The 138,667-nt window shown below is 43.1% G+C and overlaps 1 long non-coding RNA gene across 2 annotated transcripts; it reads right to left on the reverse strand.

The window, feature by feature from the left end:
- Window positions 1–8,298: 8,298 nt before the first annotated feature.
- LOC141092038 (uncharacterized) lies at window positions 8,299–95,914 on the reverse strand. Of its 2 annotated transcripts, none has more exons than XR_012232666.1 (3): window positions 95,896–95,914; window positions 48,924–49,115; window positions 8,299–10,187 (listed from the first exon to the last, which is right to left on the reverse strand). It is a non-coding gene; the product is annotated as an uncharacterized lncRNA (long non-coding RNA). The 2 variants fall into 2 exon arrangements; XR_012232665.1 differs by lacking the exon at window positions 95,896–95,914 and adding an exon at window positions 94,906–95,057.
- Window positions 95,915–138,667: the final 42,753 nt, after the last annotated feature.

A 138,667-nucleotide genomic window follows, 5' to 3' on the forward strand; every position in this document is an offset into this window, starting at 1 on the left:
TAGGACAACATGTATAAAAAGGATGATGTGGTCAAAATACTAATTTGCCATCATATGGGTCCCATCATATACTAGAGCATCATATGGGGCCCATTATATATGGATCATTATATAGGTCCATCATACAATGGAGCATGATCCATGGGGCCCATCTTATACTGGAGCATCATATGGGGTTCATTATTTATGGGGCATCATATAGGGTATGGAGCATTACATGGAGCCCATTCTGTATGGAGCAATATATGAGGCCCAGTATATACTATATGGAGCTTTATATGTGACTCATTATACTGTATGGAACAATATGTGGGGCTCATTCTACTCTATGGGGACCATCCTATACTGTATGGCACATTATATGGGGACCATCATGTACTGTAACATTATGTGGAGCTCATCATATACTGTATGGAACATTATATGGGACCAATTATTCTGTATGGAGCAATATATGGGGCTCATTATTCTGTATGGCGCACTATGTGGAGGCCATAATACTGTATGGAGGAATATACTGTCCGGTTTTTGAGCTATTGTAGAATTTAAAATAGATATCAGTCATGTAATGTAAGTAGTGAAGTATTTGTCATTGTACTATACCTATATTTCTCTGCCGTATCGGAGCATCATGAATTGTGGTGTGTTAAAGGGGCCCACTGGCACTCTTTCGCCCGGGGCACACGAAAACCTGGAGCCAGCCCTACCACCCCCCCCAACTTTAGCCAAATAACCCCCAGTTTTCAATGCGTACCTATTACTATAAAGTAAATTAAGGTTGACAAGCTTAAGTATTAAGAATTGATGTCGTTGGCATTGAAATGGGCACTGTAGGTGTGTTTACTGTTCTCCACTCCCTGACGACTTTGCTTCCCCATTGACTTGCATTGGGTTCCGTATTTCAGTCGGACCCCCGACTTTTCCCGATAGCCAGCTGATTTCGTTCAACTCGACTTTTGAGAAAGTCGGGTTTCATGAAACCCGACTCGACCCTAAAAAGGCAAAGTCGCTCATCTCTAGTTCTTACGTTTGCATTGCCCGTGTATAATCACCGAAAAGACAAACATCTGCCCCATCAAAGGATAATTTTGGGCCAATTTTTCCTAATTAAGTAGCCTAGTAATGGCCCCGTCACACATAGCGATCTCGCTAGCGAGATCGCTGCTGAGTCACAAGTTTTGTGACGTAACAGCAATCTCACCAGCAAAATCGCTGTGTGTGACAGCGGACAGCGACCGCCCCCCCTGCCGGTATTGTTGATCGCTGTTGGAAAGCCCTGGACATTTTTTTGGTCGCTGGTCTCCCGCTGGCCAGCATGCATCGCTGCGTGTGACAGGCGGGAGATCAGTGATCAGCTGGTAACTAAGGTAAATGCAGGGTTTCTAAGCATGGCGCTGTGCTTATAAACCCTCTATGTACCTTAGTTTCCAGCGCCCTGATGCAGGGAGCTGGTAACTAAGGTACACATCGGTTTTCTAAGTGACGCACGCCCCTTAGAAACCTGATGTGTACCTTAGTTACCAGCTCCCTGCATCAGCGCGCTGATAAGTAAAGTACACAGCGTCGCTGGTCCTGATCGCTGGTGAAGCTGTCTGTTTGACAGCTCACCAGCGATCATGTTGCGACTCACCAGCGATCCTGACAAGTTGATATCATTGTTGGGATCGCTGGTGAGTCGCTATGTGTGACCGGGCCCTAAGACTGATACTGCAGCGCTGTGTTAAATTGTTACTTATAACCAGTTACTGTTACTATCCACTTTCTCTTGGCCAGATAGATTGATGTCACTTGGGCATTAATAAGGCTGTGTTAAAGAGTTTATAATGAGCTCAGTATAGACCTTATGAAACCTCAGAGAGTTATACATGTCTTTTCAGGGCAATTAAATGCTTTGTGGCAAATGTATTCACTTTGTGACGCTCGTCGGTGAATCGTGGACCCACTGTGCCATGAGCTGGACTTATCTAGGAGGGGCATGGCTAAGTGGCGACTTCGTTTTCACTGGAGTGCCTGATAGTGGAGTCAGTCTTGAGTTGCAGGTAGCCACCAGGTAGCACTCCTAGGGAGTCCTGCTAATGAAGCTGCTGACCCCAGAGGTCAGGATTGCAGACAAGGACACAGGCTTGAAGTCACTGGCATGGCAATATTTGACAGTGGTGTAGGTTCAAGTATTGCTGGTGCGACTTTAGGGTTCAAGTATAGCTGGTGTGGCTTCAAGGTTTAGGTACACCTGGTGCAGCTTCAGGGCTCAAGGGCTGCCAATGCAGTTTCAGTTTGAGGCACTGGCTACACATGGACCAGGGGATTTAGGTTCAAAGCGGCAGTGAAAACTGACCTAGCATGTCTTAGGAAAGATCTACCTTAAATCCCAAAGTATTGCTCAGACATCTTCTTATAGGGGAGGGTGCCTGAAATATCATGCCTCCCAGCTATTAGCTGGGGGAAACTGAGAGAGTGTGCACTGCCCCATTAACAGATGGGGAAGGAGACACGTGCGCCTGGTGCAGGCTGAGGGGACAGGAGGCCAGGGAATTAGACACCCTGCAGAGCAGCAGGAGCAGTGAGCATGTTGGCATCCCTGCCGGGAGGAGAGGGAGAAATCATGCAGGGACCCTGGCATAGGTATTACACATTGCATATCAAATTTTTGAGGAGATTTGGCAAAGTGGGTGAATTCAAAATTTCAAAAGATCTGCTCACATCCTATAAACATAATGTACGGTTAATAATTAAAAAGTTTAGAAAAGCTAAAGACTGCTGCCACTCCACGGTTTCCTCTACTCCATTCAACTGCAAGGCATTTCTGTGGCTGACATGTCTGTTTTTGTGGAGAGTGTTCATTGTTTGTTATTTTTTACACTTTGTCATAAGAGTTTTAGAGATTGTAGCTCAGAGAACACACACTGTGTATGTACACACAAAAGGCTTCCCAGCTACTAACCTACTTGGCTAATCTTTATGTCAAAGATCATTTAGCATCTTAAATTACGTCTTTCAAGCACTTAGAACGGTTGAAGTGACCACTTCACCATCATAAACATTTTAAATGCTGTCACTCACAGACCGCTGCTTGCACTTTTCTCTTGTTTATTTTTCTTTTTAATTATGGACAGAAACAGACAAATAGCCACTTCACCGAAATGTCTAAGGAGAATCCCAAGGTGTCATGTGCATTATGAGTAAACAAAGAACAAGCCAAACCAGGCTTCCCTGACCGAGAACCCAACATGGTGCTTTGTACACTTTCTAGACATGGCGTCAATTCATGGAAACAAAAGAAAGCAATAATAGATGATTGATAGATGATAAATAGGTACAGCTACAGGTACAGATGTTATATGTAGGCACAGAGGGGCCGATTCATCAAAGCCTTTACACCAAAAAATGTAAAGCTCAGAAAATTCACATTTTTGCACAACTCCGCATTGATGCAGAGCTGGGGAGGAGCCAGGGTGGGGTAGTGGCATGGCTATGCCCCTCGTTAAATCCATCAATTCTGCTGGCATATTGTGGAGCAGTGCATGAAGACTTACGACACTTACTAGAGGCTCCAAGTTCATTAAGTGGCATTCACCTCTTCATGAATTTGTTGCTGCATACTTGGTCAAGAATGGCGTTGCACAACTTTGCATTGTGAATTAGCCCCAAAGTCTCTAAACTTGCCTATTCAGACTTGGATTTCATGTGCTATTTTCCCTAAAAGCACTTTCAATTTTGCATGAATTCATGAAAAATGATGTGTTCATAGAGGTACAGTATGGTCTCATAGCAGCAAATTCCTACGTTGCATAAGACCTAATAATAGGCAATAAAATTAATTTGAAGAGTTCTTTTAATTTCATGCAAAAACTATATAAAAAAATATAATCCTGCATCATCACAACGTCAAACTTTTATTGGTGAGCAAAGAGCCACCTTCAGCAGCACTAAGGCTGCATTCTGTGAAAGTGGCTCTTCTGTTTCTGACCCCCATTAATGGCGAAATATTAACTTTTATAACTAGGTCCTCATACCTGGAATCAGTCAAAGAGGTACAGCGTGTCCCTCTGTATAAACCGCCTCCCAGCTGTTCATCAACCCCCCTGTGGCGTCCGGCACCGCCTCCTCCTGAACTGGATGCCGGAGGGCACCTGCATTATTCCAAGAGCTCTCGGGCATGCGCATTGTGCGCTGCTCAAAAACTGACATCAGGCTATCAAGCCTGCATTTTTTGGAGTCCCCTGATCCCGCCCCGCTGTGTGTTATGAAGTATTTACAATGTGGGGCTGGGAATCTTCCACCTGGGCATTGAACAGCTTTAGCTTCGCCTGCCTGCATCTCTCTCCTCCTCTTTAGTTTTGCTCCTTTGTCAGCGTCTGATGAACTGAACTGCCAGTGAATTGCTCAGCTCATCAGACACTAGTAATAGTATTAATATCTAACCTTGTGTTAAACAACCTTAATGTGAATAAGGGCAGACATGGGCAGGGTCCCCACAGACACTTAGCTAAGAAAGGAGGAGGCCACAGCCCTCTTTGCACAAAGTTCAAGAGATTGCGGCAAAATAAGTGCACAGCAAATTAATCCAGTGGCTGGCACTTAGGCGTGAGCTTTCAGGAGTAGGACAGCAACTTTTCTGAACAAATTTGAACATTATCTATTTAGCACATTATCAAAAAAGATTAAGTTGTGGGAAAGTGCATGGGTTGTAAATAAGGAAGCACACATCCTTGAACAAGAGTCTAAAAGAAAAACATTGGGGTAGCTAAAAAAAGCTTGATATGGTCCTACTCTAGACATGTATTCCCACATTTATGAATTTGGAACACACAGAATTCTTTACCTACGGACACTTATAGTAAATCTTGAGGACCAATATTATAGCAGCTCGTGTTTGGCTGTACTTTGTGTGCAGGTTAATTAGATATCCTAAATTTGTATTCATATATGTTAAATAATCTTTAAATAATATTTTCCGCTACTCAGTTAAAGATGTTGTCTCATGTGGTCTATACTTTTCCGTATGCCCAAATGGGATTCACAAAGTGAGGACCATCATTTTGACCAGGAATTGGGTCTGTGCTCACGTTGTATTTTTATCACGTTTTTGTTGTGTTTTTTTTTTTTTCAGTGCAATTTTGACTCAAAACCTGATGGATTCCCTAGTTCCCAGCAAACTGAATGAAGTCACATGCCCCCGTTACATAATTCTTATTTGCATGTCAATTCTTTCAGCGTTTCTGCTGCCGATTTCACCCAAACTAATGCGTCGGGAAAAAATCTGCACCAAAAATGCATGTAAAAAAACAACAAAAATGCTCCTATTTTACCCTGCATCTTTCCCGCCAAGAGATGCAAAAATAGGTGCTGAAATTTCTGCAGCAAATACTTAACGGTGCGCATACCCCATTTGGTTCCTCGCTTTTAGCATAGGATATAATTTACAGTTTATTTAGCATGTTTGTTTTTCCAGATTGGTTCATCGATATTGAACATGAATTAAATAGAGACAGAACAGGTAGAGGAGTTTTACAACCTCATGCGAGCGCCTATATCTTTCTGACTGTGGTATTGAAGAGAAATAGAAAGTATCATCAGTGAATTCCTCAGCTTGCCTGGATGCCTGGAGACTTTAGGTCATTAACAGGCCACTAAAGCAGGTTGGAGTTACAGTCAATTGAGATGCGGAAATATCCTAAATGGCTCTAATGCAGCAACTAAGTGCTTCTTAAATTCCTGAACTTTTACTCGAGCAAAGTGAATCTGCAATGCTATCTGTATATGCTATGTGCTTTAAGGAGGGGAGTGACATGGGTAGAGGAAGATGGGGGGTTACACTGACGACAAACACCGGCTGAATTTGCTTGTGTTATGTTTAGCAGCATGGAAACTAATTTGTCAGTTTATGAAAGGGAAATTGAGTCTGACCTGTTGTGTTCAAACAAGAGTAGCTAATACGCCTGCCCGTGTTTCTTTACAATTTATTATCAGAAAATTGTCCATTCAATAGTCTGTGCAGATGATCTAACTGCAGCCGTAGTTATGCTATAGTGCAATGTAGGGATGCAAAACCTTTGCTTTTGCTTCGGCACCACGATTTCTCTACTTAATTTATCAACAGAAGATTTTCATCTTCTAAACATCCAACAATCTGGGAACTTCAGAAAATCAGTGCGAGAATCCCGTCTGCCAATTTGTACATTGTAAAGTAAAATAATTTGTCTAAAAGACCGATTTCCTTAAAAAATGTCATTTCCTTACCACCCCATTTGCAGGTGAAAAGGTTTGAGCACCTAATCGCCACATGTCCATCCCTAGAAACCACTGGCAATCATGTCATTAAACGGGTGGTACGAAGTCCACAGTAATTTTCATCTTTATCTATTTAGTGCTAGAATATAAACTATCTTCTAATATAATTGAATTAAAAATTCCACATCCTTCCCTTACTACACTAACTGCTTTTCTATTTTTTGCTCTACTTCCTTTTTGATGACGCTTTGTTTGAGAATCCCAGTGCATGCTGGGATATTGAAGAGTCAGCAGTGAATGCAATCACTGCCACAGCCCCTGTCCCCTCCCTGAAACAAAGCATCATCAGTGATGCTCGTTTAAGGGGTTGGGTGCAATGTGTACAGTGCACAATGACAGTGCGTTCACTTGCTGGCTCAGATCAGTAGTAAAAAGCCAGCAAAAGAGCGTTTTGTCAGAATACTCAGCATGCAGAGATTAGTGACGTCACTTACAGAAGCGGCACTGGTTGTCACAGTAGTGGTTTGTGGAACCACTGTGCCACGGACCTCAGCGAGCCTGGAGGGGCATGACTAAGCGATCACCTGACTATTCACTAGAGCCTCTGATGGTGAGGTTAGACTTGGCTCCTGATGAACACCAGGAGCCACTCCAGGGCAGACCAATGGTCATGCAGCAGCTGGACCCGAAGGGCAGACTGGATGGAGCAGCAGGCAGAGCTTGTATCAGAGTGCAGCTGACCCAGTTCATATCAGAGTGCAGCAGAGTTTGTGTCAGAGAGCAGCAAGCAGGATTTGCACTTAGAGTACAGCAGGCAGGATTGGTACTTATAGTACCAAAGGCAGGATTTGTATAATAGGCAGAATTCATACTTAGTGTACAACAGACAGGATTTGCACTGGTATGTGACCTTAAACAACATAGACTGAAAGAGAAAGGTTGCTCAAGCACTTCCGCAGTGGAGAGGAAGCAATATATACATAACGCCTCCAAATCATTCTCTGGGGAGCAAATAGCAAGTGCACGTGCTGGCCCTTTAAGAGGACAGGAGCGCTCGCGTGTGCCCTTAGAACATGGCCAGAGGCCCGGCTGGAAGTGCTTCTGGGAGCATGCGGAGCAAGAGGGGGAGAGAACTGACACGCCGGGAACCTAGCGTGATGCTAACACTGGTCTCTGCAGGCTGGGTATTCTGACAATGCAATCTGCTGCTGGCTCATTACTGCTGACGTGAGACGACAACAGAATGCGCTGTCATTGTGCACATCGCTCAAAAACTAACCCAGCCTTTGAAAAAAAGTTAGAGTTATTAGATATTGTACTTAGGGAAGGATAGAGAATTTTTAATTCAAGTACCTTATATTAAAAAATAACTTAGATTATGGTACTAAATCGATAGGAAGTTAGGATGAAAATTATTTTGGATTTTGGACCACACCTTTATGATATTTTCCCTGCAGCAATAGCTGCTGGAAAAGTGTGGTACTACATAGCAAGACCTACTTTTTATCTGAAGTTATGTTGGACTTTTAGAAGTGACTTTTTATTTATAATATTTTAGAATTAAATTCTGATTTGAAATATTTCCCAGTTAAAATTTACATGAAATAAAGCAATAATGGAATAAATTGTCATTTACACCCAAAGTGAAAGTAACAAATTAACACCCCTGTGCATATTGACAAAAAAACCAAACCCTGCAGTGGGACCAGCAGGGTATAGGGATCCCCAAACTTTCCTCTTCATGATATCATGAGACATAATAATCAGGTATTTGAAATTTAAATGATGATTCTTTGGTTATCACTGGAGATTATTATTCTTTACAAAGATATTTATCATAGATTCATTTCATCTTATATAATCTTAATACAAAAATACACATTCTAGCCTGGAAGCTCTTTAATAGAGCTTCTATGGACCGACTTGGCACAAGCGAGTCAACTTAAGCAAATCCCAGAGGTACATTGGCATTCGCCATTTAACTCCTACATGGGGATCTGGACTTACGCAAGGCACTCTTTGTTATGTACATGGAGTGGCTGCTGGCTGGTAGAGTGAGCTGGCAGAACAGCATTATTTTAAAACCAGAGATGGCACTAACAAAACAAAACAGTGCAAAGAAGGAAAATAAGGAGGTAGACAAGGTCAAAACTAGGAGGACGAGGTTAGAGGTAGAATCATATGGCAAAGAAAGGATCAAGTCAGTCTGAAGTCAGCAATGAAATGTAATATGCAGGAAGATAATCCGATAACTGACAGCTTGCAGCAGGCTGCTGAGGGTTTATTAAGACTCTCTACAGGAGGATATGAATTCTCTGGCTTGGCAGCACCATAAATCCCAACCACACCAATGTTAAACCAGACAGCACCTGAGTCCACAAATGCTGTCCACCATGAAAAAGTGGCATCTCCTAACAACACAGGCAAGGGTTGTAGGAGGAGTTTCAGACACAATGGATAAAGCAAGCCCACTAGTCAGCAGTCTGTATTATGTGCTTAGCTTCTATGGAAATGAATGGAGACCACCACACATGTCTTTATTTCCAACACGTCCATGTTCTTGATAAGATAGTGATGTGACTGGCGTCTATCAGACTTATGACATAAATGTCCGTTATTCGATTATAAAAGTATATACAATTCAAAACTATATTTCTTGTATGTATTTTTTGCACTTTTTGTATAACCAAAAATGAAAGGAGGGAAGTTCAATAGTCACATTGGCAATCTATAAAGACAGATGGTCTTTTCCACTCTCCATTCATGTTTACTTGTAACATCCCAAAAGTTATTAACCTAAAAAAACCTTCTATTATTTTAGGTGTACTAAATACTAAAGTGTACGATGACTGCTGGCATAGTTCAATAAGGCTTACATAGTTCATAGTTCAATAGGTTTGATGACAGCCATCTTCCAACTGCAGTTTCCAACCTGCCAGATAATAATCCTCTTGCTATTTTTGTTTAAACTTGGGTTGATGCATGTATTCTCTAATAATATCCTCCTGAAAAGCCAGGTTAATCTTCCAGAGGATCCGCGGATGGATGTGTGTGTCAAAGAAAAGCATAATACGGCAAAACTTCTCCAGGCGCCCACCTCTTTGAAAGATCAAATTTGAAACACCATTTTTTGTCACCAATTTGTAAGTACATTATAATATAGCTTTTAAACACTTTTCATGTTTCCTACATCCGAGCATTGAAGCAACCCCAGAATGCAGAATAGGGGAGCAATGAGCCACTTACTGGAGAATGCAGACTGCGTTACTGACACATTTCGGGGGGGGGGTATCATCTTTTTGTGTGTTTATTTGTTGAGCGCATGAAACACTTGAACCTGTAATTCCCTTTAGAGGACCACCCATAAAAAATACATATTTTTATTTGGTTGTCTCATAGACAATTCATTGGCATCTGTTTGTCTTTTATGACCAAAATTTACAGCTAAATACAGTTTGCTGAGATGTAATATATATTGTTTGGTCTGCCAAGTCATACCTTCATACACTACTTAGCTTCCTTACAAAAATGGAAAAAAACATTTTACATATTTAGTATTTCCATCCAAGCATGGACTGGCCACAAGGGAGGACAGTGGAATCCTCTGGTAAGCCCCTGTGAAGGAATGCTGATACTATTACACTTGATTCACAATTTGTAGAAAAAGGTATAATCTAATCATTCATTAAACAAGTTAGCCAAATTCATATTACTTAGAAGTAAAAGTAAATTTGGGTACTAGAGTCAGGTTATTTTTTTATGTAGCTGAATAGCGGGCCCCAAGAATCAATGTTACAGGTGGGTATTAACCAACCCAGTCCGACACTGCCACACTGCCATCTACAACGTACCAAAGCCTGTGCAATAGAACCTGCAAGACAAGAGTGCCAGCTTCATCAGTCCCCGTACAGTCGGTGTGATGCAATCTGTTTCCATGTTCATATAACAGACTATACCTGCAAATAGAAAAGTAAAGGATTACCGTCATCAGCAATGAGAAAAAAAATAGTCTTCAAGTAAATTGAGAACAAACGTCAAACGAATCATCTGCACTAAGATGCATTCTACATGTTTCTAACTAAAAGTTTACTGAGCATAAGACTTGATTGGTTCAAAAGTGAAAAGACTGAGGACTCGTGCAGACGACTGTATTTTTAGTCTGAGCGCAATCCGACAAGACATTGGATCACACTTGGACAAATGTCACTCTATTGGGCTGTGCACATGTCTGTTTTTTACATCAGACTGAAAAATTGCAGCAACCATTCGTAAATCTGATCACACTCTGCCACGAAAGTTATTGAGTCCAAGGTAAAGATGGACCACATTTGGATGACATCCGAGTGTGGTACGATTTTCACCGACTGACAGAATGGAGAAAGTGAAGAAATTTTTTTCTCCATGTTCTCCACATCGAAGAAAATCGGATCACACAATGATCACACTCTAATGAAACTGTGATTAGCATAATCTGAGAAATTTTTTACAGGATGAGAGAAAATATGGTCGCCTCATCCTAGCCTACGGGTCATTTTCTGTGTGAAATATAGAAATTTTCCTGATTTTTGTCTCATTTCATGATTTGCCCGTTGCTCGTTGATTGAAAACATCAGGCTAATCAACTTCAGTATCACTTCCAGCTATCAAATTGAATACAGTGAGGTACACTGACAATAAGATTTAATTGATTCAACTGTTTTTTATGGCTGATTCATCCTGATAAGCCATAGCAAAAACTATTAATAACTATTGGCTGATACAAATGTACATCAGTCAGTACCAGGTTAATTAATCTGTTATGTAATACCCAGAATCGCTCATGAAATAAAGTCCATTTCCCATTAATTCCCAATAATCTTGCAGTGTAAACAATAATAATAATCTTTATTTTTATATAGCGCTAACATATTCCGCAGCGCTTTACAGTTTGCACACATTTTCATCACTGTCCCCAATGGGGCTCACAATCTAAATTCCCTATCAGTATGTCTTTAGAATGTGGGAGGAAACCGGAGTACCCGGAGAAAACCCACACAAACACGGGGAGAACATACAAACTCCTTGCAGATGTTGTCCTTGGTGGGATTCAAACCCAGGACTCCAGCGCTGCAAGGTTGCAGTGCTAACCACTGAGCCACTGTGCTGCAAGCTGCTGATCTCACAACAAATCAGAAAAGTGCTCATTTATCAGGTGAAATAATATTTTGCGGTGCAGAAAAGACTGTTTATAGTGAGAGACCTGTCACTCCACGACAACCGGTGAGAGCAAGCTGCCGGGGACCCACCTGCCCTACTAGTCTTCCACGCAGTTTTGTTCTTGTAGCTTTTAAAGTTTGCTTTTTCTCTGAAATGCTGCAGTGTTTGTGATTCAATCATACTTGGCTCAAATCACACAGGCAGTTCCAGATAAATGCTGCCCATAGATTGGCCAGCATACATCAAATGTCAGGTTCACTTTAAGGATCCATCTATTCAGAGGCATGCAGCAATAGAACCAATCATCAAAAAACAGGCATCCAGCAACAGGAATCCATTCTAAACATTTATTTATATTATGCAATTAAGGCCTCATTCAGATGTCTGTGTTTTACTTACTGAAGAACACATGTAAGGGTGGTGGACAGTGGCTGTCTCATTTCTACCGTCTGAAAACACCAATAGTGTCAATATTGTGTCATCTGATGTATAGCGAGTGATAAGTAATGTATAATAATGTAGGATCTGATGGATTAAGGTATTGTATAAGCATTGTTAGTATAGTGTGTATTGTAAGGAAATTCTGCCCAGGAGCAGACAGCATGATCAGAAATAATTAAGCGTTGAGACTAGCCCACAGAGGGAGAGATTTGTTATATGGATAGGACTGTGTTTCCTGGATAGAGTTAGAGTTTGGGGAGTAACAAGTGTACACCTTATAACGATGGTACCGCTACTCCCCGAGACCTGTTTATGGGTAAGTGGTCTCCTGCCACCCTCACTCCAGGGTACCCCCCCAGTATGGGCCGAGATCTGACTGACCCCAGCTGAGGGTCCCTTCTGCAGGATCCTGGGCTTGCAGGGGCAAGTGTGATAGCCACAGTGGGGCAGAGTCCCGTATGAAGTCCAGGGTGGCCGTATATCACTCGATCAGGCTAACCACCTGGTCTAGGTTGCCCTAGTCCCCTTGCCCCACCCAATGCTGTATATCAGCTGGAAAAGTTCTCACAAGCTGGTTAACCACCACCCTCTATAATTTGGGTTGGAGGTCAAGGTCTCAGGCTGGAGCCATTTTCTTTACCAGGTGCAATAAGTCAAATGCCTGAGAGTTAGTGGGTTGAGCCTCCACAAATGTCCACTGATATGCGCCTGTATATAGATATTTACCCTCTTCTGAGCAAGGATCTCACCTTTGAGATGTTCATAGTCCTGAGCGTCCGCATAGCTAAAGTCAAAATATGCCTTATGAGCATCTCCCATCTGGAATGGGGCCACCACTTCAGCCCACTGGTCGGCTGGCAAGTTCTCCGGTCCCAAGGTTCTTTTGAAGACAGTGAGGAAGGACTCCAGGTCATCCTCTGGACTAATTTTCCTCAGTGCCACTCTGACTTTGTCCCGAGCCTCGGGATGGACCAGGGCCAGTGGTAGGGGTGCCTCTCGCAAGGCCACAATCTGCTGCAGAATCAGGCTATTAGTCTGCTGCTGTTGTGTATTGGAGAGAACCAACTGTTTTACTATTTCCTTCATCTTGTATGCAGTCCTGGGCTGCATTGTCGCAGGCTTAATGACAGTCATGCAGCTTGCATTGGGGTATGCCTTAGTTCACACTGCCTGCATTCTCCAACACACGTAAAGCAGCAGTCACACAGTGTGGTAAATAAGCAGTGACCCAGGTTAGTCCAACTTAAAGTCTTTATTTTGACAAATTACAGCAAAAAAGTAAACTTTATAGAAGACGGATCATCAGTCACAGTCTGTAACACTCCGTTGACATGGGCCATTACACCACTGTGTCATGCATGGGTATGTTAGCAACTTTGCCTTTCCTGGCCTGATTTCAGACTCACACAGACCTGTGTTGCATAGAGAATCCTGCTCTGCTGCTTTAAAACAACACACTGCCACATCCAAACCTGAACTGAAAGTTTAAATGGGTTTCATACTAAATCCTGGAGTGGAGGGAGAGATCCACCCCACCTCCAATCCTGCAGATCTCTACAAAAATAAAAGCCCATGTCTGGTTTTCCTAAAATCTGACTTGGTCCAATAGTTTGACCAAATCCACTCTTCTCTCTTTTATTTTGCATTGTAACCACAGCATGGCTGTATTCACAATGTTCTCCAGCAGGTTCCATATAAAACTATGCGCAACCTGAGGGACACATACCAACCCTTGTATATGATTTCCCTCACTGCCTCACAATGCGCAAAAATCACTGATGAAACACTGATGGTAAAAATGACATTGATCAAACACTGTGAAAGGGCTACTCCAGCAGGTTTTTTTAAATTTCAGTTTTTTTTTTTCATTTCAGCACTGGAGTGATGCCACTAATCTAAGTTACCTGCTCCTAGCATTATATTCACCAGCTGCCGTCTTCTGCTCTTCTTGGCGCGGCTCTGGTCCCACTTCGTCATCTTGTGACCACAACTTCTGACTGACCAGAAGTCACAAGTTCTCATTGTAAGTCTATGAAATCCTCGTTCTAGCTTCATTCTGGTTCTCGTAGACATACATTGATTAGTGACCTTTCAATCGCCCAACATACACCAGAGTGATCCCTCAGCTCACATCTTGCAGAAGACGACCGCAATGGTGCTGATAACAGAAGAAGATGGCGGCTGTCGGATTTGAAATCCAGGGCAGGCAACTTACATTAGTGGCACCACTCCAATGGTGCAATAAAAAAACACTGGAGTGGTGCTTTAACACTAGGATCCAAAACATAGATGGCACCCACCCTTTTTTGTTTGTTGCATACCTGAAAATGGCAGATGTCTGAATGATGCTTAGAACAAACAGATATGCACCCCATATGTCATATGTTACAGTTCACATGATACAGAACTGTTCCTGAACTTGAACCAGAACCCCAAACCCATTGGAAACAATGCAGCTGAAAAAAATCTCTATTTCTCTCCCTTTTTCCTTCTCTCTCAGCACCCCGAACCCCGAAACTTTTAGGTTCAGGTTCGCTCATCTCTAGTTAGAATGAAAAAATGGCACAATAAAAATAATAAAGGATGGTATGAAAATGCTATAAATTATTTTTGTCATACATTTAAATACGTTAAAAAGTAATGTGAATCAGTCTGATACTCTCTGATGTCCAAATTATTTCAGATAATCATAGTAACTGCACATTGGCAAGTAATTAAAAGAAAACTAATTAAAACTAACTGAGGGTATAAGGAAATGATTAAAGTTGCATGACCAGAAGTAGATCCAAAACTCATAAGTCTCTTCACTCTCCTTTTTTCTTTCACTTCTTTCTTTGTATCTACAATGTCTTGTACAGTTTCTTATGTCGTCTTTGCTGAATGTAGCTTGCAGATAGCTAGAGGGTAGAAGAGGACAGTGTGGTAGAAATGAGATATCCAGCTCTAAATCATGTGTCTACAAGAAGAGTAGAGAACGTCCGCAGGCAGAGGATTCACAGGGCTGTTTGACAACATTACACAAAGCCCTCTTTGATCCTTCATTACCTGGAACATCATCTCTCTGTGTCTTATTTTGGCATGGACTGCATATAAAGAGTAGGTGCTTTTGTCCTGTGCTCTCAGTTTAACAGCCCCATTAACTACTCATACAGCAGAAGAAAAATGAGTCCTTTACTAGTGTCCAAATACTAATTCTTTACAAGCAACATACATTTATAGTAGAAATCCAGGCCAAAGGGAAATTATTATTCTACCAACAATGGAGTCAACATGGAGTGACCCAATACTAGCGGTAAAAATGTGCCATTACTGTGATTAGTGCCGAATCTCAATGCTGCAAAATATCTAACAACGCCATTAATGCCACATATTGAGGTTTAAGGCCACATTCACACGTTCAGTATTTGGTCAGTATTTGACATCAGTATTTGTAAGCCAAAATCAGGAGTGGGTGATAAATACAGAAGTGGTGACATGTTTCCTCTGGAGCAATCAGAGGAAAAGCATAATAGAAACACTGAAACACTATTTTTTTTTGGCTGAGTCTTTAGAGAAAAAACTGAGTGGAAACGGCAAGTTTTGACGATTTGAGAATGTTGAAAAATTTCTGCTCCAAAATCTCTCCAAAACACCTTCAGTGTGAACATGCCTTAAGGGTCAACTCAGAATCTGCCCAAAAAAGTTCCACATAAGCAGCCCATAAAATGGACATGGTGCACAGTATTGTCAAAACGACATGTGTGCTTCAGGGTTCAGAATTACTAAACTGGATAAAAGATGTAACATGCTCATTCTTCAAGTGGCTTCCACCAGGAATCCATCTGCTCCTTATACTTTGAGTTAAAGCCAGCGGCGGCAGAGCCACTGCAAGAACGTCAGTGAAGCTACCGATGAAGCTGGCTGGAAAACCTCGACTGTGGCGTCGGTGTCCAATTTAAAAAGGCAACTGTCATCTTCCTTAAGGGCCTTTGCCTGGGAAAACTTGACTTCTGAGCCAATGTCTAGATAAAACCATGCACTCATGGTCTAATGCCACAATAATACACAGATTGTCTTAGACAAGACGTCTAGATTTTGCCACAATATCAATCACTGAAAACTGCAAAATCTACAACAAGTGGTATTGTAAACCAAAACTTTATTGGGGTGAAGTCGGACGCAGTCAAGTTTGTTCTTCATATAGTTTGTTTTTGGAATAAAACATGATACATACGCAGCAACATTAAGGCCTGTTTCACACTTTTGTTTGTGACCATCAGTCAAGATCCACCGATTTGGAAAAAAGACGGATCCGCCATTTTTCTTGGCGGATCCGTTTTTTTCCTCATAGACGTGCATTATCGGCGGATCTTGACGGATGGTCGTCTGTTTGATCCGTTTTTGTACGGATCCGCCAAGATTTTGGCGTCCACTCAGCGGCCCGGACGGAGCATGCAACGTTTATTTCGTGACCGGATCTGCTATTTGCAGATTTAACCCGCGTTTCTGTCTGGCTGCTGGACAACATTCTCTCTCTCTCTCTCCCCAGGCGCGGTTGCTTTAAATTCTTACCTTCGGCGGATCCGTACATCCGCCGATCCGCTGACCCCCATTTCTGTCAGTCCGCCTGCGGATCCGTTTTCCGCTACTTTGGCGGATTTTAACTGACAGAAAAAACTGAAGTGTGAAACAGGCCTAAGAAAAAATGGTGTGATAATCAAAGCACGCTTTATACACCATATTTTGGAATTCAGCTATAACACTTTTTCTGACATGCAAAATACAGTAATTCTGTCTCGAAGAAGTACCGTGCCACTTTGTGTTTATAGCTTAACCATTGTTTTAATTTTCATTTCATATATCAATAGTACACATGATAATAAACAACTTTTTAATATATCTCGTCAAAGAAATCTGCTTCTTTCTCTGCCAGGACTATCAGTCATTTTCAAAATTCTCAATTCCTAGGTAAAATCTGTATTCTGTGAAGACAGATTGTTGCTGTATATCACTGAGATAGGAGATGATAGTTGGTACCGATAAGATTCTATGTAGAAAGGAGAGAAGAAGAGGGAGGAGCTAGATATCATAAAATCTTATGAAAACCAACTGCCATCTTCTACCTCAGTGATGTAAAAATCTATCTTCACTAAAATAGTGAAGAATAAGGGTACAATTTTTAAACAAAAAAAAAGGAAAAATAGATTTTGTCTGAATTTCTGTCTTCTTTAACCAAGTACAACTTTCCCAAGAGTAACTTTCATTGTAGAACACTAAATGTGTGTGTTTGGAGCTGATAGCGCTTCCAGTGTAATCCTGAGAAGAACACATGACGGTGCATACAAAGATTCTCATTGTGCAAATGTAGCACAATGCAAAACAGACCCGAAGTATTTCTATTCCAGGAAAGTCTTTCCAAAAACTCTCACTACTCAGGGCACGATCTGGTGATATTGCAGCATTTGTGACATGCGAGGTTTGAGTGAGATGTGAAAATCGCACAGAAAAATAGCATGTAAATGGTGTGATTATGAATAATGCCACGCAATTCAGTAGCATTTCGGGAGAAATTCTATAAATCACATGCATTATTTAGTGCCAGCTGAAAAAACATGGAGTTAAGACACAATACTTTACATAGTGCGAAATGGGTAATCTATACAAGGCGCTCATTACAAGTAACTAAAGAAAACTTCCTGATACGAGCATTTAGATGCTACTCATGGCTGTGAAAATATTCACAATTTAGCGAAGCCATACCTAAACTTCTAGCTATCACCATGTAGAAGATATGTGCTGTTTATAGCAGCCTGTATTCTGCTAATGCAATGCTGAAAGTTGCTGTTGTGTCGGTATAAGTACTACTCTGCAGAATATAAGATATAAGACTAACTGTCATCAGGACCTTGTATAACATGGTTTCCATTTTAATGGATGTTGAAAATTTGCGTGTGAGTAGTATGAACAGGTGCAATAAGGTCAGCAAATATGAAAGTGGATAATGTACTTCTATGATCTAGGGGCACGAGGACTAGTGATTTATTTATTTTACTCACTTACAGGTGCTGCTCATAAAGTTAGAATATCATCAAAAAGTTAATTTTTTTCAGTTCTTCAATACAAAAAGTGAAACTCATATATTATATAGAGTCATTACAAACAGAGTGATCTATTTCACGTGTTTATTTCTGTTAATGTTGATGCTTATGGCTTACAGCCAATGAAAACCCAAAAGTCATTATCTCAGTAAATTAGAATACTTTAAAACAACAGCTTGAAAAATGATTTTGGCCTATTGAAATGTATGTTCAGTAAATGCACTCAATACTTGGTCGGGGCTCCTTTTGCATCAATAACTGCATCAATGCGGCATGGCGGCGATCAGCCTGTGGCACTGCTGAGCTGTTATAGAAGCCTAGGTTGTTTAATAGCAGCCTTCAGCTCGTCTGCATTGTTGGGTCTGGTGTTTCTCATCTTCCTCTTAACCCCTTTCTATCATGTGACGAACTATCCCGTCCATGTGCCCTGGGACTTAATTCCCAGGGACGGGATAGTATGTCACAGAGATCAGCGGCGCCCATGTGGTGAGCACCGCTAATCGCAGCCGGGTGTCAGCTGATTATCACAGCTGACACCCGGCACAATGTGTCAGGGGTGGTCATGGACCGACCCCAACACGTTAACCCCTTGAACACCGCGATCAAACACAATCGCGGTGTATCGGGGTTAAAGGGAAGCATTGGCAGGGAGGCGGCTCCCTCCGTGCTTCCCTGAGCCCCCCACGGCTGCGCAATGTGCAGCGCTGCTGCGGGGGGCTCCATCCCTGCAGGTCCCCGAATCCAAGATGGCAACGGGGACCTTCGGGGGCCTGCAAGGAGCTGGCTTCCTCATTGCCTGCAAAGCGCAGGCATGAGGAAAGCCTGTGCAGTGCCTGCGACAGATCGCTGATCTGTCACAGTGATCTGTGATGTGACAGATCAGCGATCTGTCACATGACAGGTATGTCCCCTCTGGGACAATGTAATAAAGTTAAAAAAAACAGTTTAAAAATAATTTTTCAAAAATCGCTAAATAAATAAAAAAAAAAATTCCCTAATAAATTCATTTTTTGGAAATAAAAAAAACAAAAAAACAATAAAAGTACACATATTTGTTATCGCCGCATCCGTAACGACACGCCCTATAAAACTGTCCCACTAGTTAACCCCTTTAGCGAACCCCTTAAAAAATCAAAATAAAAAACTAAGCAAAAAATAATGATTTATTATCATACCGCCAAACAAAAAGTGCAATAACGCATGATCAAAAAGACGCATATAAATATCCATGGTACAGCTGAAGACGTCATCTTGTCCCGCAAAAAATGAGCTGCCATGCAGCATCATCAGCAAAAAAATAAAAAGTTATAGCTCGCAGAATAAAGCGATGCAAAAATAATTTTTTATATAAAATTGTTTTCATTGCATAAAAGTGCCAAAGCATAAAAAAATGACCTACATGAGGTATCGCTGTAGCCGTACTGACCCGAAGAATAAAACCGCTTTATCAATTTTATTGCATGCGGACCGGTGTAAACGCACCACCCCAAAAGAAATTCATGAAACGCTGGTTTTTGTTCATTCTGCGTCCCAAAAATCGGAATAAAAAGCGATCAAAAAATGTCACGCGTCTGAAAATGATACCAATAAAAGCGTCAACTCGTCACGCAAAAAATAAGACCTCAGATGACTCGGTGGGTCAAAATATGGAAAAATTATAGCTCTGCCATGTGCCCAAATAGTGGTTTACCAGCGTACTCAGGACAAATTGCACAATAACTTTTAGGGTCCTGTTACCCTTGTAAAAATAAAAATTGGGGGTGAAAAGATCATTTTTGTGGAAAAAATATGATTTTTTAATTGTACCATTGTACGTTATAAACTTCTGTGAAGCCCTTGTGGGTTCACAGTTCTCACCACATATCTAGATAAGTTCCTTGCGGGGTCTAGTTTCCAAAATGGGGTCACTTGTGGGGGATTTCCACTGTTTAGGTACATCAGGGGCATGGCGTCCGATCTGAATTCCAGCCAATTTTGCATTGAAAAAGTCAAGCGGCGCTCCTTCCCTTCTGAGCTATGCCATGCGCCGAAACAGTGGTTCCCCCCACATATCAGGTATCAGCATACTCAGGAAAAACTGCACAATAACTTTTGCAGTCCAATTTCTCCTGTTACCCTTGGTAAAATAAAAAAAATTGAACCTGAAGTATTTTTTTGTGACAAAAAAGTTAAATGTTTATTTTTTTTTTAAATATTCAAAAAATTCCTGTAACGCACCTGAAGAGTTAATAAACTTCTTGAATGTGGTTTTGAGCACCATAAGGGGTGCAGTTTTTAGAATGGGGTCACTTTTGGGTATTTTCTATCATATAGACCCCTCAAAGTGGCTTCAAATATGATGTGGTCCGTAAAAATAAAATGGTGTTGCAAAAATTAGAAATCGCTGGTCAACTTTTAACCCTTATAACTTCCTAACAAAAAAATTTTGGTTCCAAAATTGTGCTGATGTAAAGTAAACATGTGGGAAATGTTACTTATTAAGTTTTTTGTGTGCCGTATCTCTGTGATTTAAGGGCATAAAAATTCAAAGTTGGAAAATTGCAAAATTTTAAAAATTTTCACCAAATTTCCATCTTTTTCACAAATAAACGCAAGTTATTTGAATGAAATTTTACCACTAACATGAAGTACAATATGTCACAAGAAAACAAAGTCAGAATCACCAGGATCCATGGAAGCGTTTCAGAGTTGTGACCTCATAAAGGGACAATGGTCAGAATTGTAAAAATTGGTCCAGTCATGAACGTGCAAACCACCCTTGGGGATTAAGGGGTTAACAATACCCCATCTATTTGGTTAAGGTCAGGCAAGTTTGATGACCAATCAAGCACAGTGATACTGTTGTTTTTAAACCAGGTATTGTTACTTTTGGCAGTGGGGAGAGGTGCCAAGTCCTGCTGGAGAGTGAAATTTTCATCTCCAAAAAGTTTGTCGACAGAGGGAAGCATGAAATGCTGGTAGACAGCTGTGCTGACTTTGGTCTTGATAAAACACAATGTACCTACACCAGCAGATGACATGACTCCCCAAACCAACACTGATTGGGAAAATTTCACACTAGGCCTCAAGCAGCTTTGATTGTGTGCCCTTCCACTCTTCCTCCAGACTCTGGGACCTTGATTTCCAAATGAAATGCAAAATTTACTTTCATCTGAAAACAACACCTTGGACCACTGAGCAAGAGTCCAGTTCTTTTTCTTCTTGGCCCAGGTAAGACGCTTCTGGCATTGTCTATGGATCATGAGTGGCTTCACACAAGGAATGCAACACTTGTAGTCCATGTCCTTGATACGTCTGTGTGTGGTGGCTCTTGAAGCAATGACTCCAGCAGTAGTCCACTCTTTGTGAATCTCCCTCAAATTTTTCAATGGCAGTGTGCAGGCGCTGGACCTCTCTGACCTTTCCTGGAGCCTGCGCACTGCAGTACTCTGCTCTGCCCTCAACAGGGCAGAGCAGGACACCTGCATGGGAGCAGCGATGGGAAGCAAAGAAGAGGACGTCATCGCTAGAAGATGGCAGGCACTGGACCCGGACCGCAACACCCATCGAACCCGGACCGCCTTCCCCCAGTGATTATAATCTAACTCGTCTTTATTATCTGTCAGGTTACATCGGGGATTTATCTACAGCATTACAGAATCATTTCATATCCCAAAAATGAGGTGACAGATTCCCTTTAAACTCTTAACAAGCCTTTGTAGGTGTTTTTGTTAATTATTCTAATTTACTGAGATAATGACTTTTGAGTTTTCATTGGCTGTAAGCCATAATCATCAACATTAACAGAAATAAGCACTTAAAATAGATCACTCTGTTAGTAATGACTCTATATAATATGAGTTTCACTTTTTGTATTGAAGAACTGAAATAAATTTAACTTTTTGATGCCATTATAATTTTGTGAGAAGCACCTGTATATATATATATATATATATATATATATATATATATATATATATATATATATAGCGCCTTTAATTTCACAATGCTTCACAGATATTATCATCACTGTCTTATTTCGTGATCACCAACTATTTTACCTATTAGTATTTCTTTGCAGTGTGGGAGGAAACCGGAGATCCCACACAGACACAGAGAGAAATCATACAAACTTGATGCAGATGTTGCACTTTACAATGCGAGAAACTAAAATTATCCACTATCTGTGGAATAGGGAATAATTTACTGACCGTTGCGGGTCCAACCACTGGGATCCCAAAAAACAAGGCTTTAAATCCAAGGAACTGGGCTCTGCAGGACCATGACTTCAAAAGAACAGAGGTGAACATGCTCAGCCTTCACGCCATTAATTGTCTATGGGACTGCTGGAAATAGCGGAGTGCTGTATTTGACTTTCTCTTGATCCAGAACCCCATTCTTGGAATTGCTGAGGTTCTCATGAATCGGATGCACCATATTCAGAAATGTACCACCTACTCTGTAGATAGGGAATAACTTAGTTCTATGCATAATACTTTTAAGACTAAGAGAATTTAAAAAAAAAACATTTGCGCTCCATCCAGAAAACTCAGATGATTTTTCTTCTAGTTTTTTTATTCCTATGACATCCGTTTTTATATCAGAAGTTATTAAAAAATTAACAAGACTAAATACAGTTTTCTATATTAACCCCTTCCTGACATCCGACGTACTATCCCGTCCATGGGACCCGGGCCCCTATGCCCATGGGCGGGATAGTACGTCTACCGCGATCAGCGGCGCCCATGTGGTGAGCGCCGCTGATCGTGGCCGGGTGTCAGCTGATTATCACAGCTGACACCCGACACTGTGTGTCAGGGGTGGTCACGGACCGCCCCGACACGTTAACCCCTTGCACACCGCGATCAAACATGATCGCGGTGTACCGGGAATTAAAGAGAAGCATCGGCAGGGAGGGGGCTCCCTCCGTGCTTCCCTGAGCCCCCCACGGCAGCGCAATGTGCAGCGCTGCTGCGGGGGTCTCCTTTCCTCCAGGCCCCCGAATCCAAGATGGCGACGGGGGCCTTCGGGGGCCTGGAGGAAGCTGGCTTCCTCAGTGCCTGCAAAGCGCAGGCAAGAGGAAGTCTTCTTCAATGCCTGTGACAGATTGCTGATCTGTCACAGTGATCTGTGATGTGACAGATCAGCGATACCTGGGACTATGTAATAAAGTACAAAAAAAATAAAAAAAGTATAAAAATAATTTTAAAAAAAATCGCCAAATAAATTAGTAAAAAAAAAAAAAAATATTCCCCAATAAATTCATTTTTTGATAATAAAAAATCCCCAAACAATAAAAGTATGCATATTAGGTATCGCCGCGTCCGTAACGACCCGCCCTATAAAACTGTCCAATTAGTTAACCCCTTTAGCGAACCCCTTAAAAAATAAAAATAAAAAACGAAGCAAAAAATAATGATTTATTATCATACCGCCAAACAAAAAGTGTAATAACGCACGATCAAAAAGACGCATATAAATATCCATGGTACCGCTGAAAACGCCATCTTGTCCTGCAAAAAACGAGCTGCCACACAGCATCATCAGCGAAAAAATAAAAAAGTTATAGCTCGCAGAATAAAGCGATGCAAAAATAATTATTTTTTATATAAAATAGTTTTCATTGCATAAAACCGACAAAACATAAAAAAACGACCTAAATGAGGTATCGCTGTAACCGTACTGACCCGAAGAATAAAACCGCTTTATCAATTTTACCGCACGCAGAACGGTGTAAGCGCACTCCCCCAAAAGAAATTCATGAAACGCTGGTTTTTGTTCATTCTGCGTCCCAAAAAGCGATCAAAAAATGTCACGTGCCCGAAACTGGTACCAATAAAAACGTCAACTCGTCCCGCAAAAAATAAGACCTCACATGACTCGGTGGGTCAAAATACGGAAAAATTATAGCTCTCATTATGTGGTGATGCAAAAACTATTTTTACAATAAAAAGCGTCTTTTAGCGTGCGACAGCTGCCAAAAATAAAAACCGCCATAAATAGTAAATCAAACCCCCCGTTATCACCCCCTTAGTTAGGGAAAAATAATAAAATTAAAAAAATGAATTTATTTCCATTTTTCCGTTAGGGCTAGGGTTAGGGCTAGGGTTAGGGCTGAGATTAGGGTTAGGGGTGTGTTGGGGTTCGGGTTGGAGTTAGAATTGGGGGTTTCCACTGTTTGGGCACATCAGGGGCTCTCCAAATGCAACATTGCATCTGATCTCAATTCCAGCCAATTCTGAGTTGAACAAGTCATATGGTGCTCCTTCCATTCCAAGCTCTGCCATGCGCCAAAACAGTGTTTTACCCCCACATGTAGGGTATCAGCCTACTCAGGACAAATTGCAAAACAATTTTTGGGGTCCAATTTCTCCTGTTACCCTTGGGAAAATGAAAAAAATTGGGGACTAATTGATCATGTTTCTGGAAAAAATACGATTTTTTTATTTTCATGCCCGGGCATTATAAACTTCTGTGAAGCCCTTGGGGGTTCAAAGTGCTCACCACACATCTAGATAAGTTCCTTAGGGGGTCTAGTTTTCAAAATGGGGTCATTTGTGAGGGGTTTCCACTGTTTAGATACATTAGGGGCTCTCCAAAGGCAACATGACACCCACAGACCATTCCATCAATGTCTGCATTCCAAAACGTCATTACTTCCCTTCCGAGCCCTGACGTGTGTCCATACAGTAGTTTTCTCCCACATATGGGGTGTCAGCTTACTCAGGACAAATTGGACAACAACTTTTGGGGTTCAATTTCTCCTGTTACCCTTGGGAAAATAAAAAAAAATGGTGACTAAAAGATCATGTTTGTGGAAAAAATACGAATTTTTTATTTTCACGCCCGGGCGTTATAAACTTCTGTGAAGCACTGGGGGGTTCAAAGTGCTCACCACACATCTAGATAAGTTCCTTGGGGGTTTAGTTTACAAAATGGTGTCATTTGTGGGGGGTTTCCACTGTTTAGGTACATCAGGGGTTTTCCAATCGCGACATGGTGTCCGATCTCAATTCCAGCCAAAAACGTCAAATGGCGCTGCTTCCCTTCCGAGCTCTGCCATGCGCCCAAATAATGGTTTACCCCCACATGTGGGGTATCAGCGTACTCAGGACAAATTGCACAATAACTTTTAGGGTGCTGTTACCCTTGGAAAAATAAGAATTGAGGGTGAAAAGATCATTTTTGTGGAAAAAATATGATTTTTTAATTGTACCGCTGTACGTTATAAACTTCTGTAAAGCCCTTGTGGGTTCAAAGTTCTCACCACATATCTAGATAAGTTCCTTGGGGGGTCTAGTTTCCAAAATGGGGTCACTTGTAGGGGGTTTCCACTGTTTAGGTACATCAGGGACTCTCCAAACGTGACATGGCGTCCGATCTGAATTCCAGCCAATTTTGCATTGAAAAAGTCAAACGGCGCTCCTTCCATTCTGAGCTCTGCCATGCGCCGAAACAGTCGTTCCCCCCCACAAATCAGGTATCAGCGTACTCAGGACAAATTGCACAATAACTTTTGCAGTCCAATTTCTCCTGTTACCCTTGGTAAAATAAAAAAAATTGAACCTGAAGTATTTTTTTTGTGAAAAAAAGTTAGATGTTCATTTTTTTTTTTAAATATTCAAAAAAATTCCTGTGACGCACCTAAAGGGTTAATAAACTTCTTGAATGTGGTTTTGAGCACCTTAAGGGGTGCAGTTTTTAGAATGGTGTCACTTTTGGGTATTTTCTATCATATAGACCCCTCAAAGTGGCTTCAAATGTGATGTGGTCCTAAAAATAAAATGGTGTTGTAAAAATGAGAAATCGCTGGTCAACTTTTAACCCTTATAACTTCCTAACAAAAAAAAATTTTGGTTCCAAAATTGTGCTGATGTAAAGTAAATATGTGGGAAATGCTAGTTATCAAGTTTTTTGTGTGCCGTATCTCTGTGATTTAAGGGCATAAAAATTCAAAGTTGGAAAATTGCGAAATTTTCAAAATTTTTGCCAAATTTCTGTTTTTTTCACAAATAAACGCAAGTTATTTGAATAAAATTTTACCACTAACATGAAGTACAATATGTCACGAGAAAACATTGTCAGAATCACCGGGATCCAAAGAAGCGTTCCAGAGTTATGACCTCATAAAGGTACAGTGGTCAGAATTGTAAAAATTGACCCGGTCATGAACGTGCAAACCACCCTTGGGGGTGAAGGGGTTAAAGAACCACTCTAGAGATTTTTATTGCAGCCCTAGAGAGGTGCTACTAATTTAAAAGGTCCCTGACCCCAGTGTTATACTTACCCAATGCCTTTTTTACTTTCTATTAGTGCCGCTACGGCTGGTCTTCAGCAGTTTGTCACCTGCTTGATCATTCTAGTGTTTGCTGTGTGAGCAGGAAGTCACTTTTCAATGTAAGTCTAGAAGATCCTCTTTCTGGTTCTCAATGGACTTACATTGAAATCTTGTTACAGTTACTTCTGACTTCAGACCAGTAAGAATTTGCAGTCACAAGATGGATGCACGGGACTAGAGCGGCGCCTATAAAAGGTGAAGACAGCAGCAGGTAAGTATAAGACTATGGTCAGGGAATTTAGACTAGTAGCACCACTTTAGTGCTGTGAAAAATATGCAGGAGTGGTGCTTTAAAAAATTGCAATTATTAGTCGTAATGTATTAATGTATCTGGATGCTATATTGAGGCATCCCGAGACTTGAGTCAGTGTATGGGGCAGTCTTATCCGAAATATGGGAAAAACTAATGCATGCTGCAATTCATTTGCATATTCTGTCTGTTAAATAGCTAATCTGAAAAGGTAACCTGAGTTCATAGCAGCTGGTCATCTACGCTGCACAGAGCCAGTGCCGGACTAATGAATGACAATGACTCTGTCACTCATCAGTCTGGCACTTAAGATATTGTGAGACCCTATAGCTGCGATCTTAGTTAAAGGTTACCAGAGTTCACAGCCACCGGGTATCTCATCCTCATGGAACACTTTAAGGTTACCGGAGTTTACAGCTGCTGGAACATCTGGATTCTGTGAACTAAGGTTACCTTGGGTGTGTATTTTACTGTACTTGTTAATAAATAAGTGAAAAAAATGGCTGAGGGAAAGCAGACAGCTGAGGGCTGGTGTTATTATTCTGGGAAGGGGACAATATCTATAAAGGTTCCCAGCCTATTAATATCAGCTCACAGTTGTCTGTTTAGCATTTACTGGTTATTAAAAAAGGGGGATTCAAGAAAATTTTTTTACATGGGTTCCCCTCTATTTTTAGTAACCAGCAAAGGTTGGAGTTGATGTCAGCTTTGTAATGTCCGCTGACATCAAGCCCAGAGGTTAGTAATGGAAAGGCATCTCCCCTACATATTCCATGGTTTACCCATTTATTAAAAACAAAAATCTCAGCAGCTCCGACAAGATCCAACTAGGTACCACGTTGTTCATCGATTTTTTCACGGGCAGTCACATTAGTAAGATCATTGCATGTGAGCCATGACTACGAGAAGAAGACTGCATAGGTTATTCAAGGTCATTTTTCATGGGCGATGATGTAACACCCGTGAGATATGACGACGATTAACCTCAGCAATCTCGCTCTCACTATCCAGGTTCACAGCAATGACATGACAGCGAGAACAAGATTGCAGAGGTCAAGCAAGGTTATTTCTCACCGGTGATTATGTCATCGCCCATGAGAAATGAACTTGAATAAGATCTGCAATCTCATGTTCACAGTCATGGCTCATGGGTGATGATGTTACTGACGTGATCGCCTGTGAGAAAATCAGTGGACAACATGGTACCTAGTTGGATGTCCCCGGATCTGCGGACATTTTTCTTTTATTAAAAAATTGGTAAATCAGGGAAAGTGTTGGGGAGTCATTATAAAAATAAAATATTTTTTCCTCTGTGTGTGTATTTTTTTCTTTTTACTTACTGGGTTATTAATGGGGGCATCTGATAGGTTAGTAATGGAGAGGTATCTATCGAATTGAAGTCAGCTGACATTACAAAGCTGACATCAACCTCATAAACTATTACCCTGCTTGTGGGCCGCCCTCCCAGGGCTGTGGGGTACTCGGTACCGGGCCGGTCTCTCAAAGGGGAATGTCACAGCAGCGGTGACCCGGTCCGTGGCCCTGGGCGCCCATGTAAAAGGGGGTAGAGTGGTGGAATAAAGTTTATGAGTGATTCGTGACGCCACCTGTGGTATTCGGCAATGAAGATGTTAATCCGACGCTGCAGACAGATCCTCTGGGACAGATGGTGTGGTGCAGCAATGAGGGTGCAGCCCTCCACAGGCAAGGCTGTAGTCCCAGGGCCGTGTAGATCGGTGTTGGGGAAGAGGGTGCAATGTCTGGCACAGAGATGTAGCAGTGCTGGAGAAGTTGCAGAAAGAAGGCAAGGACACAGCGGAATGTAGTTTCTTTACCTTTTACTTTGTAAGTGCAGTCCAGGGTCCAGATTACAGATGGCACAGGAGCTGATTAGCCTGGAAGCAACTCAGGAATCTCTCTATGCAGATAGGTTGTGTAGTCTCCTTCCTAGCGCTTACTTGAGGTACATGCAGTACTGTGTTACACTGACGTTCCTCCTTCTTCCCTTTTGGATCTACCTCATATGGCAGACAGCTGTAGTCTTCTATCTCCTTTGGCTCACACGTCGCTGTTGTGTGTTATGAATGAGTCACCGTAGGAGGCAAAAACAGAAATACTAGCTAAGTCCAGAAAACCAGAGAAGTTGGCAGCTATCGGATTGCAGACCCCTGAACCTATCAACAACAACTAGCAGTAGCCGTGGGGGGTTCCTACGGTGCCCTAGACCCCTCAATCACAACCGGAGAACTAAATAGCCTAAAGACAGAAAGGGAAATCTAAACTGCCCCAGAGCAGACCCCAAAGCAATAGGCAGCCCCCAACATATAATGACGGTGAAGCAAGATGAAAAAACACTCACACAGATAGAAAGATAGGCTGAGCAAATGATGGGGCCCAAGCTAACTAAATAGGACAGGATAGAAAAGCTGCTGTCTGCAATCCGCCAAAAACCCTATCAAAACAAGAGCCAACAGACTGATAGGGAAAAAAGCCCTAAAGACGCTAGGCTTCAAAAAGACTATATCAGTACTCAGGTATTTTCTGAAGACAGAGCAAAAAGGAATTCAGCTCACCCCAGCAGGGAATGGCAGACATTCAGAAAAACAAGGCAAAACAAAACCAAAACACAAATGCAAAAAGCAGAGCAGAAAACTTAGCTTTTGAGGAGCAGGAATCAGACTGGTCTCCTAGAATCCCTCAGAGAAATCACCCGCAAGGCAGAAGGGCGTCGGCTGCCTTATATCCAGTCAGCAATTCCAGTCACCCAGTCATCATCATTCTGCTCAGGTGCTTGGTAATCAGCCTCACTACCTTCCTTCACCAGAAGAGGGAGTTCATCAGACCTCAATCGTGAAGGGGAAAATGAACTCACAACAGTACCTCCCCCTTGAGGAGGGGTCACCGAACCCTCATCCACACCACCAGGGCGATCAGGGTGAGCCCGATGAAAGGCACGCACCAATCTTTTGGCATGAATATCAGAGGCAGAGACCCAGGAATTATCCTCCTGACCATAACCCTTCCACTTAACCAAATACTGGAGTCTCCGTCTAGCCAGACGGGAATCCAGTATCTTCTCTACCTCATATTCCATGTTACCTTCAACCAATACAGGGTCCGGAGGTGCCACCACAGGAACTACTTGTTCAACAAACCTCTTCACCAAGGACTTATGAAACACATTATGGATTTTAAATGTGACAGGAAGAGCCAAACGAAAAGAGACCGGATTAATAATCTCCAAAATCTTGTAAGGTCCAATAAATCTAGGCTTAAACTTAGGAGAAGCCACCTTCATAGCGATATTTTTTGATGATAACCAAGCCATATCACCAACCTTAAACTGGGGACCAATGGTCCTATGTCGGTTGGAAAACCGCTGGGCCTTTTCCTGGGAGAGAGATAACTTATCCACCACTTGGTCCCAGATCTGGTGCATTCTCTCCACTACAGTGTCAACACCTGGGCAGGCAGAAGGCTCCACCTGCCCTGAAGAAAATCGAGGATGAAACCCAAAGTTACAAAAAAAAGCTGACATCAAAGTGGCAGAACTAGCTCTATTATTTAAAGCAAATTCGGCCAAGGGCAAAAATGAAACCCAATCATCCTGATTAGCGGAAATAAAACATCTCAAATACGACTCCAAAGTCTGGTTTGTTCTCTCCGTCTGCTCATTGGTCTGAGGGTGAAAAGCAGAGGAGAAGGACAACTGAATTCCCAGCTTGGAACAGAAAGTCCTCCAAAATCTAGATACAAAGTGAACTCCTCTGTCAGATACAATGTTCTCAGGAATCCCGTGCAAGCGAACCACCTGTTGCAAAAACAGGGGCACCAACTCAGAGGAAGATGGCAACTTAGGGAGTGGTACAAGATGAACCATCTTAGAGAACCTATCACAAATCACCCAAATAACAGTCATTCTCTGAGAGACAGGCATATCAGAGATAAAATCCATTGAAATATGGGTCCATGGCCTCCTGGGGACCGGCAAAGGCATCAACAACCCACTAGAGCGAGAACAAGGTTTAGACCGGGAGCAAGTCCCACAGGACTGCACAAAATTCCTGATATCACGATACAAGGCAGGCCACCAAAAAGACCGACTCACCAGATCTCTAGTACCAAAAATACCTGGATGACCAGCCATTGCAGAGCGATGAACTTCAGACATCACTCTCTTCTTCCACTGGTCAGGAACATACAACTTTCCACTGGGACAACGCTCAGGTTTGTCCTCCTGGAACCCTTCCAGAGCACGTCTCAAATCGGGCGAGATGGCAGAAAGAACTACCCTTTCGCCTAAGATGGTAGCAGGCTTGGTCACCACAGGAGAATCAGCCAAGGAGCTCCTAGAGAGGGTGTCTGCCTTGACATTCTTAGTGCCAGGAAGAAAAGAGACCACAAAATCAAAACGTGTAAAAAACAAGGCCCACATAGCCTGCCTAGGATCAAGCGTTTGGCCGACTCCAGGTAAATCAAATTCTTGTGGTCAGTGAGGACCACGACTTGATGTTTAGCTCCCTCCAACCAATGTCTCCACTCCTCAAATGCCCATTTCATGGCTAACAGTTCCCGATTCCCCACATCATAGTTACATTCAGATAGAGAGAACTTTCGGGAAAAGAAAGCACAGGGATTCATTTTAGATGTTACAGGATCCTTTTGGGACAAAACAGCTCCTGCACCAATCTCAGAAGCATCCACCTCTACCTGGAATGGGAGTGAGACATCAGGTTGCCGCAAAACCGGGGCAGAAGTGAATCTTCGCTTCAGCTCCTGAAAGGAAGAAACAGCCTCCGGAGACCAATTCAACACATCAGCACTAGAGTTGAGCGACTTTTGGTTTTTTAGGGTCGCGTTTAGTTTCGTGAAACTCGACTTTTCCAAAAGTCGGGTCGAGCAAGATCGTCCGATTATAGGGAAAAGTCGGGGTCGTCCCGAAACACGAAACCCAATGTAAGTCAATGGGGAATAAAAGTCGGCAGTGAGAGGAGGACAGGAAACACACCTACAGTGCCCATTTGAATGCCAAAAGCATCAATTCTTCTTACTTAAGCTTGTCAACCTTAATTAACTTCATAATACAAGTTACGCACTGAAAAATGGGGGTTATTTGGCTAAAGTTGTGGGGGGGGGGGGAGGGCTGGCTGCAGGTTTTCATGTGCCCTGGGCGAAAGAGCGCCCCTTTAACACATACCACAACTCATCATGCTCCGATACGGCAGAGAAATAGCGGTATAGTACAATGAAAAATACCTCACTTTTTACATCTCATGACGAGGCCCATCTATTTCTCCATACAGAATCATTGGTCCCATATAATGTTTGAAACAGTATATGATGAGCTCCACATAATGCTACAGTATATGTTGGTCCCCATGGATGAAGCTCCACTGTCTTATGGGCCCAAATAATGCTCCAAACATAATGGGCCCCATTTCTAATGCTCTAGTGTATAATGGGCCCTGTAAATTATTATTATTATTATTATTTATTGTTATAGCGCCATTTATTCCATGGCGCTTTACATGTGAGGGGGGAAATGCTGCTCCAGTGTCTGATGTCCACCTTTGGAATGTTCCAGTGTATGGTGGGCCCCATCTATCATTCTCAAGAGTATAGTGCTCCCCAAAAATTGCTGTCCCAACATTGAAAACAATCAAATAAGTCTCCTCGCTAGGGAATCCCTGTACTTGTCTGGACAGGTGCTGTAGCTTGCTTAACAGCTCGCCAGCCGTTCTCACGCCCAGTATGGATTGCACGTGATTGCACAAAGGTTAGAAAGGGTACCGTATCCCTGGATAACATGTATGGATAGCGTACACATTCAAAATATATGTCTCAGGAGGCAGGCTCAGACGGTGTCAGGCACAGTATGGATTGCACGTGATTGCACAAAGGTTAGAAAGGGTACCGTATCCCCGGATAACATGTATGGATAGCGTACAAATTCAAAATATATGTCTCAGGAGGCAGGCTCAGACGGTGTTAGGCCCAGTATGGATTGCACGTGATTGCACAAAGGTTAGAAAGGGTACCGTATCCCCGGATAACATGTATGGATAGCGTACACATTCAAAATATATGTCTCAGGAGGCAGGCTCAGACGGTGTTAGGCCCAGTATGGATTGCACATGATTGCACAAAGATTAGAAAGGGTACCGTATCCCTGGATAACATGTATGGATAGCGTACACATTCAAAATATATGTCTCAGGAGGCAGGCTCAGACGGTGTTAGGCCCAGTATGGATTGCACGTGATTGCACAAAGGTTAGAAAGGGTACCGTATCCCCGGATAACATGTATGGATAGCGTACACATTCAAAATATATGTCTCAGGAGGCAGGCTCAGACGGTGTCAGGCACAGTATGGATTTGACGGCCCAGATTACACAGCGGAGGAGCAGGGAGAGGTAAAGCTTGCAAATGCTGGGGCCCTGCCCAAGCAAGGGGGGCCCACTCGTGGGCGTCGGTACTGGCACTGGGCCCCTCATAGTACAGCGGTGTGTCTGACGGCGGGTGTGCACCACCACCATCAGAGACACTTGATTGCACTATGAGGGACCCTGTGCCAGTGCCCGCGCCCAAGAGTCGGCCTACCCACCTGTCCAGGGCAACGGCACTCGCACGGTGTCGTGCGGTAGGTGGTGACCCCGGCCATGGGGGGGGAGGCAGCACAGTTAGGGAGTTTTAGAAAGTGGCATATGTTGATGTTGGACATTCAGCTGATGCAAAAGGTGAAATAGGTGAAGTACCAGGAAGAGGTGGACCAAAGCAAGCCATTTTTCTGTCACCCTATGTGTCATCAGGGGAAGGTGGGACAAAATGCTTGGAAACCCATGCGTGGTTCATTTTAATGAAGGTTAGATCATCCACATTTTGGGTTGACAGACGGGTCCTTTTTTCTGTCAGGATTGATCCAGCTGCACTGAAGACTCTTTCCGATAGCACACTTGCAGCTGGGCAAGCGAGCTCCTGTAAGGCATATTGGGCCAATTCAGGCCAGGTGTCCAGTTTAGCGGCCCAATAGTCAAAGGGGAATGACCTGTGTGGGAGAACATCGATATGGGAGGAAAAGTAGTTTGTAACCATAGTTGACAACTGCTGTCTCCTGTCACTTTCCATCGATGCAGCATTACCAGTTGTGTGAGCGGTATTTGAAAAATCAGTCCACAACATTGTCATGAAACCCCTGTCTCCAACGCCACTTCTGCTGTGTGCACCACGAACACCTCTGCCAAGCTGCCCCGGCCCGTACGGCTCGTGTGAGAACCATCACCGCTGCTGTGTGCTGGGAATGCCTCAAGCAACCGATTTACCAGAGTTGCTTGTTTATAAGCCAATATTAGGTCAAGGTTCTCCTGTGGCATGATGTTTTGTAATTTGCCTTTATAGCGTGGATCCAGGATGCTGGCCAACCAGTAGTCGTCATCGTTCATCATTTTGGCAATGCGGGGGTCCCTTTTTAGGATCCGCAAGGCATAATCTGACATGTGGGCCAATGTTCCCGGTGTCAATGATGCACTGCGAGTGCTGGGTGGAGGAGCACTTTCTGGCAAATCCACATCCCTCCAGTCACGCACAAACCCTGTACCAGACCTTGCCACGCCAACATTTTCACTTGCCCCACGAGATGCATCCTCCTCCCCTAAGTAATCATCCCCATCATCCTCCTCCTCCTCCTCTTCTTCCTCCACCTCGTCCAGGAGAGGTCCCTGAGCAGACAATGGCTGAATGTCATCAAGGATTCCCTCCTCCTCTTCCTCCTCATCAACATTGGCTGCAGACGCCTGCTCCTTAAGGTGCGTCAAAGTTTGCATGAGCAGACGCATAAGTGGGATGCTCATGCTTAGGATGGCGTCGTCTGCGCTTACCAGCCGTGTGCATTCCTCAAAACACTGAAGGACTTTACAGAAATCTTTCAGCTTCGACCATTGCACGCCTGTCAACTCCATGTCTGCTCTCAAAGTGCCTGGCCATGTATCCTCCCACAAATGCATTATGGCCTGCCTCTGCTCGCACAGCCGCTCCACCATGTGCAGGGTGGAGTTCCACCTTGTTGCAATGTCGATAATGAGGCGGTGGTTGGGAAGGTGGAGCAATCGCTGCAGCTTCTGCATACGAATGGAGTGTACATGCGACCGGCGGATGTGCGTGCACAGTCTTCGCACCTTCTGGAGCAGGGCTGTTAAATCCGGATAATTTTTGAGGAAGCACTGCACCACCAGGTTCAAGGTGTGAGCCAAGCAAGGTATGTGGCTGAGTTTTGAAAGGGCTATGGCTGCCACAAAATTACGGCCGTTATCACTAACTACCTTGCCTGCCTCAAGATGTACACTGCCCAGCCATGACTCAGTTTGTCGCTTCAAGTACTCGGCCAGCACCTCGGAGGTGTGTCTGTCGCCCAAACACATCATCTGCAACACAGCCTGCTGACGCTTTCCACTAGCTGCTCGATAGGGGGACACATCGTGTGCAACAGTGGCAGCTGCAGATGGAGTGCTCGTACGACTGCGCTCTGTGGACGAGCTTTCGCTTCTGGAGGAGGTGGAGGAGGAGGAGGGTCGAAAGCCTACAGCCAACTGTTTCCTATACCGTGGGCTAGGCAGCACTGTCCCACCACCGCTGTCCCCTGTGGACCCTGCATCCACCACATTAACCCAGTGCGCAGTGATGGACACAAAACGGCCCTGGCCATGCCGACTGGACCATGCATCAGTTGTGAGGTGCACCTTTCCGCTCACTGACTGCTTGAGTGCATGGACAATGCGGTCTTTCACATGATGGTGGAGGGCTGGGATGGCTTTGCGAGAGAAGAAGTGGCGACTGGGTAGGTCATAGCGTGGTACTGCATAGGCCATAAGTTCACGGAAAGCTGTGCTTTCCACCAACCGAAAGGGCATCATCTCAAACGAGATTAGTTTGGCAATGTGGGCGTTCAAACCCAGTGTACGCGGATGAGAGACTGAGTACTTTCTTGACCTACTCATAGTGTCTGGGAGGGTGAGCTGGACTTGAGAGCTGCATATGGTGGAAGTAGCGGTGGACAGGGCGGACTGAGAGAGGGTTGATGATGGTGATGGAGTTGGTGTTCTTTCTGATGGCCTAGAATCAGTCTTTCGTTGATATAACAGTGGGATTCCCTGACTGCTGTGGTCTTGCAACGACACCTCAACATTTGCTGCTGTGCTAACCGGTGGGCTTACAGTGGGGGAAACAATGTAGCGTTGCTGACTACCTTCGTTGTGATCAGTTGCACATGTGGCACTTGAGGTTTGGTGTTGTGTCCACGCTTGCAAGTGCATGCTGGTTAAATGTCTAAGCATGCAACTGGTATTCAAATTTTTCAGATTTTTCCCTTGGCTAAAGGTCTTTGCGCACTTCTTACAGATAACCTTGGCCTGATCATGAGGATTTTGTTCAAAAAAGTGCCACACTGCACTCTTCCTACTTTGGCAGACATTTTGCTGCCTAGCACGCTGTGATCTTTTGACCCTCTGGACAAGCTGTCCAGCAACTCTTTTGATGTTTGGAACCTGTCTTTGGAGTGCTCCGGGCCTGCCAGATAACAGCTGTTGCGATGTCGATGTCTGCTGTGGATGCTCCTCATCTGAGCTATTGGAAGCAGCACCCTCTTCCCCCAATGGATGCCAATCTGGGTCAACAACTGGGTCATCCATCACCTCCTCTTCTATGTCATGTGCACCTTTCTCTTTGTCACCGTGTATGGTGGTATAGTGTGCAGGAAGGGGCACCTGAGTCTCATCAGGGTCAAAATCTGGCTCTGTACACTGCGAGGACAATGTAGTGCTCTGAGTGAATGTACCAGCAGAATCATCCATCAGCGGCTGTGCATCAGTGCACTCCATGTCAGATTCATCTTGGCCTGGGTAATTCACCATTTCACTTGATAATCCAGGCATGGTATGTGAAAACAGCTCCATGGAGTAATCAGTAGTATGGCCTGCGTCATCCTTCAATCTTGGTTGGGGTGAAGGACACAAGGAAAGGTGTGGTTCATGAACATGAGCCTCCAATGACGACTCAGTGCTTTTACTTTTTACAACTTCAGAAGAGGAGGCGATAGAGCTGGAGGCTGAGTCAGCAATGTAAGACAAAACTTTTTCCTGATGCTCTGCCTTTAAAAGCGGTTTGCCAACTCCTAGAAAACTAAGCGTTCGAGGCCTTATGTAGCCAGACGATGACGCAGGGTCAGCACCTCCTGCATTCGGTCCTATTTTGCTCTTGCCACTACCATCAGATCCACCACCAACACCATCATTACCAGCTGCCAACCCCCACCCAATTCCACGGCCTCTTCCACCAGCCTTCCTCATTTTTGGTAGAAATGTAGACAAAATCCAACAAACTATATAGTAATGTAAAACAAGGTACAAGGTGTCTATAGGACAGGGGAGATTTAGAATTTCTGCACACACTTTTGGACACTGGACACTTGTGGATTGTGTGAGGCCCACTGATATCTGAGCGCTATGTGACAGGCTCGATGGCACAGCTGCCTGTGACCAAAGTGACGAGAGGATAATGGAGATTTTGAATCTCTGCGCACACTTTTGGACACTGGACACTTGTGGATTGTGTGAGGCCCACTGATATCTGAGCGCTATGTGACACGCTCGATGGCACAGCTGCCTATGACAAAAGTGACGAGAGGATAATGGAGATTTTGAATCTCTGCGCACACTTTTGGACACTGGACACTTGTGGATTGTGTGAGGCCCACTGATATCTGAGCGCTATGTGACACGCTCGATGGCACAGCTGCCTGTGACCAAAGTGACGAGAGGATAATGGAGATTTTGAATCTCTGCGCACACTTTTGGACACTGGACACTTGTGGATTGTGTGAGGCCCACTGATTTCTGAGCACTATGTGGCAGGCTCGATGGCACAGCTGCCTGTGACAAAAGTGACGAGAGGATAATGGAGATTTTGAATCTCTGCGCACACTTTTGGACACTGGACACTTGTGGATTGTGTGAGGCCCACTGATATCTGAGCGCTATGTGACACGCTTGATGGCACAGCTGCCTGTGACCAAAGTGACGAGAGGATAATGGAGATTTTGAATCTCTGCGCACACTTTTGGACACTGGACACTTGTGGATTGTGTGAGGCCCACTGATATCTGAGCGCTATGTGACACGCTCGATGGCACAGCTGCCTGTGACCAAAGTGACGAGAGGATAATGGAGATTTTGAATCTCTGCGCACACTTTTGGACACTGGACACTTGTGGATTGTGTGAGGCCCACTGATATCTGAGCGCTATGTGACACGCTCGATGGCACAGCTGCCTGTGACCAAAGTGACGAGAGGATAATGGAGATTTTGAATCTCTGCGCACACTTTTGGACACTTGTGGATTGTGTGAGGCCCACTGATATCTGAGCGCTATGTGACACGCTCGATGGCACAGCTGTGACAAAAGTGACTAGAGGATAAGGGAGATTGGATTGCTTTTAAAAAAGCAGTTTGCGGAGCAGTGGGTAAACAGCAATGCCAGCGTGTCAGGAAGCCTTAAAAGGCAGCCCAACAACCAACACCACTGATACACCACAATATAGCCTCCCCTTGCACTGCACACACAGTGACTTGTGTGTTGTGCAGGCCAAATCGCTAGCAGCAGAAGCAGTTTTTTTGTCTTCTTCCCTGCCTAACGCTCTCCCTACAGAATCAGCAGCAACCTCTCCCTATACTAAGATCGGCAGAAGTAAGATGGCGGTCGGCGTGCACGCCCTTTTATACCCCATGTGACGCCCACCAAAGCAAGCCAATCACTTGCATGCCCTTCTGAAAGATGGTGGTGACCCGTGCCTAGGTCATCACGTTGCCCACAGTGTCCGTGGATCCTGATTGGCTGAAAAAGAGCGCAAAACAAACTTTTGAAACACGACTTTGGCGCGTAAGTCGCCGACCTCGTGGCCGACCTCATCCTAGGGTCGGGTTTCGTTTCATGAAACCCGACTTTGCCAAAAGTCGGCGACTTTTGAATTTTTTCGACCCGTTTCGCTCAACTCTAATCAGCACCCTTCTTAGTCAGATCAGTCAATGGCTTGGCAATACTAGAAAATTTTGCTATAAATTTCCGATAAAAATTAGCAAAACCCAAAACTTCTGGAGGGCCTTCAAAGAAGTGGGCTGAACCCAATCATAAATGGCCTGTACCTTGGCCGGGTCCATTTCAATAGTTGACGGAGACAAAATAAATCCCAAAAATGAAATCCTCTGTACCCCAAAAAGGCATTTCGATCCTTTGACATACAGGGAATTCTCCCTCAAGATCCGGAACACAGTCCGAACATGTTCCACATGAGAATCCCAATCCTTGGAGAAGATCAAAATATCATCCAGATAGATAATCAAAAATTTATCCACAAAGTCTCGGAAAATGTCGTTCATGAAGCACTAGAAGACAGAAGGGGCATTAGTGAGCCCAAAAGGCATCACCAGGTACTCAAAATGTCCCTCCGGAGTATTAAACGCCGTCTTCCATTCATCCCCATGCTTAATGCGGATAAGATTATACGCCCCCCTGAGGTCAAGCTTGGTAAACCAGCAAGCACCTTTAACTCTGGAGAATAGATCCGAAATCAGGGGTAACGGATACTGATATTTAATAGTAATTTTGTTGAGGGCACGATAATCAGTACAAGGCCTTAATGAACCATTCTTTTTGGCCACGAAAAAAAAAATGGCACCTAAGGGTGAAGAGGATGGTCTAATATGATCCTTCTCCAACGCCTCCTTAATATAGGATCGCATAGCCTCGTGCTCGGGTACAGATAAATTGAAGAGCCGACCCTTGGGAAATTTACACCCCGGGCTCAGTTCAATTGCACAGTCATAACTCCTATGAGGAGGCAAAGACGCAGACTCATTCTCACTAAATACATCATAAAAGTCCGCCAAATAGTCAGGAACATCATGCGACTGAGGAGAGGTGGAAAAAACCGGAGCCTCACTAAGGCACACCGACAACCCCAACTCACCACAGACACAGATTTCCAATCCAAAACTGGATTATGAATTTGCAACCAGGGAAACCCCAGAACAATGGTATCATGCAAATTATGCAACACCAAAAATCTGCAATTTTCTTGATGGTCTGGGGCGACCCGCATTACCACCTGGGTCCAAAACTGAGGTTTATTTTTCGCCAAAGGAGTAGCATCAATCCCCCTCAAAGGGATAGGCATCAGCAGAGGTGTCATAGGAAATCCACAATGTTTAGCAAAATCCAAGTCCATTAGGTTAAGGGCTGCTCCCGAATCCACAAAAGCCTTGGAGGAAAATGTGGACAGGGAGGAGATCAGAGTAATTGCCAGAAGAAACTTAGGTTGAACACCACCCACAGAAAACGTGTGTACAAAACGTTTCTCTCGTTTAGGACAGACAGAAATAATATGCGAGGCATCTCCACAAAAAAAACACAGCTTATTACGCCTTCTGAACTCCTGACATTGCTCCCTGGACAAAACTCTATCACATTGCATAGGTTCAGACACTTGTTCAACAGGTGGCAACACCTCTCGTGCAGTCCTGCGTTCACGTAAACGCCGATCAACCTGAATGGCTAATGACATAGAATCGTCAAGACCAGAGGGAACAGGAAATCCCACCATAGTATCTTTTACGGCTTCTGACAAACCCTTCCGAAAGAGAGGTGCCAAGGCATTATCATTCCAGGTAGTTAGGACCGCCCACTTTCGGAATTTTTGACAGTACAATTCTGCAGAATCTCGACCCTGGCTCAATGCCAACAGGGTCTTTTCAGCCTGATCAATAGCATTAGCTTCATCATACAACAACCCCAAGGCTTGAAAAAAATGCATTCACATTAGTCAGAATAGGATCATCTGGTTTCAAAGAAAACGCCCAATCCTGGGGATGGCCACGCAGCAAAGAGATGACAATTTTAACCTGCTGCGTGGAGCTCCCTGACGAGTTAGGCTTCAAGGCAAAAAATAATTTCCAATTATTTTTGAAATTCAAAAATTTAGACCGATCCCCAAAGAACACATCAGGAGTAGGGATCTTTGGTTCAGCAGCATGTGAATGAGCAAGGTAGGCGGAAATTCCCCGCACTTCCGCAGTGACCTGCTCCACACGATCAGACAATTGCTTTATCTCCATTGAGAGAAGGAAAAAAATTCCCCCTACGGCCTCAGAGATATAGAGGAAAAAATATGCACACTTTTTTTTTTTTTTACAATTCTTTCCTGCTATTGAGTACCCTAGGATCTGCGGTATGGCGGGTGATTCTGTTATGAATGAGTCACCGTAGGAGGCAAAAACAGAAATACTAGCTAAGTCCAGAAAACCAGAGAAGTTGGCAGCTATCGGATTGCAGACCCCTGAACCTATCAACAATAACTAGCAGTAGCCGTGGGGGGTTCCTACGGTGCCCTAGACCCCTCAATCACAACCGGAGAACTAAATAGCCTAAAGACAGATAGGGAAATCTAAACTGCCCCAGAGCAGACCCCAAAGCAATAGGCAGCCCCCAACATATAATAACGGTGAAGCAAGATGAAAAAACACTCACACAGATAGAAAGATAGGCTGAGCAAATGATGGGGCCCAAGCTAACTAAATAGGACAGGATAGAAAAGCTGCTGTCTGCAATCCGCCAAAAACCCTATCAAAACAAGAGCCAACAGACTGATAGGGAAAAAAGCCCTGAAGACGCTAGGCTTCAAAAAGGCTATATCAGTACTCAGGTATTTTCTGAAGACAGAGCAAAAAGGAATTCAGCTCACCCCAGCAGGAAATGGCAGAAATCCAGAAAAACAAGGCAAAACAAAACCAAAACACAAATGCAAAAAGCAGAGCAGAAAATTTAGCTTTTGAGGAGCAGGAATCAGACTGGTCTCCTAGAATCCCTCAGAGAAATCACCTGCAAGGCAGAAGGGCATCGGCTGCCTTATATCCAGTCAGCAATTCCAGTCACTCAGTCATCATCATTCTGCTCAGGTGCTTGGTAATCAGCCTCACTACCTTCCTTCACCAGAAGAGGGAGTTCATCAGACCTCAATGGTGAAGGGGAAAATGAACTCACAACAGTTGTGTCTTCGAGCCTTAAATGGGAATAGAGCATTTACAGCTTCCTATTCCTCTGGTTTCTGTTGCAGGACCATTAGTAACCATACAACCGTGGAGACCAGGCTCCAGATCATGCGCTCCAGCTGGGAACGAGCTCTCAACTCTACTCAGTCCCACAGCTTCTCTCTCCATGTCTACACACTTCGGCCTCCTCACACTAACTCCCCCCTTCCCTTCCTGGCCCTCAGAGAGCACTCCTCCCCCAATTCTGGTTCAGAGCTCCCTCTGCTGGCCTGGAGTGGGAACTGTGTTGCATGTTATAGTTAACTGCTAGAGAGATCCTTCATTGCTTCTAAGCCTGACATCACCCTCCCTGGAGGAAGGCAATGCCACTGTGGCGACCAAACTCCTGGGGGCGCCACACTTGCCAAGGCAATTGCAAAGAGCTGAGAATAAGGGACAGAATTGGCGCATCTAAAGGATGCGCCATTTCTGTGGCAGCAAAGGGCTGATGTTATTAGTCTCGGAGCAGGTCAATATCAATGCCCCATTACCAGCCAATTAAGATCAGCATGCAGCTGACTAGCCTTTATTGGCTATTAAAAATAGCAAGTGAGCATTTCTGTTACATAGAGCAGGGCTGCAGCCATGCTCTGTGGAGCACTGGCTATTAGATGATCGCAGCTTCTAGTCTCCCATGGAGACAATTTAAGCAAGTAAAAAGTGAAAAAAAAAGTTTATAAAAAATATAAAAGTTTAAATCACCCCCCTTTTACCCCTTTCAAAATAAAACAATAAAATAAAAATAAAAAATACACATATTTGATATCACCACGTTCAGAATCGCCAGATCTATCAATATATAAAAAAAATTAATCCGATTGGTACACAGCGTAAAGCAAAAAAATCAAAGAGTCAGAATTAAGTTTTTTTGGTCACCACGACAGTGCATTAAAATGCAATAACGGGTGATCAAAAGATTGTATCTACACCAAAATGATATCAATAAAATGATAGGTCAGCATGCAAAAATAAACCCTCAGCCAGATCCAGAACATGAAAAATGGAGACGCTACAGGTCTCAGAAAATGTAGACTTTTTTTTTATTTTTACAAACTTTGGAATTTTTTTTCACCACTTAATAAAAAAGAACCTAAACATGTTGGGTTTCTACGAACTCGTAATAACTTTGAGAATCATAACTGCTGGTCAGTTTTAGCATTTAGTGAACACGGTAAAAAAAAAAATGTAGAATTGCACTATTTTGCAATTTCTCCGCAGTTTGAATTTTGTTCCCATTTTCCAGCACACTATTTGTAAAAACCAATGGTGTCTTTCAAATGTACAACTCGTTCCACAAAAAACAAGCCCTCGCATGGCCACATTGACAGAAAAATAGAAAAGTTATGGCTGTGGGATGAAGGGGAGCAAAAAAAATCAGATTCAAACACGAAAATACCCCTGGTCCTTAAGGGGATACCGTAAATAATTATTATTTATATTAACTGTCCGACCAAACGCAGCCACTTGACATGGCTGTAATGGAGCTGGAAGTGATCACAGTCTTAAAGCTTGTTGATTGGCTGTGCTGCAACCTTACAACAAGCTTTATTAGACTTCTGGACCCAAAGAGGAAACCAGACATACAGTAAGAAGTTTGTGTTAGGGTGGTTTTACACTTACCATATATTTGTGGGCCAATTTTGTGGCCCCAATAGCTTTCTATGGGGCTGCAAAATCGGCCCGCAAAAATTCAATGGTGCGCCGTGTGCCGTACGGCCGTGAAAAAATATCGAGCTTGCTCAATATTTTTCATGGCGTACGGACACGGTGCACATTTAAATCAATGGTGCCGCAAAAACAACCCGGAAGTTTGTTTTTGTGGTGCGCCGTCACTTCCGATTTTGCGGAACCCTGTTTTTTTTCTCCAATATTATTTCCATAGCATTGGAGAAAAAAAAACGGTGATCCGCAAACATTTTTATGGATTCTTATTGTGGTACACCACAGAAAATGCGGCGATACGACCCACAAAAACGGGCCACAATAACGGACCGCAAAAAATGCGATAAGTGTAAAACCACCCTTATGGTTCCTGTAACGGACACTAGAAGTCCGATACAAACCCAGAACTTTCTAGTTCGGGTTCCCTCATCCCTACTTATAATACTGCTTTTATTATGTTTTGCGAGGTGTGCACATACTGTGGATTTACATAATGAAAATCAACAGCATTTGATATATATAAGATTTGCAACTTGGGAGAGGTGATAAAAAGACTCCTGTAAAAAACAGCTCTGCTGTGGCTGAAGTTGTCCCTATATTGGAATTTGTATGAGGTTTTTCGTAATGTGCCCATATATCTCCGACTGCATGAATGATGTATGAATATCTAGGTAAAAAGAAAAACTATAATTTTACTTTGAGAAACTTTTCAGTGTAAATCAATTTTTTTTTCAAAAAAGTGAACAAAAGTATTAGATTTTTCATTTTCCAAAAGGTATTTCGGAAAGATTAACAACAATGATGCTCATAATGTTGCATATCATGCTCTTTAAGTACTGCCATCTCAGCTTTTAGGGCCATGAAGATCTCAATGCGATCTCTCCAGGCGTAACAGGGTTAATATAAGGGCAGCTGAAACCCTGCCGTAAATTCCAAAACAGAAGAACTTCACATGCCCAAAGCTTAAATATTACACCAAAGCAATCACACTGTCACTGCCAGCCTCTTATTACAAGAGCTAGGAGCTCGGTAATAGCAGGTAACAGCGCTGGCGCTCTTTCCACTGTGAATGTGAGAAGGGAGGGAAGAGGGGGAATAGAGGAAGACCAGGCATCATTTTTTCCCTCTCCTAAGAAATCCATTATATCACATTAAAAACATTTTATCTTGTTAGCAATTTTCCATGGTGCTTTACAGGGTGACCGCTTGGCATTAGAATCTAGGTAATAAGATATAAAAGTCTCCTTTTTAGATGGCTTTGAATATAATTTTAAGGCACTGTGAAACCAATACAGGAGTTTTAGATAGCATTAGGGAACTTTATTTTTCCCAGAAAGACATTTCATGAAAGTAACAGCAGAACGTACAGTGGCCTCAAGTATGAGATTGTATTTGTTGACAGGCGGAACAGGCGCACAGAAATAGTGAAAGGCGCCTCGTCCCTCTCACATTCCTTACCAATTCTTTCACATTCTACGACTTGCCCATACTGTGAAATTAGCCGTTGATTTCACGTAAAATGACAACTTTCAATTATTCCATCTACTTGTACGTGAGTTATGGGACTTTGACTGTAATGGTTTATAAGTAAAGATAGAGAAGTTTTGGGGCTATCGATGTTGTACCCATCTTCCCAAACAGATGGTGCTCTTCCTATTCTTACTATTATGCTTTTTCTTATATAGCGCCATCATATTCCTTATTCCATATCATGGCTGAACTCAATGGGGCTCACAATCTAAATTCCCTACCAGTATGTCTTTTGAATTTTGGAGGTAACTCACACAAACACGAGAAGCTACTAACTCCTTGTAGATGTTGTCCTCAGTGGGCTTTGAACCAAGGTCCCCAGAGCTGCAAAGTGTAACCACTGAGCCATTGTGCTGCACATTCTTACACATAGATGCACTGCACCAAAAATTGGTGGCTTGTCCAGCTTTCTGTGCAACACAGTCATATTTTTGCTTCAGTTTGGATACAAAACAATCTGTTTAGATACTTCCAAAATGTTAGTTGAAAATATGTTGAAAGGGGATTAAGGTGATTTTGATACTGATTATCGGTAGCCGTTTTACTCCCCCATTGATCAGCTGATTGATCAAGCATGCAGTACCATTCACAGCTATGACATTTACAGACTAGGGGCATCTCCAAAGTGCCAGGGTAGCTTCAGTCTGAAGACTGTCACTGATCTCATGCTCACAACCCATCAATATTAATGTGTCCCCCCAAAAACCCTTTAGGGTATGTACACATAGTCTTTTTACTGAGATTTTGTGGTGGAAAATGAGCAAAATCTCCAATTTATTTTAGTTTTGGGTTGGATTGGTAGAGTTTTCAATCCTAAAAAACATATGCCAATGGCATGAGCACAAAGCGCTATTTAGATGCTGGAGAAGCCGCCTAGTTTTCCTGAGGCATCTCTGCAGTTGTTCCCCACTGGTGCTTTTCATTATGTGCTTCAGCTATAGAAAATAGGTGGCTTCCACCAGGAAGAATTAGCAGGTCACTTCTTTTTTACGAACCCTGAAGTGCTTAAAATAAGTGTCAAAAGGCAGAGCATGTGCGAAGCATGTCAATATTAATGCGCCCCCCAAAATCCCTTTAGGGTATGTGTACACAGTCTTTTTGCTGAGATTTTGTAGTGGAAAATGAACAAAAACTCCAATTTTTTTTAGTTTTGGGTTTGATTTGGAGAGTTTTCAATCCTAAAAAACCTACGTGTAAACATACGCCAATGGCATGAGCACAAAGCGCTATTTAGATGCTGGAGAAGCCGCCTGGTTTTTCCAGGCTAAGCTGCTTGAGGAAAACATTGGCAGTCCTTTTCCTGAGGCATCTCTGCTGTCGTTCGCCACTGGGGCTTTTCAAAATGTACTTCAACTATAGAAAGTAGGTGGCTTCCACCAGGAAGAATTAGCAGGTCACTTCTTTTTTTAGGAACCCTGAAGTGCTTAAAAGAAGTGTCAAAAGGCAGGACATGTTCACAGCAATGTCATTTTGACATTGCTTTGCATAATGTTCACTTTATGGGACATTTTTTGCTGTGCTTTTTCAAACGGATTGTGGGAGGAGTCCACTTACAAAAGATTCTGTATGCACATACCCTTAGCGTGGCTTTAGACTCAGAATTTTTCTTTCAAGGGAACCGGTCACCAGAAAAAAAACATTATTAACCTGCTGATATGTAATTAGTGCTGTTAACCTGCCCGGTGTCTGCACTTAGCCGAATGCTGCAAGGAGAAGAGTAACTTTATTCTCCTCTGCAGCGTTCCAGCTTCAGCTATGGGGGCGGCCCCGGTGCGGGTTCAGTCACAGCTCTGTTTATAGAGAGCAGCGGCTGTAACCACACCCCCGGCGCTGACTGACACTGGCTCTGCATTGGGGTTGGCTGTCAGTCAAGGCTGGGGGAGTGGCTACAGCCGCCACTCTCTATACACAGAGCGATGACTGCAGCATTCAGCTAAGTTTGGGCACCAGGTAGGTTAGTAATGATATTAACCTGCAGATTAACCACATATCTGAATGTTGATAGCATTTTTTCTGGTGACAGGTTCCCTTTCAGTATGTCTCTACATTATTCTTGGCCAAACTAGATAGTATGCCAGATAGTACGCTGATGTCTATAGTCCTATATGTATTCCACTCCATACAGAGTGCTTTGTTTTGGGGATTTGTGGCTTTACAAAATGCATCTTGTTCTCTGTATGAGATTTTTTTTTCTTAGACATCACTATAAAAAATGCATGTTACAAGTGCAGACAAATATAAAGATTCCCCTAAAAATACAAATTCTTTACAAAGGATAATTAATGCTGAAAAAAGATTGGGTTATGAAGGCTTCTTAGTTTTATAAGTTATGGAGAAAAGACAATTTTTGAATTTTTTTTTAAAGTGACAAACACTTTTCCAAGCCATTATCACTTTCCTTTCTCTATTCATCATGCCAGGTCAGGCAAAGTGCATTACTCTGCTGGAAGAAACCATGAGCAAAGTGACATCTCCTTCCATTCCTTGCAAATTCCATATCTTGGTAAAATGTAAAACCTAATAGGGGAAAAATACAGAATAAAAAAAAAATATTTTTGCAAAATTCTATTTTTATTGCCAATTCAACTTAAAGACTTTTATTGTACCACTGACATTCACATAGTCCATCAGTGGATTTGCTTTTACATAGCTTGTGTTGTAATAATTACCGGGTTGGCTTTGAAGGGTTAATCTACCCGACATTATGTCTTTTATGATAGATTTATCTACAAATAGAGTATTTTGTACTCATTTTTCAGAATCCTTGGTACTTTTGAACTTGAGAGACCATACAGAATGAATTTTGCCTCCAGGCCCAAATTTGACAGAGGAAAGGAGAAGCCTCTTAAAGATAGTTAAAAGGCCAATGAGTTGCCTGACGTAGCCGCCTCATGTTACACAGTGGGATGCATTCGCAGACAGGCCATCCTGTTGTTGCATCCATTATTCACTTGGCTTGGTGGGCTAAGGTCTGGCCATTTTAAGATAAGCATTATATCAAAGCACCTTTAGAAATTTTCAGCAGTGGAGACAATGAAATACTTCGTCAAATCATAGATTACAGTTCACAATAAATAGCTACTTTGAATGGCTGAAGGGACAGGTTCCTTCTCAGGCTCCCTGTTGTTTCTGGGCCCTTAGGGGATGGGCTGCAGATCACAGGGGGTATCACTCGTCAGGAGTGCCGCATCTCGAGTGACAGAGTACAGGCAGTGCAATTAATCTGATATGACAAGTGACAATCTGTTATGTTTTGTGTCGAATGCAAACATACAAATGTTTGCAATGAGCTTAGGGGCTGGATATGACAGCTCACATCATTTTTATTACCTTTTCCAGTGCCATGCATTGCATTAACTACATAGGCACTGGTAGTTTTTAAGAAACATTTTTCTAAATCCAAATGAGGATAAAAAGGACAGGACAATAGGAAGAGATATCTAAAGAAAATCAATATATTTTGAAAAAGCTAATGTGCGTAGGAACAGTCTCCAAAGCCCTCCTCAAGTTACGGCTATGTTGACCTCATCCATAAAAAAGTCAATTGTAAAACCATGCTGGGAAATTATTGGGAAAAGCTGGAATAGCAATTCAATGGAAATTTTTTCATGTTTGATTTACCAGCCAAAAAAAAAAAAATAACTTTGAAAGAGATTTATGAAAGAGGAGAAGCCTTTTACAAAAAAGGAACAAAGATGCAAGTTGCCTTCAAAGACACTGGCTCACCATTAAGACCTTGTGGAGACAGCAGTAAGATGACAAATCTGTACAACCTATTGAATATTATTAGCAGGGCTCACAATCTGATTTCTCTAGTTTTATGGCATGTCGATCCTGATCAGATGTAAAGAGGTTGAGGTTGTAAAGAGGATCAACAAAATTGGGACAAATGCAGGTTTAAAATAATAAAATTAACTCAGCGGTAGGAATGAGCAAATTTAATAAAATTCAATTTGTCAAATTTTCAGAATTGTATTTAACATGAATACAATTACTTTGAATGCAATTTATTATAACATGACTTCTCTCCAACCCCAGAGCAAAATAAACAGTGAAGTAAAAAAATAAAAATGTTACTCTCAAATCACCCCTCAGCTGTCCTGGTGTGGCTTCACCTGCCTGGTCATCTGCTGGCTCACGTCCTCTTTCTGGCACCTGTTTACTTTTTCGTCTTCAGTCTGCTTCACTTGTTGATGACTCTGGCATTCTCTAAGCCTCCAGTGATGTCAAGCTATCCCATGGGATCCAATGACCAATGAAGGCACTGAAGAGTAAGAAGACTGAAGATGAAGAAAAAGATCAGAGACAGATTTGCATCTACTTTATTCAACATGAATCAAATTGCTGATGAAAGCTTTAATTATCACCTAGGGTCTTTCCAGAACTCAGAGTATAGCAAACAGGAGAGTTAAAAAAAATAAAAATATATTATATTCAACTCACCTGTTACCTGACCTCTTGTCCTCTATTGGCTACAATCTTCTCTTTTGTCTACAGTCTTCTTCACTCTTCAGCACCTTCAGCCTCAATGAGCTTCAAGATAAATCATGACATCACTGGAGGGCTAGTCAGTGTCCGAATCACCAAAAAGTGAAGAACACTGAAGACAAAAAAGAAAATTGGCACCAGGGGAAAGAATTTAGCCAGTAGAGGATTGGGTAGGCCGATGGCACCAGGACAGCTTAGGAGGAAGGTGCGTATAATTTTATATTTTTTTAATTATTTAACCCATTTCCAGCTCTTAAAGGAATCAAGCAAAATGGTGGCCAGTAGAATGATATTTTGCCTAATTTGAGCAAAATGAATTCCAAAAAACATTGGTTTCTTGTGAATCCAAATTATTATGTGAAATTCTAGGTGACTTTGAATCTCCTTGATTCATTTTGCTCATATCTACCTAATGGTCAAGCGCAATCTACCTCAGAGTGTGATTATACCAATCACACTCTGATCAGAGTTTGTTCAAAGTTTGGTCAGAGTGTGATTCGATGTTAGGAAGAAAAAAAAATAATAATCCAATAATTGGACTCAACTCTTGAATTATGCAATTTTTTCCTCAGACATGTTCATGGCCCCATAGATTAACATGGAAATGAGTGGTACTTGTCAAAATGATTGATTGCACTCGTCCAATTTTTGTGGTCGGGTGCATAAGCCAACAAGGTTAATCGTAAAAATACCAATGGGAAGCAGAGGAGAAGAGTTGCAAGATTAGTAGGGGCTATTTAATTTTATTTTAAATGATAGTGTTCCTTTGTCTAATTTTGCCCAAGTTGGACATCTCCTTTAACTGGTTATTTTCATCATTAAAACTTATTATCATTCTAAATGATAGTTGATAACTTGTGGATTGGTAAGTGTCTGACACTCAAGACCACCAAATACAGTATATGTCGGAATGGAATGATGGTGTTATGACTGGGCTTTAGCACTCACTCAGGGATGAAAAAAAATCAGGGGAGATGCTAACCGTGCACACAGGTTTGCTTACAGACTAGGCAGTCCATAACCTGACCCTTATAGAAAGAACACCGTGAGCACAACTCAAGATGGTGCTAAGGTTAGGTTCCCAAACCGTTAAAGCAACAAATATGAACCTGGCACTCAACTTAAAGGTATTTGTAAGGCGGTTTATTGTAGTACATGAAAAAAGACGTTTCGGTCAATGTGACCTTCTTCAGTTACGTGTGGTATATAGATGGTGTAGAGCTTATAGGCATCTATCAGAAAGGACGATGGTGCTTTAGGCATTGAGGAGATTGATCTCTCTAAGGTAATGAGCTTGTCAGTATATAGGAGAGGGGCAAACGTGCCTCCAGACGCGGTGTCCACCGGCCGAAACGTCTTTTTTCGTGTACTACAATAAACCGCCTTACAAATACCTTTAAGTTGAGTGCAAGGTTCATATTTGTTGCCATAACCTGACCCTGACTTGCCCCTGCTTGCCCACAGAAGTTGGTACCATAACATTATTCAGTGGCACCCCCCACTCAATGTTGGCTGACCTCGAGTGTCCTTAACTGCACTCTCAACTATACATAAAGTGCAACCTAAAAGCACAACAACAAAACAGAGTGCATACAAGAGGGTGAGACATAGGACTAGATGGAAAAGAACCCAAAAATACATTTGGTATACATGAAAAATGGTAAAAAATGGAAAAAAAGCTAAAAAGGGAATACGCAAACAAACCGCAAGAGAAACAATAGAAAAAACCTCAGCAAGATAATCCTTCACTCGGGAGCTGGGACTCCAAACATCCATCTAACTTGGAATATAGCCAGCAAAGACTGCATGTGCCAGGAGAGTAAGACCCAGTAGTGCTTATTAATGGTCAACTTTGCTGCCCATATTCATTCAATCTAATATTGTACAGAGTCAAAATGTCAGAAATTAAAATATATATTTTTTTCTCATTCATATTACAGGTGGAAAATAAAACGTATTGACACAACTTAAAGCTTTATATTACAACTTGTAGCATAATAACAGGTATCATAATGAAATACATGTGTAACACATATGATGCTACTGATGCATGACTTGCACAGAGAAGTGTAGAAGGTTTGCCATGGCCACTAAGCACATCAACACTTGTATTTTTCTTTAAAATTGTTTAATTTAGTAAACCCTTTGTACACATGATCTTATAGTGTTGTGCTTACCTTGTAATTCCATTCTGCATAGACTATTCATTTTCTAGTATGTAAGATTCAGTTTTACATTCATTTAGTAGGTAAAGCAAAAAAAAAGTATAAGATTAAAACTTTTAGTAATTGGACACGTTCCAAGGGTGAATAGGGTCGTTGCCCCATCACAAAGTCATTTTATAAGGGTGTGTTTGGGAAGCATTCTTAAATTTCCTTTTGCTCAAGGGTTGAGAAAGACAGACAATAGGCTGCAGCGCTGGATAAAATATCAAGTTGTCTGCCAGGTTACGCTGCCTTTGTTCTTTAGAAAGATTTCTTTAGCATTTGTTTACTAAATTCCTACTAGTATTCCCTACCATTTTTGTTTTTATATGTTTAAAGCATGGATCTACCTTATTATAGCAGAGTAATTATTAACAGGCTGCAATTACAATTACTGCAATACATTTTGATTAATATCAAAATATCCAGACATTCATTTGGCCATAGAATGAATTTATAATGAAACAATCCAGTTTTATTATTATTATTTTTAGAATTATGTTTTGCTTACAAAGCGCCATCATATTCCACAGCGCTTTATATCATCATTGCTGTTGCCATTGGGGCTCACAATCTAAATTCCCTATCAGTTTGTCTTAGGGTATGTTTCCACTAAGCGCATTGCCTGCGCTTTGGATGGAGCAGAAAGCCGGCTCCGCCCAAAGCCCCGCAGCCTTCTGTGCATGCGGTGATTCCGGATGGTTTCATTGAACACATGCGGTATCACCGCATCGCATACATAGACCAGGTTTATTTACCGTGCGGAGACTGAGCGTCTCCGCAAGGTAAACAGACATGCTGCATTCTAAAAAGACACGCCACATGTCCGCATTTGTGGGTGTGTTACCCGCATATTAGGACGCATAGTGGAGATGGGATTTCATAAAATCCACTATGCTGTAACAACTGGACACAGCGGCTGTACGCAGCGTTCAATCCGCAGCAAATCCGGATGTAACACAGCCCGTGGAAACATACCCTTAGGAGTGTGGGAGGAAATGGGAGAACTCGGATGAAACCACTCAAACACGGGGAGAACATACAAACTCCTTGCAGATGTTGTCCTTAGTGGGATTTCAACCCAGGACCCGAGGGCTACAAAGCAACAGTGCTAACATATAATAAAATATACAGTGCTCATAAAATCTAATATATAGTACTAGCTTGGCCCGTGTAAAATTTTCGCACATTGGTCGTGGGGGTCACAGGCAATTTCAGAAAACGCAAGCTGGTCAAATGTAAATGTATTTCATGAGCTGATGAACACAGACAGGTATTTAAATATGTAGATTGGTAACACAATAAATTGTTTTGATAAGTAGAGGCCAAAAAATGTTTTCCGGTTGAGGTGCCACCTGCAGGTCATTGTGTCTTTCTGAAGGTTTATGAAAATGAATGTTTAAACTGTATTTAGTGATAAAATTGTGAATGTGTGGTTTGTTTGGCTGTTTTCTTGCTGAAGGGAGCAAATTTACCTTTCAAATAGTGTAGCATGTGTGTGGGGCGAAGTAATCAGCGAAAAAGCAGTGCATGTTTACAAATGTGTTGGTAGTGTGCTTTGGGGTAGTGTGGTGCCACCTGCAGGTCATTTTTCCTTACAGCAGGTTTATGAAAATTAAAGTTTAAACTGTATTTTGTGATCAAATCGTGAATGTGTGGTTTGTTTGGCTATTCTCTTGCTGAAGGGGGCAAGTTTACCTTTCAAATGGTATATCATTTGTGTGTGTGGGGGTGCAGAATGAATGGGGATACAAAGGAATCACCGAAAAACAGTGTTTAGAAATAATAGAATAGATTACCAGACATTTTTTAAGTTGAGTCCATGACAGAAAATATCAGATAGCAGGCTGCAGGGAGGAATAAAGTTCATCTCCTCCCGGTAGCCAGGCCTTCAACGCAGCTTTAGAATGCTAATAATATGCAGATTAACCCCATATCTGTAAGTTAATAGAGTTTTTTTTTACAAGGGCGGGGCACATTTAGTCATTTACCGAGTCATGCACCAACTAAAATTCTTCTTGGTAAAGGGAATTTTTTATTTTATTTTAAATTTTTTCTTTTTATTATCAGATTACAGTATTTTCCTTTCATTGCATTGACAACAGAAAATAGTTTCCACATGCAATCAGCAGAGATTTGAAAGCTGCTATAAACCATAAACTAAATGACATGAAAGAAGTTGAAATTGATTCATAAGCAGAAAAGTTTTTAAGCTACTCAACTTTTTATGTAGCCTTTAAAAACTGAATTAAAATGGCACTATGCTAAAGTATGAACGGAAAAAAAAAGATGTCTCAGGACTTGCTGATGTTCATTTACTAGCTGACAGATCCCCTATAATTCCTTCATGACATGGCGATTTTCACTTTTCCGGGCCTGGAAGCGCAGTGGACATTTCTTTTCTGCTTTTTTATTTTTTGTGCTGTTGTGTTGAACTATTTTTTCAACCTTTTATGCTACTAGATCAATAAAGCAATGTTTCCTTTAAGATGTGTGCACCGACTATCGTTTGGACTGACGCTATTACTGGAGTATTTTGCCGTGCACCTGGACAGGTGATCTGATTCCTCCTTTTTCACATTTTATTGCTATGTTGCGGTGGTCAAAAAACGTAATTTTGACGTTTCATTTTTTTCTCATTATGCTGTTTATCAACTGGATTAATTTACTTTGCATTTTGATAGGCTGGAGTTTACTAATGCAGCCAGACCAAATATGTGTATTTTTACTTTTTACAGTATTTGTTTTATTTTAAATGGAGCATAAGAGGGGTGATTTGAAATTTTGTGATTTGTCTTCTTTTTTTTTGTAATATTTGTTAAAAATTTTTTTTCACTTTTTACTGTACTTGTTAGTCCGTTGGGGTACTTGAATTTGTGATTGTCTAATTGCTTCTACTATACATAGTAGTATATCACTACTGTTATGTATTGAGAAAATCACAGTCTTCTATGAACGGCAGTAATGGACTGGTTTTCACAGAAGGATCATAATGACACGTACGGGGGTCACCAACAGACCCTTGGCTCTTGGCTGTCTGGACAACCCATCAGCGCTCCTCAATCATGTCACATGTACGCCAATGGGAGCATGAAATGATGTGCCCCCCTGCTGTCGAGTGTTAAATGCCACTGTTAGAGATTGACAACGGAATTTAACAGGTGAACAGAGAACATTGTGAGGCCCATTATACTACATGGAGGACTATGTGGGTCCCATAATACTATATGGAGGGCTATATGGGGCTCATTATACTACTTGGAGGATATTGCGTAGCCCATTATAGTATATGGAAGACAATGTGAGGCCCATTATACTACATGGAGGGCAATGTAGGGTGAATTATACTATATGAAGGATAATGTAGGACTCATTATACTATATGGGGGGCTACATAGGGCCCATTGTGCTATATGGAAGGCAATATGAGGGTCATTATAATATTTAGAGGGCTAAGTGGGGGCCTCTATATTATATAGATGGCTATGTGGGGCCTATTGTACTATATGGAAGGCTATATCTCGGACATTATACTATTTGAAGGGCTATGCAAGGGCAATTATACTATTTAGTGACCTATGTGGAGCCATTATACTATTTGGAGGGCTATATGTGGGGCAACTATAATATTTGAAAGGCTATGTGGGAGCCATTATACTATATGGAAGGCTATGTGAAGATCATTATACTTAATGGAGTGCTATGTGAGGTCCATTATACTGTTTGCATGGCTATGTTGGGTCAATTATTCTGTTAGCAGGGCTATGAGGCTATGATGGGGGGCCATTATACTGTTTGGAGGACTAATGGGGCCATTTTACTGTTTGCAAGCAGTTACACAGTGTGAAGCTTTGTGTGCAGTCTATCGTACTGTGTGAGGGCCATTATGCTGTTTGGAGGGCTGTGTGGTGGACATTATTCTGTTTGGAGTGTTGTGGGGGAGGCTACTATGCTGCAAAGTAGCTACAAAACTGGCAGAGTTTTGTAAAAATTGAGTTATTTAAGATATATTTAGCTGGAGTGAAGAGAGCAGAGAAGGATATGCTCCCATTTCATACATATAGTTCAGGCATCAAGTGATTTAATCAGGCCCATTAAAGGCCCGCTAAGATGGCTCTTTAAAAATGTGTTTTTTTTTGTCACAAACTAATTCTCAATCTTGGCAGCAGACACTGATAGCCTTTGGTGGAGTCATAACCATTCTGGCATAGAGCATGTTTGTTTTTGTTGTTTTAAGTACTATAGTATATGTTAAGAGCTCCACCGTCTATCTGCAACCACCACCAAGATATCTCTCACCCAGGCCATTCAGCTTGGCTCAGGTGATGTGATGCCACCTGAAAATTTAGGTGGCTTCTTTAACTTCACAGCTCCACATTGCTAATCTGAGCAACAAGAAATACTCAGCTCTGCTATATTGCCCATATGAGCTTCCTGACCCTGCTCTGCTATGTTACCAAAGCCTGCTACTTAGGCTGAGTTCACACGTGGCGTTTTTTTCGCGTTTCCGCGGCGGTTTTAGCTGCGCGATTTTGCCGCGAAAAATAAGTATCCCATGCATTCCTATGGGATTCCGCAATGCTGTGCTAATGCTGCGGTTTTTACCGCGGCGGAATCGCTTCACGGTAAAAACCGCAGCATGCTCATTAATTTGCGGAATCGCGGCGATCCCGCACCCATAGGAATGCATTGTTCTGCTTACTTCCCGCATGTGGCTGTGCACACCATGCGGAAAGTAAGCAGAACATTTGCGGATGGTACCCACGGTCCGGAGGAGAGGAGACTGTCCTCCGGGCTGTGGGTACCATATCCCTGTAAAAAATAGAATTTAAAAATAAAAAATATTGTTATTCTCACCCTCCGACGTTCCGCGCAGCCTTCCCGCCTCTCTCCACGCTCCCGTTCCCAGTAGTCCTTTGCGAAAATGCCCGCGATGGCGTCTGTTCTCGCGGGATCGCGAAGTCTCGCGGTCATTCACGCGACGTCATCGCGAATTACCGCGAGACATCACGATCCCGCGAGAACGGACATCATCGCGGGCATTTTCGTAAAGGATTACTGGGAATGGATGCGCGGGACGTCGGAAGGTAAGAATAACACCATTTTTTATTTTTTTTTTACATTCTATCTTTTACTACTGACGCTGCATAGGCGGCCTCAGTAGTAAAAAGTTGGTCACACTCGTCAAACACTATGTTTGACGAGTGTGACCAACCTGTCAATCAGTTATCCAAGCGATGCTACAGATCGCTTGGAAAGCGCTAGCATTTTGCAAGCTAATTATGCTTGCAAAATGCTAGTTTTTCCGCGGGAAAATCGCGGGAATTTAATATGCGATTTTCCCGCGGACTGGAATTCCGGAATTCTCGCGGTAATTTCCGCGAGAGTTCCGGTGCGTGTGCACTTATTTTTACTCACTCTGTGCCTCCTAACATAGTTTAGTCTTTGCTACAATGTTAGTGTACCTCCTGATATATGTGCAGTGGCATGTAAACGTTTGGATACCCCTGGTCAAAATTACTGTTATTGTGAACAGTTAAGCACATTGAAGATGAAATGATCTCTAAATTGGCTAAAGTTAAAGCTGGCACATTTCCTTTGTATTTTAGGCAAAAAAATGATATCGTCATATTTTACATTCTAAGAATTATGAAAAGGAAAATGAGCCAATGCAAAAGTTTGGGCACCATTGGAGATTTGTGTGTTCACATAACTTTGACCAAGGATTCAAACCTTAATTGCCTTTTAGGGTTATGGCTTGTTCACCATCATTATTGAGAAAGGCCAGGTGATGCAAATGGAGCGCCCAGCCAGGGCTATCGGGGTACTCGGCACCGGGCCCGTTGATCTCAGTGGGAGTTGTCACAGAAGCTGTGACCCGGTCCGTGACTCTGGGGCTTCATGGCAAACGGGGGTGAAAAAACAATGAAATAGAATAATTCGTGACGCCACCTGTGGTGTTCGGCAAGTGAGATGTTAAGTCGATGCTGCGTGCAGATCCTCTGGGGCTGGTGGTGTGTTGCAGCCAAGATGGTGAAGCTTCCCACAGGTGAAGCTGTAGCCCCAGGGCAGTGTAGATGTAGGGGTAGAGGAGAGGCACCAGCGGTGTAGTGGCTGGCACCCAGATGTAGCAGTGCAGGGTGTGTTGGCGCAAGAATCAATGGAGGACACCAGGGCTTGTAGTTCCAAAGCTTTACTCACAGTCTGTAGTACACACAGGTGCCTGCCTCCATACTGTGTCCTCCGGGTCAGAGGCTCAATCAACCTCCAGGTCAGATGGAATGCTCCCTTCCAATGCTCCGCCAACATGTGCCTTTCTGAACGTCTCCTCTTATAGCGCCTTTAAGTGTGAAGTACTCCCAGTACTGAGTTACACTGGAGTGCCTCCTGACAGATGTTCCCAAGAACTCTATTTGTACGGCAGACAGCTGTAGCCTGCTTCGGGGACTCCTTACTCCTGAGTCCCGGCTCACTATCCAAGTTGCTGTTGTGCCCCCAAGTCTTAGATGGGAGTAGTGCATTTACAGCCCACTACTCCACCGATGTCTGCTGCAGGACCATTAGCATCCATACAACCTCGGGGACTGGGCCCCAGCCTTGCGCTTAGAACTTCTAGGCAGGGTTCTCTCATAACCCACGTCCTCTGTTCCCTTTTACTCCTTCATTCCGTACTAATCTCTCCTTCTCCTGGAAGATCAGGTTTCAGTTCAATGTCTTTCTCCTTCTTTCCTTTCCTGTGCCAGCAGACCCAGGTCACTGAGGTCTGCTGCAGCACCTCCATCCCTCTCCCAGGGATCTTCTTTCCTCACTCCTCTCTGAGTGACTCTCCGACTGACTGACCTGTAATCCTAAACCCTCCCACTCTTTTATGTATTCTAACTCCACCCACCTCCCAGCACGTTTCGTGTTCCAAGCAGGGAGCCACCAAAGGTGCTCTGCTACACTCCAAGCAGGGAGCCGCAATGTGGCTTTGCTGAAGTACCATGTTGTGTGGGATATGAGTGTTGGAGCGTGGTCAGGAGCCTCCAGCTCACCTGGATGGTGGGGTACCACACCTCAGGAGGAGGTGCAGTACCTCTGTGGCAACTGACAAGCCGAACTCAGAAAAGCCAGACAAGGACGCAGCAACCAACAGCACAGACAAGATGGGCAGTCAGAGAGTAAGCCAGAGATCAGAACCAGAGAAATAGCAGAGGTACAGAATCAGAGTGAAGACACAAAATGAGGGACAAGCCGGATCATACACTAAACAAGCACACGGGAACAAACGGTATACACAGGTATAGCAAGGTCAGCTGCTCAGCTGAGGACAGAACTATCACTGACAAACCTCCCACAGGAGGGCGGGTTAATATAGCTCTCCCCAAACCAAAAGGAGGCCAGCAAAGCTAACTCTGTACAGCCCAGGACGGGGAAAGGAATTCCCATCCAGAGCCAAGACAAATCCTAAATACAAGTAAAAAAAAACACAATAAACTACCTCAAAAGGCGCAAGCTGAAGGTTTTACAAAGACCCTCACAGTCCCCTGATCTGATCATCATTGAAAATCTGTGGCTAGATCTTAAAATAGCACTGCATGCAAGATGACCCGGAAATATCATAGAACTGGAAGAATTTTCCAAGGAAGAATGGATGAAAATCCCTTAAACAAGAATTGAAAGACTATTGGCTGGCTAAAAAATGTGTTTACAAGCTGTGATACTTGAAAATGGGGGTACAACTATGTAGGATGCGCAAACTTTTTTTTGCATTGGACCATTTTCCATTTGTAATTTTTAAAATGTAAAAGATAAAAAAAATTGCCTAAAGTACAAAGGAAATGTGTCATCTTTAACTTTAGCCCTTTGACAGATCATTTCATCTTCCACTTGCTAAACTGTTCACAATAACACACAGGGGTGCCCAAACGTTTACGTGCCACTGTAGCTCTGCTCCACTGCTGAGCTCTGCTATATTAACTCTATTTACCTCCTGTTACACACTTGTCCTGCATCTGGTCTTTGCTCCCCTCACCCTGGTCCACTGAGCTCTGTTGTACTCCATATTGGGTTTTGGCCTTCGTTCTACCATATGATCATTTGCTTGGGCCTTTATAAGGCCTACCGACACACACCTGAGGTGTCTTAATATTAAGACTTTTAGCATTCCTGAGTCCTGTCTGATGGCGACCTCCAGTATTTCTTTCACCTGCTTACCTGTCTCCTGTCTGTTTGCAGGTCCAAGTACTTCTGCTATCCTGTTTTCTGTCTGCCTGCGGCCTCCCGTGCTTCTACTGTAGATTTCAGGGGTGCTTCACCTGCCTGCTGAACCAATGCCTGTAGCCCGTGTTCCCACCAGAACCTTTTAGGTTCCACTTCACCAGATCAGCCAAAACACTATCCTACACAGCTCTACTCTCTGCTGGGCTGTGCTTTATTACTACAGTATTCCTCCTGACTTAGTGAACTCTGTTTCATCACTGAATTCTGCTACATCGATTCAGTGAGCCTCCTGACCTATTCTGCTCTGCCACTTCTGCTCCATGTCTCCAGTGTTTCTACAGTCTTCGTAATTCCAACCAGATTGTCTTACTGTACCCAAGACATCTGTCTATGCTGCATTAAATAATAGGTAGAGATAGAACCTTCAGTATTTACTTCACCCATTGGACTAGGTGTATTCTCTTTTCCAAGAGAATTGGGTTAATTATGCAAATGACACAATGATCAAACTCTTATCAGATTCTGATCATAGTGTGATCCGATTCATTCTTTTGGATGAGGTGAAGATGGAGAGAAAAGTTTCTCCATCTTCTCAATTCTGTCAGTCCATGGAAATCAGACAGCAATCAGATATCATCCGAGATGCAGTCCGATGTTTATCATGTAATAATTGACTTCTTTGGCCAAGTGCGATTCGAACATTGGAAAAAACTTCGGCATGCAGTGATTTTTTTTCCCTCCAGAAAGAAAAAAAATTGCACATGTGCACAGCCCCTTAAAATAACATTGGTCCAAGTGAGATCTGATGTTTTGTCGGTTTGCACTCGGATCGAAAATATGTTCATGTGCACAAGATCTTGTAGCAAACATCATAAATAATGAAATTAAAATGTTTATGTAAAAAATAGTATTTTTTTCTATTGACATGATGTGACATATGGATATGTGCTGTTGTGATGCCTTCAGGTAGCAATGCTAATTGGGTCAGAATGGACAATTTGTTGCTTTGTACCACACTAGTTATACCCGGCATCAGCATACCGCGTGGGAGTTATTTCCTTCTGTCTCTTGGGCATTGTCATCAGGTTATCTGTACCGTAGAGCTTCTATATATACAGGTATATATAATGATCCAGTATCACACACGTTCTGCCACCGACATTGTGTAAAATAGAATTATTTCATGAAATTGTGTAAATTGCTGCAGCCCTCGCTCAATAATGGCTGTATCAGATTTGCTTTATAACAATGATAAAGCACACATCAAATGGATGGCTCAGATAACAGCATGGCTGAGCACTTTACATTGTCGTATTCAATAAGCCCTGTAATGAGTTTTCATTTGGAGTTCCGAGCATAACAATTATGACCGTTCTGAAATGCTCGGGTGATAGTTTGCATGACTCTTGCAGGTGCTTCATTCCTATATTCTTGTAATGTTCTAAAACACGACGTCAGTGGGATGCCATGTTCAGGGTATTGGTTATTAGCTGGAGGAGCGCATCTCAAAGCCGAGACAGTAGGGAAAGTCATAGAGACAACTGGTGTTGCTAGGAAACCACATCTTAGGCCAATTTAGCTGGGTTTTATTTTCTCTTCTTTCCTCCCGCTCTTAAGAAACATGGTCTGTTTTGATGCAGAAACAAATGAACAGTCTTTTATGTAAGCATTAAAATATGTCCAAGAAGTCATCATGGTCACTTTGGTCAAGCAGAGATGGACACCGCAGGTCAAACCACCACTTAGAGCTGAGATATAAAAGGAGTAAAGCAATGGTGGTCGTGACATGAGGCCATTCATAAATGATATCTTCTCTCTTCACTTTAGAAATCTAACTTTTCAATAGCTGAAAGCTAATTACAACAGCTAAAGAACAAAGGTAAACCAGATCTGGCCAAATAACTTCTAATTCATAAGATTTGCAGCAGACATCTGAAAATTCATTCAGTTGGGGTTAACAGGTGGGAATGCAAAAGGAAATACTTTAGTAAATAGGCTAGATGTCTTTTTTGCATGTAACGTGCAACGGAGCAGTAATCATGGGCAAGGCACTCATCTCCAGCGCTCCGGCATGTTACATGGAAGTGGAGGTCCTGGCTGTGTGTGGACTTGTGCTGTGAGGGCCTTACACCCGTGCAGGCTGCATGTAACCCATGTTGCTGGTTTGCCAGGGCCAGATGTTTCACAGTTCAATGAGAGAGACCACCATTGAAAAATGAACTCTACTGAGCTGCAACCTGATATAGGTTATATACTAGGGATACAAAGTCTTATGGACATTTCCTTTACAGTTTGAAGCATTTCCCACACAGTATCCTTCATCGGTAGATTACTCCTGGGCATTCTATGGCCACTGATTCTCCCTACTTCACTAAAACCCAGCATTAAAGCTACAGTCCTGATTAGCAAGTGTCTTCTACTTGCTCTGTGGTATCACATCCTTTTTCCCCACTGCTGGCGCCCTTTAACTCCTGCTAGGGACTGTTCACTAGTCCCAGCTATTCAGTCCTGTTAACTTTATGCATTACAAGCTCAAGATCTCGTGGGCAGGTGTCCTCTCCTAGGACCAGGCTATGAAAGGCTATTCTGTCTCTATCACTTATCTTCAGGATCTTGCTATCCTTCATCAATCTCCTCTCATTCAGGGCCACCCTGAAATGTGGTACTGTACACGTAGGACTCTCTGCTCTCTCACTCTGAAATCCAGACCCTATGTAACTTTCTATCAGGAAACCTTCAGTTTTCCATATACTAGTCCCTCCCTCTATGGGCTAGTCCCAACTATTAGCTCTAACTGTCCCCATAGTTATCTACATATAAAGTAACGCACTACACTATTCATATTACACCACAATACCATTAACACTTATCTCATTACGCAATATTTGCAAAAATAGGACACATTTCACATAGCATTATAACAATAAAACTTGTTATCTTCAGGGGGGACAAGAGCAACCTGTCCATTCTCTTACACGTATATGGAAAGTTATACATGAGTATGAATGGCTTCTCTAGGATGCTTTGTGAGAAAAGCTTAGAACCTAGAGGACAAATCTGGTGAAATAAGGGCTCTGAGGCTTCTCCCACTGATTGTTGTCTGAGGGAATTCATGAACAATTAGAAGGTTAGTTCCTGATTACTTAGTTCTAGAGATATTCAAAATGAATTTACCAAATTATACATGGAAATTCGATTTTCATCAAAGTAATTTGCCGCAAAAACAAATGTTTGCTATTTTACTCTTGGGTCTTTCTAAACATCAGAGTATAATAGAGATAGGATGTAAAAAATGTAAAAAAAAAAATAAAAGAATACTCACCTCACCACTCTCCTGTATCACTGACCTCATAGCGCACGTCTTGTCTTCTTCACTTTGGGACTTCACATCCAGCTCAGCCAGGTCCCTGATGTAACTGCATGCCAAGCAGTTGCGGTGCACTTCTTTATGTCACCCAAGGCATAATCTGCACCTCTGGAGATGCACCTCGGTGATGGTAGAGACCTCATTGAGCCAGAAGTCCTGGCACAGAATGCTGAACACGCATCCAAACAGGGAAGGCAAAAAGAAAAAAAGCACAGCGGACTGGACAACAGGCTATCCATAGTTTTTTTTCACTTTTTGAGAGCCCTCTACAATTCAGCAAAATGGCAGCCGCAGCTGGTTGCCATATTGCTGAAATTGATCAATGAAAATAAAATAAACCCCTATTCTGGACAATAAGATTTTCAATACAATTCTAGGAGAATTCAATTTATCTTAAATAAATTAGCTCATCTTTACTTTGTACATATATTTGTGATGCTACTGCCATTATATAGAGTTATGCAAGTGACTATAGACCAGCCTGTCACGTTGTAATACTGAGGGTTACTGCAGAGTAATACAAACTCCACTAGATGGCAGCAGAGTGGAGAATGAGCTGAAAATCCTGCAATGAAGCAGACCAGCAGTAATACAGCGAAGCAGCCACTAGGTGGCAGCAGAATAGTCAGAGAGCGGAGTTGATACAAGACAGTAGCGCCGTACCAAAGGGAAATCCAAAATTGCAAGTCAGGTCACATGCCAGGGTCAGAATACCAGAGAGACAGCGGATAAGCAAAGGGGCAATAACACATGGGTAGTCTGAACACAGTCTAAAGGTCAGCAAAAGAATATCAGATGCAAAGGGGCAATGACAAACGGGTAGTCTGAACACGGTCCAAAGGTCAGCAAGAGACACGGGTAGAGTCAGATGAATGCAGCAGGACAGATCAGGAACTCACCAGAGCCAGCTAAACACGCTGAAGGCAAGCAATATAACTGGCACACAGGTTGCAGCACAGAGATATAGCAGACCAGACACAGGAACGAGGCAGGGAAAACTAACCCCTGACATGATCAGACCGGGAAAGGAGAGACAAGAAAAAAACCCAGCCTAGATCATGACACAGCCAAAGGATATCTACATACAGATTTTGCTAAAAAATACAGTATCCTCAGCATTAAATAAGGACAAGGCATTTAGCAGGTATATAAATGCAATTATAATCTAGACATGACTTTAGTTTACGCCCCACACATTATGTGCTGGACATGGCACATGACTGTCCAAGATACATGTTATGGGATACGGTTAGGAAGCGTCTGTAAGGAGGGTGGAAAAGTCGCTGTGCTACATCAATTCCATGTGCCTAAATATGGTGGCGTACTTTTAGATATTCTCCTTGATAAGTAATGCTTCTGTATGACACCACACCTACACAGAGGTACAGCAGGGCTCAATACACATGTATAGGTGATGACAGTGAAATCACTAAAGGGAGCTTATTGGTCATATTTGAGACCAGTCATTAAAGGGCATGTCACACTAAGCGATATCGCTAGCAATATCGCTATAACTTGTGACGTTATAGCGATATTGCTAGCGATATCGCTTAGTGTGATACTTACCTACAACCCGCTCCCCCCCCTGCTTATCGCTGATCGCGCGAGAACAGGCTGGACTGTTTCTCGTCAGCTTCCTGCGGCACTTCCTGCTGTGACAACGAGTGACGCGTGGAGCCGGGCGGGAGGACGCAGGATCGCCTAGTGTGACAGGTAAGTAGCGACCCCCGTTCCCCAGCGATGTCGCTAGTGAGATCTGCCTGTGTGGCAGCTCACTAGCGACCACTTAGTGATGTACCAGTGATCCTGACCGGGTCATATCGCTGGTCGGGATCGCTGGTACATCGCTAAGTGTGACAGTACCTTTAAGGTAAGGAGGCCATTGCCACCTCAAGACCTTTGAAGCTTGTCACAAAAGATACTGAAACCAATTATTGCCAACACATTGCATTAAGTGGTGATTGGAAGGTACTATCACTAACATAGAAGGTACTAATACTAACATAGAAGGTACTAACACTAATATGGAAGGAACTAACACTTCACACTAATATTGAAGGTACTAACACTAACATAGAAGGTACTAATACTAACATAGAAGGTACTAACACTAATATGGAAGGAACTAACACTAATATGGAAGGAACTAACACTTCACACTAATATTGAAGGTACTAACACTAACATAGAAGGTACTAACACTAATATGGAAGGAACTAACACTTCACACTAATATTGAAGGTACTAACACTAACATAGAAGGTACTAACACTAATATGGAAGGAACTAACACTTCACACTAATATTGAAGGTACTAACACTAACATAGAAGGTACTAATACTAACATGGAAGGAACTAACACTTCACACTAATATTGAAGGTACTAACACTAGTAAAGACGGTACTCACACTAACATTGAAAGTACTATAATAGCATTGAGGAATCTTGGGAAGCTGTAGAAGGAGTCAGAACCAAACAGATATGCAAAATATGAGTCAATGAGCTACAAATAAGAATGAAGCAGAAAGAAAATGACCGAGACAGCTTTGGGGCTGAAAATCTGAGGTCCACCGGCCGCATTGTGCCTGCCCGCTCGCTGTCTCCCGCAGTCAGCATTGGTGGAGGAGGGGCCTCTGGCCACATCCTCCATCAATCAGCGTGTGAAATATCATGTCATCGTGTCAGCTGTGTACCGCTGGAGAGTCAGCGCATTGGAGACAGCAACAGAAGCAGGGTGACTGGGAACGAGACCAAAGTGAGTATATGGTGTTTTTTTTTATGTGTATGAATATGGGGGAGAACATGAGGATTCTATGGGGGTAAACATGGGTATTCTATAGGAGTGAGCATGGGGATTCTATAGGAGTGAGCATGGGGATTCTATGGGGTGAACATGGGGATTCTATGGGAGTGAACATGGGGATTCTATGGGGGTGTCATGCAGCACATTGGAAGGCTATGGGGGTGACATGCAGCACATGGGGAGGCTATAGGGTGTCATGCTGCACTCGAGGAGGCAATGGGGGTGTCATGCTGCACACAGGGAGGCTATGGGGATATCATGCTGCACATGGGGAGGCTATGGGGGTATCATGCTGCACATGGTAAGGCTATGTGTTAGCTTTATAATGTCATGCAATATATGGGGAGGCTGTGTGAGGCTCAATCAGTATATGGGGAGGCTGTGTGGGGCCTCATGCAGTATATGGGAGGCTGTGTGGGGCCTCATGCAGTATGTGGAGAGACTGTGGGGCTCATACTGTATATAAGAAGGCTGTGTGGGGCTCATGCAGTATGTGGAGAGACTGTGGGGCTCATGCTGTATATGGGGAGGCAGTGTGGGGCTCATTCCTTATATAGGGAGGCTGTGTGGGGCTCATTCCTTATATAGGGAGGCTGTGTGGGGCTCATGTCACATTTAGGGAGGCTGTGTGGGGCTCATGCCATATATAGGGAGGCTGTGTGGGGCTCATGTCGTGTATAGGGAATGTTGTGTGGGGCTCATGCTGTATATAGGGAGGCTGTGTGGGGCTCATGCCATATATAGGGAGGCTATGTGCGGCTCATGCTGCATATGTAGTAGGCTGTGTGAGGCTCATGCTGTATATAAGGGGCTGTGGTGGGGTTCAAGGATATCTAGGGGTGTGTCAGCATACTTAATTATGCTCAATATTAAGTGATACAATTAATATGAATAAATTAATATTGAGTAGAATTAATTTCAAGCTATTAGTTTGGCCCTCCACAGCAGTCATGGTCTCTCATGTGGCCCCTCATTAAAATTTATTGCCCACCCCTGCCCCAGAGTACTGAAGGAGATAGAAGACATTTTTGAACCACTCTCCATAATCTTTGAAAATTGTTGGAGAACAGGAGAAGTTCCAGAAGACTGGAGAAGAGCAAATGTTCCTATCTTCAAAAAGGGGAAGAAGGTGGACCCAGGGAACTATAGGCCGGTGAGTCTGATTTCTATACCAGGAAAGATCTTTGAACAATTTATTAAACAACATGTATGTAAGTACCTGGATAAGAATGAAGTGATTAACCAAGTCAGAATGGATTTGTAACTAATAAGCCACGTCATACTAACTTAATTTCCTTCTATGACAGAATCACTGACTGGGTGGATCAGGGAAATGCTGTAGAAATAGTATATCTTGATTTCAGCAAAGCATTTGACAAAATAACTCACACCATCCTTATTGAAACTGGCTTAGTGATTGGACCCAAAGAGTGGTCGTAAATGGCTGCACATCCAGTTGGAAGAATGTCTCAAGTGGGGTACCACAGGGTTCTGTCCTGAGCCCTTTATTGTTCAACATCTTTATCAATGATTTAGATGAAGGAATTGAGTGTACACTGAATAAATTTACTGATGACACAAAGCTAGGAGGGATAGCTAATGCTAGGGAAGAGAGAGAGAGGATTCAAGAAGATATAAATAAACTGGAGCAGTGGGCTGCAACTAACAGAATGGTTTTTAACAGGCAAAAATACAAAGTACTACATCTGGGCAATAAGAATGAAAAAAGCATATGCAGAATGGGAGCAATAGGGCTAAGCAACAGCACATGTGAAAACGACTTGGGTATGCTAGTAGATCATAAGCTGAACATGAGTCAACAGTGTAATGCAGCAGCAAAAAAGGCAAATGCAATTCTGGGGTGTATTAACAGAAGCATACGGTCTAAATCATGTACCATCTACTCCTCTTTGGTCAGATCTCATCTGGAATACTGTGTCCAGTTTTGGTCACCACATTATAAAAAAGACATCAACAAACTGGAGCAAGTTCAGAGAAGAGCAACCAGAATGATGACCGGTCTGCAAACCATGTCCTGTGAGGAACAGTTACAGGATTTGGGAATGTTTAGCTTGCAGAAGAGAAGACTGAGAGAAGACTTAATAGCTGTCTACAAATATCTTAAGGGCTGTCACATTGTAGAAGGATCATCTGTATTCTCATTTGCACAAGGAAAGACTAGAAGCAATGGGATGAAACTGAATGGGAGAAGACAAAGATTAGATATTACAAAAAACTTTTTGACAGTTAGGGTGATCAAAGAGTGGAACAGGCTGCCACGAGAGGTGGTGAGTTCTCTCTCCATGGAAGTCTTTAAACAGAGGCTGGACAGACATCTGTCTGGGATGATTAAGTGGAGCTGATGACACAGGAGGTCTCTTCCAACTCTACCATTCTATGATTCTAAGATTCTAGCTAAAATCTTGCCTTGCTGAGCTGTTCTAAGGACCTGTCCATGGCCACCAGTAATGTATGATTGCGCCAAGTTTGGAGCTCAGACATATGGTTACTAGGATATACACATGAAAGGAAAGCAGGCATTTGAAATTCTGACCTGGACCCTTTCTACTTGAGACGTTGTTGGTTGTCCAACATGTCGCCTGCATTTAGAAACCTTGCTCATCACCAATTCTGTCTTTTGGTTTTGTACTGGGTAGCCCATCCTAATGACATCACCAATGATTATAGGATACAACTCGCTCAAGAGAAAGTTTTTTAGCTTAATATAGTTGTATGGAAAAGTTTTTGCCCCTTCCTGATTTCCTATTCTTTTGCATGTTTGTCACACTTAAATGTTTTAGATCACCAAGCAAATTTAAATATTAGACAAAGATAACACAAGAACTCACAAAATTCAGTTTTTAAAAGAACATAAAAGGTCATCTCAATTTTGCCAGAAAACATCTTGATGATCCACAAAACTTTTGGGAGCATACTCTGTGGATTGACAAGAAAAAAGTTGAACTTTTTGAAAGGTGTATGTCCCATTACATCTGGCGTAGAAGTTACACTGCATTTCAGAAGAGGAAGATAATACCAACTGTAAAATATGGTGGTGGTAGTGTGATGGCTTAAGAAAAACAAAACTAAGACTTTGAAGTGGCCTAGTCAGAGTCCTGACCTTAGTCCAATTGAGATGAAGTGGCATGACCTTAAACAGGCAGTTCATGCTCAGAAACCCTCCAATGTGGCTGAATTATAACAATTCTGCAATGTTGAGTATGCCAAAATTCTTACAGAGCACTGTAAAAGGCTCATTGCCAGTTATCACAAATGCTTGATTACTGTTAAGGGTGGCCCAACCAGTTATTAGATATATCGGGTAATCATCTGTAGGTTTGGATTTGATTTTTCCCTTAATAATAAATCTAAAAACTGTATTTTTTGTTTACTTGTATTATTGTTGTCTAATATTTATTTTTTGGGGGGGATCTGAAACAATTAAATGTGAAAAAATGCAAAAAGATAGGAAATCAGAAAAGGAGCAAACACTTTTTCACATAACTTTATGTCATTGTTATCCAAGAAAATATCTAATAAAGAATTACATGGATGCTGGTTGATTCCAGACCAGGACAAGACATTAATTTTATTTTTAAGCATACTCGGTTTGCAATTTTTGTATGGATTTTTTTACTGTAGTTGTGATAAAATCAGTTTTATCAGTGGGCGATTATCACTAAAGGACTAGTAAACGTGCTGCCATGTAGTCCACCATATTCATGAGCTTTGTCTAACCCCACCCACATCACTGATTGGCTGCTTTCTGCCTATTCACAGTGTACACAGAAAGCAGCCAATCAGTGGTGGGGCAGAGTTATACAGAACTCAGCATTCACAGAACTGCAGAACAAGCAGCCCAGTAAGTGATACATTGCTGGAATCAGAATCTCTGTTCCTACATGAGGGTGATAACCTGGTGACAGATTCCCTTTCATGTTTATAGGTGTGGATTTATCTCTGTTCCAGCCTCCATCAGTCAAGCATGTTGCATTTTACCGGTTTCAGAAGAAAAAAAACTAGAGTGTTACAGAGTGACTTGCAACCAAATTTCCTCATTGAAGTAACATATGTGTATGGATGCTTGATCCAGCATCCTAAGGCCTCTTTCACACTTCAGTTTTTTGCATCAGTCAAGATCCGCCAAAAGGACGGATGGCGGATCCGTTTTAGTACTGATGAGAGAGAGAGAGAGAATTTTTTTTTTTTCTCCGGCACCCAGAAAGAATTTCAGGTTAAATGAGTGTCTGGAGGATCCGCCACAGAAAAAAACGTTGCAAGCTCCGTTTTGAAATCTTTGAGGATGGTGACGGACAGGAACTTTTGGCGGATCCGCAAAAAAAACGGATGCAACGGACGGCAATCCGTCACAATCCGCCAATAATAAAAGTCATTGGGGAAAAAAACGGATCCTCAAAAGAAAACTGCGGATCCGTTTTTTTCAAAACCTGGCAGAGTGTGACTGATTGTAAAAAACGGAAGTGTGAAAGAGGCAGAAGTGCTTCTCTTGTAGCTTTAGGCTGTAAAATAACATGATTACTTGCTCTTTTTCTCGGAGGTGGAGAGAAAAGAAAAAAAAAGTATCTCCATCTTCCACCATTCCGTCATTCCATGACAATCTGACTGTTTGTACAGACCCATAGACATGAATGGGCGAATGCCATCTTGGAAGCAGATCTCTGACTAATAGAGGGGATTCCTCAGGTTTGGGCACCCCTCTATGCCCTAACTGGTCTTAAAGATAAGGTTTATCTTATTGAAACATTTCAGGGGTGGACAAATCATTGGTGTAACCTATATACCTGTGCCACACAGGGGCCCAAGAGGTAAGGGGACCCATTTTCACCTCTAAGTTGGAATTATGCATTATGAGTAGTGATGAGCAACTATACTCGTTGCTTGTTTTCCCGAGTATGCTCAGGTGTCCTCCAAGTATTTTGGCGTGCTCGGAGATTTAGTTTTCGTCGTCTCATCTGCATGATTTGCGACTGCTAGACAGCTTGAATACATGTGTGGATTGCCTGTTTGTTAGGGAATTCCCACATGTATTCATCCTGTCTACAAGTCGCAAATCATGCAGATGAGACAGCGAAAACTAAATCTCCAAACACGCCAAAGTACTCAGAGGACACCCAAGCATGCTCGGGAAAACCCGAGCAACGAGTATACTCACTCATCATCACTAATTATGAGTTCTTGGGCTGCCAAGGACCCATATATCATTCTTGCAAAGGGGCCTATTTTGTCTGTGTCCGCCAGTGAAATTCTTTATATGGCACTGCACATACAGCAAGAAAACTTTGCTGTTCTTTACTTGTTACTTTGATATGTTATATTTAGGTGGTAATAATAATAAATCACATCTAAATAAACCTTTCATTCTTTTAAGGAAGTACATGGAATTTTGTATCACACTAGATACAGTCAATACTTCCTTCTGTCACAGGTACATTTTGTGTACTTTTTGTATTTAATTCAGTTTCAGGCTCCCATCCAAGAGGTAATAAGTGCAGGGACCGCCTGCTGCGTGATCATTTTTAATTTTAAAAGTGAGAAAGGAAGAAGCTTCCAGGAACCATGGAACGAATATATTAGTAATTAAGACTTGAAGTTTCCATCGCTTTGACTCAATCAAACATATTTACCTGTAAAGGGAACCGCCAGTGAAACTTTTCTAGATGAGTTTCCATCCATGTAGTGTAACAGTAGAGGGCGGCTCAGTAGGTGGCTCATTACGGAGGCACCTCTGGTCTTCATAGACATGCACATACAAGACTTGGCTTGGGGCCCCTGATAAGGTTTAACAGTGCACCATGGTTTTCATCTGACGCTTTTTAATAATAATCTAAATTGCAGGTTACCGATATCACCGTGACAAATGAAAAATTTCTAGACCTGACAAATCCACCAACAATACTTTCTAAATCACTGCATCAATTCGATTTCCTATATGTGCTTATTACAAAGCGCTTGTTGTCAAACACACTTGATAAGTCCTTGGGGAACTGACTAAGTAAGGACAACAATTGGCCAGGTTCTCATTTCGACTCAATCACCTGAGAACCGTTCTGTAGAACGCCACCACAAGGCTTGGATTACCTGTTCCGCTTATTGTTTACCTGCCTAACTATTTTCTCCTTCGAGTCAATTCTCTTTACAGTTAAAGTGACTTGTTGATGACAATGGCAACAAGCTGTTCTATAGGGGCGGCATTCTTGCCTATTTTACCATAGTATTCATCTATGTCTTTTTTTTTTTCCCGTGGTCTCTTTCGTTTCTGAGAATTTTCTCCCCTAGCCAGATGTTATCCGCTTTTGTTTCTCTGCTGCGAGCATAAACATTATAATCACATACAGACAACAGCACAGCTACAATATTTAGAAAACATTTTTCACACCTCCTTATTAAGAGAGATTATGACTCATAGCTATGCCATTGTCTCAGCCAGCCTCCCCGCAGCAGACAGCCCCAGACCGACATCTGAAAACACACTGGAGCTGGAGGAAAGCTTGCAGACCTGAAACCGCTACACTATTGTTTATGCTTATTAGCCTATACAACATTTAGGTCCTTTTATTTTTGTGAACACTAGGTATTACCGACATGTAGAGCCGGACCTACCCTTCATCATGACTGGCAGAGCAAATGAAATGTCTGATTTTCACATTTTGTGTAGTAGGAACAGAGTGATTGTAAATAAAATAAAACAGTACAGGAAAAATCTTGTGGTGCTAATGGCAATCCGTGAGTTAATTACTTCCATTTTTAAATCTTTACTTTCAGCCTGACAATAGGATTCTGGTTGATTGCCATTAAAAGATTTGTCTGGTGTTAAGCTACAAAGTCTGAAGACAGTCAGGGAGACTGTGGACTTTTGAATCCTCACGTTGTGCACACTGCACACTCTCAGGGTTCGCCAGCACCAAGAGAGGGCCGTCATATAACCACATGTATGCGATTTTCATACTTCCGGCCACATTCTGAATAGACTTGCATATTTTCAGCCACACTACTACTAGACTTGCATACTTCCGGCCACATTACTACTAGACTTGCATACTTCCGGCCACATTACTACTAGACTTGCATACTTCCAGCCACATTACGACTAGACTTGCATACTTCCAGACACATTACGACTAGACTTGCATACTTCCAGACACATTACGACTAGACTTGCATACTTCCAGCCACATTACGACTAGACTTGCATACTTCCAGCCACATTACGAATAGACTTGCATACTTCCAGCCACATTACGTCTACACTTGCATACTTCCAGCCACATTACGACTAGACTTGCATACTTCCAGCCACATTACGTCTAGACTTGCATACTTCCAGCCACATTATGACTAGACTTGCATACTTCCGGCCACATTACGACTAGACTTGCATACTTCCGGCCACATTACGACTAGACTTGCATACTTCCAGCCACATTACGACTAGACTTGCATACTTCCAGCCACATTACGAATAGACTTGCATACTTCCAGCCACATTATGACTAGACTTGCATACTTCCGGCCACATTACGACTAGACTTGCATACTTCCAGCCACATTACGTCTAGACTTGCATACTTCCAGCCACATTATGACTAGACTTGCATACTTCCGGCCACATTACGACTAGACTTGCCTACTTCCAGCAACATTACGACTAGACTTGCCTACTTCCAGCAACATTACGATTAGACTTGCATACTTCCAGCCACATTTCAACTAGACATGTCCAGCCTCTCCCACTACACTTGCATTGTTCGAGACCGTGCATGTCTTGTTGGCACGTGACTGCATGAATGCAAATCGCATACTTTAGGTCGAGCACCCTCCTCCAACACTGAAGAATCCTCACTGTGTGTAGAGTGCACAATGTGAGGATTCACAAGTCTGCAGTCACATAAAGTGTCTTCAGACTTGCTCCAGAAGAGCAGAAAACCCTTCTAATATATAAGACACTACGTGTTATAGTAGCCACGATGATCTTTCTTCTTCCATATGGTACCTGTGTAAACTACCTAATGGTGTAACAGAGGGTGTAATCATTTACAAAAGGCAAATCACTGATATCTCTGGGAAAAGAAATAATGTAAGTCAATGAAAATGCAGAATTTTCCCTGACGAGAGCATAGTGAATAGTAGAGCAATGGTGTCTAGTCCTAACTGCAGAGCGCGATAATCATTACATCCATTGTACGGAAAAGCTTAGTTTTAACTCCAGAAAGCTCCAACAATCAGATCTGATTGTTTTCGGAGCTACAGAGGTGATGATTATCATTAGTAATTGGTAAATAGTACAGATACTTAAGTGCAATCTTTCTAAGTACATACAAATCACCCAAAAAAAATGTTTTTAGCAAATTACCACGCATTGTTTTTTGTTTTGTTTTTTTAGTTTTTTAGGATGTGTTAAGATATTGATACAACTAATAACAATGTGATGTTTTTCACTGCAGTGACTTTTAGTAATTTTACAGGACTAATATTTATTTTTTTACAATACGTGCACTATATAGAATCATTTCATTGGTTTACATCATGCCATTGTGAAGAGACAAGAGTCTATAAAGGAGTGCAGGACGTGAACAAAGATTAGTATATATGAAGCATTCTTTTTTTCAATCATCAACTTTTCTAAATTGGGTTTTTATTAAATATTCTGTATATTTGATAGACTGTTACCAGATGCAATTAATGTTTGATAAGTTGGTGTCTGAACAATGTGACTTGTTTGGCCTCCTAAAAAGCCAATCAAAGCTGAAAAGCTGAAGGGGCAGAAGTATTTTCTTAGTACTCTGCCACATAAAGAGGTTGTCAAATACTTCTTAGGATAGGTCATCAATGTCTGATTGGCCAGGGTCCCTCCACCTTGACCAGCTGTTATCGGCGTTGGCAGGCTGGAAATTCTTGACAGTGGCCAAGGTATGGTACCGCACATCCATCTTCTATTCAAATCTATAGGAGGCGGATATGTAGTACGCTGCAGAGGGGACTATCAGAAGACGGAGCAGCTTCACAAGTGAGCATTACCAGCCGCCACCATTGACAACGATAACAGTTGATTAGCCGGGGTACAAGGCAGGGGCGGGACTATCGCGGTTGCAGCGGTCACAGCTGTGACGGGGCCCGGAGTCCTCAGGGGCCCGATCGCGGAGCTGCAGCCGCTCATTGGCTGTGCAGCTCAGTTCTTTGATTGGCTGCAACTGGCTGCTCTGTGCGCACAGGACCGGTGATGAGGTCACAGGAGGGGAGGAGTCATGGGGTTCACATGATCAGGGGCCTCTGTCTTAGGCCCTTGATCATGTGACCACCTGACTCTTCCCCTCCTGTGACTTCATCACACAGCCCACAGTGTATGCAGGACTGCTGTGCTGGTTGTCATGATGCACTGCTGGATGAGGGTAAGTTTATGTGTGGGGTGAGGGGTTTACAGGGTGGATGTAGCAGAGCTGTGTGTGTATGAGGTGTGGGGAGCCGTATGTGTATGAAGTGTATGGATGTACAGAGAGGAGCCGTGTGTACCAAGTGTATGTAGTGCAGCCGTGTGTGTATGAGGTGTATGGAGCAGAGCCGTATGTGTACGAGGTGTACGGAGCTGAGACGTGAGTGTACGAGGTGAGCGGAGCTGTGTGTGTGCGAGGTGTATGGCGCAGAACCGTTTGTGCGAAGTGTAAGGAGCGGAGCCGTGAGTGTATGAGGTGTACGGAGCGGAGCCGTGTGTGTGTACGAAGTGTATGTAGTGCAACCATGTGTGTATGAGGTGTATGGAGCGGAGCCGTGTGTGTACGAGGTGGACGGAGCAGAGCTGTGTGTACGAGGTGTATGGAGCGGAGCCGTGAGTGTACGAGGTGTACGGAGCGGAGCCGCGTGTGTGTACGAAGTGTATGTAGTGCAGCCATGTGTGTATGAGGTGTATGGAGCGGAGCCATGTGTGTACGAGGTGGACGGAGCTGAACCGTGTGTGTGCAAGGTGAGCGGAGCCGTGTGTGTATGAGGTGTATGGAGCAGAGCCGTGTGTGTGTGAAGTGTATGGAATGAAGCCATGTGTGTATGAGGTGTACGGACCGGAGCCGTGTGTGTACGGAGCGCAGCCGTGTGTGTACGAGGTGTACGGAGCGGAGCCGTGTGTGTGTATACGAGGTGTACGGAGAGCTGTGTGTATGGAGTGCAGCCGTGTATGTACGAGGTGTACCAAGCAGAGCCGTGTGTGTTCGAGGTGAGCTGAGTATATATGAGGTGTACAGAGCAGAGTCGCGCGTGTATGAGGGGTATGGAGCCGCACGTGTACGAGGTGTACGGAGCAGAGATGTGCATGTATTTTGGCATTGGGGCCCATTTGAAAGTTCGCACCGGGGCCCATAACTTTGTAGTTACGCTACTGGTACCAGGTGTTGAACTTCGACCGATCAGACATTGATGACATCCAAAAGATAGGTCATCAATGCTAAATGTTGTGAATTCACGTTCTGGCCTACCTCTGGTTACAAGTGAAGGTAGTGGAGCTGGTTATACTGACAGAGGGGTCGCGAGTTCTCTTTCCGGGCTCCCTCTGGTGGTTACAGGAGGTAATGGCGCTGATCTAATTAACAGAGGTCTGCCACCTGATAATGAGGAGGACGATTGGACATCTGGAGTTTCTGATTGGATTTAAGACAGCTGACTCCCTCTATCCTTGCTGGTGATTTTTTCCCGCCTCCTGAGGTCTTAGTTTCCAGCTCAGTCCCTGCAGGCTCAAGCTAAGTGTTTTTCTGTCTATTTCAGTTTTGTGTGGTCAGCCAGCCCCTGCTGGGGCTGTGCTGAATTTCCATCCTTATGTTACTGTTTGTGCCAGTTAGTTTTTGTCCCTTATTAGATTGGCCTCTCTTTGCTCTGTTTTCAGAATATACCAGAGAGCTGATATAGTGGGCGAAGGCTAGTGACTTCAGTGTTTTTTCTATCAGACGTGTTGGGCATTTTTTGCAGGGTTTTTTGCGTGACTGCAGACAGTAGCTTTCCTTTCCTTTCTAGTTAGTGTGGGCCCCATCATTTGCTCAGTCTATTTTTCTGCCTGCATTTGTGTTTTCATCTTGTCTCACCTACAATATATGTTTGGGGGTCATCTATTCCTTTGGGGTCTGCTCTGGGGCAGTTTAGATTTCCACTTTCTGGCTTTAGGCTTATTTATTTCTCCGGCTGTGTCGAGGCGTCTAGGATCATCGTAGGCACGCTCCACGGCTACTGCTAGTTGTGTGGATAGGATCAGGTGTCTGCAATCTGCTTAGTTACTGTCATGTCGGACACTGTTCGCACCAGGGTGTCCGGCAGACAGTGGTAATACCCCATCCTACCACTTGATTCTCAGCGGCGCTGGTTGATCTTCTGATCCGGCTTGGATTGGGTTAACCAGGTTGTCAGTCTGGCTGAGGGCTTAGCCATGCCCTCTGTCTTTAAATTGTCCTGCGTGACTATGGGCGACGCCGACTATAGCTCTTGCCTTGTGCTAGCGATACCGGTCTGGAGTGGTGGTCTAAGGAGCATATGGTTTCTGGTGTAGTATATTCCGTTGTTGCCATTTTGCCTCCCTGTGTTGTATTTTTTGGTTGCCCTTGCACATTATTGTATTCTCCTGTGTGTACGCGGTGTGGTGCATTTCCTTTATCCCTGTCCATACTTATTTGTGGGGTCTGGTGTTTGGTCTCCTCACTGGGTGGAGGGTGGTGGGTTCAGCTTAGGGCTGGACAGGAGACAAGGACAGGGTGGAGGCCCAAGCAGGCACACCTTCAGTGTAAACCCTGGGTTGAGGGACAACAGGGTCTCCCCTAGTCTGAGGGACACCGCAGGGGCCCCGGGGTTTCAGCCTAAAGTAACCTAGGCTTCCCATGACATTATAGTCAGCCCAAAAAAAAAAAAAAGGATTATTTACCATGGATCCTATAGTCTCCATAACCAAGCAGCTGGAGGCTCTGTCCATACAGGTCACTGAACTGAGGGGGGCGGTCCAGCAATAAGGCCTGTCAGTTCCTGCTGTATAAACAGAGGCAGCAGTCAGGGCAGCTGAACCCAAGTTACCTCTTCCTTAACGATTTTCTGGTGATCGCTGTAAGTTCGTTGTATTTCGTGAATCCTGCAAATTGTATTTTCATATGCGTCCACTCTCCTCAGGAAATGAGGCTCAGCGTGTGGGCTTGGTAATTTCCTTGCTGAGTGGTGATCCACAAGCATGGGCTTTTTCACTACCTTCTGATTCACCTGTATTTGAGTCCGTAGACTTTTTTTTTTTCTGCTCTTGGTTTAATCTATGACGATCCTGACAGACTGGCGTTAGCAGAGTCTAAAATACGCTCTCTACTCCAGGGTGAGAGACTGGCGGAGGATTATTGTATGGAATTTCATCGCTGGACTGTGTACACTCAATGGAATGACCCTGCACTAAGGAGTCAATTTTTGCATGGGGTTTCTGGAAGGGTTAAACAAGCTCTGCTAATGTATGAGACTCCCACCTCTCTGGAGGCTGCTATGGTGCTTGTAGTACGCATTGATCGCCGCTTTCGTCAGAGTTTGCAGGAGACATTGCCTGTGGGGGGGGGCAGTCTCTGGTGAGGTTACCTCAGGTGAATCCGTGGAACTTATGCAGATCACTGGTATATCACATACACATAATAACAAGCATAAATGTCCCTTGCCCAGAAAGCAAGGGGTCTGTTTTTTTTGTGGCAAAAAAGGACATTTTATTAATGCTTGCCCCCTGGTACCTAAGAAAGACGTGCCGGCAGAAAACTGCTAGGCTTAGAGGGATTGGAGGAGTCTAGTCTGAGCCTTTGCATATCCTCCGTGGTGGTCTCCCAGTGTATGCTCCCTGCCAAGGTAGTAATCGGGGGCCAAGAGCTGTCAATTACTGTATTTGTAGATAGTGGTTCAGCCGCTAATCTCATTGATGAAAAGTTTGCGCGTACAGCGGGATTTAAGGTGGAGACGCTGCCTAATCCTATCCCGGTGGTTACCATCAATGCCTCCCCTCTCTCACAAGGGGAGATTAAAGAGTTTGTGGCTGATGTAAAACTCCACATTGGGGTCCTACAATCTGAGCGGGTAACATGTAAGGTGCTCAGTAATTTACCTGCTCATGTAGTTCTGGGGTTTCCATGGTTGTCTATGCACAATCCGATGATTGATTGGAAAACCCAGGACATAATCCAGTGGAGCAGATATTGCCAGGAGAGTTGTCTGGCCACATGTATCTCCGCTGTGACTCCCAGCATCCCGGAGCCACTGCTGGACTTTGCTGATGTATTTTCTGAAAGAGGTTGTTCAGAGCTGCCACCGCACCGACCCTATGACTGTGCTATTAGGTTGAATCCGGGGGCCAAGTTACCGAAAGCCAGGATGTTTAATATCTCAGGTCCTGAGAGGCAAGCTCTCAAAGAATACATTGCAGAAAGTCTAAGCAAAGGGCACATCAGGCCTTCATCATCTCCATTGGCGGCGGGGTTCTTCTTTGTCAAGAAGAAAGATGGCGGATTACGCCTGTGTCTGGATTTCAGGGAACTCAACCAGATTACGGTTCGTGACCCACACCCGATGCCACTGATACCCGATTTGTTCAACCAGGTTTTCCAAGCTTGACCTCAGGGGGGCGTACAATCTCATAAGAGTCCGTCAAGGGGATGAATGGAAGACGGCATTTAATACCCCTGAGGGTCATTTTGAGAATTTGGTGATGCCATTTGGGTTGACGAGCACGCCAGCAGTATTTCAACATTTCATAAATGATATCTTTTCTCATCTCTTGGGGAAATTTGTTATTATATACCTTGAAGACATTCTTATTTACTCACGTGACCGTGATGCACACATAGAGCATGTTAGGCAGGTATTGCCAAGCTTGAGAAATGTGTATTTGTCGTGCAAGAATTACCTTTTTTGGGTTATGTAATTTCTGCCTCAGGGTTTAAAATGGACACCGCTAAGGTGCAAGCGGTGCTGCAGTGGGATCGGCCTGATAATCTCAAGGCGCTTCAGCGATTCCTGGGCTTTTCCAACTATTATAGGAAATTTATTTAGAATTTTTCTATGATTGCTAAACCGCTCACCGACATGACTAAAAAAGGTACCAATTTTTCTGACTGGTCTGAGGCTGCTGTGCGCACGTTTGAATTCCTAAAAAACAGTTTTGATTCAGCTCCCATCCTGGTTCAGCCTGATGTCTCTCTACCATTTACCATGGAGGTGGATGCATCTGAGGTTGGAGTGGGGGCAGTACTGTCTCAGGGTCCATCCTTGGGTAAATTGCATCCGTGTGCCTACTTCTCCAAGAAGCTGTTGTCTGCCGAGCGTAATTACGATATTGGTAACAGGGAATTGTTGGCCATCAAGTTGGCATTTGAGGAATGGCGACACTTCTTGGAGGGGGATGTCCATCAGATTACTGTTATAACAGACCATAAAAATCTGCTTTATTTAGAGTCTGCTAAACACCTGTCCCCCAGACAGGCTCGCTGGGCGTTATTCTTCACCCGGTTCAATTTTTTTGTGACATACTGACCAGGTTCTAAGAATACTAAGGCGGACGCCTTGTCCAGATGTTTTCCGGGTGGAGAGCCACGTGAGGATCCGGTGCCTATCCTCCAAAAGGGAGTTGTGATCTCGGCTCTCACGACAGAAGTTGAGGCAGAGATTGCAGAGGCTCAGGAGGAGGTACCGCCGGATCTGCCTCCTAATAAATCATTTGTGCCACTACACCTATGCTTAAAGGTGTTAGGGGAACATCACGATACTGTCCTGGCGGGCCACCCAGGGGTTAAGGCACTCTGGAACTTGTATCACTTCATTTTTGGTGGCCCAAAATCCGGCAGGACGTGGCCTCATATGTGTCAGCCTGTACCACGTGCGCACGGGCAAAGACACCATGCTCCCGTCCTGCTGGCACGTTGCATCCTCTCTGTGTGCCCAGTAAGCCATGGACTGAGATTTCCATGGATTTCATTACGGATTTGCCCTCCTCGGCTAGTAACACGGTCATTCTGGTAATAGTTGATCGGTTCTCTAAAATGTTGCATTTCGTTGCTTTGCCATCTTTGCCCAATGCGAAGACCCTTGCTCAGGTATTTATTTGCGAGGTGGTCAGACTTCATGGTGTCCCGTCTGACATTGTATCTGATAGAGGTACACAATTTGTGGCAAAATTTTGGAGAGCTTTTTGTTCACGCCTAGGGATTAAATTGTCTCTTTCATCGGCTTTCCATCCGCAGTCGAATGGGCAGACTGAGCGTATGAACCAAAACCTGGAACAATACTTACGCTGTTTTGTTTCTGACAATCAGGAAGAGTGGTCGGCGTTTCTTCCTCTGGCTGAATTCGCGATAAACAATCATTGTCAGGAATCGTCTGGGGAATCTCCTTTCTTTTGTGTTTATGGTCAACATCCCCAATTCTGTATCTTGCACCAAGGGTGCTCTGCGGGCGTCCCTGAGGAGGACCAGTTGGGAGCACAATTGTCATCCGTTTGGAGGAGAGTAAAGCAGCGCTTGCTGAATGTAGGTTCTAGGTACAAACGTGTGGCTGACGGTAGACGTGTGCCAGGTCCGGACCTGTGTGTGGGTGATTGGGTGTGGTTGTCTACAAGGAACATCAAACTCAAAATACCATCGCTTAAGTTGGGTCCCAGGTTCATTAGTCCGTTTAGGATCTCTGCAATTATCAACCCTGTGGCATTTCGTTTGGAGTTACCTGCCCTATACAAGATACATAATGTGTTTCACAAAGCGTTACTTAAGAAAGTCGTGGGTGCTGTTGATGCTTCTCCCATTCCACCACCTCCCGTCTTGGTGGATGGCACGTTGGAGTTTGAGGTGTCCAAGGTGGTTGACTCTCGGGTAGTGCGTCGCACTCTACAGTACCTGGTCCACTGGCGTGGCTATGGTCCTGAGGAGAGGACTTGGGTGCTGGCTTCGGGGCTTCGGACATACATGCGGACCGACTGATAACAGGGTTTCATCGCCACCATCCGGACAAGCCGGGTCCTCGACATTGTGAGGTTCCTGGGGTCTCTCGTAGAAGGCGGGGTACTGTCATGTCGGACACTGTTCGCACCAGGGTGTCCGGCAGACAGCGGTAATACCCCATCCTACCACTTGGTTTTCAGCGGCGCTGGTTGGTCTTCTGATCCAGCTTGGATTGGGTTAACCAGGTTGTCAGTCTGGCTGAGGGCTTAGCCATGCCCTCTGTCTTTAAATTGTCCTGCGTGACTATGGGCGTCGCCGACTATAGCTCTTGCCTTGTGCTAGCGATACCGGTCTGGAGTGGTGGTCTAAGGAGCATACGGTTTCTGGTGTAGTATATTCCGTTGTTGCCATTTTGCCTCCCTGTGTTGTATTTTTTGGTTGCCCTTGCACATTATTGTATTCTCCTATGTGTACGCGGTGTGGTGCGTTTCCTTTATCCCTGTCCATACTTATTTGTGGGGTCTGGTGTTTGGTCTCCTCACTGGGTGGAGGGTGGTGGGTTCAGCTTAGGGCTGGACAGGAGACAAGGACAGGGTGGAGGCCCAGGCAGGCACACCTTCAGTGTAAACCCTGGGTTGAGGGACAGACAGGGTCTCCCCTAGTCTGAGGGACACCGCAGGGGCCCCGGGGTTTCAGCCTAAAGTTACCTAGGCTTCCCATGACAGTTACCAACCTCTCTGGTTTTCTGTGGCTTAGCTTGGTCTTGCTTTCCTCCTCGGTGACCCAATCATAACAGCTAAAGTAGTGGACAACCTCTTTAATTACAGCAAATGATATCACAAAAGAGTCACCAAAGTCAGAGCCCTACCAAACTCGACACTTACGGCAAGTCCTAGCAATCCTTGTCTAGCACAATGAGTAGATAAATAAAAAAAACTCTGCGACTGAGGATCAATAGGGGTCCTAACGCTAACCCCATGGTTAAAAAAAAAAAAATCACATCCCCTCTAATAAAATATAAAATTTCTATAAAATGTACAATATCACTATCATTGACTAGCATCTGTCAATTAACCATTAATGGGCTGAGGATTTTTGTTTTTATAAATATGTTTATTTAAATATTTAACATTAAAAAAAACACCTCTCAAAATTGTATGTACAGAATGTTTTCCAGTTTTACACTGCTCCCATCAATGCCACCTCATCATTAACTTGTTAAAAGTTCTTTCTTTCCCAAGAAAATGAAAAAGAAAGCGCAGCTGCGTAATGTCTGTGCTTTCTGCTGGAACCTGCGTTGCCTGCGCAGTAAAAAAAAATACATTTCCAGGGAAAACAAAGAAACAATTTGATTGGTTTGAGTTGAGAGTGTGGGATATCAAGGAGTGATCAGGCATACATGGCTTTTTTTTTCTCTATCATCTATTTTTTTCTTCAGTCAAAACAATGAAGCTGAGTATTTTCTGTGCTCTTGGGAGATTTACATACAATTTATATCAGCAATGGCAGGGTAGGGAGAACAAAAGTAAAAAAAAATAAATAAATTACAGATTTCCGAGGATGCTAAGCACCTCATTGGTAAGTCTTCCTATGCATCTACTGACAGCTGATGGCTAGATTAAACAAAGAGACCAGTAACTTGGGCTATTAGCTTCAAGCAATCATGTCCCATTATTGCAATTATGTGGGTAAATGCATAAAATCACGTTATGTATCTCACATCCCTGTTGGAGAAATCTTTTCGTTTCTGGGGTTCCTGCCTGCGGTAATGTGCAAATATTTATACAGTTTTTTTTCATATGTTCCCTACTAACACGCACATTTGTATCAGCACATTTGTAATCATTGCCGAAGAATCACCTAAATTGCATTAAGGGGTTATTCCTGGAATCAAATTAAAAACAAGAAAAATTAGGAAGATACATTAAAATGACATTTCTCGAGTGTAGGCAGGGCGCAGTGCCATACCACAACTATCTATTTGCTCTTCCTGTACAACCCTATTAATTTTTTTAAATTGATATTTATTTGGACTCCTCATTGTGAAGGGGGCCACCAGAAACAATAGGTGAACTCTACTGACCCTAAAAACATCCCTTTGAAAACGATAACATGGCTCTTGCATCACGGAACACGTTCACCCTGGTGATCTAGTGGTGGTGTCGGAAGAGACGTGGAGGATGGCCTAATAAAAATCTTTTCCCAATTTAAAGGAGCGGGTCTCCTATGGTTGTAATGCCCATACACTAAGTGTATGGGCTGCCAAACATTTCCCCCTGGGGGGTACACATCAACATACCATGTAACAATTTTTTGTACGGCCATCATAAACACCCTTGAAAAAAATAACGTGGCTGTTGCATCACGGATCATGGTCACCATGGTCATCTAGTGGTGATGGCTGATGAGGATGAGGAGAAGGAGGAGGATAACAGCAAATAGGCAAAATCAGGAAGCATTTAGCCATGTGTGAGTGTAAAGCGGTGCATGGGAATATACCTCCAAAAAAATACATTTGAGGTTATGTTTTGCTGTTATCATTCTGTGGTGTAGAGAAGTCTGGCCCATTCCAGCCCTTGTTCATTTTTATAAGAGCCAGCCTGTCAGCATTTTCAGTTGACAGGCGGATGTGCTTATCAGTTATAATTCCACCAGCAGCACTAAAAACCCGCTCTGACAAAACGCTAGCGGCAGGGCAGGCCAGGACCTCCAAGGCGTAGAGAGCCAGTTCATGCCACGTGTCCAGCTTGGATACCCAATAATTAAAAGGCACAGAGGAATCATGGAGGACATTGGTATAGTCAGCAAGGCACTCTCAGTATCTTCCAAAACTTTGCACTCCTTGTGAGAGTGCCCCGTGCCTCTGGGCCAGGGCGATGGGAGGGTCTGAGAAAACTCTCCCAGAACTTTGCCAGTGTACCCCTGCCTCTGCTGGATTGGAGATGTGTCTCTCTCGTCTGCACTCCTTGGTTGTCCAACGAACTGTGACCTCTGCCGCCAGCATTTTCAGATGGGAATTTTTTAAATAATTCTGCAACAACGGCCTTCCTGTTCTGCACCATTTTAGAACACCTGTCTGCCTCTGGAAGAAGAGATTGAAAGTTCTCCTTGTGGCATGGGTCTAGAAGTGTCACCAACCAGTAATAATTGTCATCCAAAAATTGGAGAATACAAGGGTCACGGGAAAGGCAGCGCAACATAAAGTCAGCCATGCATGCCAGACTGCTAACAGGCAAGATTTCTGTGTCCTCACCAAGAGGACGACTGACCATGTTCTCCTCCTCCTCCTCCCTGTCCTCTGGCTATCCACGTTGAACATACGGTATGACAGTTGTGCTTGTAGTACCGTCTATAACGCATGAAAGTAGCTCCTGTTCTTCCTCCTCCTTCTCCTCTTCCTCATTGTCAACCAATCCTCATTGGGATGACATGAGGCTGGGCTGTGTGTAATCACCCTGTATGATTCCTTGCTCCATCTCATCGTGCTCCTCCTGAGCAGAGAGCTTTTCAGAATACAAAGAAGCAGGTTGCTGACGCTAATTATGACGTCATCGCCGCTCACCATTTTGGTAGACTCCCCAAAATTTTGGAGGATGGTAGATATGTCTGACATCCATGTCCAGTCCTGAGGTCTTATGTGTGGAGTCTGAACTGAATACCAACGGCCTTGTTGATGCTAGTAGTCAACAACTGCCCTCTTCTGCTCACAAATCCTTCTCAACATCAGCAGTGTAGAGTTTCAATACGTGGGGACATCACACACCAGTCGATGAGCCGGAAGCTGCAAACGCTGCTTAAGCATGGCAAATTCAGCAGAAGCTGTAACTGAGTTTCTAAAATGGGCACACAGGCGGTGTACTTTGACAAGCAGTAACCGCTGAACCACAAGATTAAGAACATGGGCCAGGCATGGTATGTGTGTGAGCTTGCCTCGCCTCAGAGCCGCCACCAGGTTCCGGCCATAGTCACACATGACCATGCCTGACTGTAGGTTCAGCGATGTCAGCCACACATCTGCCTGCTCTTTCAGCATTGTCTGATTTGTCACCTGAGCATATTAGCTTCAGCAGAGCCTGTTGCCACTTGGCTGAGGCAGTGCTGCAGTGCTTCTAGCTTGTGACTGATGTGGTCATTTCGGAGATGGAGGCTGAAGAGGGTGGAGGAGGAGGAGTAGGTACAGGAGCTGTAGACTGTGGGGGCAACCTTGATTGATGTAGGGCCCACAATCCTCGGCATCAGGAGGACGTGTTCCATCCCAAGGTCTGACTGGGTCCCGGCTTCCACTATGTTAACCCAGTGTGCTGTCAGCGAGATGTACCGTCCCTACCCCCAAGCACTTGTCCACGTGTCCATGGTTAGGTGGACTTTCCCAGTAACAGCATTGTTGAGGGCACGGGTAATGTTGTGGGGCATGTGCTTGTGTAATGCCGGGACAGCACACCGGGAGAAATACTGGCGGCTGGGGACCCAGTATCTTGGGACGGCTGCCACCATCAGGTTGCAGAAAGCTTCCATCTCCACGAACCTAAAACGCAACATTTCAAGCACAAGCAGATGAGAAATGTGTGAATTTAGTACTGTGGCCTGTGAGGTGTTGGCTACGTATTTATGCTTGCGTTCCAAAGACTGGGGTATGTTCAACTGAACGCTGCGCGGGGACAAGGATGTGGACGTGCTTGATGATGGTGGTAGTTGAGTGTGTACAATGAAAGTTGCAGGACAGGAGGCATCTTTGCAGGCACCATGGACATCGGATTGGCTTCCATGCACAACAGCGGAAGAAGCAGTGGTGTCACCCGCAGTGTTTCTGAACCCTTGGGTTCGGCTCACAACGTCGGGTGCTTTGCTGCCATGTGCCTGATCATGCTGGTGGTGGTCAGGCTGGTAGTTTTGCTACCCCTGCTGATGTAGGCATGGCAGGTGCTGCAAATGACCTGTTTGGGGTTATCGGCAGAGTCTTTAAAAAACAACCAGACTCGGGAAGACCTAACAGTTGTACTGCCAACTTCTGTCATGTTGGTGTTACGAGGAATGGTTTCTGCCTTCTGTGTGCTGCTGTCCTCGCTCTGCATGTCCTCCTGTCAGGTTTGGTCAGTTACTATATCATCCACCACCTTGTCTTCCACTTCCGCACCCTGGTCCTCCTCCTGACTTTCTGGCAATTGTGTCTCATCATCATCCACCTCTTGTGACACGTTCCCCCTGTCACCTTCGTGTGACCATGGCTGCCCAAATATTTGGGCATCGCTACATGCGATCTCATCTTGCCCTGCTTCAAGTGGACAGGGTAAGAGGCCCGGATCTATAAATGGAACAGCTCTTCGGAGTTTCCAAGTGTAGGGTCAGTTGTCTCAGGGCACTCGGCAGGCCTCCACAGATAAAGGCTGGAGCAGCACAGGTGCACGCTACTGATGAGAACAACCACCCTTTCATCTAAATGAATTGGAAAGTTGCGAGTGATTGTCTCATCGGCATTTTTGCACCTGTGTTAAATGGGTCCACTGCATGCTGTTAGTGCATTTGTTTGGAGGCCTGGGTAGGTAAACATCTCTGCCTTTTTTCTGCTGTTTTTTCAATTTTTTGGAAGATCTTTAAGTCCTCTTTTTGCTGCTTAGTGATAGTATTTGTATATTCAGCAGAAATTGTGGGACAAATTCTGGTGCCAATTTTACCCACTTCTTGTGTGAAAATGTTAAATCTGGGGCTAAAACAAAATTTTTATGGTAAAATGTAATTATTTTTTCTCCACTGCCCAATGGTATAAAATTCTGTGACATACCATTGGTATCAATATGATCACTGCACCCTTAGAATAATTCATTGAGAGGTGTAGTTTGTAAAATGGGGTAACTTATCGGGCGTTCTACTGTCCTGGCACCTCAGGGGCTCTGCCAGTGGGTCATGGCACCCTCAAACCATAATAGTAAAATATGCAGTATAATATGGCACTCCTTCCCTTTTGAGCTTTGCACTGTACCTCAAAAGTTGTTTTTACCCACACATGGGTTATTGTCAAACTCAGGAGAAATTACACAACAAATTCTGGGGTCCATTTTCTCCTGTTACCCTTGAGAAAATAAAAAATTTGGGGCAAAAATACAATTTTGCAGGAAAAATATATTTTTTTAATTTTCTTTGCTCTGTTATAAACTTCTGTAAAGAACCTGGTGGTTCAACATGCACACAACACATATAGGTAAGTTCCTTGAGGGGTCTAGTTTCCAAAATGGTATCAATTGGGGGGGATTTCCACTGTTTAGGCACATCAGGGGCCCTCCAAAAGTGACATGGCATCCGTTCTTGATTCCAGCCAATTTTGTGTTCAAAAAGTCAAACCTTTCTCTTTCGGTTCCTGACGTGCACTGAAGCAGTGGTCTTCCTGTACACATGGGGTATTGACGTACTCAGGAGAAATTGAACAACAAATTTTGTGGTCCATTTTCTCCTGCTACCTTTGTTAAAATGAAAAAAAAAAAATTGGTGCTAAAAGATGATTTGGGGGAAAAAAAATTGATTTTTAATTTTCACGGCTCTACGTTATTAACTTATGTGAAGCATCTGGGGCTTCAATGCGCTCACTAAACATCTAGATAAGTCCCTTGAGCAGTCTAGTTTCCAAAATGGGGTCACTTGTGGGGGGTTTCCACTGTTTAGGCATACCAGGGGTTCTCCAAACATGACATGGCATCCGTTATCGATTCTAGCCAATTTTGCGTTCAAAACATGAAACGGTGCTCCTTCCCTTCTGAGCCCTGCCATGCGCCCAAACAGTGGTCTTTCTCCACACATGGGGTATTGGCGTACTCAGGAGAAATTTCTCAACAAATATTGTAGCTCATTTTCTTTTGATACCCTTGAGAAAATAAAAACAAATTGTGTCCAAAGTAAAATTTTTGTGAAAAAAGTTAAATGTTAATTTTTTCCTTCCACATTGATTCAATTCTTGTGAAGCATCTGAAGGGTTAATAAACTTCTTGCATGTGGTTTTGAACACCTTGAGGGGTGCAGTTTTTAGAATGGTGTCACTTTTGGGTATTTTCTGTCATAGGCCCCTCAAAGTCACTTCAATTGTAATATGGTCCCAAAAAAAATATGGCTTTGTGAGTTTTGTTTGAAAAGTGAGAAATCGCTGGTCAATTTGTTAGGGTTAGCGGATTGCACTGAATAAAATTAATAAGAAAGTGCAATCGCAACCCGGGGTCCACCGTGCAGAGATGTTTTCCTGCTGCTAGTGTGAACAAATGACGGATAAGAAACTCGCGAATGCACTGCGTTAAAACCACACAGAGCAAACGGGAAGCAGAGTACCAAGCTCAGCTAACTACCGAGCGGCACTAAAAATATAAGAACCCTACTCAGCTAACCACCAAGCGGCAATGAAAAAATAAGAAATCTACAATACCCTGTAGAACCCACAGGGAGTAAGCATGCGGGTTGAGCTTGCCCCGCAACTGACCCGTGCTAACCGCACACGTGTCCGAGACAGGTGCTAAGTCAAGCGAAAAGGCAAAATCTACACTACCTATCTGAAGCTGACCAGGGCTAACCACACAAAAGCATACAGAGAGGGCGTTAGAGTATCCACCCACACACACCACAATACCAATGACGCTAGCACACCTGCGTGCGCTGCTGGGCTCCACCCCAAACAAGCCCAGTTGGAAACGTCACCTGTGGGCCAATCCAGAGCCACATCACCAGAGCAGTAAGTGCCCAAGCACAAATGAGAAGATGCCACATCACGGACATGCTCAGTAAGATGATTTAGACTCCAGAGGGTAGGTCTGCCTCTGTAGACCACTGGTTACCATAGACTTAGCTGTAGAGGCAGCAGTAATTACATGGACACTACGAAGTAGTGCAAGATTCTGGGACTGACGTCTGTACTGAGCAGCAATCCCAGTGGCTGGGTCTGAATGGGAGACTGCAGAGGCAGACAAGACCCATGCAACGGAAGAATCTTGGCACTTAACGCAACTTTTAACCTTTAGAACTTCCTTATAAAAAAAAATTATGTTTCAAAAACTGATGTAAAGTAGACATGTGGTTTATGTTATTTATTAACTATTTTGTGTGACTGATAGGTATAAAAATTAAACGTTTAAAAATTGTGAAATTTTCTAAAATTTTTATCAAATTTACAAATTTTGAAGACATTTTACCACTATCATAAAGTACAATATGTCACGAAAAAACAATCTCAGAATAACCGGCATCTGTTGAAGCATTCCAGAGTTATAACCACATAAAGTGATAGTGGTCAGATTTCAAAATTAAGGCCTGGTCATTAACCTACAAAGTGGCTTCATCCTTAAGGGGTTAAATGACTAACTGCCAAAGCATTCAGTGTTCAGGAGGTGCCTGTAGATAGATCACTCCAGGATAGTTTGTGCTAATCTGAGAAGTGGACATTACTGCCTGTTATTGGGCTGATCCCTGCTAGGAAAAGAACTGTTTTACCGTTTTGCCCAGAGGGCCATGTTTACTTTCCAAAGCTTGGTTTATGCTGTCTTCAATACAATAAACCAAGCCTTCTCTTAAAGAAACATTGGTCTGGTTATACCTCTGCGTCCAGCCGAGTGAGCAACACTATACTGTATATATAGTAAAAAGGATACAAGGAGTAAAAATACACATACATTATAAACTACAGTACATCTACAGTGTTTAATTGTGCAATAGTAAATTATTACCACCCTAAGTTTCCACCAACACTGGTGCATTTTATATACATCACCGTGGCATATGTAGGCGCCATAAAAATAACAAGCTATAAACAGCTTATGATTATGATCCACAAATCGTTGGATGCTGAAAGCCAATACATAAATACATGATATTATTATTATCGGCCTCGCTGAAAGACCCCAGCACCGCCAGTGAATAAGCCTTGTTCTGTAGGTGCATACTTGTCTTGTTAGACAGCTGTGATTGATGAGTCAGTGACTACAAGAAAATTGCTTCCCATGAATTATTCAGCAAGTCTTCTCTTTGTCGTTCCACAGGCTGATAGGACGCGTGGCAAGCTAAGCACAATTCACTTGCAGATCAGGAACAAGCAGGTATTAAAAATAGCTCTGTGACAACATTGCCTCTCCGGATCATGTTTGGACTTTCTGCTGCCTGTGTTGAAAATGTAGGGGGATAAAAACTCCCCTAAATCAGAAGGGGTTTAGAAGGCAGATGTTGCACTGATAAAGCAATGTCATCATCTCGGCTGTGAAACAATATCCAGAGCTGTGTTTAATATATTCCAAAGGATGCAGCAGGGCTGGTAACATATCTGCAAGAATACATGCGCCTCTTGTGCTGTCAATAAGAGACTATTGGAAAAGTGCAGACTGCTATTCCTTCTATCACTGGCGAATTAGTTCATAATAAATTATTTAAAAGTGAATTTAAAATATGGAACTGTATTGGTAACATCCCAACCAACCTCGTATAAAAATCACGATTCAAAAGACACATGCGACAATAAGGAAATTAGATTATTTTATGCCATCACTTTGGTTCTACTTCAATATCAAATGGTTATCCAACAAAAACACTTATAGTCTTCCCACTGTGAGGCAGTGAGGGGGATCCTATGCGAGAGTTGATATGTGTCCCTCAGGATGCGGATGGAGTCTTATTAAACCCGCTGGAGTTCCTTGTGTTCACAGCAAGATCCCTGTGAGTCACAAGGCAAAATAAAAGTAATAGTGCATTGGGTCCAAGTACTGACTCAAAACAGAATTTTAGAGGGATTTACAAGTTTGTTAGTGGGGCGAATACCTCTCTCCAGCCTGGGTTTTGCAAGTGGCTCTATGGCCATAATTCCATTTCATTCTGTCAGTTTTTGCATTGGGCGTGTCAGTTTGGAGTTTGCAGAGCCGGTGTCTCTGTGCCGCCCAGGACTGTGTGAAGCTAACAGAGTCAGAGACTTCCAGGCAGCTGACGCACCCAAAAGACACGGCGGTGCCATCGTCCACGGCAACAGATTTGGAGTTCTGGACTTTGTTTACGGAAACCTAGCTATGATCCGGAAGACATCATTCCTTTGTGTGAGTTTTGTTTTGAACATTAAAGACTTCTGCTTTGAACTTTTCTGTTGTTCCTGCCTATCTGTCGCACTGCACCAACCCCGCTGCACTACACCTCGGGATCTCCGACATCTCAGTCAGTCCCATGAACATTTAATTAGCAGCATGAGCCTGACTTGTAGGCTGAGTCAGACAGCCGTATAAGTTGTGCGAGAATTGCATCGCACTGCATGGACTGACCCGGAACCTCTCCTGACCTGAGCAAGACAGCATGATGGATTACTATGCAGCTGTCAAGCTCAGGTCAGGAGAGCCGACAGCCAGTACGAGGTTTACGATGTGATTCTCACACGAGAACTACGGCCGTCTGTCTCTGACCGTAGTCTTGACATTGCAGAACCTACTAATCAGAGAGGAGCCCGGTAGGAAGTAGAAAGTTCTCCGGGATCTGGTCTTGCTGCGACAGAGTACCAAATTGGCTGCTGGACCAGGGTCTTACAAAATGTTTTCCTCAACTCTAATTATTAATACACTGTTTTTACTGGAAGTAAAAAGTCACCAAAAGAAATATATTTTAGAATTAGACCAATAGCAAGTCATGATTGTAATGTCATTATTGAAGTTATCACTTTTACGCACGTCATTCTTTGAATCGACAACTGCAGAATATTTCAAATCTGTTCCATTTTGACAATAAAATGCATTAGAATACCCCTGTTAAACTTTCCACATAACTTAATAATGGCAAATTATTTTTCACTTCCATTGCAGAGTTACTATCTTGTAAAATTTAGATTAGAATTTCGCCTTCAACCAAGGAAGGGGTTAGCAGACATTTGTCTTTGTAGCACTTACTTTTGCCCGTGTATTATGCTGTCCAATCATATTCAGGAGGTGTCATGCAAGGGAAAAAAAATGCTTCTACCAGTGAAGCTTAGTTTAGGCTTTCTCCTATGAGTCATGTTATAACACACAGCCCTGCTCTCGTCTGTGATCCCTGCAGCTACTGTGTAGAGTATAGCAGAGTTATGTGTCATTAGAAACACCTATCAGCTTTAATTTCAGGGCACTGTTGGCTCAGCTTTACACATCCTCATTACACACTGACTGCTGTGAGATGAAAGCTGCAAGATGTTTTTGTAATGACACATAGGTCTACATTATATTGCTTTATTCCACACATTGGTTGCAGAGATCACAGAGGAGAGGAGTTCTATGTGTCATAGAATGTCTTATAAGACAAAGCCTGCTTTAAACTTCTCTAGGCCAGGGTTCCCCAACTCCAGTCCTCAAGGCCCCCCAACAGATCATGTTTTCAGGATTTCCTTAGTATTGCTCAGGTGATAATGGCATCTGTAGGTGTACCTTGAGGACTGGAATTGGGGAACCCTGCTCTAGGCCATGTTCTTTTTTTCTCCATCATGACACTGCCTGTTTATGATTGGGCAATGTCATGCAGGGGGGGGGGGGAAGTACTCATACCCCTTTGCTGAAGGGTAGATTAGAATCTAAACATTAAACATTACAAGCTGGAGTAGGAAATCAAAAATAAAAATGACCGTACATTTTATTAAGCTGTGCAGCCACTGTTCCATGATGTGGCTAGCCTAATATGCCAAAACTGGTACAAGGTCCTCCTTAAAGTGTTGGGAATGAGAAAATAAAACTGTCTGTACAAATTAACTAAATTTGTTAAATTCAGCAATGATGGGAAGATAATCTAAAGGGTAGAGGGACAGTCAGACAGTCCTAGGATCGCAGTCATGAAAAAAAGGATTTCAACAAGGGTGATTGGGAAAGGTGACAGTGAGATGAAAGAACGTTTGAAATTATATTTAATTTATTTGACCAGCGTTAAGACAATGGAGATTTTGTACAATCAAAAAGACAGATTATTCAACCAACTGTCATGATATGAACAAGTTTGACAGATCCCGAGCAATGGTTGGTAAAAAGTTGAGCAACTGTGGTGGTCGGGTGACATTGTTAGTAAATAATCTTTGATTGATTTTTTTATATGTATGTTTTTTGGACTCTTTTGACTCCCAGTCGCTTATAGGTTTCATGTTTAGTGGAGTGTCCTCTTCTTTTGCCAATTCGCCTATTTCTAGAAATACGATAAATTGCTTACCTACTTTTTTAATATGCTTTTGGTTTGGATGTTTTTGATCCTGGCTGCCTACTGTCTGTAGTCCACACCCTTAGGAGAAGTTTGTAGTCTGTTAGATTTACGTAGACAGGAACATGAAGTTGCATTGTCTGACCTGATGTATTGTGTGAATCCATCCAATTGTAATACTGTAATTCAGAAGTCCCATCGTTTCGTTAACATGGAAAAGCAAATATTTCATTGCACAATGTGTATCAACAGGCAGGAGCTGACAAGAACACCCAAGATAGTTTGCCTTTTTCCAGTGAACATTTATATACGGGAGAAAGCAGGACATTAAATAGGTCTATAAAACAGAGTACTAAATCTCTAAAACTACAGCTTTCCCTGCTTCGAAGCTGATCCAAACACTTATCATTAAGTGCCTGCAATGTTAGGGCAGCTTTGCTCATTTCAACAGAGATAGAGCTAAAAGCAGAAAATGATAGAGGATGCTATAAACCAGGTGAGCTTTCCATTCCCTCCAGACTTCAGACACATCTATTGCAGTTAACCCCTCCACTGCAGAAAAGATTTGTATCTTTATATCTTTATAAATCTATGGGGCTGACAACAAACTGTTTGCACGAAATATTCCCGCTGCACCTCAGCAGTTGTAGGACCAAGAGTGTCAATTTCTGTTGTTTTTCTATAAGTGTGAGTTGTATGACTTGGATCTCAAAAGCTAAGTAAAAAAAAAAAAAAAAAAAAAAATACTTTAGCGAATCCATGATTTTTATGTTAATGGCCTTCGGCCATGGCCTAAAAAAAGCTTGTTTGCTACTAGCTGGACATTATTAATTATTATTATTCTAAAGCCGCTATTGATATCTGTTACTTTACAACATAAAAAGTTGGAATTGAATGTAAAATAAATAGCCAAACTATAAAAAAAACCTATTCCTACCTCGTATAGCAATTTATGTCAAAGGAACCTGTCCAGAAACTCCATTTACCCACAGACATAGGGAGAGTCTGCAAGTAAGTAGATTTACAATCATGTCTGGAGCAGCAGCTACAAGGAGAAAATTAAGTTTCATCCCCCCTGCAGCCGCTCACTTCCAGTCACCAGGGCTGTGCAGGGAGCGGCTACACTCACCAGTCCCTAGATCAATGTTTCCCAAACTCCAGTCTTCAGGGCCCCAACATGTCATGTTTTGAGGATTTCCTCAGTATTGCACAGGTGATGGAATTACTATTAGGCTATGTGCACACGTTGCTGATTCTGCTGCGGATCCGCAGCGTTTCTGGCCCTGTGCATCTGCAGCAGATTTAGGTGCGTTGTACAGTACCATTGCTTTCAATGGTAAACTGAAAAACGCTGTGCACATGCTGCGGATTTTTCCACGCGGATTTGCTGCGGGTTCAAATCCACAGCATGTCAATTCTTTGTGCGGATTCCGCTGCGGTTTCACACCTTCTCCATTGTAGAGGTGTGAAATCGCAGGGCTAAACCGCAGGTCTTTTTGACCTGCAGATTTTCCAAAATCTGTGCGGAAAAATACGCAGCAACAAAAATTACGTGTGCACATAGCCTTAAGGCATCAGAAATTGCCACAGATATACCTGTGCAATATAAGGAAATCCTGAAAATATGATTGGCTGGGGACTGTGGGGATTGGGTTTGGAAAACACTGCGCTAGACTGTGTGTACATACACATGGGCCATGTACACAGCAAACAAGTCGGTAGGACAGTGTTCTCACCACCAAGAGACTGAAATACAGAGGAACAGTATAACAAACGTGAAATATACTCTGCTGTAAAAAATATCTAACAATAAACAGCAAGTGCTAGTAAAAAGATGATAACAAAACAGGATATTTAGTTGATACGTTTTTTGCCAAAAATGTATGCTAAGCCGCTCTACCAAATGTCAAGGTATACCCAACAGCACCTATATGAGCAGGATTCAGAAAGGTAATGTCTGATGTGGACATGCTGTGTAAGATGGCTTTATATGTGCATGGCCCACAAGAGAGGGGTTGAGACCTCCCAAAAAATTGCAAAATCAAGAAACAAATTGAATACAAACGCACGGGCCATGCACACAGCAATTAACCCCTTCACTACCAAGGGTGGTTTGCACGTTAACTACCGGGCCAATTTTTACAATTCTGACCACTGTACCTTTATGAGGTCATAACTCTGGAACGCTTTCATGGATCCCGGTGGTTCTGACATTGTTTTCTTGTGACATATTGTACTTCATGTTAGTGGTAAAATTGCATTCAAATAACTTGCGTTTATTTGTGAAAAAAACAGAAATTTGGCGAAAATTTTGAAAATTTCGCAATTTTCCAACTTTGAATTTTTATGCCCTTAAATCACAGCGATACGGCACACAAAAAACTTAATACATAACATTTCCCACATGTTTACTTTACATCAGCACAATTTTGGAACCAACATTTTTTTTTGTTAGGAAGTTATAAGGGTTAAAAATTGACCAGCGATTTCTCATTTTTGCAACACCATTTAATTTTTAGGGACCACTTCACATTTGAAGCCACTTTGAGGGGTCTATATGATAGAAAATACCCAAAAGTGACACCATTCTAAAAACTGCATCCCTTAAGGTGCTTAAAACCACATTCAAGAAGTTTATTAACCCTTTAGGTGCGTCACAGGAATTTTTTGAATATTAAAAAAAAATGAACATTTAACTTTTTTTCACAAAAAAAATACTTCAGGTTCAATTTTCTTTATTTTACCAAGGGTAACAGGAGAAATTGGACAGCAAAAGTTATTGTGCAATTTGTCCTGAGTACGCTGATACCTGATATGTGGGGGGGAACCACTGTTTCGGCGCATGGCAGAGCTCAGAATGGAAGGAGCGCCGTTTGACTTTTTCAATGCAAAATTGGCTGGAATTCAGATCGGACGCCATGTCACGTTTGGTGAGCCCCTGATGTACCTAAACAGTGGAAACCCCCCAAGTGACCCTATTTTGGAAACTAGACCCCCCAAGGAACTTATCTAGATATGTGGTGAGAACTTTGAACCCACAAGGGCTTCACAGAAGTTTATAACGTACAGCGGTACAATTAAAAAATCATATTTTTTCCACAAAAATGATCTTTTCACCCCCAATTTTTATTTTTCCAAGGGTAACAGGACCCTAAAAGTTATTGTGCAATTTGTCCTGAGTACGCTGATACCCCATATGTGGGTGTAAATGACTATTTGGGCGCATAGCAGAGCTTGGAAGGGAAGCAGTGCCATTTGACGTTTTTGGCTAGAATTGAGATCGGACACCATGTCGCGATTGGAAAACCCCTGATGTACCAAAACAGTGGAAACCCCCCACAAATAATACCATTTTGGAATCTAGACCCCCCAAGGAACTTATCTAGATGTGTGGTGAGAACTTTGAACCCCCAAGGGCTTCACAGAAGTTTATAACGTACAGCAGTACAATTAAAAAATCATATTTTTTCCACAAAAATGATCTTTTCACCCTCAATTCTCATTTTTCCAAAAGTAACAGGACCCTAAAAGATATTGTGCAATTTATCCTGAGTACGCTGATACCCCACATGTGGGTGTAAACCACTATTTGGGCGTATGGCAGAGCTCGGAAGGGAAGCAGCGCCATTTGACGTTTTTGGCTGGAATTGAGATCGGACACCATGTCGCGTTAGGAAAGCCCCTGATGTACCAAAACAGTAGAAACCCCCCACAAATGACACCATTTTGGAAACTAGACCCCCCAAGGAACTTATCTAGATGTGTGGTGAGCACTTTGAACCCCCCAGTGCTTCACTGAAGTTTATAACGTCCGGGCGTGAAAATAAAAAAATCGTATTTTTTCCACAAACATGATCTTTTAGTCCCCATTTTTTATTTTCCCAAGGGTAACAGGAGAAATTGGACCCCAAAAGTTGTTGTCCAATTTGTCCTGAGTACGCTGATACCTCATATGTGGGAGAAAACTACTGTATGGGCACACGTCGGGGCTCGGAAGGGAAGTAGTGACGTTTTGGAATGCAGACTTTGATGGAATGGTCTGCGGGTGTCATGTTGCGTTTGGAGAGCCCCTGATGTACCTAAACAGTGGAAAACCCCCACAAGTGACCCCATTTTGGAAACTAGACCCCCTAATGAACTTATCTAGATGTGTGGTGAGCACTTTGAACCCCCCAGTGCTTCACAGAAGTTTATAACGACCGGGCGTGAAAATAAAAATATCGTATTTTTTCAACAAACATCATCTTTTAGTCCCCATTTTTTTTATTTTCCCAAGGGTAACAGGAGAAATTGGACCCCAAAAGTTGTTGTCCAATTTGTCCTGAGTACGCTGATACCTCATATGTGGGAGAAAACTACTGTATGGGCACACGTCGGGGCTCGGAAGGGAAGTAGTGACGTTTTGGAATGCAGACTTTGATGGATTGGTATGCGGGTGTCATGTGCGTTTGGAGAGCCCCTGATGTACCTAAACTATTGAAACTCCCCACAAGTGACCCCATTTTGGAAACTAGACCCCCCACGGAGCTTATCTAGATGTGTGGAGAGCACTTTGAACCCCCAAGTGCTTCACAGAAGTTTATAACGCCTGGGCGTGAAAATAAAAAAAACATTTTTTTCCGCAAAATTATATTTTTGCCCCCAATTTTTTATTTTCCTAAGGGTAACAGGAGAAATTGGACCCCAAAAGTTGTTTTGTAATTTGTCCTGAGTAGGCTGATACCCTACATGTGGGGGTAAAACACTGTTTGGGCACATGGCAGAGCTTGGAAGGGAAGGAGCACCATTTGACTTTTTCAACGCAGAATTGGCTGGAATTGAGATCAGATGCCATGTTGCCTTTGGAGAGCACCTGATGTGCCCAAACAGTGGAAACCCCCAATTATAACTCCAACCCTAACCTCAACACACCCCTAACCCTAATCTGAGCCCTAGCCCTAACCCTAGCCCTAACCCTAACCCTAGCCCTAACCCTAACCCTAACCCTAGCCCTAACCCTAGCCCTAACCCTAACCCTAGCCCTAACCCTAGCCCTAACCCTAACCCTAGCCCTAACCCTAACCCTAACCCTAACCCTAACCCTAGCGGGAAAATGGAAATAAATACATTTTCTTTTAGTTTTATTATTTTTCCCTAACTAAGGGGGTGATAACGGGGGGGTTTGATTTACTATTTATGGTGGTTTTTATATTTGGCAGCTGTCGCACGCTAAAAGACGCTTTTTATTGTAAAAATAGTTTTTGCATCACCACATATTGTGAGCTATAATTTTTCCGTATTTTGACCCACCGAGTCATGTGAGGTCTTATTTTTTGTGGGACGAGTTGACGTTTTTATTGGTACCATATTCGGGCACGTGACTTTTTTGATCGCTTTTTATTCCGATTTTTGGGACGCAGAATGAACAAAAACCAGCGTTTCATGAATTTCTTTTGGGGGGTGCGTTTACACCGTTCCGCGTGCAGTAAAATTGATAACGTGTTTTTATTCTTCGGGTCAGTACGGTTACAGCGATACCTCATTTAGGTCGTTTTTTTATGTTTTGTCGGTTTTTTGCAATGAAAACAATTTTATATAAAAAATAATTATTTTTGTATCGCTTTATTCTGTGAGCTATAACTTTTTTATTTTTTTGCGGATGATGCTGTATGGCAGCTCGTTTTTTGAGGGACAAGATGACGTTTTCAGCGGTACCAAGCATATTTATATGCGTCTTTTTGATCGCGCGTTATTGCACTTTTTGTTCGGTGGTATGATAATAAATCATTATTTTTTGCTTCGTTTTTTATTTTTATTTTTTAAGGGGTTCGCTAAAGGGGTTAACTAATGGGACAGTTTTATAGGGCAGGTCATTACAGACGCGGCGATACCAAATATGTGTACTTTTATTGTTTTTGCTTTTTTTTATTTTGAAAAAATGGATTTATTGGGGAATATTTTTATTTTTTTTTACTAATTTATTTAGCGATTTTTTTTTTTAATTATTTTTAACACTTTTTTTTTTTTTTTTTACTTTATTACCTTGTCCCAGGTGGGACATCACTGTCCTGTGACAGATCGCTGATCTGTCACATCACAGATCACTGTGACAGATCAGCGATCTGTCACAGGCACTGCTGCAGACTTCCTCATGCCTGCTCTTTGCAGGCAGTGAGGAAGTCAGCTCCCTGCAGGCCCCCGTCGCCATCTTGGATCCGGGGGCCTGTAGGGAAAGAGCCCCCCGCAGCAGCGCTGCACATTGCGCTGCCGTGGGGGGCTCAGGGAAGCACGGAGGGAGCCCCCTCCCTGCCAATGCTTCCCTTTAACCCCCGGTACACCGCGATCGCGTTTGATCGCGGTGTGCAAGGGGTTAACGTGTCGGGGGCGGTCCGTGACCGCCCCTGACACATTGTGCCAGGTGTCAGCTATGATAATTAGCTGACACTCGGCCGTGATCAGCGGCGCTCACCACGTGGGCGCCGCTGATCGCGATGACGTAATATTCCGTCCATGGTAATTAGGTCCATGGTCACATGGACGGAATATTACGTCAATTGTAGGTAAGGGGTTAAGTCGGTAGGACACAGATGCTACAGATGCTCTCACCTGTGCAATACTAAGGAAATCCTGACAATATGATGTGCTGGGGACTGTGGGGATGGGGGTTGGAAAAAACCCTGCACTAGACTGTGTGTGTTGAAATCTTTTTCCTACACATTGATTAACATGCTGCACCGCATACATGCTACTCCGCATACATGCTACACCCCCATTGTGAGTCAATCAATGTGCCGAGAAGTGACTAGAAGTCGCTCGCTGTATTCGGGGCAGGCATTATAACTTCTCCTTACACCTCTCTGATGACTGGAAATGAGCAGCCACAGTGACAATATACATTCATTTTCTCCTTTAAGCCACTGCTCTGTTAAAAAACTCCTCCTCTCAAAGCTTGTGTCCTCTTTTTATATTGCACTCATCATATTATATAGCACTGTGAAATTACAATTGCTCATTTTGTCTTCCTGCTCAGCTTATTCTTCTCATTTCTATGCTCTATATAGAAACAGGAAGTCTCTTGTCCTTGCATTTATCATTCCCCTTTTCAATTTCTAACCCAGTTGCTCAACCCTCCCCCCTTCCATTTACTTTTGCACTAACTGATGACTTGTGCAGACAAAATTGACCTCATGTTTCTACATAGAGCTTAGAAGTATTCAGCTAGTCCAGTTTTAATCACGTGATGTCATAGACCTAATGAAAAAGAGAAGAATTACCTGGTAGAAAGGAAAAATGAGCAATTGTAAGTACACAATGCTATATAATATAATTGCTTCTTTAAAGTGGACAAGCATGGTTTGAACACTATTTACCTGCAGATTAACACTATAACTGCAGGTAAATTACATTTCTGGGCATGACTGGTAATGTTTATGGCTTCCAGGAACAAATTAAAGAGTTAACAGTAAACTTAATGATCTAGAGGGGGAATAAAAGCCAAAGAGAACGGCTGCATGGATCGTCCAAGCAAACTGATACTTGGTGTGACACCAGAAATAAACAGAGCGAGTAAATGGATGCTATCAATAGATAGAATCTGTCAATACACCCACTTAACGTTTCAGAAAGACACTGCAGCTGCACAAATGCAAAGGAAGAGATCTCAGTCTGCATGCAAAAGCGCACAGGCAGACAGCTTTCCTTTAGAAGGATTTTCTCAATGGCCAATTCAAAATGGACCGGCGTAGCTTTTAGGACACCATTATCAGAATTAGAGAGGGTTACAAGTAGCTAATTTTTCTCTGGAAAATCACTGTAGCTGATCCTGCGGAAGCGCTATGATCATAGGAGTATTCAGGAGCACCAATGGAAAAAGAGACTGCATGGCATTTACAATATTGGTCACGTGTTCATTCTTTGCATATGATATCTAAGTATTGCTGGATATAGTCTACAGGATATCCATTGTTGTTGATTTCTCTTCTAGCAAAAGTTCTTGCAGTTTCTTTTTCTTATGTAACTAGCTGTTGAATGCGTTCTTTGCAGGTAACATCTCCCCTACCACTGGATCGAGGCATGATCCTGTGATTGCATTGATTCATGTGCTCCAATCACAGTACAGGCAAAGCTTAAGAGGGTTGTATGGCTTTAGGCTACTAATCTGCAGTCATTCTGTGTGACTGCAGACTTGTGAACCCTCACACTTTGCACACTGCAACCTGTGCCAATTCTCCGATGTCGGCGTTAGGAGAGAGGAATTTTTATACTTCTGGCCACATTCCAACTAGATGTGTCTGGACTCTCTCAATACACTTTCATTAAATGAGACCACACACGTTTAGTCGGCATGTGACCGCATGTATGCAAATTGTAGAGCATCTGCAAATTTGTACCTGAAGGCCGGATAACCCCTTTATCTTCCTGACTCTGCAGTCAGTAGAGGGTGGAGTGAAGGGTGGACATATCATTGGTGCAAGCAAGGGGCCAAAGAGGTAAGGGGGCCACTACCAACTCCAAAGTAGCAAGCAACATTTGCTATAGAAACATTATTGGAATACAGCTTCTGCAAATTTGTACCCCAAGGCTGGATAGCCCCTTTAATCTCATGACGCTGCAGCCAGTAGAAGGTGGAGTGAAGGGCAGACATATCATTGGTGCAACCAAGGGGCCAAAGAGGTAAGGGGGCCATTACCAACTCCAGAGTAGCAAGCAACTTTTGCTATAGAAACATTATTGGAATACAGCTTCTGCAAATTTGTACCCCAAGGCTGGATAGCCCCTTTAATCTCATGACGTTGCAGCCAGTAGAAGGTGGAGTGAAGAGTGAACATATCATTGGTGCAACCAAGGGGCCAAAGAGGTAAGGGGGCCACTACCAACTCCAAACTAGCAAGCAACTTTTGCCACAGACACATTATTGTACGGCAAAGGGCCCACATACTGTTCTTGGACAGAACTCCTCTTTTGTCTGTGTCCACTCCTGGGTGGTGCAAGTGAAATGAAAGCCATGGAAGCGAGCAGCCAAGCAGGTGCAACAGGCAATGCTGTGGATAGTAAAACTGAAAAATTCGATATGTGTTCATCTTGAATTTTTTGAATTGTAACAAGGATGCAGTGGGCAGCAAGACAATGATGACAGTGAAAGAAAGACTGATTACAAAGAATAAGAGGGCACCACCATGATGAGATGAGTGCCGCCTATGTGTACAAAAAAGACAATGCATATAGACAACAGTGAAATAAAGGGCACACTGAAAAATTACGAGTTCAATAATTTACGTCGGGCATCAAGTTTATAGATTTGACCTTTTTGATCATTACTGTATACACATTTGAAAGTAATTGTGCACTAACAGAAGAAAGTGATGCAAGATTGCCGGCAATGTAGTTTGGAATTACAAAGGCCCATGATGACAATTTTAGCATTTTATGATAATGTCACAGGCAGCGCATTTATACATTGTACGCAGCCAAACCCTCCAAACATTATCGGCTGCGCCTGATACAAAATGCTCCGTTCCCAAGCTTAATTCCACTTGCGGAGACGTGAAGTGATTCATTAATCAAGACCAGTGTTTTTTTAACAACAGATAATTAATTCAGTCAGTCTGAGAACTGCAACACGGGCTGAGTAATCGTTACTGGATGAAATGGTCGGTGATAGTACAGTGTCTCGTTGTGTCCATTTCAATACAAAACAAAGGGAAGAAACAAAATAGAAATGTATATAAATATCACACAGATAAATGGAAAGGTTGTAATGTTCTTCAGTGGGATTACCCCCCAAAATCACTACTTTATCTCCCAGATATTCACAATTTGTATCAGTAAATATTGTCATACATATTGCTTAAAATAGTAATAAAAAACTGTGGCATAGTCACCTTGCAGAGGTCAGGTGATTAGAAGTGCATGTCATAAGAGAAAAATCTGATGACAAGCTCTTCTAGCAACCTGACCGCTGCAGACAATCACAGGTTGCAGTTGTTGTCTGACTTCTGGAACAGGTCTACACCTCAGGAGTGGCCTGTGCTGGATTCGCAGGGGCGCTTAAAGGGAATTTGTCATCAGGGTTTTGCTACCTCATCTGAGAGCAGAATAATGTTGGGACAGAGACTATGATTCCAGCGATGTATCACTTAGTTTACTTGGTGCAGCGGTTGTGACACAATTAGAGTTCTTAGAAATAGCATGAAGCAGAGCTCAGACAGCTAACCCTGCCCACACCAGGCTCTATATGTACGTTGTCTATTGACAGGAAGCTGGTTGGACCAGAGCTTGCATGCTCTGTAGTCCAGGCAGTGATAATATCCTGGTGATAAAACATTTATTGCATGGAAACAGGACTGCACAGCCTAATAAGTGACACATCCCTGAATTCAGTCTCTTAGCCCCTACCTACTGCTGCCCTCAGATTACATAGCAAAATCTGCTGACAGATTCCCTTTAAGGTGAGAATCCAATTTTTTTATTTTAAGCACAATCATGTACTTATCAATAAAAACAAATTAAAACACTCTCTATCGGACAACCCATTTAAGCTTAAACTTTAGGCTTTCTTCTTACATAGGTCCAATATTTTTAGCTGATTGATTTCTAAGAATATCTTTATAGGAGCAATGTATAGTGTATACTGCATATCAGTTGACTCTAGTGACCACTGCAGTCAGGCAGATTGTGATCACTTAAAGGGAATCTGTCAGCAGTTTTTTGCTATGTAATCTGAGGTCAGCATGAGGTAGGGGCTGAGACACAGATTTCAGTGATGTGTCACTTATCCTGTGTGCTGTTTTTTGTCCAGACAATTAATGTTTTATCAACAGGAGATTATCATTGCCCAGACTAGCTCCCTCATGCTAAGTGGTCCGACCACTCCCCCTCCTTTGATTAGCAGATCACTGTTAATATACAATGTACATAGAGAGCTGTGGTGGGGCGGGGCTAGCTTTCTGAGCTCTGCTACATGTAAAATCTCAAAACTCTGATTGTGTTACAACTAAGTGAAACATCGCTAGAATCAGGGTCTCTTTTTCTACATTGTGCTGCTCTCAGATGAGGTAGCAAAAACCTGCTGACAGATTCCCTTTAAAACTATGTATATGTAGGCAACTTGAGGCTCTGTATCAGAAAAACTGAGCTCTGGACCTCAATAATAATATTTTATGTTTAAAAATTAATAGGCATATATTTTTTATGTTACCTTAATACATCAAGAGTGTTAAAAAGTAACATTCTCATTGAGGGGATCCTGTCACTAGATAGACCCTGCACGATCCACGGGCAGCATGAAACACAGCCTGGCATGTTCTACACTGTAAACCTTTCACTCGTTTCATGGAGCAAGAACTTACTGGCAGATTCCCTTTTGGATACTTTCCCATGATGAGCTTTTTGTGAGTTTTTAATCTAGCAGATTTTCTGCATCCATTAAGTAAAATAGGTTACTTGCGTTCTTTTATTTGAAAATTCGTAGAGTAAAAAAATCACCAAAAAATTCACAGTGGGAACGCAGCCTTAGGATACATTCCCATGGTGAGCTTTTGGTGAGATTGTGATTTTGTTTATTTTCTGAAACCACTAAGTAAAATCGGTTACTCTCTTTTTTCTGAAAATATGCAGTGTAGAAAAACTCATCATGGGAACATAGCCTTCAGATCCCAATTCATCAGTTTTCTCCAGTTTACTAAGGGTACGTGCACGTGGCGTCTTTTGGACACCTACGTACCCACTGAGTTTTTGAAGCAGAAGTTGCTCCAGGAAAATGCTGGCGGTGAAGCATCTTTGGTGTCCTCTTAATACTCTTTAGTGCTGGTGTCTCTGCTTTTTTAGCTTCATATACAAAGTAGTAGAGTTGAGCGAAACAGGTCGGTCAGATTCAAAAGTCGCCGACTTTCGCCAAAGTCGGGTTCAATGAAACGAAACCCGACCACAGTGTGAAGTCGGCCATGCGGTCGGCGACCCAAGCGCCAAAGTCGGGTTCAATGAAACGAAACCCGACCACAGTGTGAAGTCGGCCATGCGGTCAGCGACCCAAGCGCCAAAGTCGGGTTCAATGAAACGAAACCCGACCACAGTGTGAAGTCAGCCATGCGGTCGGCGACCCAAGCGCCAAAGTCGGGTTTCGCCGAATGCTTGCACGTGACTTTTTTCAGCCAATGAGAGAAGCGGAGCATAGCGTAGCTGGAGTGGAAGTGGGAGAGGGAGAGAAAGAGGGAGAGGGAAGAGAGAGAGAGAGAAATTTCGCCGCCTCTAGGGTTAAAATTCATGCCAGGTGTGTTTACAGTCCTCCACTCACTGCCGACTTTTCTCCCCATTGACTTGCATTGGGTTTCGTGTTTCACGACTTTTCCCTATAGTCGGCCGATTTCGTTCGACTCGACTTTTTGAGAAAGTCGGGTTTCATGAAACCCGACTAGACACTAAAAAAGGCAAAGTCGCTCATCTCTACAAAGTAGTGATCAGCAAGTCCTGCTAAATTGGGGGCCTAAAGGTTTATGCTCAGAATATACAATTTTATGCTAATACTTTCTTTATGAGGCATATAGCAATTAGTGAAAATCTAGAAGGAAATCAAGTTAACTGTCAATCTCTAGGGTTGAAATTAACTGACTGCAAGCTCTTCGGAACAGCAAATGAATAGTAATACTGTGAGGCCACATTAAGAAGAAAAAAAAAGGAAATGAATGAATAATGAATATACTTCAGTATTGGAATTTGCATGAAAAAAGATGCATTTTATTGGCATAAAAGGGCTGTGCATTCGGTGTCCCTCTCTGAACCCCCTTGTCAGAAGACAGCTCCATACCCTCTTCCCTTATGCCATCTGCTTGGGATCTGTCCTTGGACAAGCATTCAATGTCCTGTTAATTAGCTGCCTGGGAGGGGCTGCAATGGGACCCCATTGTGAACAACTATGAGAAAAAGGTTCCACACTTCCAGAGAGAGAAAATACTCCGCAATTACAGATAGGGTGATACAGCTCTGACCTCCTGCCAGTAATTAAGACAGATCCTATGAGGGCAGGAGTCTAGTGATCTAGTTACTGTCTGTACTACTTGCAGACAGACAAGATAATCACTATGAACATTAGATCATTTATACATCAAAAATAGAAGTATTACATTGACATATGGAGGGTAATTTCTAGCAGTGTAATTCTAGATTTAAATTGCATGTCTTGTGTTTTTTACACATATTTGTATTGATTTTTATGCCCCGTTCCGTCCTGAATAAAGCACCCATACTGTATGATAGCAACATGTTTCTATAAGAGCGCAGACAATATTTCAATAAAGGTCTAAAATAAATAGTAAAATAGGACATAATAACGATACAATATAAGTCCAGAGACATCAGACAATATTGCCTCACAGTCAGCACCAGATGTGGTAATTTATCTCTTAGACCTCATTCAGACATCCGTGTTTCCAGTACATGCATACCTCCCATCTTATGAAGAAAAGAAAGGGGCACATATTGACCTTGCCCTAGCCACACCCCAATCTGAGACAGCACCAATCACAACAGTCAAAATGGATGGGGTGATCGCAACTTAACAGTGATGAGCGAGTATACTCATTGCCCGGGTTTTTCCAAGCATGCTCGGGTGTCCTCCAAGTATTTTGGCGTGCTCTGAGATTTAGTTTTAGTTGTCTCAGGTGCATGATTTGCGGCTGCTAGACAGCCTGAATACATGTGGGAATTCCCTAACAAACAGGTATTCCTCACATGTATTCAGCTTGTCCAGCAGCTGCAAACCATGCAGCTGCGTTGACACAAACTAAACCTCCGAGCAAGCCAAGATACTCGGAGAAAACCTGAGTTACGAGTATACTCGCTCATCGCTAGTGTTTAATGGGAATCAGTCACCTCATTTTGGCAGTCTATGTAAATGATTTCGGTCCGGTCCGATGGGCGGTGTTTTGAGTCCTTTCCTCCACCCCTCTTTGGCCGCTGTCCACAATATTTCTGGGAATTTCCGTAGTTGTCCTCCATATTATGCGCGTGTTCATTGCAATCTTGACTCGTGCACGCGCAGTATGCTTTGCCCAACTGCGGGCAAAGCCAAAAAGCATTAGTGCGCAAGCGCCGGTGAACTATATCCCGGAACACAGCAAAATACTTCCAGGACATAGTTTACCAGCGTAAGCGCACTAATGGTTTTCGGCTTTGCCTGCAGTTGGGCAAAGCATACTGTGCGTGCGCGAGTCAAGATTGCAATGCGCACGCATGTAATATGGAGGACAACTACGGAAATTCCTAGAAATATTGCAGACAGCGGCCAAAGAGGGGTGGATGGAAGAACCCAAAACACCACCCATCGGACCGGACCAAAATCATTTACATAGACCACCAAAATGACAGATTCCCTTTAACCCTTTTGGCGACGATTGGCTGAACAATAGTTACTGACCAATCGGCACCAAAACGGTTGATTTAAAATAATGATCGCCGCTCTGCATGCCCTCTTTTCCTTGGAGTTGCCATGCAGTGTGGTTGTAAACCCCCTCTGTGTACCTGAGAAAAATAAAAAATCATTGGTGGCCTGGCCAGTTCAAACCTCCTGCAATCTTTTGTGCCTCCTGCAATTCTGTGTTGTGCTGCGTGCTCTCTACTGTGTAACTGATATGTGATTACAGCAGCAGCAGCAGGAGGAGTTGATAAATCACTGTTCCAGCTCCGTGGACTTTTTCCTTTTTTTGCTATAGGTAGCCAATGTTGCAATGTTAGGCTAGTTTCAGACTAGAGTTTCTGGGCGCAGCGCAGGGTCGCCGCTAAGCCCCGCCCCGTCCGCGCCCCCTCCTGTCATCTCCTCCTCCGATCGCATGACTGTGCATGCGATCAGCGTACCCTATACTTAGCGTTGGGTGCGCTGATCGTGCGCTGGTCTGATTTTGCTGGCGCTGCGCCCTTTTGTATAGGGTACGCTGATCGCATGCACAGTCATGCGATCGGAGGAGGAGATGACAGGAGGGGCCGCGGCCTTGGGCAGGGATTAGCAGCGACCCTGCGCTGCGCCCAGAAACGCTAGTCTGAAACTAGCCTTAGTGACGTCTGATTTTCTTGTAGAAAAAAAATAATAGCTGTTCGCATAGAGTAGTGTTATAGGTAGGGAGGTAGCACATTAGGGGAGTGAATGTCTGTTAGTAGGGATGAGTGAGTACTGTAGTATTCAGACTTGCTGTACTCGTTACGAGTACCTCCTAATACTCGGGTACTTGTAACGAGTACCGAGTCCAATGTAAGTCTATGGGAAATGTGATTAATGGGCGGGGACTGTGATGGACTGGGCGGGGACTGTGCGAAGACTGTGCCAGGCTATGCGGGACTGTGCTGGCCTGTGCGGGGACTGTGCCGGGCTGTGCGGGACTGTGCGGGACTGTGCGCGACTGTGCTGGCCCGTACCTGGCTGTGCGGAACTGTGCTGGCCTGTGCAAAGACTGTGCAGGGCTTTGCAGGTACTGTGTTGGACTGTGCTGGGCTGTGTGGGACTGTGGTGGGCCGTGCTGGGCTGTGCCGTGCTGTGCGGGACTGTGCAAGGCTGTGTAGGGACTGTGCGGGCTGTTGCAAATATTGCGAGGCGAGTAGTGAAATACTTGCGAGGGTTCGAGTACCGAGAGTACCGCATTACTCACCGAGTACCGAATCCTCACGAGTATGCTCACTTATCCCTATCTGTTAAGACTGGCGGAACGCACCAAATAAGAATTTATAATATAGTGCGTTCGCAACCCGGGGTCCACCGTGCGGTGATGGAGAAATTGCAGCTAGCAGAATGGCGGAGCAAGGCTGTGAGAAAACATTTTAAGCACACTGAGCTAAACGTCACTCATTGTGCACAGAGCGCAAAGTAACAAGCTCTGTTACACCACTTAGCGGTACTATGAGGCAAAGCAAAAAGGACTATAATCTGTTAGACTGCACAGGCGTATAGAAAAATACTAATTGGGATCCCTATAACTTAACCCCCCCAGGAAAGATTTATCTGGTGGTTGACCCTGCTCTGACACACAGTTGTGTTTTCTGCACACGCACCTGAGGACGCCCAATGCAGATGCTAAGTTCAAGCAGGTGTTCCCACTCTCCACTGCCTGTCTAGACAAACACTTGCAGTGCTATTAGCGGCACACGTGCACACAGGGTGATGCAGTAGCTACCAACACACATGATACTAGCGCACAGGCGTGCACTCCAGAGGACCTTTTATACATACAGCTCAAGTACAGACAGACAGGACCTTGCCTGTGGACCAATCAGAAGCTGCACATAACCAGAGCAGGTGATGTCCCAGCAGCAATAAGAAGGCGCCACATCCCGGACATGCTCAGTAGGATAAAATCTGTACTTAGGCTCCAGAGTACAACGCTGCATGTGTAAACCAGTAGTCATCATAGGTTTAGCTGAAGGGTCAGCAGCAACTACACATGCAGCATGAGCTTGGACAAGGTGCTGGGGTCAGAGTCTGTGCTGAGCAGTCATCCCAGTGGCTGAACCTGAATGGGAGACCACAGCACCAGACAAGGCATGGGATCTATCCCATGCAGTGGAAAAATATCGGCACCTAACAATGTCACTGTGTTAGTGAAGTTTCTTTTGAAAAAAAAAAAAGAATAGTTAGCGCCGAGTAACTTTATAGGTAGAGCATCACTGTAATATTTTTAACCAAAGTTTTTTTTACTTCTACTGATTTTCTTTTCTTTTTTTTCTTCTAAGTGTTTCTTCTAAATTTTTCCTTTTCACTTTTCTACTTTTTTCTATACATTTTATAGTAAATGTAATAGTAAATAGTACCCTTTTCACACACCGTACACAATACATGTGTATAAGCACCACTTAAATCCACATTCCCACTGGTTAGAAAAATAAAATAAAAATGGCGTATTCATCAAGAAGACATTATTCAGGAGAAGAAGCATATGTTTTCCTTGCCTCCAACACAGATTCAGGCAGTGAAGATGATCCCACATCCCTCTTTTTTTTCTACTTCCTCTTCCTCCTCATCTAGTGGGATCTCCAGCAAGGCGCCCTAGGAATGAGGCAACCACTTCAGCAATTGATCCCATATGGACTCTACTCCCCCCAAAATTATAAAACCTACAAGAGACAAAATGAGCAAAAACCCTGCTGTAACAAAATAAGTAAAAAAGCAAAAGTGCATTTCAATAACACAGAGTTCTTAGTAATACTGTTTTTGATCAAAAATAGCATAAAAGACATCCCTCTTCTGAGCTGAGCTGAATTGTATTTATATGATTCTCCAGACTGGTGTCCACTGGTTGGGACCCGGTCTTTTTGTCTGTCCTTATTCACACACTGAGGTCAACTCTGACACTTGGTAAGGTTTTTAATATTAGACAGTGTAGGACCGTCCCGATCAAAGTCACCTTGTCGACGTTATGATGGCTTTTATACTATTTTTTTTTTTATCAAAAAACAGTATTACTAAGAACTCTGTGATATTTAAATGCACTTTTGCTTTGTACTTATTTAGTTACAACAGGGTTTCTGCTCATTTAGTCTCTTGTATGTTTTGTACGTTTTATCGCCAATGTGAACATGCGTTTATGTGCTGCATGTATACCAACTTAGACCAAGCTCAATTTTTGTGTTCCCCCAAAAAAAATTATCAGCCTGTTATTCTGGACTTCATGGGCAGCTCAGGAATCCAATTTCATACCACAGGCCTCACTGAAATTGACTTTTTCAAAATATTTTTCAGCGAGGATATTTGTATGCCCATCAATTTTTTACCCAAAACCCAATGTCAGCATATGCAGATGGACCAGGTTTTTGTGGGCCCCGGGTGAAAGAGTCCAGTGGGCCCCTTTAACATATACCACAATTCATTATGCACAGATACGACAGAGGAATATAGGTAAGGTACAATGCCAAAGATGTCACTTACTGCTTACATTACATCAGTGATATCTATTGTAAATTCTACAATAGCCCAGAAACTGGACAGTATAGTCCACCATACTGTACAGTATTATGGGCACTACATAGTGCTCCATACAGAATAATGAGCCCAATATATTGCTCCATACAGAATAATATACCCTATAGATTGCTCCATACAGAATAATGGACCCCACATAATGCTTCACACAGTATAATGAACCCATGTATTGTTCCATACATACAGTAATAATGAGCCCCATATATTGCTCCATACATAATGGGCCCCATATAATGCTCCACACATAATGGGCCCCATACAATGATCCATACAGTATATGAAGGGCCCCATATATTGCTCCATATATAATGGGCTCCATATAATGCTCCATACAGTATATGAAGGGCCCCACATATTGCTCCATATATAATGGGCTCCATATAATGCTCCATACAGTATATGATGGGCCCCATATATTGCTCCACATATAATGGCACCCATAAAATGCTCCATACAGAATGGGTCACATATAATGCTCCATAGAGTATATGATGGACACCATAAAATGCTCCATTATATGCTGGGTCCCATATAATGTTCCAGTATATGCTGGGCTCCATATAATGCTCCAGTATATGATGAGCCCCGTTTAATGCTGCAAACATTAAAAAAAAAAAATACTAACCTCTCGCCGCTGGCAGCTGCTCTGCTCCAGACTCCTCAGCATTGCAGTCTTTCGGCTCTCTGCACTGTGATTGTTCAGGCAGAGGGTGCACACTAGTCACATCAATGCTCCTTCTGACTTGAAACATCATAGAGTAAGGAGATGCCAAAGATGCCGCAGCAGAGGAACAGGGAGAGGTAAGTATTTATATAAGAAGAAAATGGTATAAAACCAAAGCCATCTCACCAACCAGACCATTAGGTGCACAGAACTCCATCCCGATACGATGTCATCTTGTAATGATAAGGAAAAAAAAGTTTGTTCCAGCTCCTTTAAAAAATTTTATCCTTTAATGATTCCAAAAAAGTTTTCACACGATTAAAAACTCCACAGACAGTGTGCAAATATGAGTGCAAGTGACATGTTTTGATCTATTACAGATCTTTCTCAAGCTAGTTTCACACTAGTGTTCGGCAGAGCTGTGGAGGGCTGCGTAGTTCCTCCATGAAGCTCCACCCACTACCACACCTCCTCTGGTCATTTCCGCTTACGTCTGCATGCGGCCTGCGTACTTATCTTTAACAATGGGTACGCAGGCTGTGCGGATGTATGTGGATACGTCCGCATGCGTCGTTTTGGCGATCCACGTCGAACGCAATATGTTGCAAATTGTTGCGGTCTCTGCAGCTCTGCCCAATGCAAATGTGAAGCCGGCCTAAGATAGAGCTTTTTAGTAAGCACATCATTCTACTGTTTACTGTAAATGGAATAAAGCCTACAAACAAAAAAACACAGTATATACTGTCAAATATGGTGGCGTTTCAAAAATATTTTGGGGTTGTTTTGATGCCTCTGGCACTGGTTGCCTTTACTGTGTACAGGTATCATGAAATGTGAAGATTCACAAATAATTTTGGGTCGCAATGTAGTGTTAATACAGCAAAAAAAGAGCAGGGATGTTTACCTGCCCAGGTCTCCAAACAAATGCACTTATCAGGATGCAGAAAACCGATGTAATAAAGATGGCAGCAACACAGGTGTAAAACACTGATGAGACAACCACTCACAGCCTACCAATCCATGAAGGGGGTGATTGCTTAGTATGTGATTGCACAAAAAAGGCTTCTATAGGACACTGCTCAAGTTTAGGTAAAGCAGAGCATCTGGTAAACCGCCTGTTAGTGACGCCCATACTATTAGATCAGGTGGGCTGCCCAGCGCTATCTAAATGCATCCCATGTGAACAGACACCCCAGAGTACAAGACGAAAAATAATGGGCCTGGCTGCACCCTGAAAAATAAAGTGCTGAAAATACATATATAAAAATGTGAGGTATTGGTCGACAATTGATAATTTGCCTTCGGACAAGATACAGACCCTTTTGGATCTGATTGAACTCCTACAAGAGAATGAAAACCTTGGTGAGAGAAAGCATTTTTCTGGAAGACTACCTTCACAGGCTACGCCCTCCTTGTCCTTATTCCCTGCTGTGCAGATTTTCTATGACTTGGTATGTGGAGATATACAACATCTGAAGTTGTATTTTAATAAAAATAACAACATGAGCAAATCCGAATGTAACATAATACGAAAATTAAGCATGAATGTGGATGATATCATAAGGGAAGCGGACAAGGGGAGCAATGTTATTTAACCAGTTGAACAATTTATTAAGGAGGCAAAGGCTCAACTCAATGACTTGTCTTGTTACCAGATCTTACCATCTGACCCAACTTCCTGCTTCAAGACCAAACTTGACAATCTCCTGAAGTCCGCATTCGAGTGTAACATTATAAATAAAAAAGAGAAAGATTTTTTGAAAAATCAGCATCCAAATATACCTATCTTTTATCTTTTCTCCAGGTAGGTCGATTGTCTGGGGAATTGTTGGGTTATTGGAATGACCATGCATTTAGTTAGATTCTTTTCTCCAAACATTGGTTTTGTCCCTAGGTTCTTATGTGAGAGACTTCGCCAATGTCATACAACAACTTGATGATCTTTATATTCCCTTTAATGCAATCCTAATAAGTTTATATGTGGAATTCCTTTACACCAGAACATTCTGCACAATTTGGGCATATGGGCGGTTTCCTATTAATCTACATTCTACTGGAGATAGAAAGCACGACTCCTTCATCTTGGATCTTCTTCATTTCATCTTGGATAAAAACTATTTCATATTTGATCGGGCATACTACAGACAGGTAACTGGTACTGCGATGGGTGCACGATGTGCACCCTCATATGCAAATCTATTTCTTGGGTGGTGGGAAGTTATTGAGATTTTTCATCTTGAGGCTTATCGCCAACATGTACTCAAGTGGAGTCGCTACAGTGACAACGTTTTGTTGTTTTGGACAGGGTCCTTTGGAGAATGTAAAACTTTTATTGGAGAATTGAATAATAAGTCTCTCAACATTCGACTTACTGCACATTTTTCTTTCTCTATAGTTGAATTTCTGGATCTCAAATTATCCATTGAAGATTCCCACATCACCACTACCTTATATTGGAAACTGACTGCAATCAACAATCTTTTGCACTATTCCAGTTTTCATCCTCCCCATTTGAAGAATGGCATCCCCAAAGGACAATTTTGACAATGAATTTCTATTACAAGCCAAAGACCTGACTACCCGTTTCAGGAATAGAGGCTATCCAAGAAAGGTAATCTCAAAAGCATGCATAGTTGCTAAAAACAGTGATAGTGATAATTTACTACAACCACTCTGTCAGGACTAAAAAAATCTGTCATCACCTCTTATCACAATCAGTGGCAGGAGACTCGTGGAATTCTGTCCAAATATTGTGGAGTTGTGTTGAGTGAATCCAAACTGATAAACCACATTTCTCTCCAACCCAGTTTAGAGGATAGGAAGGCTAAAAATCTTAAGGATAGCCTCTGTCATAGTCATTTTAGATGACCTACCCAGAGAATAAAAAAGGGGTTACTTATTTGGGGTACCTTTCCATGCAGTGGATGCACTGTCTGTCCTCTGACTATTGGACGTGATGAGGCTCCACGGACTCATATTTGTATTTCCCAGGGAGCAATGCACCTAGGATTTCACTGATTGAGCGCCTTTGCCGGCTGCTGCAGTGTTTTCTTTGACTGGTCTCCCTGAAGTCAGTGATTGTTTCGTGATATTGGACGTGATGGGATTTCTCTCCCTATTGTTCCATTCCAGATTCAACTGAAAACCTACTTTAACTGCAAATCGTGGAATTTGAGGTACGCCCTTGTCTGTGAATGCCCTAAGATCTATGTTGAACAAACTACCCAGGAATTAAGGAAAAGAGTTCAGTTACACGTCTCTAACATCAATATGTCAAAAAAAGACAGAAGAAGGTAAAACCTTGACATCTGTGGCCAGGCATTTTTTGAACCAACATGACTGTCGCCTTACTGGACTCAGGATTATGGCTCTAGAATCCATTCAGACCAGCATTAGGGGTGGTAATAGCACACATGAATTATTAAGATGTGAATTCAAATGGATTTACAATTTGCAATGTTTAACACCACAGGGTTTGAACGAGGATCTGTTGTTTACAGGATTCTACAAACAAACGTAGAGCACTTTATTTAAATTTCTCCTACATCACTATCATTTATTTTACGTTTTTCTTCTCTTCACAGGCCACACTTGTTTTATTAGATAGACCCTTACCTGGCATCACCCTTTCCACTTGGAATACTTTATCCCCTTCATGGACTTTGTCCTCTTCATCATGGCATTTTTTTCCTTCAGTATTTATTTCTTTTTTGTCTGATATTGTGTGACTTATTCTTGTTCCATTATGGCATATTATTTAATATGATCAGCACACTTTCCCATGGTATCATCATTTCTTTTTCACCCACTTCGTTTTGAATATTGGGATATGCAAAGTTTTGGGGTTATTCATTATTTAGCACTTATTGAATACATCTATAGGTTTATTTTTTTTTTATTTTCAAGTCTGTTTACTCCTTCTTTATACATATTTTTATATATTCCTTCAATTATTTTGTTGCCCTCACTTCGTTTTTCTTGGTGGATCATCCACTTTCAATAATCCTTTTTGAATCTGAAATAAAACACAGGTTATACGTACTATTATTTTTTTCTTTTGTTTCCTCATTTGTGCTCTTGTTTGTTGTACCCTTGAAATTTATACCTCCCTGAGCTCTATTATTCATCTAGATACTTACGTTGATTACTCTCTTTATATCATTAAATCTTGCAATAAAACAATATTTTTTTCTTAAATATGGGATTTTTCCTAAATATGGGATCTTGTTTTGTCTATTCCATTTAGTGGAAATAAATGACCTCTATTTGAGGTTCATTATATTACTATTTACATGTTTGTATTTTATCTTTCAACCATAGGAGCCTATACCACCTCTGCACTAGCAGGCTTACATTTCCTTAGCCGATATATTCTGGCATCGCATGTTTATTAAAGTATTATTCATTGATCTGTGTTTTTTCAGACATATGCATGCGTTGTTGCGATCTCTAGATGGACTTTAGCGCATGCACATTATTGCTCAGCAGGTTATCGACCTCAGCATTGATATGCAATTAGTTTGCGCGTGCACATTTCCAACTGGTGTCTCTTTCCAATGGGAGTTAGTTACTATGCTGCATTTCGTACAGCATTTCTTTATCTTAGGGTCTCCATGGTTATGTTGCATTTGATTTACTTAATTCCGTGGCGGGCAATGATGACACTCATGGTAAGCTGGACTACATTATCTGAGTGCTTCCAACCTTTGGGGTATTTAACTTTGATTTTTTTTCTTTATCCCCGGTTCTCTTAGTTGATATTTCTTGTTTGCACTATGCTATTGAGCAGGTGCTTTCGGTTTGTCACTTTTTTGATACTTGGGCATCTTTTTGGGACTACATGGTGTTTGAGTATTTGCTACTATTATGCAGTGCTCTTTGTGATCTGTAGCTTATTTGATCTTTAAAAGTGCACACTTGAGATATCAAACTTAGTCCATGAGGGTCATGTACAGGGTGTCGGCTGCACACTAGCTTGATATTTATTCTTGGAAACATCCTTTTGTTTAAATTGTTCATTTACAGTGCATCTCACTAATACACTTTACATCATTCATTATTACATTTCATCTTTGATCATCTTTAGTGTGCTTACCATATTCTTGTCTATATTTGAATTTATATATTTATATTGTTTGTCATGTAGTGCAGCGGTGTCCACACTGTGCAGTGATGAGGCATTGAACCAGGAAACGTTCAAAGCAAAAAACATGTTTAATGTCCAAACTCACAGAAAATAAACAGCCGGGAAACAAGACAGTTCACATCTGAGACTTGTTGCCATGAGTGACTGCACCGCCATGTACACTGTGGGTACCAGGCCTTTTGACTCCGCTTGCCAGTATTGCCTCACACAGGTGGAGCTCTGCAAAGCCTTCTGCTCTGCACACTTGCAAACCCAAAACTGACACTTACTTTTGTTTTGCATTGCAATCAAAGCAATGCCTGTGACTACAATGCACTCCCGCAGCCTCAATATGCTACTGTGCGCATCCAGGGGGACACATAGCGACTCTCACATGTGACACCAGTCGTTGCCTCACATAACTCCCCTCTGTTCAAACTTATGGGGTTGAACATTTGCCACCATACAGGGGAATCGTGACAGGGCATCTGCATTTCCCTGTGACTTCCCCACCCGATGTTTGTAGGGACAGGAATCATCGGGTGACTCGAGCATTGCTCTCCTTTGCATTTCTCATCCAGACGAGGGGTGAATGGTCCGTTACTAAACAAAACTGACGCCCAAGCAAATAGTAGCATAGGGACTCCATGGCCCACTTAATGGCCAGGCACTCCTTTCCACTACATTATAATTTTTCTCACTGGGGTGAGTTTTCTACTTAGATAGGTGACCGCATGCACCTCTCTATTCACCTCCTGCAACAGGACTGCTCCTAGGCCCACGTTACAGGCATCTGTCTGCACAATTAAAAGTTTCTAAAAGTTGGATTGATACGCTTCTGTGGTGCCCCTGAGGCTTCAGTCGCCACAGAGGTACTGCACCTCCTCCTGAGGTGTGGTGCCCCACAATCCAGGTAAGGTGGAGACTCCTAACCACACTCCAACACCTGCACCCCCACACCACAAAGTAGTGTAGCAAAGCACCTTCAGTGACTCCCTGCTCCGAGTATAGCAAAGCACCCATTGGTGGCTCCCTGCTTGGAACACGAAACGTGCTGGGAGGCGGGTGGAGTTAGTATATATTGAAAGAGCATGAAGTTTTAGGGGTCTTTTGGTAGTCTGAGTCGGAGAGTGAGCAGTCAGCCAGCGAGTGCAGCTGAGTGGATCCCCGGAGAGAGGGATGGATGGATGGAAGTGCTGCAGCAGATCCCAGTGACCTGGGTCTGCTGGTACAGGAGAGGAAGAGCAAGAGAGCGACAAGGACTGAAAGCCTAATTCTCCATAAGAAGGGAAGATTAGTTCGGAACGTGAGGAGAAAAGAGAACAGAGGACTTCGGTTAGAGGAGAACCCTTCCTAGAAGTTCTAAGCGCAAGGCTGGGACCCGGTCCCCGAGGTTGTATGGATACTAATGGTCCTGCAGCAGACACCGGAGGAATAGAAGTAGTGACCACTTAATTCCCACACCAGACTTGGGGGCACAACAGCACCAGACAAGTGAGCCGGGACTTAGTAGCAAGGAGTCCCCAAAGCAGGCTACAGCTGTCTGCCGTACAAGTAGAGTTCATAGGAACATCTGACAGGAGGCACTCCAGTGTAACTCAGCACAGAGAGTACTTCATTCTTAGGCGCTATAAGAGGAGACGTTCAGAAAAGGCACATGTTGGCAGAGTGTTGGAAAGGAGTGCTCCATCGGCCCTGGAGGTTGACTGAGTCTTGGACCCGGAGGACACGGCACGGAAGCGGGCACCTGTTTGCACAACAGACTGTGAGTAAAGCTTGGAACTTCATGCCCTGGTGTCCTCCACTTATTCCTGCACCAACACATTCAGCACGGCTACATCTCAGTACCATCCACTATCCCCTGCCTCTTAATTTACTACACTGCCCTGGGACTACAGCTCCACCTGTGGGGAGCTTCAACATCTTTGCTGCACCATACCATCAGTCCCAGAGGCTCTGCATTCAGCGTCGGCTTAACACCTCCCTTGCCGAACACCACAGGTGGCGTCACGAATCATCAATAGACTTTATTCCCCTTTTTGTCAATGGAGCCCAGGGCCACGGGTCGGGTTACAGCTGCCGTGACATATCCCATTGAGATCAACGGGCCCGGTACCGAGTACCCCATTGCCCTGGTGACTGAGGGCGCTCCACTTCCTATGCCTGGGGGTTCCACATAACCATGACAGACTTCTTTCCCTTGAGGTGATCGATAAGGAGGGTTGTTCTTCCTGAAAAATTAGGTATAAACCTCCAGTAATACCCAACGATTCCGAGAAACTCTCTCACCTGTTTGGTGGTAACAGGTTGGGGCCAGTTCTGAATGCCCTTGATTTAATTTATTTGGGGTTTCATAACTCCACAGCCGATCATGTAATCCAAGTACCAGGCTTCCTCGAGTCCTATCACACATTTCTTGGGATTCGCCATCAAGCCCTCGGCTCTGAGTGAATCAACTACCTCTTGTACCTGGAACAAGTGGGTATGCCAGTCAGCACTAAAGATGATGATGTCATCTAAGTACGCTGATGCTTACTTTTGATGGGGTACCAGCACTATGTCCATCAACCTATGGAAAGTGGCAGGGGCTCCATGTAGAACAAAGGGCAAGACTATGTAGTGGAAATGACCCTTCTGTATTACAAAGACGTTTTTTTCCTTTGCCGACTCCGTAAGAGGCACCTGCCAAAAACCCTTGGTCAGATCGAGTGTGGTGAAGTACTGGGCCTGACCTAGGTGCTCAATCAGCTCGTTCACCTGGGGCATTGGGTAAAGGTCAAACTTCAACACCTCATTCAACTTACTGAAGTCATTACAGAACCATAATTATCTGTCCGGCTTTGACATTAGTGCAATGTGGCTAGCCCAGTCACTCTGGGATTCCTCAATTACTTCCAGCTGGAGCATTTGTTTTACCTCACTCGCAATGGCTTGTTCACGGGCCTCGGGCATCCGATATGGTTTCATTGGTACCTTTACATGAGGCTCAGTGACAATGTCATGCTGGATGATGGAGGTACGACCCGGTAATTCCAAGAATACATCTGCATTCTCTTGGACAAATTTCCAAACCTGTCGACACTGCTGTTTCGAGAGGGTGTTTCCTACTTTTAACTCTCTCTCTCGGCCTCGTCCTTGGCCGGTGACATAGGGTTTGCTGCTGGTACCACCGGAGTCACCTCTGCAGCCAAACATTCCCGATCCTTTCATGCTTTCAACAGGTTGACGTGATACAGCTGTTTGGGTTTTCTTTTCCTGGGCTGTTAAATTCCATAATTTACTTCTCCCACCTTCCCCCGTATCTCATATGGCCCTTGACACTTGGCCATGAGCATCCAGCAGTCCCCTTGGGTGCCTGCCATACAATAGCTCAAATGGGGAGGACCCCGTGGACACCTGCGGTACCTCACAAATAACGAACATTAGATCAGGCAGTAACAAGTCCCAATCCCTCCCATCCTTGACGACCACCTTTTTAGTATGTTTTTGAGGGTCTTGTTAAATCTCTCCACCAACCCGTCAGTTTGTGGGTGGTACACCAACATAGTTAGCTGTTTAATCCGGAGCAGCTTACATAACTCCTTGGTCACCATGGACATAAAAGCAACTACCTGATCTGTAAGGATCTCATTTGGTATCCCAAGGTGGCAAAACATGGCAAATAGCTCGCGGGCTATTAGCTTGGCCGAGGTGTGGCGGAGAGGTATCGCCTCTGGGTACCATGTTGCATAATCCACTATGACCAAAATATGCTGATGGCCATGGGCTGATTTCACTATGAGGCCTACCAGATCCATTGCTATCTGCTCAAAGGGTACCTCTGTGATGGGCAGTGATACCAATGGACTCCAGTAGTTCGCTGTTGGTGATGACAGTTGGCACTCCGGACACGTGTCACAGTATCTCTGGACCTCCGTGTAGGCCCCAGGCCAAAAAAAAAGCTGCAGTATATGCTCCTGCATCTTTTTGGCCCCAAAGTGCCCTCTTAGAACGTGGGTATGAGCCATGTTGAGCACCGCACAACGGTAGGATTGGAGCACCACCTGCTGTTCCACCACCTCATCCCAGACTTTATCTACCCAGATTAACAACTTCTGGTGGATAACCATGCAGGGAAAAACTCTCAGCACCAGATCGCTGAGCTACTCCAGCAATTTCAATCACCCTTTCTCGTGCCTGAGCCAGTGTGGGATCCTGGAGCTAAGCTGTTCCGTATTTACCATTGGACACCTCCAGCTCGGTGGGGTCTCCTTGACCTCTCCTGCCAATACCTCTAGGGGAAGCCTATCGGGGTTATACTCTGTCCCTATGTTGACGACCCATACGGCAGGTATCCCTGACTCGGGATCTTCGGGTTCCACGCCCAGAATAGCATTTACCTTGGAAGGGTTAACCCTGGTATCCCACAGGGATCAGAACAGGGGCAAGTCTATTCCCAACACAGTTCCATATGGTAGAGTCTTTACCACTCCCACCACATGTCTTGTTTCTCCATATGGGGTGGAAAACATAACCTCCGCGGTTGGGTAATCTCGGATTTCCCCATGTATGCACACCAACTCCACGTTCCGACCATTGGGGTTGTCCCCGGTAATAAGGGACCCATGGACAAGAGTCACTAAGCTCCCCGAGTCCAAGAGAGCATCCATCTGGAACCCGTTAGCAAGTACCTTGCATAGTTGGGGTTCGGTACCAGCAGTGCCTGTATTGGCTGTGCAGACTGGCTGAGCATACATAGACACACGATGAGTATACCCGCAGTCCATGGGTTCAGCTGTCAGGGGGCAGTTGGCAGTCACATGTCTGGGGCCCTGGCACCGTCAACACTTGATAGCTGCAGCATGATTGAACCTTGGAGCCAATTTAGGGGACACGGGTCTGCTGTCACTCTCCTTGCGTGATCCCCTCAGTATGGGCTCGGTTTGGATTGGCCCCCATGGAGGGTCATGGACTTTTTCCAGACTCCTGGGCTGGCAGGGCCTTACATGACAGCCGAAGTGGAGTAGTGTCACGTATATAGTCCTGAGTGGCAGTATACCGCTCAACCAGTCCAATCACCTGGTCCAGAGTCCTCTTGCCCTACTCAATGCTGTATGGCTGCTGGCAGAGCCCTCATCAGCCGGTCTTAGGCTGTTGCCATTTTTTCACCAGCTGCAGTAAGTCATATGCCTGAGAACTGGCAGAACATGACTCCACAAAAGACCACTGGAATACTCATTGTGTGCGTACATACAGCTCTGGCAAAAATTAAGAGACCACTGCAAAATGTTTGAGTAAAATGTTAATTGCACTTTTATTCTATAAACTACTGTCAACATGTCTTCGAATTTCCAAGCATTAAATTTTGTATTTATTTTCAGAAAATGAGAAATGGTCAAAATAACAAAAAAGTAGTGCTGGCAGACCTTAAATAATGCTAAGAAATCAAATTCATAATCATTTAGAAACAACAATACTAATGTTTTAACTCAAGAAGAGTTCAGAAATCAATATTTTGTGGAATAACCATGATTTTTAATCACAGCTTTCATGCATCTTGGCATGCTTTCCAACAGTTTTTCACACTGCTTTTGGGTGACCTTATGCCACTCCTGGTACAAAAACTTAAGCAGTTCTTCTTTGTTTGATGGCTTGTGACTATTAATCTTCCTCTTGATTACATTCCAGAGGATTTCAATGGGGGTTCTAGTCTGGTGTTTGATCTGGCCATGACAGGGATTTAATGTGATGGACCGGTCCTTCATCCACACATTGACTGACCTAGCTGTGTGGCATGGCGCATTCTCCTGCTGGTAAAAACGGTCCTCAGAGTTGGGGGAAATTCCCTGATCAGAAGGAATCAACTGTTTTTCCAGGGTAACCTTGTATGTGGCTTGACTCATACGTCCATCGCAAAGATTAACCTGCCCAATTCCTGCCTTGCTGAAGCATCCCCCAGATCATCACCAATCGTCCACCAAATTTCATAGTGGGTGCAAGACACTGTGGCTTGTATGCCTCTCCAGGTCTCCGTCTAACCATTAGAAGACCAGGTGTTGGGCAAAGCTGAAAATTAGACTCATCAGAGAAGATTACCTTACTCCAGTCCTCTATGGTCCAATCCTTATGGTCTTTGGCAAACTTCAGCCTGGCTCTCCTTTGCTTCTCATTGATGAAAGGCTTTTTTCTACCATTACATGACTTGAGCCCTGCCTCTAAGAGCCTGTTACAAACTGTTCTTGCCATGCACTTCACCCCAGCTGCCATTTGCCATTCCATTTGTAGATCACTTGATGTCATTCTGCGGTCACTGAGTTGTTGTGAATTTGCTTTCTGGCCTCCCTCTGGTTATTACTGAAGGTAGTGGAGTTGGTCTGATTGACAGAGGGGTTGCGAGTTCTCTTTCTGGGCTCCCTCTGGTGGTTACTGGAGGTAATGGAGCTGATCTGATTGACAGAGGCTTGCCACCTGATAATGAGGATGACAATTGGAGATCTGGGGTTTCAGATTGGGATTTAAGACAGCCGACTCCCTCTATCCCTGCTGGTGATTTTCTCCCTTTTCCACCTGAGGTCTGATGTCTCCAGCTCTGTCCCTGCATGTTCAGCTAAGTGGACCATTTGCTATTCTGTTTGCATTTGATCTGGTTTTGTCTATCTCAGTTTTGTGCTGGTCAGCCAGCTCCGGCTGGGGCTGTGCTGAATCACCGCCCATATGTTACTGCTTGTGCCAGTTTGTTTTGTCCCTTGTTAGATTGGTCTCCTTTTGCTCTGCTTTCAGAATATACCAGAGTGCTGATATAGTAGGGGGCGAAGTCGTGCGACTTCAGTGTTTTTGTGCATCAGACGTGTTGGACTTTTTGCAGGGTTTTTTGCATGATTGCAGACAGTGTCTTTCCTTTCCTGTTCTGTCTAGTCAGTGTGGGCCCCATCATTTGCTCAGTCTATTTTCCTGCCTGCATTTGTGTTTTCATCTTGTCTCACTGACAATATACTGTATGTTTGGGGGCTATCTATTCCTTTTGGGGTCTGCTCTGGGGCAGTTTAGTTTCTTGCTTTAGGCTCAGTTAGCTCTCCGGCTGTGATGAGGCGTCTAGCTAGGATCATCGTAGGTACGCTCCAGGGCTACTGCTAGTTGTGTGGATAGGATCAGGGGTCTGCAATCTGCTTAATGACCAACCTCTCTGGTTTTCTGTGGCTTAGCCTGGGCCTGCTCTCCTCCTCGGTGACCCAATCATAAAAGAATCACCAGCCTAACTGTAGACTCTAGGGTACTCTAAAGAAGGAAAGAATTTTTTTTTAAAAAAAGAAAAAGTGTCAGAATTTTTTTATATATTTTTTCCTCTTTTTTTTCTGGCTGCAGGAGATTTTTTTTCATTCTCTAAATGGAGACTAAGCAATTGTCTGATCGTGTTGAGCAGCTCGCTGCTGAAGTGCGGGGAATTTCTGCCTATCTCACTCAATCATCTGCTGTTGAACCAAAAATCCCTACTCCTGATGTGTTTTCTGGGGATCAGTCTAAATTTTTGAATTTTAAGAATAATTGTTAACTATTTTTTGCTTTGAAACCTAACTCATCGGGGAGTTCTGTCCAGCAGGTTAACATTGTCATTTCCCTGCTGCACGGCGATCCCCAGGATTGGGCCTTTTCTTTGACACCCGGAGATCCTATTCTGGCTAATGTGGATGTGTTTTTTCAAGCCTTGGGGTTGTTGTATGATGAACCTAATGCTATTGATCAAGCTGAGAAAACCTTATTGGCATTGAACCAGGGTCAGGATTCTGCAGAGTTATATTGTCAAAAATTCCGAAAGTGGGCGGTCCTTACTAAATGGAATGACGATGCCCTAGCAGCTCTCTTTTGGAAGGGTTTGGCAGAAACCGTAAAAGATGTTATGGTGGGATATCCTGTTCCCTCTGGTCTAGACCATTGGCCATTCAAATTGATCGGAGTTTACAGGAACGTAAAACTACGTGAGAGGTGTTGCCGCCTTTCGAATGAACGTCTGAACCCATGCAATGCGATAGGGTTTTGTCTAGGGCGCAACGTCAGGAGTTTAGAAGGCGTAATAAGCTGTGTTTTTTCTGTGGGGATGCCTCTCATACTATTTCTGTCTGCCCTAAAAGAGAATAGCGTTTTGCTCACACATTTGCGGTGGGCAGTGTACAGCCTAAGTTCCTTTTGGCAATTACCCTGATCTGCTCCTTGTCCACATTTTCCGCTAAGGCATTTGTAGATTCAGGAGCAGCTTTGAATCTGATGGACTTGGACTTTGCTAAACGTTGTGGTTTTCCCATGATACCCCTGCGGACTTCTATCCCTTTGAGGGGTATTGATGCTACTCCTTTGGCGGAGAATAAACCCCAGTTTTGGACCCAGGTGATAATGCGGATCGCCCCGGACCACCAAGAAAATTGTAAATTTTTGGTGTTGCACAATTTGCATGATACTATTGTTCTGGGTTTTCCTTGGTTGCAAACTCATAATCCTGTTTTGGATTGGAAATCTGTGTCTGTGGTGAATTGGGGTTGTCAATGTGTTCTTAGTGACACTCATGTTTTCTCCACCTCTTCCCTGTCTCATGATATTCCTGACTATTTGGCTGATTTTTCTAATGTATTTAGTGAGAGTAAGTCTGTGTCTTTGCCACCTCATAGGAGTTATGACTGTGCAATTGAGTTAATGCCTGGGTGTAAATTTCCCAAGGGTCGGCTTTTCAACTTATCGGTACCCGAACATGATGCTATGTGATCTTATATCAAGAAGTCGTTGGAGAAGGGTCATATTAGACCATCCTCTTCACCTTTAGGTGCTGGGTTTTTTTGTGGCCAAGAAAGATGGTTCATTAAGGCCTTGTATTGACTATCGTTCCCTTAACAAAATCACTGTTAAATATCAGTACCCGTTACCCCTGATTTCTGATTTATTTTCCAGAGTTAAAAGTGCCTGTTGATTTACCAAGCTTGACCTCAGGGGGCGTATAATCTTATTCGCATCAAGCACGGGGATGAATGGAAGACGGCGTTTAATACTCCGGAGGGACATTTTGAGTAACTGGTCATAACTTTTGGGCTCACTAATGCCTCTTCTGTCTTCCAATCTTTTATGAATTATATTTTCCGGGACTTTGTGGATAAGTTTTTGATCATTTATCTGGATGATATTTTGATCTTTTCCAGTGATTGGGATTCTCATGTGGAACATGTCCGGACTGTGTTCCGGATTTTGAGGGAAAATTTTCTGTATGTTAAGGGATCGAAGTGCTTCTTTGATGTACAGAGGATTTCATTTTTGGGATTCATTTTGTCCCCGTCTGCTATTGAAATGGACCCGGCCAAGATACAGGCCATTTATGATTGGGCTCAGCCCACTTCTTTGAAGGCTCTCCAGAAGTTTTTGAGTTTTGCTAATTTCTACCATAAATTTATAAGTAATTTTTCTGGTATTGTTAAACCACTGACTGATTTGACCAAAAAGGGCACTGATGTGGTGAATTGGTCTTCAGAGGCAGTCTCGGCATCTCAGGAGCTGAAGCGGAGATTCACTTCTGCTCCGGTTCTACGGCAACTTGATGTCTCATTCCCATTTCAGGTGGAGGTAGATGCTTCTGAGATTGGTGCAGGAGCCGTTTTGTCCCAAAAAGATCCAGTGTAGGGATGGGCGAATCCTGAATTACTCGGAATCGCTAGACTGTAACGAGTCCGAGTCGGAAACTCGCTATTCGTTGCAAGTCTAGCGAGTCCAATGTTAATGAATGGGGAATGGCAATCCTAGTTTTTTCAGAGTTTAATACAAGCAATCCTAGTTTCTTAGCGATTTTGTGTCCCCTTCAGCAGGGGGACACAAAATCGCTAAGAAACTAGGATTGCTTGTATTAAACTCTGAAAAAACTAGGATTGCCATTGATTTGTATTGGACTCGTTACTGTGCGAATAATCGCTTGGAAACTCGCAGAGTACCGACTCCTGCGAGTCCCCTACTACTCGCAGAGTAACGATTCTTAACGAGTAGATTCACCCATCCCTAATCCAGTGACTTCTAAGATGAATCCCTGTGCCTTCTTTTCTCGAAAATTCTCCCCATCTGAACGTAACTATGACGTGGGGAATCAGGAATTGTTGGCCATGAAATGGGCATTTGAAGAGTGGAGACATTGGTTGGAGGGAGCTAGACATCAAGTTGTGGTCCTCACCGACCACAAGAATTTGATTTATCTTGAATCAGCCAAACGCTTGAATCCTAGACAGGCTAGGTGGGCCTTGTTTTTCACGCGTTTTAATTTTGTGGTCTCTTTTCTTCCAGGCACTAAGAATGATAAGGCTGACGCCCTTTCTAGGAGTTTCTTTGCGGATTCTCTTGATGTGACCGAGCCTACTACCATTCTAAATGAGGGTGTAGTTCTTTCCACCATCTCACCCGATTTGAGACGTGCCCTGGAGGAATTTCAGGAGGATAAACCTGAACCTTGCCCTATGGGAAAATTGTATGTCCCTGACCAGTGGAGGAAAAGAGTAATGTCTGAAATTCATTGCTCCGCGTTGGCTGGTCATCCAGGTATTTTTGGTACCAGAGATTTGGTGAGTCGGTCTTTTTGGTGGCCTGCTTTATCTCGTGATGTCAGGAATTTTGTGCAGTCCTGTGGGACTTGTTCTCGGTCCAAGCCCTGTTCTTATTCTAGTGGGTTGTTGATGCCGCTGCCGGTGCCCAGGAGGCCATGGACCCATATCTCAAAGGATTTTTTTTCCGATCTTCCTGTCTCTCAGAGAATAACTGTTATCTGGGTGATTTGTGATAGATTTTCTAAGATGGTCCATCTTGTACCACTCCCAAAGTTGCCATCTTCTTCTGAGTTGGTGCCCTTGTTTTTACAACAGGTGGTTCGGTTGCACGGGATTCCTGCCCTTGTTTTTACAACAGGTGGTTTGGTTGCACGGGATTCTTGAGAACATTGTGTCGGACAGAGGAGTCCAGTTTGTTTCCAGATTTTGGAGAGCTTTTTGTTCCAAACTGGGAATTCAGTTATCTTTCTCCTCTGCATTTCATCCTCAGATCAATGGGCAGACTGAGAGAACAAACCAGACTTTGGAGTCCTATTTGAGATGTTTCATATCAGCTGATCAGATGACTGGGTCTCATTTTTGCCCTTGGCCGAATTCGCGCTAAACAATAGAGCTAGTTCTGCCACTTTGATGTCGCCCTTTTTCTGTAACTTTGGGTTCATCCTCAATTTTCTTCAGGGCAGGTGGAATCTTCAGCCTGCCCAGGTGTGGACACTGCAGTAGAGAGAATGCAGTAGATTTGTGACCAAGTGGTGGATAAGTTGTCCCACTCTCAGGAAAAAGCACAGCGGTTTTTCAACCGGCATAGGACCATTGGTCCCCGGTTTAAAGTGGGTGATATGGTTTGGTTGTCTTCAAAGACTATTCCTATGAAGGTTGCGTCTCCAAAATTCAAGCCAAGATTCATTGGACCTTATAAGATTTTGGAAATCCTTAATCCCGTTTCTTTCCGATTGGCTCTTCCAGTTACATTTAAGATCCATAACGTGTTTCATAAATCTTTGTTGAAGAGGTTTGTGGAGCCAGTAGTTCCTATGGCGGCGCCTCCTGACCCTGTATTGGTTAAAGGCAATTTGGAGTATGAGGTAGAAAAAATATTGGATTCTCACTTGGCTAGACGGAGACTCCAGTACTTGGTCAAATGGAAGGGTTATGGCCAGGAGGATAATTCTTGGGTCTCTGCTTCTGACATTCATGCCGAAAGATTGGTTCGTGCTTTTCACCAGGCCCATCCTGATTGGCCTGGTGGCGTGGATGAGGGTTCGGTGACCCCTACTCAAGGGGGGGTACTGTTGTAAATTAGCTTTCTGGCCTCCCTCTGGTTATTACTGAAGGTAGTGGAGCTGGACTGATTGACAGAGGGGATGCAAGTTCTCTTTCTGGGCTCCCTCTGGTGGTTACTGGAGGTAATGGAGCTGATCTGATTGACAGAGGCTTGCCACCTGATAATGAGGATGATGATTGGAGATCTGGGGTTTCAGATTGGGATTTAAGACAGCTGACTCCCTCTATCCCTGCTGGTGATTTTCTGCCTGTTCCACCTGAGGTCTGATGTCTCCAGCTCTGTCCCTGCATGTTCAGCTAAGTGGTCCATTTACTATTCTGTTTGCATTTGATCTGGTTTTGTCTATCTCAGTTTTGTGCTGGTCAGCCAGCTCCGGCTGGGGCTGTGCTGAATCACTGCCCTTATGTTACTGCTTGTGCCAGTTTGTTTTGTCCCTTGTTAGATTGGACTCCTTTTGCGCTGCTTTCAGAATATACCAGAGTGCTGATATAGTAGGGGCGAAGTCGTGCGACTTCAGTGTTTTTGTGCATCAGACGTGTTGGACTTTTTGCAGGGTTTTTTGCATGATTGCAGACAGTGTCTTTCCTTTCCTGTCCTGTCTAGTCAGTGTGGGCCCCATCATTTGCTCAGTCTATTTTCCTGCCTGCGTTTGTGTTTTCATCTTGTCTCACCGACAATATATGCTTGGGGGCTATCTATTCCTTTGGGGGTCTGCTCTGGGGCAGTGTAGATTTCCCCTTTCTTGCTTTAGTCTTAGTTAGCTCTCCGGCTGTGCCGAGGTGTCTAGGATCATCGTAGGTATGCTCCATGGCTACTGCTAGTTGTGTGGATAGGATCAGGGGTCTGCAATCGGCTTAGTTACCAACCTCTCTGGTTTTCTGTGGCTTAGTCTGGGCCTGCTCTCCTCCTCGGTGACCCAATCATAACACTGAGTGTATTGTAACGGATTCAAAGTATTGTAATGAATAAGAAAATGCTCACATGAGTAAAACTAAATTGATTTACTTAATAAATGATAAGATTAAATAATAAACAGTATAAACAATAAATACATGTGCATCAAAACAAGCATTTTATATATATTACATTATTAATTTAGAAAGTCCATGCATCTGTGTCTCTGTAGGTCACATCTCCAATCTCTGTGTGTCCTGTATGTCACCCACTCCCAAGAGTTTGTTTGTCTTTTATATCTTAAAGCATCCAATGTATCTCAGTTAAAAAGTTTGATCTTCATTGGAGTGCCAGAGAGAAACCTCCTTAAACGGGTCAGTGACTGGTCATTTACTAATAATATATAACTGGTCAGTTACTAACAACAAATGTATTTACTAATAGCATATAACTAGTCAGTTACTAAACAACAAATGCATTTACTAATAACAAATTACTGGTCAGTTTCTAACGACAAAATACCTTTACTAATAACAAATCACTGTTCAGTTACATTGCTTTGTTAGGTGGGTCATCTGTTTGGACATTTAAACTTCAATGACCTTCTGTGAACTCCATGGAAGTAATGATATATATATATGTACAGTATAACTGATTGATCACTAATTAGTATTATAATGAATTGGATTGTTGAAACCATTAAAAATAACTCTTACTACACTGAGTGACATTCAAATAAGATGCCGGTCATCCTGGTCTGTGGAGAGTCATTTTCTCCCTCTGCCGTCCTGTAGCCTTGTTGTCCCCAATATCTGCTGCTTGACCTTGTTGTAATGGACTGCCGTCTTACAAATTTTAGGGATGGAGGCAACATGATGCTCACTCTATATCCCTCTGCTAATAAAGCCAGAATTAAGCCCTTCTTTTCCTCACTCGAGACTTTTCTTTTCAACTCTTTTGGCATGGATAAAAATTATTTTTTCATTACCATTACTTTTATGTTATTACTAGTACTTGTTTTGCTATTCAGCTTGTCATATTGCAAGAGGATTGTGAACACCACAGCAGGGTTTTTACTTTCCTTCTTTAAATAAGATTTGGTTCAGGTGATCACCTAATCAGAAGCACTTTAGGTAGAATGAGGTGTACTCTGGTTGGAATTCAACTGACACTAGAATGAAATTGCTGTCAGACATGTAGAGAAGCTGATTTTTATAAAACTGTGCAGTGGTCTCTTAATTTTTGAAAGAGCTGTATGTGTTAACCCCCAATCAGGCAAGGATCTCACCTCTCAGCTTCTCATAATACCAGTGCATCGTCCCGACTGAGGTCCAGGTAGACCTTCTGAGCATCTCCCGTCACGAAGGGGGCCACCACTTCAGCCCACTGGGTCACCGGCAAGCTCTCCTGCTCTGCAGTGTGCCCGAAGATGGTGAGGAAAGCCTCCATGTTGTCCTCTGACCTCATCTTCCTCATCGCTCACCGGACTTTGTACCATTCCTCCGAATGGAGTGTGGTCGCTGGTGTTGACGTCTCTCGCAGAGCCGCGATCTGCAGCATCAACAGGTTAGTTGTCTGCTGCTGTTCCTGATTATGCAGCTCCTGCTATCGTTGCTGATGCTCCAGCTGCTGAAGCTGCAACTGCAGCACCTCTTGCTGTTATGTTTGAGAGACAGCCAACTGTCTTAGTATTTCCTCCATCCTGTCAGCAGGCTTAGGCTGCAGCGTTGCAGGCCTGATCATTGACATTCAGCATGCTTTGGGGTATGCCTCAGTTTACACTGCCAGCGTTCTCCAACCATATGTAGTGCAGCGGTGTCCAAAGTGATGAGGCAGTGACCCAGGAAAAGTTCAAAGCAAAAAAAGTGTTTAATGTCCAAACTCACAGAAAGTTAACAGCAAAGTTAACAGTCATGCTCCGGATCGCAACCGGGAAACAAAACAGTCCACATCCGAGACTGTTGCTGTGGGCGACTGCACCACCAAGTACACTGTGAGTGCCAGGCCTTTTGACTCCACTTGTCTGTGTTAACTCACACAGGTGGAGCTCTGCAGAGCCTTCTGCTCTGCACACTTTGCAAACCCAAAACTGACACTTTTATTTTGCATTGCAATCACAGCTATGCCTGTGACTGTAATGCACTCCCGTGGTCTCAATATGCTACTGTGCGCATCCTGGGGCACACATAGCGACCCTCGCATATGAAACCTGTCGCTGCCTCACAGTAACTTGAGTGAGGGCTATTGCTCTATTGTGAGTTAATTGTGCATTATTTGTGTCATTTTCTGACTTTTAAATGTTTTCATGTGTTTTTTTTTGTTTTTGATTACTAAATAAAATATTAGTGTATTTTAGGTGATCCCTGTGTTCATGGCTTATATCTTTTTCTTTACAGTTTCATGTATTGGTTGATATTTTGGCCAAGATATGCAAGCTCGCAGTATTGTGCATCTGTTACAGCCATCTTTACTACATGGGTTTGCTGCATCCTGATAAGTGCATTTGATTGGAGACCTGGGCAGGTAAACATTGCTGCCCTTTTTCTGCTGTATTAATTCTTGAATTTTTGGATTTTTAGTCTTGTTTTTGTGGCTTTGCTGTTCAGCTTAGTGTTAGGACTCGCAAGCATGAGGACCCTAGGTGCGGGTTTGCAAGCTTACATATCTTGGCCAAAATATCAACCAGAACACACCAATAAACAAAAACAAAAAAGTGAAAACCCCAATATCTTTAATTAGTCTGCAGGTCTGGCTGTAAGTATGATTTGTAAAGGTCAAATCTCCAACACCCTAATTTTTTGACTTCGTCCTTGTCCATTCCAAAAATATCTGTCATTGTAGCTGCACCCATAGAGAATGAATAAAGGGCCTTTTACACATAGCGACGCACCAGCGATAACGATAGCGATCCGACCAGGCAAAGATCGCTGGTGCGTCGTAACGTGATCGCTAGATAGCTTTCAGACAGTCCAATCTCATCAACGACTCTAGACAGATCAGCGATCTACATAGCGACCACGTTGGTCGTTGAGTACCTTTCACATTACTTAACTGAAAGCGATTCAGACCTCAGTGGGCGTGCTTCAGCGTTTCATTTACAACGCCCCCCAAGCACCGATTGGTGGTCACTGCTGCGCTCTCATTGGCCGGCGGCGTCATTAAAGAGTACGTAGTAGCGTTTCTGTTTAAATCTCTGGAGCGCTGTGGTTAGCTTCAAAACCAGCATTTTTCTCATTAGAGACACAAGTGCATTTTTTAGTTTGATTTTGCTATTCGTCCTTCAGCAACCCTCTTGAAGACTCATCAGCGTTATTTTCCAACACCTCCATTTTTGGGACCATCTGAAGAATCAACAGTGCTAGTTACGTCTTTTTTTTTTCTCCTCCATAACTTTTGGATTTTTCACACCGTCAAAGGTAGGTTTGTTTTGGGTCAAAAGTTATAATTTTTGTGTACGCAATTTTGTTTTCCTTTTTTGTTTTCCGGGCTCACCACCATTGCTTTCTTTTTGAAAGCATAAACTTTTGTATGTCCATTGTGTCCATATGCACATGTCTGGGCAGCCATTTTAGTTTAGAGACCGCGCCCGTCCCCATTCTTAAAATTTTTGAGCATGATAATTTTATAGGTCAGCGACCATGCTTCTGCGATTCAAACTCTTTTTTATCTATTGTATGTCATTGTGTCCATATGCACATGTCTGGGCTGCCATTTTAGTTTAGAAACCGCGCCCGCCCCCATTCTTGAAATTTTTGAGCGTGATACTTTTATAGGTCAGTGACCAAGCTTCTGCGATTCAAACTCTTTTTTATCTAGTGTATGTCCATTGTGTCCATATGCACATGTCTGGGCAGCCATTTTAGTTTTGAGACCGCGCCCGCCCCCATTCTTGAAATTTTTGAGCGTGATACTTTTATAGGTCAGCGACCAAGCTTCTGCGATTCAAACTCTTTTTTTATCTAGTGTATGTCCATTGTGTCCACATGTATATGTCTGGGCAGCCATTTTACTTTTGAGACCGTGCCCGCCCCCATTCTTGAAATTTTTGAGCGTGATACTTTTATAGGTCAGCGACCATGCTTCTGTGATAACTCTTTTTTATCTATTGTACATCCAGTGTGTCCATTTGGCCACCGTGCCGTAACCGAGCCACCGTGCTGAAATGAAACGTTCTCACCATTTCCTTTTCTTTTTTTTTTCAGATGGCAGCAAGTAGCCAAGTAGCAAGTAGCCAAGACTTCATACGCCAATTTATTGACATGTATCGGTCAATGCCCTGCCTCTGGAAGGTGAAGTCGCCGGACTACAGTAATAAGTACAAAAAGAAGGTTGCATATGAGAAACTTGTGCAACTATATCAAGAACATCATCCCAGCGAAACGGTAGATGAAGCTGTTATTAAAAAAAAATACAGGCACTACAAACTGTCTACAAGAAGGAATTAAACAAGGTGGAAAAGTCTACCAGGTCGGGGGCGGGTACCGATGATGTGTATGTTCCGAAGTTGTGGGACTACAACTTACTGGAGTTTACACGAGACCAGGAAATCCCCCGGCCTATGCATTGTTCAATAACGCTGCCTGAAGAGGAAGAAACAGTGACACGGCCTGATTCCCCTCTTGGCGATGTAAGTATGTTTTGGGTTTCCCTCTAAAAAGCAATGATACATAGCAATGTATATGCTATTGTTGAATTTTAATGAATGAGTCCATGATTCAAAACTTTGTCCACAGCTGATAAGTATACACGTGTAATTGTGTTATCATTACATATTTTCTACAAACGGTCGATGTCATTACATAGCCAGTACCGCTTCTCCCCCCCTCATAATAATTTCCGTTATGTATTTAGACAACACTTTTTAATTTTTCTGTGTTTTAACCTGGTTTTTCTGTTCTTGCAGCATGTAACAGAAGATGTCTCACCTACAGCATGTGTCATACAGGAAACCCCAGCAACAGCAAACGCAACTGACGACAGGATGTCCATCATTGCAGAGGAGGCAAGTGTGTCAGCGGGAGCGTACACTGTGCAAAGGCGTCTCCCAGTGAATCGAAAAAGAAAGGCCACCGCTCCGCCTTTTCCAGAGTTTGTAGATTTAGCTAAGAAGATATTGGTGCAGCAGGACAAACAACCAATTGGTGGCTTTGCACACATGGTGGACGATAGACTTCGGTCACTCGACGAAACGCTAAGGCTACAGGCCGAGAGACTAATTTTTGAAACGCTAATTAAAGCTGCTGTCGGCAAACTTACAGACACTTATACTCTTGTGGATGCCCAGTCTATGTCACAAAACCCATGGCCGCAGATGCAAGTACATGTAACCAGCACGCCAAGAAGGAGGATTCAGCCAATACAGAGCATGAACTTTGGTACCCCCCATTTTCAGTCTGCCCCATTCATAAATCCTGAGAAAACAAAAAGCAAAAAACACAAATATCCTGAACTAAAAAGTAAAAAATAAACTGCAAATAATGCATAAAGGTAATAATAATAATAAGGGTATTTAGTAAACATAATTTTGATCAAAATAATGTACAAGCCATCCCGCCACGTCACGGCAACCCTTGTGGGACAGTCCCTACTCTAGTATTTAAAACCTTTTCACTTGCCAAGTGGCGTGAATGTGAATAAGGGTCGAGCGGCTGAACCACTAGTAACAGCTTAGGCCAGACTGGATGGCTTTCCCAGCTCAGAAAGAGGGCGGTCACACCCTTATATGCACTGAATGCACAATGAAATGAATAAAAAACAAATCTGAACTGAGACAAGTAAGTTAATGTGTATGCACAATGTAAGTGCATATTAACACATGACCATTAACCAGAGAAAACAAAAAGCAAAAAACACAAATATCCTGAACTAAAAAGTAAAAAATATACTGCAAATAAAGCATAAAGGTAATAATAATAATAAGGGTATTTAGTAAACATAATTTTGATCAAAATAATGTACAAGCCATCCCGCCACGTCACGGCAACCCTTGTGGAACAGTCCCTACTCTAGTATTTAAAACCTTTTCACTTGCCAAGTGGCGTGAATGTGAATAAGGATCGAGCGGCTGAACCACTAGTAACAGCTTAGGCCAGACACTTATACTCTTGTGGATGCCCAGTCTATGTCACAAAACCCATGGCCGCAGATGCAAGTACATGTAACCAGCACGCCAAGAAGGAGGATTCAGCCAATACAGAGCATGAACTTTGGTACCCCCCATTTTCAGTCTGCCCCATTCATAAATCCTGCAAGGCAGCAACTGAATGACTCTGACTGTTTTTACACTCAATTATAGTTTTATTGTTTACTTGTTGTTAAATTAATTAAAGTACCCGTTTTTGTTTTGTTTCCTTATTCTTTGTTTGAAAAAATGTAATAAAATTTTAATTTTTGCATAACACATGAACCCTGTTACAAGTTCTTTGTAGACTGTAAAAAAGTTGTTTGCTGCGCGATAAAGGCGGGGTTCCCACACAGCAATGGCATAAAGTGAGACTAGGGACTTTTTTTTTTTTTAAGTGGCGGAGGAATACAGTGCGGAAGGATACCTACCTTCCGTCATTGGATTCCTGCAGCCCGTAGAGAACGGCAGCAACAGCTGATGCTGCAGTTCTCTACCCAAGATCGTCGTGGGACACACTCGTGGACTGCTTCGGATCGTGGGTGAGTATTTTTGTGGTTTGTTATGTTAATATTTATTCCGTAAAAGACAATGGCTTCGGGGAACAATGTGACAAGTATTGGTAAGTATGTTACTCTATGTTATATGTACTGTATGTCTATGTATGTATTGTATGAATGTATTGTATGTAGTATGTATGTAGTATATATGTGGTATGTATGTAGCATGTAGTATGTATGTAGTATGTATGTAGCATGCATGTAGCATGCAGTATGTATGTAGCATGCATGTAGTATATATGTAGTATGTATGTAGCATGTAGTATGTATGTAGCATGCATGTAGTATATATGTAGTATGTATGTAGCATGTAGTATGTATGTAGCATGCATGTAGTATGTATGTAGTATGTATGTAGTATATATGTAGTATGTATGTAGCATGTAGTATGTATGTAGCATGCATGTAGTATATATGTAGTATGTATGTAGCATGTAGTATGTATGTAGCATGCATGTAGTATGTATGTAGTATGTATGTAGTATATATGTAGTATGTATGTAGCATGTAGTATGTATGTAGCATGCATGTAGTATATATGTAGTATGTATGTGGTATGTATGTAGTATATATGTAGTATGTATGTAGCATGTAGTATGTATGTAGCATGCATGTAGTATATATGTAGTATGTATGTAGCATGTAGTATGTATGTAGCATGCATGTAGTATGTATGTAGTATGTATGTAGTATATATGTAGTATGTATGTAGCATGTAGTATGTATGTAGCATATATGTAGTATATATGTAGTATGTATGTAGCATGTAGTATGTATGTAGCATATATGTAGTATGTATGTAGTATGTATGTAGCATGCATGTAGTATATATGTAGTATGTATGTAGCATATATGTAGTATGTATGTAGCATGTAGTATATATGTAGTATGCATGTTGCATGCATGTAGTATATATGTAGTATGTATGTTGCATGTAGTATGTATGTAGTATGTATGTTGCATGTAGTATATATGTAGTATGAATGTAGCATGTATGTAGTATGTAGCATGTATGTAGTATGCATGTTGTATGTATGTAGCATGTAATTTTTTTTTTTTTTTTTTTTTTACATTCAACACATTAGCCGGATGATGGGACTACTACTGTCCCATCATTGGCTAATGTGTCAATCACTGTCATGGTAGCAGGCATCGCCCGATGGGACTTGTAGTCCCATCGGACGATGCCTGCACAGACCCCCGAAGCCTGCACAGCCCCCCGGCAGGCCGGCACAGCCCCCCGGAGCCTGCACAGCCCCCCGGCAGGCCGGCACAGCCCACCGGAGCCTGCACAGCCCCCCTGGCAGGCCGGCACAGCCCCCCGGCAGGCCGGCACAGACCACCGGAGCCTGCACAGACCCCCTGGCAGGCCGGCACAGCCCCCCGAAAGGCCCGTACAGACCCCAGAGAGGCTGTACAAGGGAAAAACAGGATTTTTCTTATTCCGATACCGGAAGTCCCATAGACTTGAATGGGACTTCCGGTATCGGAATCGGCGATACCGATACTTTTTTTTAAGATCGGCCGATCCATTCCGATCCGATACTTTGAAGTATCGGACGGTATCGCTCAACTCT

Source organism: Dendrobates tinctorius, unplaced genomic scaffold, assembly GCF_039654945.1.
Source record: "Dendrobates tinctorius isolate UK_male_01 unplaced genomic scaffold, ASM3965494v1 ptg000057l, whole genome shotgun sequence".
Taxonomy (NCBI): domain Eukaryota; kingdom Metazoa; phylum Chordata; class Amphibia; order Anura; family Dendrobatidae; genus Dendrobates; species Dendrobates tinctorius.